The following is a 144,179-nucleotide window of genomic DNA, read 5'->3' on the forward strand; positions in this document are numbered from 1 at the left end:
AATAGAAGGAAACTGGAGAGGGCGATCTTTGATGATAAGGAAGGAATCAGAATAACATATCTTTAAGAGTTACCTTTTAGATCTAATCTTCTCATATGCGATGGGATATTATGATCAATAAGGAAACCTACCTCTAATAAGATATGGTCCAGATTTAGACTTCCATAAGGAGAGGATTCGTAATAGGAAGGTAGAGTCCAAAGATGGAAGGAAACTCACAAGCGGTGAGGTTAACCCTAACCCTAGGACTCCCAAGGCTCTTTCTATATAAACCATAGGAATTCGCTCTTAGGAACTACGCAAAATAGGGTTTTATTCTTCTAAATAAATAAGGAGATACGTAGGCAGCCGCCAGACAGTTCAACCCTGAACACTAAATCATCTTATCCTTTCTCTATCAAGAAAATGGTTATGAATCACAAGGCACAGAGGAGGATCAGGGGATACTCTAAAAATCCCCTACATCTTTTGGCGCTGTCTGTGGGGATGAAAGCAGGTAAACATTCGTTATGATGACTGATTTAGTTTAAAAACTCTTACCATTGTGATGGCAGGAACTAAGAAAACAAAAGGTGGCGCTAAGAAGAGCACGAGATGCCTGAAGGGGGAGAATGTCGATCATCATTATGCCAGTAATCCCCTTCATGGATAGGTAACTAGCACCGACGGACTAGTTGCTCCCGGTGCAGGCCCTGGAAATAACATTCAAGGAGAACGCCAAAATGGTGAGAATGCTATCCTTACCAACCCAGAGTCTGTTCAGGCAAGTCAAGCGGTACAGGCTCTGGAATAGCAAAGAAGCAACCCTGAGCGCGAGGTACTGCTGCTGAGGTATTTGTATCAATCTGACACAGGGAAAGAGCTGCTCATCGATCTCGATGGGGACGACTTTCCAGAGGGTGGTCGAGCTAGGAACCCAAGGTGTGGGGATCTAGTTTGATACGAACCCTCATAATCAGAGTACAGTAATTCGGATGAGAACTTAGGTACGACATCAGAATCAGAGTCCATTGACCAGGATCGTGATGTCAACCCCCGACACCGAAAAAGAATCTAGAACAAGAGACTTTCTACCAAAGAAAGCGCATATGAGACTGAGAAAAATGACCTGATCCATCAGATGTATAGGATGACTGGTAAAGGAAGAACAATGCAAGACTCCCTTGTTTAATCCGCTATAATGGGGGCATACATATCTTTTTTCTCATCACGAGTAATGAGAAAGCCCTATCCTGGCGGTTACAGACAACCAAAGTTCAGTATCTTCAGTGGCAAGTCAGATCCAGTGGATCACGTATTCAGATATCGTGCCACCATAGGACAGTATGAAAGGTATGACCACGTCATGTTTCAAGAGTTCAAAGCTTCCCTGTCTGGATCCACACTTCAGTGGTACCATAGGTTACCTGAGCGGCAGATCAGGTCCTCAGAAGAGCTGTTTAGAACCTTCATCGACAGATACTCGTGCAATAAGCACCAACCGAAATGGATCGATGCACTGTTTAACATCAATAAAAAGGACGGAGAGGCATTGAGATCCTACATGCAACGGTTTATGAAAATTTCAATTCAGGTAGAGTTTTGTGACGAACAGACTGCTATAATGGCTTTCAAACAAGGGTTGGACGAAAACATCGCCTTATTCGGGTCCCTCTCCAGGAAACCACCCCGTGATTTGGAGAAACTCCTAGACAGGGTTGAAACTCATGCAGGGTGGGAGGAGGATGTCCTTAACAGATGTCAGGAAGTAAAGAAGATTAATCGGGCAAACCATCTGGTCGCACGAGAGGGGACCGACAACTCTTCACCTCAAAAGCCAAAGAGAGATCGCCATCGTGGTCGCCAAAGGGCTGAATCCCCATCAAAGGGACGAATGCCAAGAGGGTAGTACCAAAATTTAGCGAGCAATAGAGATGGAAAACCACAAAAGAAGCCATGGATGGAAGGAGTTGAAAAAGCTCTTCCCTCGATGGACAGAAACTTTGCTCCTCTGAACAAAATACCAGACGAGGTCTTGAACTCGATCAAGGACCAGAGCTACCTCAAATGGCCAGCTCCTCCCAAGCCAGGCTCCCTGGGTACCATAAACCAGCGGACTTAGTGCAAGTTCCACAAGAGTAAGGGTCACAGTACCAGGGCCTATAGGACCCTGAAAAATGAACTACAGGATCTGATTGAAAGGGGGTACTTGAAGCAATTTGTAGTACATGAGTATGCGAACGCAGTACAACCTGAGGAGATCAGCACATCAGTTCAGGATCCCTCAAATATTGGACCACTCAATGGCCGCGTCCAGATAAACATGATTTCTGGAAAGGCGAGCAAGCGAAGTGGACAGGCCACAGAAAAGGGTGCGTGATACCAAATGCGCGTCGCCAAGCAAATGGGGATCATGAACAACGAATTGACTGTGGATTGCGGTCAAGTCAACGCGTTGCCCCACAAAGATCCACTTATTCTGTTCGCTGAAGCTGACTGTCTAGTATCCAGAGTCCTCATGAGGATGCACTGGTTCTTACACTTCCTTTTGGAGACTACGATTTGCATCGCATATTGGTTGATCCAGGAAGTTCAGTAGATGTGTTATACTATGACACATTAAAAAAACTGCAGATTCCTAACTCAGAGATGGTCACAACCAACTCCAACCTGTATGGATTCAGCGGAGACAAAGCCATAACAGTTGGGGAGGTCCAGCTACCCGTAGCTACCGGTCTGGTAATCCTTATCAAAAATATTATTGTGGTAAAAGCTAACACACCTTATCATATGATCCTGGGTAGGACCTGGCTACATAGACTTTGTGCTGTTCCCAGCACCTATCACCAATATCTAAAATTCTCACATAATGGGAAAATTAAGATAATCAGAGGAGATCAGGTGGCTGCCAAAACATGCTACGCTCTAGCGACAAAGCAGTCCCCACTCCCTTCCGAACCAATGGAGGTGGGGCAACCCTCCAAATAGCAATTACAGATGGATCCCCCTTTACCGGACTTGGTCCCAAGAGAGAGGGAGGATTCCCCTTCACTGGAGGTGTTAGATATGGGAGGAAGCTTGCCCAAAACCATTTTCATTGGCACCTTGTTGAGTTTTGAAGAGCGCCAGGCTCTAATACACTTCCTCCGAGAACACAAGGATGTATTTGCTTGGTCATTCGAAGAAATTCCAGGAATTGACCCCCATATGGCATGCCACCGGCTAAATGTCCATTGTGATGCAGTAGTAGTCAAACAGAAACTGAGAAAAATAGGTGCTGACAGATCCAAAGCAGTGAAAGCCAAAGTTGAAAAGTTGAAGGCAGCTAATTTTGTCAGGGAAATCAATTTCCCCACCTGGATTTCTAACATTGTCCCAGTACCTAAGAAGAATGGCTCATGGAGAATCTATATAGACTTCACAGATCTGAACCGCGCGTGTCCAAAAGACAGTTACCCTCTGCCACGAATTGACAAGTTGGTGGATGCAACGTCTGGACATGAATTGTTATCCTTTACAGATTCCATTGCATGAGGAAGACCACAAGCATGCTAGTTTCACAACCGAGGATGGCCTGTACTGTTATCAATTCATGCCGTTCGGACTGAAAAATGCGGGTGCCATGTACCAACGTTTGGTAAACAAGATGTTCGAGGGATTGATAGGCAATATTATGGCCGAAGGTATATGTAGATGACCTCTTGATCAAAAGTCTAAGACGTGGAGATCACCTCTCCCACCTGAAACGTGCATTTGACATTCTGCGAGAGTATTGTATGAAACTTAACCCAGCGAAATGCGCTTTTGCTATCTCATCAGGGAAGTTTTAGGGTATTTGGTTACTAAGCGAGGAATCGAGACAAACCTCGACCAGATCCGGGCGCTTATAGAAATGCCTTCACCTAAAAACATGAAAGAGGTCCAAAAAGTCACAGGCAAGTTAGTAGCTCTGAACATGTTCATTTCTAAGAGTTGAGATAAGTGCAGACCTCTGTTCCAACTACTGTGAAAAAATACCTCATTTGCATGGATGGAAAACTGCCGAAAAGCATTCGATTAGCTCAAAACATACCTAGGGTCACCACCGATTCTTTCCAAACCAGTTAAGGGGGAAGTTTTAGGTCTTTATCTCTCTTCATTTGACTACAATTTTAGTTATATACTGATACGTGTGGATGAAAAGAAGATTGAAAAACCTGTCTATTTCTTGAGTCGAACACTCCTATCAACAGAAACAAGGCACCTTAAACTCGAAAGAGTCGCTTTAGTACTCGTTTTTGCGGCAGAGAAATTATGACCATATTTCCAGTCCCACACTATCAGAGTAATCTCAGAATACCCGTTATGATTAGTTTTGGAAAGATCAAACAGGTCAGGAAGGTTAGCTAAATGGTCCGTGCAACTGTCAGAGTATGATATAATCTACATCCCACGAATCTCAGAGAAGGGTCAGGCACTAGCAGAATTCTTGGGAGATTTCCCAATGACTTACAATGGGTACGACTCAACAACCCCCAGTTTAGATGATGGTGCCCCACCGGGATCTCCAAGTATGCGTCCAGACCCTTGGGAGCCACGCTCCGAATGACGACTGTTTGTGGATGGATCTTCAAATGACAGAAGTGCAGGAGTTGGAGCTGTGTTAGTTACTCCTGACAACATGCGACTAGAGAAATCTATTCGGTTAGGTTGGAATGCCTATAACAATGAAGCAGAGTATGAGGCGACTCTTGCTGGCCTCACAATGGCTCTCGACCTGGGCTTAACACACCTCACAGTTTTTAGTGACTTACAGCTGGTTGTGTTTCAAGTTGATGGAGGTTACAAGGGCAGAGATGAATGAATGGCTAAATACCTGGAGCTGGTAAGGGGTCTTTAGAGTAAGTTTGAGAATATTCAGTTTTATCAGTTGCCTCGATCAGAAAATTGACACGCAAATGTGCTGGCATATGTTAGACAATAGCGAGTCTCGCCCATTCCTATAGAGTTCCAGGATAAACCTAGTATCCATGCACCCACTGTTACAACATTTTGTGTTATTCCAGTCACCACACCAAACTAGATGGATCCATACAAGTCTTACCTTAAGGACATGATACTTCCAGAGGATAGGAACACGGCCAGACACCTGCTTGCAAAGGTACCAAGATTCACCCTCATTGGGGATGATCTATACAAGAAGTCATTCCTGGGACCTCACCTGCGATGTCTCTCCCCAGACCTCGCTGAACAAGTAATGCGAGAGGTTCACGAAGGAATATGTGGCAACCGCGCTGGGGGCAGAACACTCACTCTCAAGATCCTAAGGCAAGGGTATTTTTGGCCCTTCATGCAAAAGGATGCTCAAGTTTTTGCCCACAAATGTGAAAAGTGTCAGCGACATGCTCCGCTTATCCATTCTCTCATGACAGAGCTGCACCCATTGGCCAGTCCCTGGCCATTTGCACAATGGGGAACTGACATTGTAGGACCCTTGCCACCCGCCCCCGACAATGTTATATTCTTACTAGTTGCGATAGATTACTTCACCAAGTGGATAGAGGCAGTTCCCATTGTCTTCATTTGAGAACAAGACGTCAGAAAGTTCATTTGGAACAACATTATCTGTAGGTTTGGCATACCCAAGGTCATCATCTCAGATAATGGGCAACAATTCCTTGGCGGATTGGTGGCCGAACTCTGTGAAGAACTACACATCACCCATCTTTTCTCAACCCCATGATATCCACAAGGTAATGGCCAGGTTGAGGTCTCCAATATGGTTATTTTAGATAACATGAAGTGCAAACTAGATGATGCGAAGGGTTTGTGGATCGAGGAACTACCTAAGGTCCTATGGGTGTACCGAATTGCACCCAGATGATCGACTGGTGAGTCTCCATTTTCATTGACCTACAGAACTGAAGCTGTCATACCTCCCAAACTTGTAGCCCCCACTCAGAAGTTGGACGTTGTGCACACACTGGACATTGAAGAATTGTTATACAGAGAAATGGATCTCCTAGATGAAAAGCAAGAAGGCGCCACATTGCGCTTGGCTGCCAACCAGCAGATTCTGAAAAGATCATACAAGAGAGTCCGAATTTGAGCTTTCAAATCTAGCAATCTGGTTCTGCGTGAGATCTCAAAGCATAATGACAAGCTTGGGACAAACTGGGAGGGACCCTACATCATCGACAAGGTTGGCCGAACTGGTTTTTACTATTTACGTACTGTTGAAGGGACGTTCTTGTCAAACCATGGAATGCATAACACCTCTGCAAGTACTATCAATAAATTGTTATTTAATGCTTCTTTATGCATTATTTATTCTCTCTAGTTATCAATAAAGTTCCTCACCTTGCAATCGAATTTCTTCCTTACGTCAACTCTTTATTTATTATCCATAATGGACTAAGTCTTTAGGGAATTAACTTCTCACTATCTGTTCAAGAATATTATATGCCAATTTGCTTTGGAACCAGAGATACTGACTTTAGGGATGCCAAACTGTATGCCAGTTCCCTTCTCATCCCTATGTAACATGAACTGTATGCCAGTTCTTTAAGACTAAGATTATCCTCGATGGGTTAAGCCTTTAGGGAATCTAACTATACTAACTGTTCAATAAACTGTATGCTAGCTTGACTTGGAACCGGAGATAGTATTCTTGAGAGCCCGAACTGTATGCCAGTTCCTTGCATTCTCATAACATCACTAATGGGGGTTGCTGGGAAGATTTGTGTTGGATCCAGATCCTAGCATGCAATCATTGGCCTAGAATTATATCGGCATGATGGTGCGGAGGAAGACTCCCCCACTATTGTTCTGGCGATAACCTATTTATTTTTTAAATAAACAGGACCTATCGTTGTTAAACACAGTGTTGTGCTCAAGGCACCAAGTTACCTTCGCATAAACATATAGCTCCTCTGTGACACTGTTTTTCTATTACGACCGAACTCTCAGTTACGGTTAAACTTGGACGGCTCCCATGATATCTTGATCAGATTCTGGTTATGCCTTAATTTAACCTGTTTAGCCTATTAGGGTAACCTATTGTTGTTCCAAATGAACTTTGGGGGCATTAGGGGTAGGATAGGCATAGTAGTTCATGTCATAATATGTTATATAACATAGAATATTTAAATGCATGCATAAACTAGAAGAGCTGCAGAGCTCAGTAAGTAAATAGTATGTGAGCAACATAGCTCAATATTATAGACCCATAGAAATATTGTTTCAAAATAAATGTTTTCTAAATCATGAACTGAATAGATAAGTTTTTACTTAGCCTGTTGAGCAGGGGTACGTAGAATCGAATTTTGGTTCAGCATCAGTACTTGCTACTATACTAGCATCAAGAGTTCACTCTCAAGAACTGAATGTGTAGTTGGATTGGCTGGGGATGGTTGGAGGCTGAGCAGAACATTCACTTGAAACGGGCACAGGCAAAAAATGAAACTGGACGGCAAGCATGCCATCATCGGTGTATTCTCCATAATATGAGGAAGCATCAGGCATAAGTTCATTCTGAATCGCTGAGATACTGATATTTATGTCAAGAAATAAGATGAAAAGGTTAGTCACTCACCCCTTATCATCCACCTAAGAAACATACCCAATATCCTCAATAGCCTCCTCAAACTTAACTTGTTTGGCTGCATTGAAGGAGTCTTCAGAAACATCAAGTACTCTCATAGCAAAACAAATAGCATTTTCAGCTGACCTCTTCTTCACCTCCTACACCACCTTGGAATAGAACTCAGAGGTATCCACCAAAAGATCACCAGCCTTCTTTTCAGAATGTAAACACTTCTCTTTGAGAGTCCTCTCATAGCCTGTCATGACTTTATTTGCATGAGTAATGGCTTAGCCAAGGGTTCTCATCTCGGTATTCCTATGGTGAAGCTCCCCCTGGACTTAGTCATTCTTTGCTTGCAGTGTGGTGAATTAGGAGCGTAGTTCCAAGAATTTCACTTTCTAAGAAGCAGCCTCGGCAGCTCCCTTTTGGGCCTTGTCTAGAGAGTTTCGCAAGTTGGTAATCGTCTCTCTCATGTTCCTGAAACTAGCATCTGACTTCTTCTCTCTGGCCAAAAGTTGGTCTACATGGGTTTGCAGTTCCTCAGCCCTTTTCTCAGCAGCCTTTCTTGCTCACTTCAGCTCGCCAGTGGCCATGTCATCGGCAATTGTACTGGCTGAGGTCGCAAAGATTGGTTCTTTTATGGCCAAGAAGTTATTCACTAACTGAAAAAGAATATAGGGTGTGTAAGCAACATAATAAGAAAAACATAACATTGTACAGAGAAGGAAGTTTTACCTTGGCAAGATAAACGACAAATCTATGAAAAGACAGATCCAGACTATCAGCCATACTAGCTTCAGCTCTATCAACAGGAAGTCGTGCAGCTTCCAAAACTCCAAACGCGATGTCAACATCATTAACTGAGTGCTTATTGGTAACAGGAAGCTCATCAGGTCTGCCCCATTGCCTTATCTCCACGATCATCTCTCTTTCAGGAGAGTCTGGGGATTCTGGTGAGAAGGGGATATCATCTGCTCTTCTCCACTTATGTCCATCCCCAGTTCGAGGAGGAAGGAGAGCAGCAGTTACAGCGGCCGTCTCAACGATGCCTTTCCCTTTTCGGCCATCAGGGAGGGTAAGATTAGAAGTCATCGGTACATGGTCACCAGCCTGTTCAGAACCTAGGAGACGGTCTGGAACTGGCAGTGGTGGAGTAGCTTCCTCAGAAAACTTAACATAACTTGAAACATTCACAGGAGCTTTGAAAAGACTTTTTTCATCTACAAATAAAATACAAAATTTGGTTCTCTTACTTGAGGGTGCAGCACTAGGAACAAAAGCAGAATCAGTTCTCTTTGACTTTGAGCGGTTGGACGCGCGTACCTCCCTCTTAAAATTGCTAGCTGCCAGAAGTTCGTGCGGCAGTTCAGGGCCTTTTCCACCAGTGATTATACAATCATCACTGACATCAAGCTCCTAAACTGTACCCGATATGGCAACATCACTAGAAGTCACAATAGAACTCTTCTCTTTACAGTTCCCCTTTTTTCTAGTGTTAAGAGAATATTCATCCTGACCTGGAGGAGGAAGAAGACTAGCATCTTGATCTACAGGAGGAGGGAGTACTGTGCGCCTAGTGTTCACAGTGTTAACCCCAAACGGAGAAAAGTCGGGGGCAAGGGCTAGCAGTTCTTCAGTAGACATGTTGAAATACTTAAGGAGGCTGGTGGGATCAGGAACTACCACCCAGGGCATCCTCTGATCTTTGGAGATCTTATTGATGAAATCCACAGTAGTTGCATCAGTTGCGGTAAGTTGGTTCCATGGGGAAGAGTCATCTAAAGGATAATAACAAGAGAAATCAGTTGAAAGCACTTATGGAGGATTTGTAAATTCATGAGAAAGTATGCTTACTAGTCAGTGCATGAGTATGTTTTCTGGGAACAGGAATTCCCACTGATTCACCATGAGCATCTTGAGGACGAAGGTCCCACTCATAACCCAGCACCCGGATGTGGTGATCAGCCCAACCCTCATCACTGTGCTTTCCCTCAAAGAAGACGATCGGAGCATTCTTGTCCCTAGTCATGAGATAGTAGTAAGACTGGTCCTGAATGCGACAGACCTTATAAAAATACCCAAACACCCATATGTTCAAGACGAATCCATGCCTCTTTGCCAGTATGGCAGAGTACATGACAGTTCTGTAGAACATGGGTGCCGCTTGACCAAGGGTGAGATTGAAGTGGATCAGACACTCCCTTAACAATGGGTGGAGAGGAAGAGTGAGACCGGCCCTGAGTTGACCAATTATGATGAGCGCAACCTCCTTGTAGGCCAACTCATCAGATAATCTCCCCCACTCAAGCCCAATGTTGGCAGGGATGCGAAATTTCTCTCTAATTAGCTATAGGGAGGAGAGATCCACAAAGTTGATAAGTGACTAATTTAGGTTCGCAATAGTCAGATGGGATGGACGGTTACGATTAACCCAAGCGTTGCGCCTTTTCGGGATGGAACTGCCATCATTACCTTTTTCGGGAAACAACGTGTCTGCTCGAGCCGTCTTTTCTGAGCCTTAATTAGGTGAGTCCATAAGCAGTTCCAACAACTGTTTATGAAAAAGATTCTCGTGCCCAAAAGTAGTGTTGCTTCAAGCGCCCACATGCTAGATGACACGAGAGGGGGCATATGTAAGGGGGATTTCCCGTCATTTATTAGATGAGACGTGGACTATGGATACCTAGAATAAGATGAGAACTATCGGATTAGTTCTGACAATAAGTTATCTCGTGTTTATCACGAGTGTGTCGTAAGCATGTGCTAGTCATGTGATGACCCGCCTATGAATATACCAGTTCTCCAAGTCGTTAGGAACTGATAAAGACAGTTCCTGAATATAAGGAAACTAGAGAGGGCAATCTTTGATGATAAAGAAAGAATTAGAATGGCATATCTTTAAGAGTTACCTTTTAGATCTAATCTTCCCATATGCGATGTGATATTATGACCAACAAGAAAACCTACCTCTAATAAGATATGGTCCAGATTCAGACTTCTATGAGGAGAGAATTCCTAATAGGAAGGCAGAGTCCAAAGATGGAAGGGAACTCACAAGCGGTTAGGTTAACCCTAACCCTAGGACTCTCAAGGCTTTTCCTATATAAACCATAGGAATTCGCTCGTAGGAACTACACAAAATAGGGTTTGATTCTTCTAAATAAGAAGCCGCCAGACGGTTCAACCCTGAACACTAAATCATCTTATCCCTCCTCTATCAAGAAAAAAGTTCTGAATCACAAGGCATAGAGGATGATCATGGGATACTCAGAAAATCCCCTACATCGTCTATGTAGACTTCCATGGTGTCACCTAACATGTCTTGAAACATATCAGTGACGAGTCATTGGTAGGTCGCTCCAGCGTTCTTGAGGTCGAACGGGAGGACGTTGTAACAGTAAATTTCTTGCTCTGTTACGAATGAGGTTTTCTCTTGGTCTTCTTCTGTCAGTGGGATTTGGTTGTAGCCATTGTAGGCATCCATGAATGATAAGAGCTCGTGGCCACAGGTCTGGTCCACAAGTCGGTTGATTCTTGGTAAGGGGAAGCTATCCTTAGGAGTTTCCTGATTTAAGTTGGCAAAGTCCACGCAAAGGCGAACTGTGCCATTCTTTTTTAGGATTGCTACTATGTTAGTGACCCATTCAGGATAATCGACCTTCCTAATGAAGCCAACTTTTTTGAGATTTTTGACCTCTTCATTGATTGTTTTTTTAAATCGAAAAGATAACTTTCGAGGTCGTTGGCGAACTGGTTTAGCATTTGAATTAATATTTAACTTATGACATACAACATTAGGATCAATTCCAGGCACATCGATGTACGACCAAGCAAAAATATATTTATTTAATGATAAAAAGCTTACAAGTTGTGTCTTGAGAGTAGGATCAATGTTAGCTCTTACATAAATGAACTTAAGGTCATCCTCAGTTACTAGGTTGACCTTTTCCTTCAACTCAGGCTGAGCAGCCGCCGTAGTGGCCTGAGCGACCTATGGGGTCTTGGTCTCTTGCACGGTGTCTCCTTGACCTAAAGGGGTGGGGCGACCTCTAGGTATTGGCTTCTAGAGGGACATTTTTTACCGAGCCCCTAGTGTACTCCTTTGTCAGCTAGTTTCGAGGGGTCTTGGTTAAGGTCGTGACCTTATAGATGAAGTCTCCTGCCAACTTGGTTTTGGCAATCTCTCCCTTGTTTTTGAGTGAAGCCCCAACAGGCATGTTGACTGAGAGGATCTGGTTGCAATTGTGAGCATCGAGTTGGTTGCTTTTAAGTTTTGTCATGCCTCTGGGGCCAAGGAAGTGTAAAACCTGATAGAGTGTTGATGGCACTGCTTGTATCTTGTGGATCCAACAACTTCCTAAAATAACAGTATAAGGCGAGTTAACATCCAGAACGCTGAAGCGCGTGTTGATGCTGACTTTATCTTCGCGTGACCCGACTGAGATAGGTAGAATTATGTCTCCAATTCGATCAGCTTGAGATCCATTGAAGCCATAGAGGGGGGCTATTGGATTGATCATAACCAACCTAGGCAAGTTCATCTCCTTGAGGGTTTGATAGAATAGAATGTCGCACTGCCTGGGTCGATCAGGACGCGCTTGATTGTCCAGTTGCTGATTTTGATGTGGACAACTAAGGCATCATTATGGAGGAGGCAAACCTTGTTGAAGTCATCATCAATGAAGGTTATGTCTCCTGAGCTATGGTCAGCTTGTCGTGGAACGGTGACCTCTTGGGAGGAGAACTGGTATACTTCTTGGAGAGTGCCAAATCTTATCCTATTCTCCCTAGAGGACGTGACAGAATCATCCTAGAAAATGATCATGTTGATCGTTCTATTATTATCTCTGTCAGATGAGTGCAGGCAGCACTCATGACGAGATCACTCATTTGAGAGTCCTCGAGCGTAAGAGCATTCCCTGTTAGTGTTGCATTGTGGAGTTCGGCTTCGCTCTCTCCGAGCCATGAGCTTATGACACAGGTCACCATCGGCAATATCAGTATAATGCTTGATATGCCCTACCTCGATGAGGTCTTGAAGGTAATGCTTAAGCCTGCAACATTCGTTGGTCTCATGACACTTTGCTTTTTGGAAAACACAATACAGCTTTCTTGGTGTGTCTTCTGGCCATTTTACCTCAGGTCGATAATAGGCCGTTGTTTTTATTTTCTCCAGTATGTAGCTTAGAGATCTTGTCAATACAGCGAACTCGCATTTCGTGTGCGTCCTGGTACCAGACTTCTATCTTTGTGGTATGGGTTGCTTTTTAAAGACGGGGCAGCGTCTGAGATTGATGTGACTTCCCCTTGTTCGCCTTCATGGTCTAAAGCTTCCTGTAACATTATATACTTGTACATGCGAGTGTACAAGTCTTCCAATTTTTCAGGACCCTCCTTCATGAGTGACCTGTATAGCCAGGTGTTTTTCTAAATCGCCTTGGTGAATGCCAAGGTTGTGAAGAACTCTTTGAGGTTGCTATCCATAGACAACAACTCCGTCTTGAATCGTCCTAAAAAGGAGCGGATTGACTCATCTTTCTTCGGAGACAACATGAAGAGTGAGTCGACATCGGTTTTCTTACGTCTGTTGTGGACGTAATGGTTAGCGAACTGATCGGTTAGCTTCTCGAAGCTATCGATGGAGTTCAGTTCCAATTAGTTGAACCAGTCGAGAGCTCCTTCTTTCAGGCTTGTAGGAAACAAGCGGCATTGCAAGTAGTCGAACTCTTGTGCACTAGCGAGCTACGTGTTGACCGGAACATGTACTGCCATCATCGCAAAGTGCGGCTGGATGAAATCGTATGGGGAGGGTTTACTGACTACCTCCGCTGTGAATGGGGATGCTCGATAGGTTTTCAGCATTTTCTGGACGATCTGAGTGGCGTCCTTCTTCACAGTACTCTGGTCGATTCACTGGGACAACTCGTTGATTTGCTAGTTCACCTTATTTATGCCGTCCTCAGCGGTGACTTCGTTTGGGTTCTGGGCTGCCACCTAAGTTTTTAGTGCGGAGTTTTCCTATCTTAAGAGGTTGATGTTGTCATTCATGGCACCCATCTGGGTGGCCATACTCTTTATTTGGTCTTGGAGGCTTTCCATGCTTCGTGGGTTTGAGATTTGTTTGAAAGTTTTTGTGGACTCAAAACATCGAGCCACAAATGGCGTCAATGTAAAGGTTGTATTTCATTTAACCTTACTGATGTAGGCAAATGGGGGAGAAAGGATTGTTTGATTGGGTTTGACCGAGTTCGTGTGGACGAACTGCCTATGTATCAAGTTGTCTCTATTGAGGGGAGACTTGAATCAGGTCAGACATAGTTCCTCATCCTTTTTATATAGGCAAGGTGCCCGCACCTCTTGCTTTCCTGTGTCAGGTCAGATCCAGGTCTCCAGATCATTTGCGAGCCATGATGGCGAGTTAAGGACATTTATTGCGAAGCGTGCCTAAAGCCTCGGCATTGATGGCTGTATTAAAGACTTACGTTATGAGCCGTTGTGGATGAGAGGATTGAGCGCTATGGAGGACTAATGGGTGAGATCGCTTATTCGACTCAAGTCGCTTTGAAGCGAGCTCGCAGGACGAGTACGTGAGATTGGTTGATGGTGACATCGCTCTAGGCGCGAGTTGAATAGGTTGCTTGCCTGAGTTGAGTCACTATGAAGCAATCTCTGAGGATAAGGACATGAGGTCTGTTGGTAGTTCTGTATATGCTGGACACGTGTGCGATATTCATTGGATATGAATATTACTCCCTTACACCACCCTCACAAGATAGATATCTTCTCTCTTCTTCACCAACTTCTATTCCAGTTTTTGTGGCATTAGAACACCATCCAGTTTAAGAGAGATGTCTTTTAACTTCTGTTCCAGCCCTTGTGGCATTGCAACACCATCTAGTTTAAGAGAGATGTCTTCTAACTTCTTAATCATCTTCCTTTCCACCCCTTCAAGATCCACACCATCAATTTTCTGAAGTAGTTCTTTATTACTCTTTAGCAATAGCCCATCACCACGAATCAAATCTACAGTTAATGTCTTCAGCTCTGTACTTAGTTTTGTAGCCATATCTGTCTCGTACAACTTTTGAAACGCTCTTGAAACCCCACCGACCACATAATTCCCAATTGAACGGCTTAATTTGTTCTTTGCCCTGGCTGCAAAGAACAAATTATTATATTATATGTAAAATGTATCCATGAAGTACCAAACAAATACATAATATAAGACACAAATGATGTGATCTAGTTACCATGACAACGAGATCATAAGTAATTAGAAAAGCAATAGTTCAATTTCGAACTACTCACTTTTCAAGGCAAGAATTATAGAATTGGGATTCATCAAAGCGCAATCAGCTATAATAGGCCTTCTCAACGGTTGATTAGGCATACTCATATCAATAATCACAACACTATTCTGTGGCGATATTTCTCGTACACATATATACTTATTCAATTCCTTTGTCACATGTGTAAACGTTATGAATTGCGGATTGATTCCAATACTAGGCAACTACATGTTGTATATGTTATCAGAATACCTATTTTTTTATGGACTTTAAAACTTCTTTAGACTTGACTCCATTTTCAATTAGCTCTGACACGTACTCGAACTGTGGAACGGTCAAACGAGTAGCAAATACATGTCCTTCAAGGGCCTTCAGCAATGGATGGTTGTGAAAACCATTAACAACAACAATTTTCTAACTATCAACAGTGTCGCGCTAAAAAAAAAATCTTAACTGAAATGGATGGGACATCCACATTTCCTGATTCTCGTCTTTATCTTATTAGCCTTCTTTTAACCTACCTTCTTGTGTGACCGATACACACCCGAACACTTGCAAGCTAAATCCAGGCTTAGTAGTTGGTTCCATAAACATTATGCGACTTCCTAATTACTATAGCCCATTACATTGTTTAATTTCCTCTAGTGGTTGCCCAACCAATTACCTCATTACGTGTATGAAAGACCTAAAGACATGAAAAAAACTAACAATCAATGCACTAATATAATTCCATTTAGCAAATAAGAACAAATGAAATCAATGCATACCCTGTACCTCTTCCGTAGTAAATATTTCCCTTGTATCCCTTAAAAGCGGTTGAACATCATCTGCGTCATTTGAGTTTACAGGGTTCTCAAATTGCAGCAAAGGATCCTATAAGAAGATCAATTGATTAGTGATGTATTATACTCCAAATGACCCAGTAACATTGCATGCGAAGCGTTATAAATGATCCAACCACATTGTTTGATCTGACAGGGTCGTTTAAGAATGTTATGAACGACCCAGCCAAATCATTTAGTATAAAGTTAGGACGATCTTACCGGGTCGTTGTATCGGGTGTTTTAATATTTTTTTTTGGCAACCTAAAGAGATTTAGTAGTATGGGCGATTTTGGGGGCAATAACAACTTCTATACACATAATGTAATAGTAGGTTTACCTTATTAATTGGTTGTCTTGGTCGTCGATGATTTCTTAGCACCTCATTGTCTTGCTTGTCTACTTCTTCAGTTTCCATTACACCTTCTTCAGTTGCCATTGCAACTTCTTCACTTTCCACATTCCTCTTATTTAGTCATCTTTCATTCCTCTCTCATCTTCATTATCTCCCATTTCATATATCATTTTATGATCCGCTCTCATTTATCTAATTTCTTGTTGCACCTGTTATCTCATTTATCTAATTTGTTGTTGTACCTCAAGCATTTGTTCTTCAAGTTGTTCATTTTCATGTTTTAAAAAGTTGGGGCTTTCCATTTTATTGTTTTGATTATGTTTGATTGAGTTGTTTAGGACTCAGAGTATAGTTTTTAGGGATTAGGGATTAGGGTTTAGGAATTTTTTAGGACTCGTGAGTTTTAAATGTGGGGAGAAAAAGTGGAGGGAGAAAGGGGACAACACAAAATATATTTTTTAGGTCAATGAAAAACTTGTAATAAATCTTTTTTTTTTGGGTCTGCCCAACACGAAATGGAAGGTGCCCGTAGCGAAGGGTTTTTAGTTATATAACAACCAATTACCTTTTAATTTTAGGATTCTAGTTCTTCATGTGTGTTCTTTTTAAGATTCACTTTTATACACATTTTTATTGTTCTTATGTGTACCAAATACACACAAATACCGGAGGATATGTCATTTTTCAAAAAATGATATAAATCATTATTTTATTTATTTCTATTTTTTATGCTAAAGAACAATCTAGTCCGATTTTGGTTTTGATACGATCGACATGTTTTTTTGTTAAAAGAAGCACTTGATTATATATGGTTCTAAATAGTCTGGTTCTCTTTAGTACCCACTTTTATATGGCTCTTAAAAATAGGAATTTTATTTGCATTTCTGATTTTGGTTAAACGGGTACCCATTGACACTCCTATGTAAATCTCTTTGATAAGAAAAAAAAAACTTTAACATGAAAGTTGGAAATTTGGCTAGGTCTTCAATTAAAACAACAAAGCTATCAGTGAGGCAGACCAATAAGAAATAATATCCTCAACTACACCCTGTCATATCTTATGTTAGAAAGTTATCAGACCAATAAGAAATAATATCGTCAACTACACCCTGTCATATCTGATGTTAGAAAGTTATTATTATTACTAGCAAGATGCACGTGCTTTGCACGTTGTTGACAAACAAATTTATTAGAGATTATATAAAGATTAGTAAAATATGTGCATTTGGGTGATGTGAGCATTGTTCATGTGTAACATGCATGTATAGGGACTTCTTTAAAGTTTGTTTGACGACCATCACATATAGAACACATCCTAAAGCACCAGTCAATTATAGAATTTATTGATGGTTAGCTTTTTTTGAAGAAAATGAATTGTATTATCATAAACTTTGACATGTTTTCTAATATTAATAGGTAAGTTTTTTTTAGGCCTAGCTTGTAAGCAAAAGGCAAAGGGAGAGGGGAGACTCCACTTATTGGCTTGGAGCGTAGAGGGACAAAAAGCGCCCAAAGATCATTTCTAGCCTTCTAGGTGCAAACAGAAATGTCGAACCAACCAGTAAGCTTGACACTCTATTGTAATGGTTTGGTCACTTAATTTCTGCAAGGGAAAAACAAATCAGTAATCGTATAGTTTAGGTATCATGCCAATTATTATATTTTCTATCACCACCAAAATATCACATACAACCAATATCGGAACAGAGTAGAAATAGACTGTGTATACTTCCTTGTTTATGCACGTAGATGACAAAATAACTTGACCAAGAATGTGGTATTTAAGGTACCTTATAAATGTAGTGTGTGCATTCCAGTGAATATTGCGAATAAAGGATTGGTTTGGAAATGTTTTTTTTTTTCATTGGTCTAATTGGAATGATGTATTTTGTTAACAAAACCAATTTCAGGTGTGACAGGTCCGTGGCTCTCAAGAGGCAATTGGATTGTTTGATAAGTTGCATTTTGTTTGTCTATTTCATAGATTGTTGATTTCATATCTCAACCATAAGCTCTACTGTTGAATGTCAACAAACTTATTGAATGTCCAGAGGCAGGAACCTCATCATTCACATTTGCTTTGTCATTGGTTTAGTCTGAATCTCACGTGTATAAACTATAGTGAAAGCGTCAAATAAGTTACAGTCAGACTTGGGTTAAAGGCTGGTTACCTTAACCATATGATGGCCATAATGATTACCATGTCTAAGTCCTTTTAAAACTGAAGAGTCTTGATGAGTTTTGTTGTGTATATACGCTCAAGTTTTTTAGATGCAGCTTCCTTGGCAGAAGGGATATGCTGGTTGATATGCTGAACCAGCATATCAGTGAAGCCTGTGGTAGATCCAAAAAACCAAGTTGCAAGACAACCTTAGCAAAGGCTGGGCACTGGACCTATGTGCTGCATTACTAAAAGTGAGACCAAATCTCAAGTGGTTTCTCAAATAGATGCATGTACTTGTTAGGAGTTAAGCGAGACACTAAATGACCGAAATACTTCATATTGATGAACCCCTCAATTAAATACAATTTATGAGCTTCTTAAATTGTAAGAAAAATAGTTACATGAACTTAAATAGTAGTTCACACAAACCCATACATGTATTGAAATTCATTTTCTTGCTAACTGTAGAAGAACATGGCATCCTTGCAAGTGAGAACACCACTATTAGGCATGCATAATCAGATGAAGAGTAATCTCCATGCCAAGCTCCTCTCCTACAAAAGAAGCAGAAAAGTCACACCCCAAAAAATATAACATTGAAATCATCGACAGTGTGCCTAGGTTACAATTTGACTTTTAATAGAGTATTTTTGATTGAATCATATGAAATTACAATGTTCAATAGTTTTAGCATCTCAACGGTGTAAGTTACAAATCAAACTGTGTTGCTAGAATCAAGGTGACTTCTTGTAACGTTTAAGATTAATTCATTAATTTAAGAATTTTTTTACATAAATAACTATATGGAATACATTCTCAGCAGTACCTAACATCACCTGAAAGTCTGCAGTTCGCAACGATGGAGCACAGAAGATGACATAGAGAAACTTCTTGAAATTATTCACTTCCTACCAATGATGGATTGATCCTAACCTTAAGCACTTCTTCATGGTGATATGTAGTGACAGTCTGCCCAACAATTAGGCAGCCTGGAAGTTCCTTTAACCACAAATAGAAAAAATTCTCAATCCAAAGTTCCAAACTATTCATCTAAAGCTCAAAATTGATGCAGGATATGTTACAACTTAATCAACAATTTTAGCCGACAACTACTTGCACACACATGCGCACGAAATCAAGTTGGTGCAATGATTTAGTCTAGATAACCTGCTTGTCATCCGAATAACAACAAAACCTTCCCTTATGCTAGAGAAAAGAAATTTGGGGTTTGTACAACAATCCCTTACCCTCTACTCAAAAACCCCTCTCATCGCATATCATCAGCTCATAAAAAAACGAACGAGGAATAACAAAACCAATAAATTGTAAGGTAGTGAAGGTACATACCCAAAAAGCGAAGTAAATAAGTATATTTACAAAACCCCCGTATATAAAAGCCTACAAGCATGGTTTCAGTCAGTATAATATAAAACCCTTAATCGGTGTTATAATCTACAACAATGAGTTTAACAATGAGACAGTGAGCCATCAAGGTGACAATGTTCTCAAAGGGTAAAAAACAAATATAATGTCCAAAAGTAAACTTACATGATGCACAAAAAACATGCAAAGATAGTGACTGTTGAGATTGTATTCCAAATGAATACTCGTAAGGACGTTGTGTATCATGTCACATTAAACATCGAATGACCTTTCAACATGGCTTTTATAAATAATTAAATATGCATACGAAATTAGGAGTAAAATCATTCCAAGCAAGAACATGGTCACAAAGTGTCAGGTTAGACATTTGCCAAGTCGTTGCAAAGAATGGGGAGGGACTTCAAATCTTTGTAGGTAGCTGGGAGGAATTGTCAGATCTCCAGTTAATTAATTATTGCATACTCTGTTTTGGTAATGCGTCAATGCAGATTGGAGACAAAAGATCATAAAACTCAACTACTAAACCGCCTTGGTCAAAGGTGCAATAAAGGCTAAATAACCACAAAATCATATTATAATCATCCACAAATCAAAACACCCTAAGAAAAAAAGCAGAAATATACAAACACAACAAATCTAAGAGAAGTATCAAATTGTTCAAATAAAAGGTAAGAGTAAACAGCCGTAGAAAATGTCTGTACCCAGATGAGTTAGCTCCAAGTTCAACTTCGATTCAATCAGTGAACCTACAATCCAACCCAAGTAACTAATAAATGACCCATCCCACACTCTTTGCTTAAAGTAATTTTTTGTAAACAATCAAATCCATTTTTTTTTGTGAATATTATGAAATTGAAACCAAAGAATGCAAATGAAATGATTTTCCCCTTCATATTCTCTCATTATCTCTCTAGTCTTTTCATTTTGTAAACTTCTAATTAAATTGCTAATGAATTAAAAGGCATTTATAGTGCGTATCATTCAAAAAATGATGCGTGGATTTGGAATTTTAAATAACTGCCACATGAAATGACTGATTACCCCCATTCAAATGTCTTAAGCAATATTTAAAACCCCCCACGAAGAGACTATGCGACTTAAAACACAGAACAACACAATATTGATTTCGAAACGAATAGTCAAAAGAATAATGACTTGCAAATGAACCAATACTCTATAAGTCTTAGGTCTAAAATTGCAATGAACCAATATTTAGAGAACACTTACAAACCAACTTCTTAACAGATAAACGTGCATCGGGAATAAAGAGCACGGACAATATATACCTGAAACCAATGGAAAAAAAGCAAGTATAATCAGTTTAAATCTAACAATAATGAAGCTGTACAATGATTATACGAGTAAACGTCAGATTCTCTAGAAGCTAGAGTACACATAATTTAACATTCGAGTACAACATGACTAACTAATTAAACTTATTAAGTAGACTACAATAAGGTGGCCACTTAACTAATGCTAATTTCTCTAAGAACCATTTACAACAACTTTCACAATCATTACCATTAGTTTTATATCTTTCCCTCTCTATATCTATCTCTTTAGTGGGGAATGGGAAAGCTACAGTACATAAAGCATTTTAGAGACTTGGGTTTGTCTATTGAGATGCAATTTTAACACAATACATCCACTCAACATAAGACTTTTGATGGCGTACTATTGAAGTAGGGTGGGTATCTCATAAAAAAAGTGAGGCAGATAATGGTAAAGTGAACAAATTCATAGGTAAAAGTAGAGTTTCGATACAATGATCCTGAGTTCCAAGACCGGGTAACCTTTCGGAATCTCAGACCACACAATCATGGATTTAAACAAACAATAATAAGTTAATAACAAATTTTCATGAATTTATTTCATAGCTAATGCAAGTACTTCAATTTTAAAGCTCGAGTTGTTAGCTTACCAAAGGAGTGTTTATGTGTTTTTGAAGACACATAGGATGCAACTGGGAATCAACAACATTTACTACTAACTTTCTCAAGAGAACGTTCAACTGCATTTCCAGAAAACTCGAACCCTTTTTTGTACAACAAAAATCAGTTCCCTAATCTTTCTGCCCTTTCCCACCAAAAGCGAACATGACCACACTTTGGTCATCGAGCCTGCAACCATCAATAATACTTCAAGGAAAGGTAGTCAAACGATTATATCTCAAGCAATATATATATATATATATAAAAAAGATCTATCCACCACCTTTCAAATATGCTCTCCATAAGAAGGGCAGCCAAATTTAGGTGAAATAATGGTGTCGTCTCTTACCTCATAAGCTTAAATTACACCAAGAATCTAATTATAATAACTGCAAGAAGTTTGTGATTCCTATTTACGATTACTATATGCTAAATAAATATACAATAAAATAAAATAAAATAAAAATGAAGGGTTATTATTTACTAGTTGAGGATTAATTTTAGTTATGAGAGTCACAGCTCCTCCATCAATATTAACAAAGCCTTGTTGTAAGCTGCAAAACCTAGTTTGTTACATATATGCAAACATACCCACCATGAGTAGCATATAGCGTAGTCATCAAAATTCAAGTAGAACAACTAGTTGTTCAAGAAGATCTAAGTTAAGGAAATAAAGACAAAAAAATAGAGAAATCATAATATCAACTCAAATTTTATATTATTCCTAAACGTCTCAACCGAGAGCATTAGTTTTTGAATTCATGGTTGTATTCCATCAAGTGGAAATTTTCAGATCATGTCAAACTATCGCACTTGCGTAACAACTTCGAAATTCATAGCCACTACTCATTCTACATCTCTCCATATAACATAGAGACTGACAGAAGCAAAAGTGTTTTACTTATAAAGTTTAATAAACGCATTACTACGCTTAAAGAAACAATCCATAGTTCTTTTAAAATGACTCAACCCAAACGGATAAGTTGAAGGTAAAATTTAATCAGCATAACAACTCAATCAGATTAAATGTTTTAGTATACCTCTAATTGCATCCATGAATGCTCTTCTGAACTCTGTAATTTACAACTGAAATTGAACAAAACCCAAAAGTTTCAAATTTCCTTATTCATACTAAGATATTCCAACTTTCAAAGAACATCAAAATGTTAGAGTAATACATACTTGGATTATGAGTTGAACATAATCGATCAAAATTCATTATATCACTGTCGTACCATGAAATTGTAGACCACGAGAGAGTCGGAGAGGCAATATAATCGCGGGTAGCAATTGTGAGAAACCCACTTTTCACAGATGTTTATCAAAAAAAAAAAACAAGACTTGGATGAACTGTTCCCGTGAGCTAGATAGACAAAAAACCCGACTGGGGAAGAGAACGATGGCTTGCAGTTTAATAACTGAAAAGCCTCGTAACTGAAATTGAGATGACTGAGAAAGAAAAAATGGAAGAATCAATGGAAAAAGGATGAGCATGAACCTTTGACACCCTCCGGTCCAAGCAGTGGAGAGCATGATCATGTAAAACGTCGTTTGACATAACAAGGCCCTAGCCACAGAGGGGAAGGCAATAAAGTTCCCCCAAGTTTTTTTGTGAAAGATCCTTTGACACCCTCTGGTCCAAGTAGTGGAGAGCATAATCATGTGAAACGTCGTTTGACATACCAAGGACCTAGCCATAGAGGGGAAGGCAATAAAGTCTCCCCAAGTGTTTTTGTGAAAGATACTTTGACACCCTCTGGTCCAAGCAGTAGAGAGCATGATCATGTAAAACGTCATTTGACATACCAAGGCCCTAGCCATAGAGGGGAAGGCAATAAAGTCCCCCCAAGTATTTTTGTGAAAGATTCTTTGACACCTTCCAATTCAAGCATTGGAGAGCCTGATCATGTAAAACGTTGTTTGACATACCAAGGCCCTAGCCATAGAGGAGAAGGCGATAAAATTCTCCCAATTTTTTTTGTAAAAGATCTTTTGACACCGTTTGGTCCAAGCACTGGAGAGCATAATCATGTAAAACATCGTTTGACATACCAAGGCCCTAGCCATAGAGGGGAAGGCGATAAAGTTGTTGGGTTTGTGGAACTGTCGACCTTTGCTCCGGTGTCCGATGCCGCATTCACGGTTTTTTGTTTGGAGAAGGGGGCACGACCTGCACTCAAGTTGGCCTTGTAGAAGGCGCACCCCGCGCTTATGCTTGCGAAAGTTACTGGAAGTTGTTAACAAAGGGGGCGCGATCTGCGCTCGACCACGCCTTATCCAGGGCGCACCCCACGCTCATGCCTTCCGAAATTTTCACTAATTTTTTGATATTTCGGCCCAAAGCCCATTTTCTCACCTTTTTCTATATGTACCTATATAAAAGAAATAGAATAGGGTTTTGAGACAACTTTAAGAGATTCATTTCATAGGAATAGTGGGAGCTCTATTGAGTTTAGGTTTAAGTGAGGTCTCTTGTTCTTGATTCTTGTTACCTCTTGTAAACTCTCTAATCTTTACTATAAAGGAAACTCGGGTCTTGTGTGGTCGTAGGTAACATTTACCGAACCACCTTAAATCTTTGTGTCTCTTTGCATTTACTTCCATATTTATTGTTTGCTATGATTGTGATGATAAATTAGTGGTTTTGCTTGTTGAGTTTGTTGTGATAACTACCAAAGTCTTGGGTGGGTGATTTCCTTGGTGTGAGCTTCAAGTTGAAATCATTTGGGATAGAAAGTAACTAGATTAAGGTGTGACTTTCTAGTGAAATCTCCCAACAAGTGGTATTAGAGCTTGGTTCCTGAATTTGTGTGTGAAGAAAAGACTCTACCTTTAGCATTGGAAGCTAGGTGTTTGTAGAAATTCCTCTGAGAGGGTCTCCACCATTATTTTGGCTCATTAAAAGTCATGACGACCGAAAAAGAAAGCTACAAGATAGAGAAGTTTGATGGTACAAACTTCGGCTATTGGAAAATGCAAATTGAGGACGTACTCTATCAAAAGGATTTGATGGAAACTTTGATAAATGAGAAGCCCGATGAGATTCTGCAAGGCATATGGGATTTGCAAGATAGAAAGGCATTGGCCACAATCTGATTTAGTTTCTCAAAGTCGGTAGCCTTTAATATTAAAACTGAGAAGATGGCGAAGTCTCTCATGGAGGCACTTACTACCATGTATGAACAACCCTCGGCCATGAACAAAGTTTATTTGATCACCAAGTTGTTTAGTATAAAAATATTGGAGGGGACCTCCTTTAAGGATAACCTAAATGAATTCAACTAAACTAAGGACCAATTAGAGTCGGTTGAGATTACATTTAGTGATAAGGTGCTAGCCTTGGCGATACTTGGACAATTGCCTCCAAGTTGGAAGGCAACTATGGTGGCTATTAGTGGCTTTGTAGGAATGACCAAGTTGAAGTTTGAGCACGTTGTTAGTATGGTACTAACCAAAGAAATCCGAAGACAGGATTGTCCTTCATCTTCGGAGTCAACTTCGGGGTCAGCATTGAGCACTAAAAGTAGATGAAGAAATTCATACAGGAGTCGTGGTAAGAAAAAGTGGAGGGGGAGATCGAAATCTCAAGCCCTCCGATTGCAAAGTGTTGAACACAATCCTCGAGATATAAGTGAAGTTATATGCTACAATTGTGGTAAACCTGGCCACTATAGTAGCAATTGCCCGGCACTAAGAAACAACAACAACATTAATAGGAACAAGAAAAAGAATCAAGAAGCTAATGTTATTGAGATGGTAAATGATGCTTTAACATATTCGATGGAGCATAAGAAGGAGTCTTGGGCACTTGATTCCGGCGCATCTTTCCATGCTACCTCACATCGAGAGTTCTTTGAGAACTACACCAAAGGTGACCTTGGAACAGTCTTTCTCAGCGATGACCAACCTTGTGACATTGTCGGCAAGGGTGACGTGCATGTCAAGATGAATGGCTTGTCATGGTTATTGAGGGACATCAGACAGGTTCCAGATTTGAGGAAGAATTTGATTTCTGTGGGGATATTGGCAAATGAAGGAATTGTTACAGTGATCACCAGTAACACTTGGAAGGACTCGAAGGGTTCAATGGTTGTTGTAAATGGTAAGAAAGATGGTACTCTCTACATGACTACACATGGTTGTGAGTTGATTGTCGTGGCACATGGAAAAAAGGATCTGAATGTTTGGCACCGCAGACTTGAGTCACATGAGTGAGAAAGGAATGCAAATCCTTCACTCTTCTGGTAAACTCCCAAAGTTACAGTCGACTAAAATTGACTTCTGTGAGAACTGTGTATTTGGAAAGTAGAAGCGGGTGAGTTTTCAGAGAATGGGTCAGACTCTAAAAGCTAGCAAGCTTGAGTTGATTCATACAGATGTCTGGGGGCCAGCTAATGTCTCTTCACTTGGCGGAAAGTCATATTTTGTGACTTTCATTGATGACCATACTAGGAAGGTGTGGGTCTATTTCTTGAGACACAAGTCAGAAGTATTTGAAGTGTTTAAGACTTGGAAGGCCATGGTTGAGAATGAGACAAGCTTGAAAGTAAAGAAGCTGAGATCCGACAACAGTGGAGAGTATGAGGATTCAGGTTTTAAGAAGTACTGTGCTTATAATGGCATCAAGATGGAAAAGACTTTGCCAGGGACACCTTAGCAGAATGGGGTTGCAGAGCAGATGAATAGAACACTGACAGAGAGATCTAGGTGTATGCATACACTAGCAGGTTTGCCCAAGCAGTTATGGGCAGAAATTGTTAGCACAACAGCTTACCTGATCAATAGAGGACCGTCAGTACCTTTGGATTTTAAAATTCCAGAGGAAGTGTGGAGCAGGAAGGATGTGAACATTTCCCATTTGAAGGTGTTTGGTTGTGTGTCCTATGTCCACATTAGTGACCAAGCTAGAAGCAAGCTTGATGCTAAGTCACTAAAGTGCACCTTCATTGGCTATGGCGGTGATGATTTTGGGTATCGCTTTTGGGATGATCAAAATTGGAAAATCATTCGTAGTAGAGATGTTGTGTTTAATGAGAAGGTGATGTACAAGAACAGAGATGAAACACAAACCAAGGAATCGGTTACAGAGAGTGGCACAGAGTATGTTGAGTTGGAAGACTTTGATGTAAGTCGTGGTATAGTGGAAGCCCCACAGTCAGAGGATGACAGTAGTAGTGACTCAGATAACAATGAGGATACTACACCACAGAGTCCATCTCCACCTTGTGCCCCAATGAAGACATCTAGGCCACATGTACTGAGTACAAGATATCCACCTTTCACCTATGTGAATTACTTGCTACTTACTGATGGTGGCTAGCCTCAATGCTATGATAAAGCATTAAAGGTGAGTGATGTAAGCAAGTGGGAGCTTGCTATGCAAGATGAGATGAAGTCCCTCATCTCTAATGGCACTTGGGAGTTAGCCAAACTACCCATGGGCAAGAAGGCTCTACAGAACAAATGGGTGTTTAGAGTCAAAGAGGGACATGATGGTTCCAAGAGATACAAAGCGAGGTTAGTCGTCAAGGGATTTCAGCATAAAGCAGGTGTTGACTTCACAGAGATATTCTCCCCAGTGGTGAAACTGAATACCATTCAGTCAGTGTTGAGTATTATTGCAGCGGAAGATTTGTATCTTGAGCAGTTGGATGTTAAAACTGCCTTCCTCCATGGTAACCTAGTTGAGGAAATTTATATGCAGCAACCGAAGGGTTTCATTAAGAAGGGTAAGGAGAATATGGTATGCAGGCTTAGAAAAAGCTTGTATGGTTTGAAACAAGCCCCTAGGCAGTGGTATAAGAAGTTTGATAACTTAATGCAAGGAAATGGCTACTATAAGTATAACGCTGGCCATTGTTGCTACTTCAAGAGGTTTGACTCCAGCTACATCATCATATTACTATATGTTGATAATATGTTAGTAGCGAGTTCTGATATATTAGAAGTTGGGAGATTGAAAGAGAAGTTGGCAAGTGAGTTCTCTATGAAGGACTTGGGTACAGTGACACAGATTCTAGGGATGAGGATCAGAAGAGATAGGTAGAAAGGTATTCTGGAGTTGTCTCAGGCTGAGTATATTGAGAAGCTGGTATTGAAGAGGTTCAACATGGGTAGTGTGAAACCAGTTTGCACACCTTTGGCAGTCCACTTCAAGTTGTCCAAGGAACACTCTTCCAAAACTGTTGAGGAAAGAAACTTCATGGCTAAGGTACCATACGCCTCTGCCATTGGAAGTCTTATGTATGTCATGGTTTGTACGCGTCCGGATGTAGCCCAAGCAGTAGGAGCTGTCAGTCGATTTATGTCTAATCCTGGCAAGTAACATTGGGAAGCCGTGAAGTGGATATTGAGATATCTGAGAGGTACTACTGAGAAATGCCTATGTTATGGAAGGAGCATTGTGAACTTGCAAGGGTATGTGGATGCCAACTTTGCAGGTGAGGTAGATCGCAGAAGAAGCACTACTGGTTGTGTTTTTACAGTAGGTGCTACTGCAGTGAGTTGGATTTCTCAGTTACAGAAGATTGTTGTTTTGTCTACCATAGAAGCAGAGTATGTAGCCGTTACAGAAGCAAGCAAAGAGATGATTTGGTTACAGGGATTGATGGAAGAACTAGGGATGAAGCAAGAGAGGAGTGTGTTACACAGTGACAGTCAGAGTGTTATACATCTTGCTAAGAATTCCGCCTTTCATTCTAGGACCAAGCACATTGGTCTTCGGTATCATTTTATCCGATCTCTGTTGAAGGATGAAGTTTTGACACTTGAGAAGATCCAAGGGAGTGAGAATCCGGCGGATATGTTGACCAAGACCGTGCCTACTGAGAAGTTGAAGTTGTGTTCAACTTCGGTAGGTATTCTTGCTTGAAGACCATGATGGATGAGCCGAGTGTTTCATTAGTAAATTGGATTTGGATTGAGTTGTTACAATTGAGATGTGATGTGCATGTAAAATCTCGAAGGTTCCAAGTGGGAGATTGTTGGGTTTGTGGAACTATTGAGATTTGCGACAGCGTCCGATGCCGCGTTCACGGTTTTCTGTTTGGAGAAGGGGGCGCGACCTATGCTCAAGTTGGCCTTGTAGAAGGCGCACCCTGCGCTCATGCTTGCGAAAGTTACTGGAAGTTGGTAACAAAGGGGGCGCGATTTGCGCTCAACCACGCCTTATCCATGGCGCACCCCGCGCTCGTGCCTTCCGAAATTTTCACTGATTTTTTGATATTTCGGCCCAAAGCCAATATTCTCACATTTTTCTATGTGTACCTATATAAAGGAAATAGAATAGGATTTTGAGACAACTTTGAGAGATTCATTTCATGGGAATAGTGGGAGCTCTATTGAGCTAGGGTTTGAGTGAGGCCTCTTGTTCTTGATTTTTGTTACCTCTTGTAAACTCTTCAATCTTTACTATAAAGGAAACTCGGGTCTTGTGTGGACGTAGGTAACATTTACCGAACCACCTTAAATCTTTGTGTCTCTTTGTATTTACTTCCATATTTATTGTTTGCTATGATTGTGATGATAAATTAGTGGTTTTCTTGTTGAGTTTGTTGTGATAACTACCAAAGTCTTGGGTGGGTGATTTTCTTGGTGTGAGCTCTAAATTGAAATCATTTGGGATAGAAAGTAACTAGATTGAGGTGTGACTTTCTAGTGAAATCTCCCAACAAAAGTTTTCCCAAGTTTTTTGTGAAAGATAATTTAATATCCTCCGGTCCAAGCAGTGGAGATTATATAAAACGTCGTTTGACATACGAAGGCCTTAACTATATAGGGGAAGGCGATAAAGTTCCCAGAATTTTTTAGTCCAAGCATTGGGAAGGATGACTCACATTTCTATAATCTAAGAACCCACAATTTTTTTTTTTCGATAAAGATAGTTATTATCTTATAAAAGAGTGTAACTTTTATATGCACTAGCAAAATGCACGTGCTCTGCACATGGATGGAAAATAGATAATGTTGACAGGTATTTGTATTTGAATATAATATCGGTGTCTACATTTCATTTTTATTATGAAATTATATTAGCATACTCAGTTCATTAGCTTTCGAAACTGGCATGCTAAAAGAATATGGAAGATGGAAGCCGTTAAATACCATCATACCATATATCTGCTTGTACATACAAAAAAATTTCAAATATGATCGTGTGTTCACAGAGTGGTGACATATATAATCTTAGAAAAAATGTTACGTGGTTTTAGAGGTGGAACTTGGAAGTGTGGAACACAATTAGATAATACTGTGTAAGTTCATAAAAAGTAAAAAAATGCAATTGTCCATCATAAGTTCAAAGTTGAATTGCAGTCCTGACGACATGGGTAAACATAGGCACGAAGAATAATTGTTTCCTCTAAATTTGATGAAAAAAGGTAGTAATTGCCCCCTCCGTTCGAAAGGGTTTTCTTTTAATGTTTGGTATTTATGATAATTAATGTTGGTACTTATGGTGCGTACAATTCAAATGATGCGTGGATTTGTTTTTTTTATTCAACAACACATGAAATGACCAATTACTCGTCTAAAGTGATAAGCAATACTTTGATTTAAGGATAATATGGGAACAAGAAAATTCACAAAAGCGAAAAAGACCAAGTAGTCCTTATAAACAGCATTTGGGTATGTTTATTTAATTTTTCATTTAGGGGTATTATGCGTAAGAAAAATACCCAGATGAATTTAAGAGGCAAGGTTGATTATAGGAGATACTACTAGTAGAGATTATGTGTAGATTTTTTTTTCGATAATACAATTTTGTATGTAGATTAAAAACAAAAAAACTACCCTCACATCAATGTATTATTATATAGGTCGATTGATCCTCAAAATGGACTCAGATGTGTTTAAGTGTTGACATTGATTTCATATAAAAAATCATTATATTGAAACTATTAATTAGGCTTATTATTTGTGAGATTGAAATAGCATATATTCCATCCATTGTTTCTTTAAATCTTGGAAATCACTAGATCTTAATCCCAGCCCAGCCAAAATATTGATTGAAAAATAACCAAATTGCTCCTCACCAATTGAAACATTGCTCATTTCAAACTGTGCTCAATTTCAATGAGATTTTAGATCTATAGTAAATATAAGATGTAGTTATTTGTGAGATTGAAATAGCATACATCCATTGTTTCTTTAATTTGTAAATCAAAAAGGCCAATATGTTGAAAAATAACCAATTGACCAATGCAAACATTGGGCTAATTTTTAGATCAATTATGATCATAACTCCTCGGAGATCTTTTTTAAATCTAAAAAGGCCAATAAATTAGGAAAAACACTTTCGAAAAAAATAGTAATAAGATAAAATTAAACAAATAATGTTACTTGGTCTGCTACTATGTTAGAACTAATTCAGGTGAAGCCATTTATCAACGGCCTTTGACTTTGAACAATAATGAGGTAATTTGAGCTCTACTATGATAAGCAAAAGAGCCTGGCTTATGTTGGAGAGCTATTAATGAGAATAGTAGCTCCTAAATCTAAGGAGCTAAACCAAGTGTATACAATTTGTCCGACAAAGTATATAAACCCGCTAAACATTATACACTCTTCAGTCCTGCCACCATCCTTTCTGACGTACATAACTAGGCCATGGCTATCAGAGTATCAGCTTCTCCAAATCTCACACATTCATCTTCAACCTCACCATCCTCACTATATTCATAACATTCCAAATTTGTGCATCTCAAATTCTTGAAGATGGAGCTAATTCATACAAGAAGCCAGAGATGGCAGTACACCATCTTACTTCAAGTTTTTTTGTGAAAGATCCTTTGACACCCTCCGGTCCAAGCAGTGGAGAGCATGATCATGTAAAACGTCGTTTGACATACCAAGGCCCTAGCCATAGATGGGAAGGCAATAAAGTCCCCCCAAGTTTTTTTGTGAAAGATCCTTTGACACCCTTCGATCGAAGCATTGGAGAGCCTGATCATGTAAAACGTCGTTTGACATACCAAGGCCCTAGCCATAGATGAGAAGGCGATAAAGTTCCCCCAATTTTTTTTGTGAAAGATCTTTTGACACCCTCTGGTCCAAGCACTGGAGAACATAATCATGTAAAACATCGTTTGACATACCAAGGCCCTAGCCATAGAGGGGAAGGAGATAAAATTGTTGGGTTTGTGGTACCGTCGAGTTTTGCTCCGGTGTATGATGCCGCGTTCACTGTTTTCTGTTTGGAGAAAGGGGTGCGACTTGCGCTATAGTTGGCCTTGTAAAAGGCGCACCCCGCGCTCATGCTTTCGAAAGTTACTGGAAGTTGGTAACGAAGGGGGCGCGACCTGCGCTCGACCACGCCTTATCCAAGGGGCTCCCTGCGCTCATGCCTTCTGAAATTTTCCATGATTTTTTGTTATTTCGGCCCGAAGCCCATTTTCTCACATTTTTCTATGTGTACCTATATAAAGGAAATAGAATAGGGTTTTGAGACAACTTTGAGAGATTCATTTCATGGGATTAGTGGGAGCTCTATTGAGCTTGGGTTTGAGTGAGGCATCTTGTTCTTGATTCTTGTTATCTATTGTAAACTCTCTAATCTTTACTATAAAGGAAACTCATGTCTTGTGTGGACGTAGGTAATATTTACCGAACCACCTTAAATCTTTGTGTCTCTTTGCATTTACTTCCATATTTATTGTTTGCTATGATTGTGATGATAAAGTAGTGGGTTTGCTTGTTGAGTTTGTTGTGATAACTACCAAAGTCTTGGGTGGGTGATTTCCTTGGTGTAAGCTCCAAGTTGAAATCATTTAGGATAGAAAGTAACTAGATTGAGGTGTGACTTTCTAGTGAAATCTCCCAACAAAAGTTCCCCCAAGTTTTTTGTGAAAGATCATTTAATATCCTCCGGTCCAAGCAGTGGAGATCATATAAAACGTCGTTCAACACACGAAGGCCCTAACTATATAGGGGAAGGCGATAAAGTTCCCAGAATTTTTTAGTCCAACCATTGGGAAGGATGACTCACATTTCAATAATCTAAGAACCCACAATTTTTTTTTTTTTTTTTTTTTTTTAAAGATAGTTAATATCTTAAAAAAGAGTGTAACTTTTATATGCACTAGCAAAATGCACATGCTCTACACATGGATGGCAAATAGATAATGTTGGTAGGTATTTGTATTTGAATATAATATCGGTGTCTACATTTCATTTTTATTATGAAATTATATTAGCATACTCAGTTCATTAGCTTCCGAAACTGGCATGCTAAAAGAATATGGAAGATGGAAGTCGTTAAATACCGTCATACCATATATCTGCCTATACATACAAAAAAAATTCAAATATGACCGTGTGTTCATAGAGTGGCGACATATATAATCTTAGAAAAAATGTTACGTGGTTTTAGAGGTGGAACTTGGAAGTGTGGAATACAATTAGATAATACTGTGTAAGTTCATAAAAAGTGAAAAAAAAAGCAATTCTCCATAAGTTGAATTGAAGTCCTGAAGACATGGTAAACATAGGCACGAAGAATAATTGTTTCCTCTAAATTTGACGAAAAAAGATAGTATATGTAATTGCCCCCTCCGTTCGAAAAGGTTTTCTTTTAATGTTTGGTATTTATTATAATTAATGTTGGTACTTATGGTGCGTACAATTCAAATGATGCGTGGATTTGTTTTTTTTGTTCACCAACACATGAAATGACCAATTACTCTTGTCTAAGGTGATAAGGAATACTTTGATTTAAGGATAATATGGGCACCAAAAAATTCACAAAAGCGAAAAAGACCAAGTAGTCCTTATAAACAACATTTGGGTATGTTTATTTAATTTTTCATTTAGGGGTATTATACGTAAGGAAAATACTCAGATGAATTTAGGAGTCAAGGTTCATTATAGAAGATACTACTAGTAGAGATTATCTGTAGATTTTTTTTTTTTTTTTTTTTTTTTTTTTATAATACAATTTTATATGTAGATTAAGGACAAAAAAACTACCCTCCCATCAATGTATTATTATATAGGTCGATAGATCCTAAGAATGGTCTCAGATGTGTTTAAGTGTTTACATTGATTTCATATAAAAAATCATTATATTGAAACGATTAATTATTAGGCTTATTATTTGTGAGATTGAAGTAGCATATATTCCATTGTTTCTTTAAATCTTGGAAATCACTAGATCTTAATCCCGGCCCAGTCAAAATATTGATTGAAAAATAACTGAATTGCTCCTTACTAATTGAAACATTGCTCATTTCAAACCGTGGTTCATTTCAATGAGATTTTAGATCTATAGTAAATATAAGCTGACGTGTTGTACATACTTAATTTGTAACGGAAAAAAAAAGGCCAATATGTAAAAATCTAATTGAAGATATGATACAGCAAGGGACTAATCGCAATTATGATCATAACTCCTGGGATATCTTTTTTCTGAAAAATTAGAAAAAACACTTTCGAAAAAAATAGCAATAAGATAAAATTAAACAAATACTGTTACACGGTCTGATACACTGTTAGAACTAATTCACGTGAAGCCATTTATCAACTGCCTTTGACTTTGAACAATAATGACGTAATTTGAGCTCTACTAAGATAAACAAAAGAGCCTAGCTTGTGTTGGAGAGCTATTAATGAGAATAGTAGCTCCTAAATCTATGGAGCTAAACCAAGTGTATACAATTTGTCTGACCAAGTATATACACCCGCTAAACATTATGCACTCCTCAATCCTACCACCATCCTTCTTGACGTACATAACTAGGGCCATGGCTATCAACTTCTCCAAATCTCACACATTCATTTTCAACCTCACCATCGTCACTATATTCATAACATTCCAAATTTGTGCAGCTCAAATTCTTGAAGATGGAGCTAATTCATACAAGAAGCCAGAGAGGGCAGTACACTATCTTACTTCAAGTTTTTTTGTGAAAGATCCTTTGACAGCCTCCGGTCCAAGCAGTGGAGAGTATGATCATGTAAAACATCGTTTGACATATCAAGGCCCTAGCCATAGAGGGGAAGGCAATAAAGTCCCCCCAAGTTTTTTTGAGAGAGATCCTTTGACACCATCCAGTCGAAGCAGTGGAGAGCATGATCACGTAATACGTCGTTTAACATACCAAGGCCCTAGCCATAGGGGAAAAGGCAATAAAGTCCCCCCAAATTTTTTTGTGAAAGATCCTTTGACACCCTCCGGTCCAAGCAGTGGAGAGCCTGATCATGTAAACGTCGTTTGACATACCAAGGCCCTAGCCATAGAGGAGAAGGCGATAAAGTTCCCCCAAGTTTTTTTGTCAAAGATCTTTTGACACCCTCTGGTCCAAGCACTGGAGAGCATTATCATGTAAAACGTCGTTTGACATACCAAGGCCCTAACTATATAGGGGAAGGCGATAAAGTTCCCACAATTTTTTAGTCCAAGCATTAGGAAGGATGACTCACATTTCTATAATCTAAGTTCCCATAAATTTTTTTTTTTTCGATAAAGATAGTTATTATCTTATAAAAGAGTGTAACTTTTATATGCACGTGCTCTGCACATGGATGGCAAATAGATAATGTTGACAGGTATTTGTATTTGAATATAATATCCGTGTCTACATTTCATTTTTATGAAATTATATTAGCATACTAAGTTCATTAGCTTCCGAAACTGGCATGCTAAATGGATATGGAAGATGGAAGCCGTTAAATACTGTCATACCATATATCTGCATGTACATACAAAATAAATTCAAATATGATCGTGTGTTAACAGAGTGGTGACATATATAATCTTTGAAAAAATGTTACGTGGTTTTAGAGGTGAAACTTGGAAGTGTGGAACACAATTAGATAAGACTGTGTAAGTTCATAAAAAGTAAAAAAAAATGCAATTGTACATCATAAGTTCTAAGTTTAATTGAAGTCCTGACGACATGGTAAACATAGGCACGAAGAATAATTGTTTCCTCTAAATTTGACGAAAAAATATAGTATATGTAATTGCCCCCTCCATTCGAAAGGGTTTTCTTTTAATGTTTGGTATTTAAGATAATTAATGTTGGAACTTATGGAGCGTGTACAATTCAAATGATGCGTGGATTTGTTTTTTTTATTCACCAACACATGGAATGACCAATTAATCTTGTCTAAGGTGATAAGCAATACTTTGATTTAAGGATAATATGGGCACAAGAAAATTCATAAAAGCGAAAAAGACCAAGCAGTCCTTATAAATGGCATTTGGGTATGTTTATTTAATTTTTCATTTAGGGGTATTATGCGTAAGAAAAATACCCAGATGAATTTAGGAGTCAAGGTTCATTATAGGAGATACTATTACTAGTAGGGATTATCTGGGATTTTTTTTTTTTTTTTTTTTTTTTAGATAATACAATTTTATATGTAGATTAAGGACAAAAAAACTACCCTCACATCAATGTATTATTATATAGGTCGATTGATCCTAAGAATGGTCTCAGATATGTTTAAGTGTTGACATTGATTTCATATAAAAAATCATTATATTGAAACGATTAATTATTAGGCTTATTATTTGTAAGATTGAAGTAGCATATATTCCATTGTTTCATTAAATCTTGGAAATCACTAGATCTTAATCCCAGCCCACTCAAAATATTGATTGAAAAATAACCGAATTGCTCCTAACCAATTGAAACATTGCTCATTTCAAACCGTGCTCCATTTCAATTAGATTTTAGATATATAGTAAATATAAGCTGAGGTGTTGTACATACTTAATTTGTAACGGAAAAAAAAGGCCAATATGTAAAAATCTAATTGAAGATAGTATGCAGCGAGGGACTAATCACAATTATGATCATAACTCTTAAGAGATCTTTTTTCTGAAAAATTAGGAAAAACACTTTCGAAAAAAATAGTAATAAGATAAAATTAAACAAATACTGTTACTCAGTCTTCTACTCTGTTAGAACTAATTCAGGTTAAGCCATTTATCAACTGCCTTTGACTTTGAATAATAATGAGGTAATTAGAGCTCTACTATGATAAGCAAAAGAGCCTGGCTTGTGTTGGAGAGCTATTAATGAGAATAGTAGCTCCTAAATCTAAGGAGCTAAACCAAGTGTATACAATTTGTCCGACCAAGTATAGAAACCCGCTAAACATTATGCACTCCTCAGCCCTGCCACCATCCTTCTTGACATACATAACTAGGGCCATGGCTATCAGCTTCTCCAAATCTCACACATTCATCTTCAACCTCACCATCCTCACTATATTCATAACATTCCAAATTTGTGCAGCCCAAATTCTTGAAGATGGAGCTAATTCATACAAGAAGCCAGAGTGGGCAGTACACCATCTTACTCCAAGTTTTTTTTAAAGATCCTTTGACACCCTCTGGTTCAAGCAGTGGAGAGCATGATCATGTAAAACGTCGTTTGACATACTAAGGCCCTAGCCATAGAGGGGAAGGCAATAAAGTCCTCCCAAGTTTTTTTGTGAAAGATCCTTCGACGCCCTCCGGTCTAAGCAGTGGAGAGCATGATCATGTAAAACGTCGTTTGACATACTAAGGCCCTAGCCATAGAGGGGAAGGCAATAAAGTCCTCCCAAGTTTTTTTGTGAAAGATCCTTCGACGCCCTCCTGTCCAAGCAGTGGAGAGCATGATCATGTAAAACGTCGTTTGACATACCAAGGCCCTAGCCATAGAGGGGAAGGCAATAAAGTCCCCCCAAGTTTTTTTGTTGAAGATCCTTTGACACCTTCTTGTCCAAGCAGTGGAGAGCATGATCATGTAAAACGTCGTTTGACATACCAAGGCCCTAGCCATAGAGGGGAAGGCAATAAAGTATCCCCAAGTTTTTTTGTGAAAGATCCTTTGACACCCTCCGGTCCAAGCAGTGGAGAGCCTGATATTGTAAACCGTCGTTTTACATACCAAGGCCCTAGCCATAGAGGAGAAGGCGATAAAGTTCCCCAAAGCTTTTTTGTGAAAGATCTTTTGACATCCTTTGGTCCAAGCACTAGAGAGCATAATCATGTAAAACGTCGTTTGACATACCAAGGCCCTAGCCATAGAAGGGAAAGCGATAAAGTTCCCCTAAGTTTTTTTTTGTTAAAGATCATTTAATATCCTCTGATCCAAGCAGTGGAGATCATATAAAACGTCGTTTTACATACTAAGGCCCTAACTATATAGGGGAAGGCGATAAAGTTCCCACAATTTTTTAGTCCAAGCATTGGGAAGGATGACTCACATTTCTATAATCTAAGAGCCCACAAAAAAAAATCGATAAAGATAATTATTATCTTATAAAAGAGTGTAACTTTTATATGCACGTGCTCTGCACTTGGATGGCGAATAGATAATGTTGGCAGGTATTTGTATTTGAATATAATATCGGTGTCTACATTTCATTTTTATGAAATTATGTTAGCATACTCTATTCATTAGCTTCCGAAACTGGCATGCTAAAAGAATATGGAAGATGGAAGCCGTTAAATACCGTCATACCATATATCTGCATGTACATACAAAAAAAATTCAAATATGACCGTGTGTTCACAGAGTGGCGACATATATAATCTTAGAAAAAATGTTACGTGGTTTTAGAGGTGGAACACAATTAAATAATACTGTGTAAGTTCATAAAAAGTAAAAAAATACAATTGTCCATCATAAGCTCTAAATTGAATTAAAGTCTTGACGACATGGCAAACATAGGCACGAAGAATAATTGTTTCCTCTAAATTTGACGAGAAAAGATTGTAATTGCCCCCTCCGTTCCATAGACATAAAATAATAATAATAGTAGTAATAATAATAAAACTTCTACTAAATAAGCAATCTGTAAGGTGCGGACTTTCCTTAACTACAACAGACACCTTAAAGGGTCATTGACTATAATTAAAATACAAATGACGTGAATACTAATCATTAATGTTTTCTTAATGTTCACAATTTGACTAGTATTACAAATAATTTTTTTCCCCACCTTCTAAATAGACATGCTGAAATGGCAATATGCATATACAAGGTACATCCTTGAATGAATCTTATAGAGCAACTTTAGATACGAGAATGACACCCAAATCAAGTACATCAGTGAACGCACGAAACCGATAAGACCCTTCGCATCACTCCCCAGCATGCCCATCCAGTGCGTCCTGTGAGAATTAAACACTACAATTACTATATATATTGGTAAATACCGACTTACTACATACTATCTCAGAGGCTCCAGTCAACTGCTTTTCCTTGATGAAGTTTTAAGTAGCATAAATTAATCCCTCGCGTCAAGGTGTTGGCTTTCATGTATTGCTCTGTAGCACTTGAGACTGCACAATGGAAGCTCTGACTTGGAATCTCGATATACATATGGATTGGTGCAGGAAGAACCAGCACATTTTTCACGAGGAGGTGGGTAACTGAAAGTCCAAGCCAAATACCTCATCAATTTTGTAAAAGAATGTAATGTGTATATAGTTTAGAGATGGGGATAGGCATATCATGTCTCAATTTTGATCCCACGAACATGAAGCCTGGAGGGATTTTCACCTGCAAGGCTTTGAGCTAAGTACTTGGTAAGCCAACATCTTCTGAGAATCTAACAATTGTCCCAGTAGGACGAATGACCCATCTAATAGTATTTGGTGGAAGTGTCCATGCATTGGCAGCCTTCTCCTGTCAGCAAGAAAAAAATATTGATGGCATAAACAAAGGGCTGTAGATACCCGACAATAATTTTTAACACAAAGATTAAAATTTTCAATAGGCCTCTGTACCTATGCTAACTCATCGCAACGCTTCTTTAGCTTATCTTCTCAGTTTTTCCTATTCGAATCTTGACCCAGTATTTTCCTAATAGCCTCAGCCGAAAAAGCCCCTAGTTAATCATTTGTTCACTTAGAATTCTAGAGGTTGACACTTAAGGAAATATTGGGAAATACAAATTATAGAAGATGTTATACATAAATAATAGACAAATTAACCTAAGACTCCTTAGCCGCCTTCGCTACTTGCACTCTACGTCTTTGAGCAACCTCTGCCTTTTTCAGCTGTTGCTCCACTTCAGTAAGCTTTTCTTTATGCTTTGCTCACCCAATAACCAAAAAAAATAGAGAAGCTTAATGGGAAACCAACAGGTTCATCTAAGAAAATTCAAAGGACGACAAAAGAAAGGTTAAAAATTGTTACTTGTAGGTGGAGTAGGAGGCAACCCATTTGGGAATTCAATCAAACTTGTCGATGCATCTTTGCCCGACTGAAGCGCTCGTTGACGTCTTGTAAGAGACATTTCCTTTTTCGCCTCAATTGATGAATAAATAGAATCCTTTTGTAAAATGTCTGATATAAGTTCTTCTTCCACAAGATCCTTATTCTCATATTGTCTTTCTGACCTTGACTTCTTACCATCTGATCTTAAAACCTTCCTTTGATGCTTATCCTCACCATCTCATAATTGAAGTCACAATCAGAAGTAACCTTAAGACTCCTGAGTTTCTCAAGATAGCGAATTTCCTCATCATTAACACCATCATCAAATTGTTCATCTAACACATGCCGCTTGGGGACACACCTGCTCTTACGAACAGGCTCCGACTTGTCTGTTTTCTTCCCAACTCACCATCTCCAGGCATCTTGTTTTTCGAAGACCCCTTCTTCCTGAGACTAAAGCTTCCTCCAGAGAAATCCTTCCATAGGACTCCTTGCAAACCAAACACTGGTTTTGAAGTGTTATCAATGTCCATTGTATCCTAAACCCAGAAAATATTCAAGCAAAAGATTTGCTAAGATTTATAGATCTTTTTCATCATAATGCAATAAAAAATTATTGAGAAGATAAATTATATTTGCGTGAAACTTTCGGAATTTGGCATATAAAAGGTCGTGTTCCTCAGCTGTCTAATAAATTGGGATTAATATAGGTAATGCCAATATCCATAAAGAAATTAGACAAGGGACCCATTCAACCTACTCGGAATGGCCATAAAATCTGAAAACTACTATAACATGGCTAGGATCTCAACATTTTTGGCACATAGCAATGCAATCATAATCATTATATAGATACCTTAAAAAGTCAAAAGAAATTTTCAATTGCTGGAGTTAGAAACTCAAACTTAATCTCACACCTAGAAAGATGACCATCTTTTGAAATTGTACTAGGAGACCTTTTCCAATTTTGTATTCCATTTCAAAATTTGACAGAGTGAATAAGGGATCACCTGAAGATTCACCTTTTTTATGACTGAGCATCCAGAGAGCAAGAAAGCTTCAAATTCAACAACACAGTATCATCCGCAAACGGTTGGTATGTGTCGCACGAGTAATGCCTCCCACTCTGAGCTTTACTTTACTTAGTTTGTATTGATTTACTAATCTATCTGAATATCCTGAAGTCCGGCAGTCACTTGTCATTGTGTTGTCTATATTGGTACCAAACTTTTCCAACTGCAAGTGTAAATTTCCTATAATCCTATGCATCCTTTTATCCATATCACCAACATTGCAACAATTGACATCTGACCCGCACATGAGAAGTTCAAAACAAATTGGTTTATATTAACTCTTTCTTATGAAGACCAGTATTACAACCATCGTTTTCATTACTGGATACGTTCCTCAAAATGTCGGACATTGGCGTCGATGGTACTGACAAGACATCATGACTGATTGGAAATGGCTCCGACAGAGGCCGCGTGGACGTCTTATTTCTCTTCCTCCTTACAGTTACTTCTCCAGAATAGGATAGCGAACCCATACGTCCCTCGATTCAGAAGTTATTAAGAATAAACTTTCAACCTAAACCACATAGATAGTAGGAAGTTGTGGTCTGCAACTAATCTAGAAATTCTGAACATATGAAAAAACGGATTCAAGCTATATTATATGAAAGAGATAAAGAAAATAAAAGAGTTAGTGGCCGCAAAGGAAAACAAATTATAAAACCAAACTCACAAGATATATACTGAAGGGCCTTCTTAAAAGAATAACCTAGCTAAAAGTATGAAATAGTAGCTAACTCCAGTGGCAAAGTAAGTAGGTATATATGGTTTGATGGCAATTCAATGCATCATATACAAAATCAGCAGCTAGCCTTCCATTACACTAAGGTTTAAGAATATAATTAAGTATGAAACATACGAAAAACAACCTAATTAATAAATTAAGTAGAAGCCAACAAACAAATTAAGGGAACTAACTTATTTATAATCCTCCTCACATCTTAAAGGCAGGTCGAGAGCCTTAATATTTTAAGTTTTGAAGATATATTCATTAAACTTTCACATCAGAAGTATATATACTAAGCATCCAAAAAGCAGCATGTGACTTTCTCAAGAGTCAAAACAGACTTATATACGAATTGGAAGACAGATTTAAAGTGATAAATAGCAAATATATTCATCCAAAATGAAATCAACTTTAGTCTATTGACTTGAATTCCTGTAAAATGGGTGAGCCAAGGATTTACATGTAAAATCCCATTGTTGCAAATGTTACGAATAAGCATTACATATGCTACGAAGGACCCCTTAATTATCCTATAAACACCTTAAACAGGTTGAGTAGCAGAAGTTGAAATACAATTCAAACTTTTGTGAAATATGAGTGAGAATATATTTATGAACTGGTTCGCTGTATCAGTCCTTTCAAAAGCATTATCGGAGCCAATGCTCTAACCCAAGATATTGCTCCCATGCTCCATAGACATCGCTTATCTATGGGCAAAATGATAGAAAATAAAACAATTATCGCCTGAAAATAACATAACAAATTAAATACAAACCAAGAAACAAAGTTTAGGGTATTCATATACAGAAAAACTGTTGTTGCACCGTACGATCTGAAAAGTGGAGACGTTCTAAAAATTCAATAAGACAATGGACAAAATAATCACACGGTACTTTTCATTGATCTCTCACTAACTAACTGTTTTAAAATTCTAGTCACGGAGTCAGGGGCCAGCAACTTCCAAGGCATGAAGCATGCCTATGGCTCAGATAAGCGATGCCTCCTTGTTTGTGTAACTGCTGGAAAATTGTTGCAAGTTTTCCAGATGAATTCTATGAGCCGATTGAGGTGTCAATTGTACTTTCTATACACTTTATTGGTCCTTTTTCTTCTCTCATCTAGGAAGACCGGAGCAAATCACAAAGGCTTGTGAGGAGAGAACTATCTTTGTAAGAGGTTTCTTATACAGATACACCTCTAACATCTCGTAAGTCATATCAAATTTTTTTTCTTAGTATGTTTGAAGCAGACTCCTAAAATTGCTAAATGAACCTCAAACAAATGAAAGCGTAACCACTTTCTGCGAGGACATAAGTGAATGAATACCTTCAAACGACAGAGTCATGAATTTCCATTCACCATATATTATCAACATAGTCATACAACCTAATGGATGAATTACACTATGAAAGAAGGAACTTCCATTCACCATATATTATCAACATAGTCATACAACCTCATGGATGAATTACACTATGAAAGAAGGTTCACTTACCAAAAAAATTACAACCCTGATTCTTCTTTAGCATATGGATTAACCTTCATCCTTCCATTGCTCTGAGAAAGATCATAGAAATTGATCAAGATTTGCAGATTATAAATATATATCAAATAAAAAAGAAAATTAGATTTCATACATACATTTAATCTAGATGTAGTATCAAAGGCAAAACTAATTAGAGGCACTAAAATGACAACAATTAGAATGTGAATAGTCAATATTTGATTAAAACCACATACCATAAAAAATTCAAATCACTAAAACATCAAAACCACAAACCAATTCAAAACAAAAATCATTCAAAATCGATTAAAGAAAATTGAAACTATAAAATCGATTAAATGGCAGAAAGGCAAACAATTGCAGATTAGATGTAACAAAATGCAAATTAAGGTACTTACTTGTACATCAGAATGGAATCAAATTGAAATCGAGATGGATTGGAATTTGAGGAACAATATCTAAGAGTTTGGACATATTGAAGGGTGCGAATTTGTGCGAAAAAAAGAAAGAAATGGAGAGAAGATGAAGTGAGAGACATGGAGAGGCGGGGATTTATTACAATAGGATCTCTGTTTGTTTGTTTGTTTGTTTTTTTTTTTTTTTTTGCTTGTAGATTTTAGGAAAAAGCAAATGAGGGGAGAGTTAAGAGAGATGCGTGGAAGAGAGAAATGGAGGCTGGGAGAGAGAAGTCATAACGTACTCTCTCTCTCTACCGTCTTTTCATTTGTTTGCTAATTAAATTGCTAATTAATTACATTTATTGTGGCGCACAATTCAAAATGAGAGGCGTGGATTTGAAATTTTACCATAAATATTATATGGGTGTTTTTATTTAAGTATTCATTCAGGGGCATTATGCGGAAAAAAAATACCCGTATGAATTTAAGGGTTAGTTATAAGAGATACTACTAGTAGAAATTTTTTTTGATGGGCAAACATGTTTTAATGAGATCAATAATTCTTTGATGCTGGCGGGTTCGAGCCTTAGACCTATGGTATCATCACCTATAGGTTTTACCTACTTTGCTAGTCCTTACCTGTAAAGTTATTTATATGCTATAGGTTATATAGGTTGCTATTCCTACAACGTAAATTATAAAGCAAAAAAAAAAAAAAAAAAAAAAATGTATTTGTAATTTTGTATTGATCTAAGGTGCAAAGTGCATGTACTGAAAAACTGAAAAGTTGATATATTATCTCTAACGGAAAATAATAACTATCATAAAGAGAGAGAGAGAGGGACAAGATTAAAATGAATCAAAATGCACTGGGTGTATGACTGGAGAATTTATATAGTACAATTAGAAAAACTTTCGTGGAATCAAAGTTGAATTAAACAATATATATATATATATATATATATATATATGTAGTATACTACTTATCATACCCAATCTGTGTCTAATCATAATGAGCCGAATAATTAAACTGTTTGTAGAATTAGAAGTCCATAATTATAAATTATTCGACCAATTTGTGCATCCAAAGTCCAAACAACCTTAATAGTCACCTAAAAATAGTACTTACCTTTTCACAGATTGACTAAACAGTATGACAGAAAATCTGTACTCGAATATTATCTGCAGTAACATTTAAGTAGTTGATTAAATTCACCAACTTAACAAAAAAAAAATCAGATTACTTCCTTGGCCACCAAGGTTTAAAATAAAACCCTACTCCCCTAAATTTGAGTACTCCCCTAATTTCTCTCAAATTTCTATTTCCTCTTTCTTCTTAACCTACGCTTCCCACTGTCTAACGTATCCTACGCACACACCCCCCCTCTCTAATGGCTGCTTTACTCCAACCATGTCCTGAAAACAGAAAAAAACGCAAGAGGAAAGAAGATACACTCATTGAAAAGTTCCCCATCGATGACACTGTCGAGGTAAAAAACTTGTACTATATAAGAAAAGAAGATACACGCAAGAGGAAAGAAGAAAAAAACTTTTTTGGAAAGTTTTCTTCTTTTTACTGTTTTTACTAATTGTGTTTTGGTACATTGTAGGTGAGAAGTGATGAAGATGGGTTTCAAGGGTCATGGCATGCAGCAGTTATAACAAAGTGTGATGGGCTAGTTCGGGAAGTGAGGTATAAGTTTATTAATAAAGATGAAGTTTCTGGCGAACCATTAATTGAAACTGTAAATTATGTTGGTAGAATAAGGCATGTGCCACCTACATCTGTAATTAGTCACTGGAGTCTTCATTATGGACTATGTGTAGATGCTTTTTATAATGATGCTTGGTGGGAGGGTGTAGTTTTAGACCATGATAATGGTTTAGATGAAAGGTTGGTGTTTTTTCCTGACATGGGTGATGTGGAAACTATCAAGTTTGAAAATTTAAGGGTTACACTTGATTGGGATGAAGTTATTGAAGAATGGAAACTTAGAGGGGATTGGTTATTTCTTGAGTTGGTTGAGAAATATGAGGAGGAGTGGTTTTCGACTGTTTCTGTGAGACAGCTTTGGTATGAGTTAAGTGCAAAAGATGCTTTCAAAACAAGTGTTAAGCAGTGGACTCGTTTTGTGTCGACAATGTGGGATGATTTAGTGCGAGAGGTTATTTCTGAACATTATTTCCTGGCTGCTGAGTGTCAACTTGCTGTGTTTGAATCTGAAGTTACAGCAAAGTTTATTAAGGGTCCGAGTAAAAGAACAAGGAGTAAGAGTATCGCTACATCAGAAGCTGCTACTCCACCTTGTAAAGTTAATTTGCAATATCCTATTGAGGAAGACCAGCCTGTATTGGCTTCTTTAGAAACTAGCTTAAAATGTAGAGAGGATTCAAGCATTTTATGTTATGAAAGAAAGAGAACCACGAGGTCTTCTGAGGTTAAATTGGGAGGCCAAGTAGATGAGGATTTGAGGTTTTACAGTAATTATGATCCCAACTGTTTTGCACTTTCTAATGTGGAGGATTTGGGCCTTTCAGAGGACATTCTTGTGAAGAATTGTGATTTTGACCCAAATTCTGTTAACTTGATGGATTTTGGTGATGACCCCATTTGTGTTTCTGCATGTTCTGGACCTAGCCCTTTTGCTCAATTCAGCTCTTCTACTGCTGTAGACAAAGAGGACCTGGAAGATGGCATGGAAGGAATCAAATATAATCAAGAAGGAACATTATTTCACGATTCTAAAAAATGGAGTTGGGTTAGAGTTAAGCCGACGAGATTTACGCCCATAAGCGAGGGTTGCCATTCAATTTCGGACAGAGATACCTGGATAATGAAACTATCTGGAGCTGAAGATTATCCTGATGCAGTAGTGGATTACCTACGTATAAGACAGGAAAAGTCTTGTTCAGGAAAACGATTTAAACTGCAGGACACAGGAGATAGAGCTCGGATCCATCTTTGCCATTTGGGTTGGACAGTCAAGCGCATTCGAGATCCAACTGTCTCGTTTAGAGTTCATTATATATCTCCCAAAGGGAGGACCTTCCATTCTCTCGTTCAGGTGTGTCTGCATTTGACAACGACCAAAGAAAGCGATTGGAACATACCTGAAAAGAAAGGAGCACTTGCGGATGCTCATTCGCTTATGGTAGTTGAACAGGGATATAATCCAGAGGCAGTGATGGAGCTGTGTTGTGGGGGTGAGCTAAGTGCATCAGATTTGAAGGTTTGGGGTCCAAAAGCAGTGACATCTCTCATAGCTATGGGATGGAAGTATTGTTGCAGCATTGAGCAAGGAGAGATTTACACTTCACCACATGGCAAAGAGTTTAGGTCTCTGCAAAAAGCTTGCAAGGAATTGTGTATGGAAGGACTCTCTAGGCTTACCAAGCCAACTCACAGAAATGTTTTGGGTGAGAAATCCAAGGGCCTATTGACTCCTGGTAATTACGCTTTGGCAACAGTATGTACTGAGGTTGAGGAAGATGTACTACTGCTTCCAAATTGGCTGTCCGCAAAGAATTGCACAGAAATATCTGGTCTGTCACAGTCTAGAGAATGTGAGTTTGATTATATGGAGCTCAGAGGAGTTCGGGCAACCAGAAAGAGTAGAAAGGACAGTTCATATCCTTCTACATCAAGCTCTCTTCAAAGTAATAGAAGCCCCACCAGTTCAGATACCAGTCAAGACAGAATGTACCTTGCACCTTCATATTCTAAACCACCAGTACGAGCCTTGAATCACAATCCTAGTCCTCGAGAACTGAAAAAACGAAAGATGGTTCGGGCTTTGCCCAGAAAAGGAGATAATTTGGATGGTAGCTGCCCTTCTCGTGTGCTGCGGTCACATAAAAGGGCACGGCAGGTTGTAGCGTCAAATCCTTCATACTGTACCCCTCGAACTGTTCTGTCATGGCTGATAGATAGCAATTTGGTGTTGCCAAGGGCTAAGGTGTCCTATAGGAGTGCAAAAGACCAAGTTCACAAGACCGAAGGAAAGATAACCCGAGATGGGATTAAATGCAATTGTTGCCAAAGAGTTTATGGTATCTCCGGCTTTGGAGTTCATGCGGGAAGCAATTATCACAGACCAGCAGCAAATATAATTTTGGAAGATGGCCGGTCTTTGTTAGAAATAAGCCAGATGCAAATTGTACAGGACAGTGAGCTGAAGAGCTTCACATCCGAGCCATATCAGAGAATCAAAAGTAATCCACCTCCCGTAAAAAGTGACAGCATATGCTCTGTCTGTCACTATGGGGGTACGTTATTATTATGTGATCAATGCCCGTCTGCATTTCACTTGAGTTGCATCAATTTAGAGGTGAGATCCTTGTTTTGCATCTTTACTTTTCCCTTTTTTCAATTTATTGATTTGATACATGAATTCTTAGATAGTATCTCATGGAAGTATGTGATTCTTATATGAAGAGTTTGCCCAAAGGGAAATGGTTCTGTCCGTCTTGTCGATGCAGTATATGTTTCCAAAGCGAATTTGATGGAAATATTTGCCAGTTCACAGAGAAGACAGTTTTATATTGTGATCAGTGCGAGCAGGAATGTAAGTTCAACACTGCAACATATGAGCTTTGAAATCTTTCATGTTAAAATCTTTTTATGTTACCTTTTCAATGTTTCTGTAGATCATGTGGGTTGCTTAAGGGAAGCAAGAATGATGAAGCTGAATAGTTGCCCAAAAGGAAACTGGTTTTGCTGTAAAGAATGTGAAAAGGTACTCAAGATTTCCTAAATTGTTTTTCTTCTTTCTTCACAGAGAGTTCGATCTTACCTAGGCCATTTTCATCACCTTTATGTTGCTTTTCTTTCCTGATCATTCCCTACATTTGTAGCTTACTGCACGTATATATGAAGCGTATACGTGTCATTTACATTCAGTTAGCAGCATCTACATGGTTAGCAGGTTAAGTGTTTTTCTTTGCTTTTAGCTAACGGCCGAAGGAAAGTTGAGAGTTAGACTTAATTATAACTTTACAATAATGGTTGGTAGGACCAAAAAAGATTCATATAGTGCAATTTTGTTAGACTTCAGAGGGAACACAAACAGTTTTCTTTTTTCTTGGGTAACAGCTATGTAGGAACATGATATTATGTAATTAGTGAAAACTACTAAGATCTATTTATCTAAGGAAAGTGAACAACTACATAGGGCTTACTCTCCTTAATAAGGAGAGAACACAAACTTGGACTCTTACCAACTAGATGTGGGACTAAAAGCATACAATACTACTCATATTTTGTTACACTCCCCTACAAGCTGAAATATACAGACACAGGCTTGAACTTACAATGAGAAACCCAGAAAAAATACGCATCCAACTTAAAAACCAATTGGTGATTAAGTGGAGAGGCCCCAAGACTTAAATATTTTTGTGCATGGCTTAACATATCACACGTGGGACTAAAAATCTCAACATGCCCCCTCACCTGTGGCGTTTCTTGAGACTAACACGTGGACAAACATACTTGGGTTACGTGGAGTAAACAACAGGCCCTTTGGGCCAAACACAATAGCCCGCTCCAATACCAAGTATAAAACTACTAAGATATGTTTATTTAAGCAAAGTGAACAATTACATAGGGCTCACTCTCCTAAATAAGGAGAGAACACAAACTTGGACTCCTAACAACTAGATGTGGGACTAAAACCATGCAGTACTGCTCATATTTTTCTACATAATTCACCAAAACCCCAAGTGTTCCTTTGTCCTCTCGAGAAGTTTTCCTCTACTGATAAACTTTCTTTGTACGTAAAAAAGATATTCAATGTACTGCTTGAGACAATTTGCTGTATCTCTTCACTGACTTCTTAGCAAGGAGCATGTAAATAGCAATGATAAATGCAAGTAGTGGTTAACTGCTAGGTAGGAAATTGAAAATATAAGTTTGACGTTGGATTTCATTGTGATATCAGAATAAAATATACTGAATGGGGCCTTCTAATGGACGCTGTCTGGCAAAAGTTGTATTGTAAAGTAGTTTTTAAGTTGATATAGAAAGATGATTACTACAATGGACATCTGCAAAAGTATAATATTAGAAAAGGATTGACCTCATGCCTCATCTGTGTGTAAAATCTATTTGAAGGGCATGATGTACATCAACTTAGTTCCTTACATAATGAATTATGCAGAGCATTTGTATAAAATTTTGGTCACTCTGTCTATGCAGTGTATGCACTACAGTTTATTCGTCTTGGGGGCATATTTGTGAATTTTAAAGTAAAACAATTGACTGAGATCTTATAGCTATAACGAGTTGTTGATTTTGTGTAATACTGAATTATCATCTAGATATTGATATTGCAGTATCCTTTCCGCAGATATTTATGGGTCTTCGCAAGCTCTTGGGGAGACCAATTTCAGTGGATGTTGATGGTCTATCATGGACTATATTGAAATATTCAAAAAATGACTATGACAGGGATAAATTTGATGCTGCTACCATGATTGAGCATTACAGCAAGCTTAATGTTGCTCTTGCTGTAATGCACGAGTGTTTTGAGCCTATCAAAGAACCAAAAACCAAGGATATTGTGAAAGATGTACTTTTCAATAAAAGGTGTGACTTCATTTTCCATGCTAGAATTCTTCGTATCCCTTACTTATAATAGGTACATACATGCTTGCTCTTTATATTGGTAGTACACCTCTGTTTGTGCTTATTATATTATTATATATCTGGAAGGAATTAACATTTCGGCCACGTCCTGATTATAGTTTTTGGGATTTTTGGTTTGTATTGTGTTTCCCTCTTATCACATTGCCATACCTGGGTACCCGAGCGCCTCGGGGAACTCAGCTCCTCTGGCACTATGCATTTGGCATTAATGCTTTAATGCGCCTTTGGTGTACTTCACCTTGCTTACGAAGCACCAAAAGTATATTTCTTGTTCTTTAGATTTTTGATGTTGTATATGGTTTTAATGAATATATCTTGTCAAGAGCGTTTGAATGATATAAATTTTGTTGAAAACCGACTCATGGTTCAAAAGATATGTCACTTCCAATTGTTAAACTAAAGAGTACAGCCCTTCATCTCTCTGCCACATGTCCCAGTCATTATCCTCCACATCACACATCCATGAAATACTCCAAGTCCATCTCCTCCACATGTACTGCTGTTTCTTGGTTGGCCACCATATCTCTACTTGCATATTATATATTCATGATTTGATAAGAGGAACAGAAAAAAGGGACTCTTAGCACAGTAACATTATGTGCTATTTGGGTATCCTATTTAGTAGTTAACACTTCAGTGCAAAGGACAAAGCTATTAGAGAGAAATGGAATAGTCTATGTCAAACATAGCCGTAGGTTTAAAAGGAGTGTTAGACACACACGGCAGGCCTAACAACATCTCAGGCGGTGGCACACACAACTATTCCTCTCAGGACTTACTGCTATGAATCTATGTAAAGAACCATTTGACTACAAGAGCCATACTATTGGAGAGAGAAGTGCAACACTGTATAACAAAGGGGCTGTTTGTCTAACATGAGGTAGACCCATGCATCATGCTGGCCCTTTATAGTCGTAGTTAGCAAGGGTTGGGATTTCTGTGAAATGGCGCTATATTTTTTCGTTCTACCTTGATCACCTCCTTCATTAAATTCAATCTTTTATGAAAGACCATGATATGTTAATTCCAAACATTCTGTCTCATATCTGTGAATTTTGTAGGTCGGCACTGAAACGACTTAGCTTTCGAGGATTTTACACTATACTGTTGGAAAAAGAGGAAGAACTGGTCTCAGTTGCAACAGTTAGGTATGATTTCAAGTGCCAGAAACTTTATTGGTACTCATCCTCCTTTTATGTCGATTATTTTGGCTCTTTAGATACTGATAAATCTAAAATACGTTACATGTTCTTGTTTTAGAGTATATGGTCGAAAGGTTGCAGAAGTACCCCTTGTTGGTACACGTGTCCAATTTCGTCGTCAGGGGATGTGCCGCATTCTGATGAACATGTTGGAAAAGGTAATATGATATTTTTTTTAATTATCTACAAAAACTCATCTTTGTTAACCATAAGTGATATACCATCCATCTCAACCATATACTTACTAACTGGTATTACTTTATATATGACCCTTTTCCTTTTTACAATTCCTAAAGCTACACCTTTCGTTTCTTTAAGTACCCCCTCCACTGAAGCGTGGCAGAATATGGTGTAATTTGACATTTACTTCTAATTGGCGGATTGGAGACATCACCAGGCGTTATTATGTGTAGTAGGCCAGTAGCCCTTCTCACCCTAAATGACATCACCAGGGGTAATTATTTTTAGTACGTGTATCTGTATCCTGCATGGAGAAATAGTGAAATACCAATTGTTGAGGTATATAACCTTTAATATGTTCCATTTTCTCATCTGACACAGATACGTCTCCGTGTATTCAACACGGGTTTTGTGAAATTTGTGTGTAAATGTTACATGCTACATAGAGCTCTCATCTCCTTTCTTGTTTTCACTACACGCCTCTGCTCAGTGCTCACAAATAATTTACTTTCTGTTTTTACCTCCTAGATTGATGTATCTTTCTGTTCTAGCAGTCTTCCTGTGTTGTCCCTGAAAGGGATCTCAATGACAGCCTTAAATCTGGTCCATTTGTGTCTTGGAGGAGACATCTTCCATGTCTGTCATCCTGACCTAATACTGACTATGTTTCTTTTTTCTTTTTTTAGAAGCTCACTGAATTTGGAGTAGAGAGGTTGCTTTTGCCTGCGATTCCTCAAGTATTACATGCATGGACAACATCCTTTGGATTCTCTCAAATGACAAATTCTGAAAGATTGAAGTTTCTTCAGTACACTTTCTTGGATTTCCAGGACACTACCATGTGCCAAAAAATTCTAAAGATGGTAGCCACAATAAAGATAAAAGGACCAAAAAGAGGTTTGTGCATCTATCTCTGCAAAACTAAACATATCTGCTCATACGTTCTACTAGATTCGCCTAGCTAATTAGCTCGTTATTGCAGCATACCCGCATGGATGTGGAAGTGAGCTCAATCTGTATAATGGGGTCATCCCTTTTGACAGAGGCAATACTGAAGTAGCACAACAAAATGATCGAAGTGATAAGCTGGAATTAGTACCAGTCGAGTATGATTTCAATTCTTACCCCATTGCCCTTTCTTTTCCAGATCTGCATACAAATTGAAGAAATCTGAGGTGCATTATGATAAGAAATAAGGATCAAATTAATGATCACATCTTAAGAATTCAAGACATGGGTGAAGGGATAGATACACCTATAGTTAACCAATCAGCACTGCAAAATTTATTGGGACACGAAAAGTATAGGACTAGTTCAGTATCTTCAAAATTTATAATGAAATAAAAACTAAAAGGAAGAGAAGGAGAAATTATGTTGAAACGATCATTTAATTTTAGGTCCTTAAAATGTTATTGTAAACAGAATCTATGTAAAACAAGGTCAGTAGTCACCCTCCTTAGTTTCTCCGGACATGTCAGAGTATCTCCAACCTCATCCTTTTTCTTTCGTGAAAACTAATATTTTATTGAAATATATTAAATTATACAACGGAGAAGACAAGTGTGCTACAAATTGCACCTCAAGTCCCTTTTGAAATCTTACTTCCTGCCCTCATCATAGAAGCAAACTCATTAGCGCCAGCTTCACATTTTATTATTTATTTCTTTTATTTTATATTGTTAGTAAGCAACAAGCAAAATCTGTAAAATTGAAGATCAAACACGGGTACAAAGTGTCGGACATAGTAAAGCACTTGCACAAATTTTGTTATTTGCATCAATGTATCTCAGGCATGTTAAATACGTCACAGATATGTCAGACACCCAAAGTTGGTGCACGGATTTAAATGAAGTTTTTCCACGTTTATTCCTTGACATTTGTTGAACAGAACAGATTCCTAGAAGTAATGATTATGAAGTTAAGTAGATCCTGATCAACAGCATGGTTCAAAACTTAAAGTGAATTGCGCTTCTTGGGCTGTTTGTAACTCAATTTCGGAATTTTTTATCCAATGAGAAGATTTGATCGATTGAACAGAACCTTTAGAAAAAAATAGGAGTAGAAACAATTGGGACGTGCTATTATTTATAATATTGAGCAATTTTATTATTTTTAAAAAGCACGTGTTCAATTGTAAACTACAGCTTTTAAGAAGACTTTCCCCTTGTTAGGCGGGTGTCGGTGTATTGCATAGGTGCATGTCTCTTTGTAGTTTTGAAGTTTCTGCAATATGTTTATTGAATTTAAAAATAGCTTTGATTCTGAATTTGGTTGGTGGAATACTAAGACAACCAAACTTCTCAAAATGCCTAATTCATACTTCTGTTTTAACCAATAAACGTTTGCTAAATTTGCTTTGGTATGAAGAACTACTTGTCGTATGTCCTTAAATTACTTCACTAGCGTTTGATATGTGGTTCTTCCTGTGTCTGAGGTTGGCACCAGTTGGTTGGCAATGATCAGCTTGAATGAATGAAATTTGTTGGATCTCCTCTCATGTTTCCACCATGGTCCAAATTTGTACATCAAATCCAATAAAATTATGTCAAAACAAACAAGTAAATATTTCTTTGTATACATTGCATGGACGGCAATTTAGAGAATCTCCAATAGGGCTGTCTATTTTCAATGGCTGGGGAGAACTGTAAATAGCAAGATGGATAACCCCTAACTAGCTTGAATTTGTTTGGTCTAATGTGGCTATTCACCACTTGTCTTTAAGCGTTCTGTTTTTCATAATTCTTACCAATTGGTTCTCGACAGGGTCAGCACTGGTGATGAAGGTTCCCAGGTTGAGATGGTTTCTCCAGTCATTATGGTATGCATTCCCCTTGTAATTATTACTTTGGTGTATTTTCATCTTATCTGCATATGTTCTGATCCTTGTTAACATTCTAGTCAATGCAAGCGACTGATTCCAATTCCAAAGAGAGCCACCATGACATTGGGACTAGTAATTGTGCCCTATCAATAGGAAATGCTGATAAGAAGGAAGACAAGGCCCATGACACTAAATTCTTTCCCAAGTATTACAGCCGAAGAAGATATAGACGGCCAGGGCTGTGATTCGCTATGTTTCACTTCTAAGATAAACACAAGAAGCTGGGCTGAATGTTCACAGGAGAGGTATTGACATGGCAGGAAGAAGAAAGATATTACAAGTTCTGGGAGCAGCAGACATCTGACTTGTTCAATTAACTTGTTATTGCTGTCAGCGTTCTGTTGATTAATGTTCCACAAAATGTACAAGTTATTGTTTCTTTTGTAACATAAGAGGTTAGTTGTTGACAGGAGCTTGCTCTAAAGCCTGATTTTCTTGTACATGTAAGAGGAAGTCGTAGTTTCGTAGATATGTATAGAGTTGAATGTGGATAGACAAGCTTCACGTAGTCTTGGAAATTTGGTTATATTTATTGGAAAATCACTTCAATCTTTTTGTTATCAACTACAATGTGAATCAATTTTTTGCGTGCTAAATGGGTGGAATCATATTTTTTTTGCAGTTGGTTTTTGCTATCTACTGGAGATCAGTTGCGCCGCGCCCTGGGAGTCAATTTGTCTCCGGGTTGGGTTCTCCCAGTCAGTTTTCTGGCGAAGATATCTCTTCGATTGCGTGCTAAATGGGTGCTATCTCCCAGTTAGATTTTGGACCTGATATCAACCCAACATGTATTAACCTCGAAAAAAACATGCATTAACCTCGTCATATTTTTTATGTTGGAGTTATCCCTCACATGAGGAGAGGAAACAGAGCTGGAGAGAAATCGGGCATGTTCGCATCGCGACATGTCATGTTCATGTTCCAAGATGCTAGCGACCAGCGCTCCGGACTCCAAGATTGATAGCAGCCACATTGAATGGAAAGAGATACCGCCGCTGTGTCTAATTTTGTGGGCCTTTGCTACAAGATTCCTTGAAATTTGGTTTTGGAGATAAAAACCAAAATCAAGGTTTTGGAAAACCTAACCTAACAAGTCAGAAGGATTGGAATCCAGACTAAAACAAAGAGACAGAAACCCAATCTTGAAAGCTATCAAGATTGAGAGATAACCTTTACGAGATACAACCCACAGAAAGAGATAAGAGTGATCTAGTAAGGTGAGAGACCGAAAGGAGAGATTGTAATCTTCCTTCCCACTTTATAAAGAACCGCTCTTGTGGAAGTATGCATCATTGGCGAACCACGGTAAATCTTTGTGTTGTGGTTTGCTTTTACCGCTTTACATTATTATCCGTTGTTAATAGTTGTTTTTTTGGGCATGTTAGTATAAGGTTGTAGTTGATATTAAGATTTTGTCCCGAGTTGAATTGTGTTCAAATACGAAGTTATCCGTGTAGTGGGGAATCGATTGGTATTGGTATAATAATCCCCAACAAGTGGTATTAGAGCCTTGGTTAGAATAGCCTGGGGTGTTATCCTAAATCTTGGTCGAAAAGTGTTTGAAAATTCTTGAGAGAAGATTTGAGGTTAAATAACTTGTAGAGATGGACCATTCCGTGAACATTCGCATGATGAGTCCGAATAGGAAGAACTACACCATCCGGAAAGCCAAGATGGAAGACTTGCTATAATTTATAGCAAGGACTTGGCACTTCCCATTGAGAATGAGGGAGTAAAACCGAAAAAGACCGATGAAATTTGAGTGGAAAAAGCTTGACGTAGTGCCGATTGGATACATTCGACGGTGGATTGACGACGGTGTCTTTCACCATGTGTCCTAAAGAGACTACGACCTTCGGTGGAAGAAACCGAAGACCTGTATGAGAGGAAGTCGGTGGAAACAAAGTGCTAGTCGTTAAAAGTTTCGCGACCACGAAGTACCAAAAGGTTCTTCAATGTCCGAGCATCTTAATGAAGTACGTAATATCATCAATCGATGCATTTGATGAAGATCAATTTGGGAGACGAAGTTGAGGCTTTGTTTCTATTAGGCTCTCTACCCGAAAGTTGGGAGACACTAGCGGTTTCTACATGGAGCGCCCAAGGATGGAATTGTTACCATGGAAATGGCTACCACGCCTTTGTTGAATGAGGAGACTAGAAAGAGTTCAAGAAGCAAAGACTTCTCACCGGAGATACTTTTCACGAGAAAACGAGGGAGAGGTCGAAACAAAACCATCTCATTCTAGAGGTGATGACCAGTAAAATCTAGGGGTGAAGCTAGAACTCCTAAGGCGAGAGGCAATGTTACTATTGTGGCCACCAAAGGCCACTTCGATATGAGTCGCGGGATTAATCAAGAGGGATGGGAATAATAACTCACGTGTACATGAAGACATGGTGCGAGGAATGGAAACACAAAAGATACTACCGCACTAGTCGGCGACTGAGTTCTGAATTGTGTGTCGATTGTGGTGTGTGCTATCTCGATTACCTCATGTCGATATCTGAGTGGGTGATAGATACTGAGCATCCTATCACGTCACAATCGTCAGGAGATTCTTCACTACCTACACCGGGTGAATATGGTGAAGTGGATGGGCAAAAAAATGGCAAAAGGAGTCTCAAGATTATAGGCATTGGAGATGTTCATATAGAAACCAATGTCGGCTACACCTTGACACTCAAGGATGTACGACATGTCCCCTCGACATACGGTTAAACCTAATTTGGGCCGGAAATTATATGACGATGGCTTTGTAAACTCGTTTGGTAACGGGGTATGGAAACCGAAAGCGAGGTTCCATTGTAGAAAACGTAAGAAGGAAAAAAAACTTGCTCTCTTTACAAAACACGCTAGTTTGTGTAAAGCGTTTTAATCTTTTTGGAAGAAGAAGCTTCATCCGAATCGTGGGTAATTAGAGACCGTGGTCACATGGGCATAAAAGGGATGGAAGTTCTTGCTAAGCAAAAGGTCGTGCGGACATTAAAGGTACACATTTAGATACATGTACTCACTATTTGGTAGAAAAGCAACACAAAGGTGTCTTTCCAAAGATTCCCGTCTCACGTAAAAAGGACAACGTCCTTGAACTAGTGCAATACTTTATGTGGTCCTATGAGAGTGAAGTCCCACCGGGAGGAAGTACTTCTTGACATTCATTGATGATCGTCAAGAAAGATATGGGCCTATAGTCCGAAGACCAAGGATGAAGTACTTGGCGTGTTTGAGAAATTCCACAAAGATGGTGGAAAGAGAGACTGGGAAGTTGTTGAAGTGTATTCGCCGGATAATGGGGGTGAAAGTATATTGGGCCATTTGAAGAGTATTGCGAGTCATGGGATTCGTCATGAAATGCGGACCGTTCCCAAGACACCGCAAATGAATGGAATAGCAGAGAATGAACCGCATAATTGTAGAGGATGAGATGCATGCTATCTCACTCTAAGCTACCTTCAATCGTCTACCGCGTGCATGTGATCAACCTGTCTCCGGAAAGCCTCCGAATAGTGATTATCCGAGAGAGAGTATGGTCGGCGAGATATTGATTATGGATACTTGAGGGTATTTGGGTGCGGGGCATTTGTGCATATTCCGGGATGAGATCCAAGCTTGATGACAAAGCCAAGCAATGCATTTTTCCGGGTCGGGTTATGGAGATGAAAAGTTTGGTTACAAACTCTATGATCCGATTAACAAGAAGGTAATCCGAAGTCGAGATGTTGTGTTCTTAGAAGACCAAACCATAGCGGACTTTGAGGGAGGGTGAAAAGCATGTGGGGCTTTCACCAATGATCTTGTTGATTCCATTTTAACCCGAAGTTCCTACCGTGGAACGTCGTATGCATCATTGAGAATGCAGAGAACCATGAGTTTGAAGCTCATGATGAGAATCCTATTGCTCATGATGGGATAGAACCTATTGGTATAGAAGATCTGAGATGAGATGCATGAACCACCACCGAGAGCAAAGCGAAGTGCATCCTCCCGAGGCACCGCCAGATGGGGCAAGGAGGTCCGACGAGGGAGACTAGCTTCAAACAGGTATCCACCACATAATGCACGCACTACTATCGGATGGTGGAGAACCTATGTACTATCAAGAGGCACTTTGAAGGTACTAAAGAAAAGTGGTTGAAGGCCATGCATGACGAGATGGATTTTTGCATAAGAATCACACTTATGAAGTTAGTTGAGAAACCCACAGGGAGAAAAGTTCTCAAGAATAAGTGGATATACAAAGTCAAGCATGAGGAGAACAATCCTCACCCAAGGCACAAAGCTCACCTTGTTGTGAAGGGATTCGGTCAAAGGAAAGGGATTGACTTTGATGAGATTTTCTCTCCTGTAGTGAAGATGACTTCTATCCGGGGTATTGGGTATGGTCGCAAGTATGAACCTAGAGGTTGAAAGCGGCTAGATGTTAAGACAGCTTTTCTTCATGGAGACCTTGAAGAAGATGTCTACATGGACCCGGCCCGAGAGGGTTTGAGGTCAAAGGCAAGGAGCACCTAGTATGCAAGCCGATAAAGAGCTTGTATGGGTTGAAGCAAGCACCGAGACGATTGGTACATAAAGTTTGACTCTTTTATGGCGAAGCAAGGATACAAGAAGTCCGCTTCCGATCATTGTGCATTTGTTCGAGATTTCGGATGGGATTTCATAGTGCTATTCTTTGTATGTGGATGATATGTTGATAGTTGGCCCAAACATCAACAAGATATCCAAGTCAAGAAAAACTTGAGTAAGTTCTTTGAGATGAAGGATTTGGGTCAAGCAAAGCAAATACTTTGGATGCGGATCACTCGTGACAGAAAGAGTGGGAAGTTGTGGCTTTCTCAAGAAAGCTATATTGAGAAGGTGTTGAAGAGATTCAACATGAATCGCCGGGTCGGTTTGTCCGCTTGGTGGCCGCATTCATGACCAAAAAGAGATGTGTCCTAAGGGTGAGCATGAGCATGAGCAGAGTCGATGGAAAAGATTCCTTATGCATCCGCAGCGGCGGTTTGATGTATGTCATGGTGTGTACTAGACCGGATATTGCTTTCGCCCGTTGGGGTGTAAGCGATTTTCCAACCAAATCCGGGTAAAGAACATTGGGAAGGTGTTAAGTGGATATTGAGATATCTCCAAGGCACTTCCAAATCATGTTTGTGCTTTGGTGGAAGTAAGCCCTTACTTGAAGGCTACAATCGATCACGGACATATGGCGGTGATGTTGACTCAATGAAGTCCACCTCCGGTTATCACGGTTACTTTTGCGGGGGAGCGGTTTCTTGGCAATCTAAGTTGCAAAAGTGTGTTTTTACTTGCCTTCCACTTCTGTTATATTGCAGCCAATCGAAAGTGTTGCAAAAGAGATCGCGATGGATGAAGAGGTTCTTCAAACTAGGGCTAAAGCGTTTTTGTAGTTCTATGTGACAAGTCGAGCGCCATCCACTTGAGCAAGAATCCGAAGTTTTCATTCTAGATCCAAGCACATACATGTGCGTTATCGATTTTACTCGAAGACAAGCATTTGTGTATCGAGAAGATCCATACCGACAAGAACGGTTGATATATGATGACCAAAGTCTTACCGAAAGGTAAGTTTGATATTTGTTGTCTTATCGCGGAATGGTAGCATACTCCTCCTGTTGATTTGGAAATTGCATGGAGGTATTCCCCTTCACTGTTCGGGAGGGGGAGATTGTTGGAGTTATCCCTCACATGAGGAGAGGAAACAGAGCCGAGAGAAAACTCGGGCATCGCGACATGTCGAAGCCTTTCGCAGGCCAGTTCCAATATGCTAAAGCGCGACCCGCCTCCGCAGACTCGAGATTGAGTGCGCCAGCTCAAAAGGTCTAATTTCGTGGGCCTTTGCTACAGTACCCGCGAAATTTGGTTTTTGGAGATAAAAAACAAAATCAAGGTTTTGGAAAACCTAACCTAACAAGTCGGAAGGATTGGAATCCGGACTAAAACAAAGAGAGATAAAACCCAATCTTGAAAGCTATCAAGATTGAGAGATAACCTTTACGGAGATACAATCAGTAAAAGATAAGAGTGATCTAGTAAGGTGAAGATCGAAGGAGAGATTGTAATCTTTCTTCCCACTTTATAAAGAACTCCGCTCTTGTGGAAGTAGGCATCATTGGGCGAACCACGGTAAAATCTTTGTGTTGTGGTTTGCTTTTACCGCTTTACATTATTATCCATTGTTAATAGTTGTTTAGCGAGTTGGGCATGTTAGTATAAATTTGGTAGTTGATATTAAGATTTTGTCCGGAGTTGAATTGTGTTCAAATACAAGTTATCTGTGTAGTGGGGAATCGATTGGTATTGGTATAATCCCCAACATTTTATGCAGACAAATTTTCATTTGCCTCATCGTTATCTTAGTCATATTTGATTGAGGAGCCATTTGAGAACATAGTGGAAATTTATAAAGGGTGTGTTTAATTCGGAAACCACAAACCTTAGGGAGTTTCAGTTCGTTTTCAATATCTCAAGCATACGTAACAAGCACACCCATACTCAAAATTCCATATACTTGTGTGCACTCCGGTGATTTAATTTGAAATGCGCCTAATAAAATTTGAATTAGGTTCATTGAATGGAAACATTTCATGCATTGATGCATATCAACATTAGCACGGTGCAAAAGAAAATCTAGCTAACTGTTGGTCTTGTGCGTTTTGCGTGTCTAGCATGATTACCCTTAACGAGTTATTGACTTATTGTTCATTCAAATATTAGCAGTAGGACTAAATCTTGATTATCTCCATAACTTTTTTTGAATGGTATACGTATTATATGTTCTTCTACAAGGGATGTAGAGTGATCTCATCCAAGTTCTTATCGATCTGCCAGTTCTTACTGAGGAAAAAGGGGAAGAACATGACACCACAGAATGTCAAATAAAGCATGTCTTCATATAAATAAGTCTCAAAATGTGTTATGCTCCAAAACACCTTAAATCTTGGTCACAAATGCAGTAGACTCGGGATCCATAATCATGTGTGGACAAAAAGAAAAAATAAAACATCCCATTCCAAATTAGTCACAAGAACAATCTTAGCCACGCCCGCTTCACATGCATTACAAAACACCTCATCCATTATAATGGTATATTATTGAAACAGCTCTCTCCCTCTCTATCACTTACAACTTTGCCTTTCTTCTAATGGCTCTTCTTCCGCCTCTCCTATGTGTTTTTTCTTCTTGTAAAGTGTTAGGCCTATGTTTCTTAACTCTATACTTGAATGTGGCTCAAGCCAATGCAGCTGAACACGCTGGTTTCAATAACCACCATAACATCCATACCAGAAAGTTAGCTGCCCAAGCCAACTCAACTTCTTGCAACTTATTTTATGGGACTTGGATTCGTGATGATACTTACCCAATGTACCAATCCAATTGTTCCGTTATTGATTCTGCTTTCAATTGCCAAACGAATGGTAGACCCGATTCTGATTACTTGAAATATCGATGGCAACCCGCCGGGTGTGAAGTACCAAGGTAAATTTTATGCGGCCAATTCATTTCTTTCGTGATGACACTAATACTATCATATAAATTTTGACTCTAATATTAATGTGTAATAGGTTCAATGGACTTGATTTTCTATCAAAGATGAGAGGAAAAACTATCATGTTCGTAGGTGACTCACTCGGTCGCAACCAATGGCAATCTTTAGTTTGCATGATTTCTGCTGCAGTTCCTCAATCACCAACCCAAGCAAGCAAAAGTGATCCTTTATATACATTTAAGTTTTTGGTGAGTATAATTTTTTTCTAATAAATTAAAACTATATAGACCGTTAGCTTCATTCTTCATTTTGTCAATGGGTGACTAGAAGGTTCTGGATTCGATTCCCACTTACACCGAGTTTTGAGGTGATCGATTTCCTTAAAACCTAGTTGCTTGGGTTGTAAGCAACAGCCTCTATTATTCGTTACATGAAAACCTTATCTATAAGAACTTAGACCTCACATTTTTCGTATATTCTGCCCAACAAATATTTTTTGGTAACTAAATAATAATGTGACCTCATTGTTATAGGAATATGGGGTCTCTGTAAATTTCCACCGTGCGCCGTATTTGGTTGATATTGATATGCAACAAGGAAAGCGGATTCTTCGTCTTGATAGAATTTCAACTAACTCTATTCCTTGGAAGGGTGTGGATGTTTTATCATTCAATACGGGTCATTGGTGGAGTCACAAAGGAAATGCTTCTCAAGGGTATGTTACGTGCATTGAGAATCTTTTGGATATAGTGTGCACATTTTAAAGAAAATTAGGCTGCTTATTATAGTTGAGAATGTACAGGTGGGAAAACATGGAATCAGAAGGCTCTCTTTATGATGATATGGACCGTTTGGTTGCATTTGAAAAAGGTTTGAGGACATGGGCTAAATGGGTTGATACAAACACCGTTGGAACAAATACTAAAGTCTTCTTCCAAGGCCTCTCTCCTCTTCACTTCGTGTAAGCACTCTTATCATCAACATTTGTTTTTTCAGAGAAAAAATGTTTTCAAGTTGCCAAGAGGCAATTCAAAGTTGTCTCATTGAAATTCTCTAAGAATAGATGTCTTGAAACTAAATAAAGACTCCCAAATACAAAAACATGGACCTTAAAAGTGTGATGTTTCGAAATAACTCTGTAATTAGTGTAGATTACTCAACCCAATGTTTTAGTGTTTGGTCCGATGAAATATAAAAACGTTTTAAACGTGCGCAATAGCGCTTTCCCTACTAAATTTTACACACTCACACACATCTTTTCCTTCGCATCGGTCTGATTTTTAAGTGTGGCGATATATATCCGTTAGGAAGAGGGCAGTGCCGTCACTTGGTCTAGTGAAAGTTTGAAACACATGTGAGATGGGTTGAGAGTTGAGACTTATATTCCAGGTTCGCTGAATTAAATTTGAGAAATTCCTAATGAGTAATGGGGACAAATCTTTGTCGTTCTGGAACTAAATCAGCTGTAGCTTCACGTAAGGCCTACAGATACAATACAACCAACATGTGAATGATGATATGAGACTTTTAGGACCCACATTTAACTTACATCCATATATATCTCAATTCACGAGATGGAATGTTCATTGCTCTCAATAGTCTTAAGTCTTAACACAAAAATCTTGTGAACTATGAGTGTCGCCAGTTGGTCGAATGATTAAGGAGGTAGAGAGACTTTGCCAAAAAAAATGTAAAAGAGTGATTAAAAGAAAACAAATTAAAATTTAAGGGGTGAAACTTGAAAATTAGGCCTAGAAGAGGCTTATGTTTGCTAGATCTGAAACTAACTACAACCCCGAGTGTATGCAGGATATTTTGTAACCTTGTTTGTACTCTGTAATCATTGTTCTAGTCTTCACTAAAATTTCACTTCACATTGCAGGCCAGCTGAATGGAAAACTACTCCAGCATCCAGGAACTGTATTGGTGAAACAACACCTATTAGTGGATCAACATATGCAGGACCCTACCCAGATCAAATGAAGGTAATCCAGGATGTTATTAAGGGGACCTCTGTTTATTTGCTCGATATAACTACACTCTCACAACTTCGAAAAGATGCGCACCCTTCCATTTACGACAAAAACGTAAGCCAACCACCAGCAAATACAACTCGGTCGTCACCAGATTGTAGTCATTGGTGCTTGCCGGGCCTTCCAGACACGTGGAATCAACTGTTCTATACCGCACTGTTTAATTAGTTCTTCATCGATTAACTTGTTATAGGTAATTACCATAATTCTTGTAAAGAGGTCGCATTGTAGGCCTCCAATTTGTATATGTAAAATTGTAAGCTACAAATAAGTCGGTCTACAGCAAGAAAACAAATATATGCCCACCCACTATAAAATAAAAACAAGAAATTGGTCCAAAGGCCCATTTTTGAGTGAAAATCACTCTCAAAATAGCATTTTGAAATAAGTATTTTCCGATTTTACTCTTTCTGTCATTTTGCTATGAACAATGAGTGTTCATACTTTATGTTAAATGTTCATTGTTCATACATAAATAAGTTAACGTACCTCATACAATATATTAATGTATAAACAATGATTGTTCATAACTCATATTAGGGTATAAACAATGATTGTTCATACTCTAATAGATGCTCTTACTTTTTTTTTTGCTGGGTGAGCTTGTTCAATTGTATTAAAAGGAAAAAAAAAACAAAAACAAAAAATTGTGTGAGTGGATTGTGACAAGTTCACATCTCACTCAGAATCAACACTAGGTCTTTACAAAGATTCAAAAAAGTGCAAAGCACTATCTAAATCTATAGTAGGTACTAACAGGATGCTCCCATCTTGAAATTCATGAAGGTCTACCAAGATATGTTCTTCCCATGTTGTCTGTAAGTGTGACTCCCTTTACGGTAGCGAAGATCAAAGTAAAGAAGTTTGCTTCTCTCCAAATTGAAGTGATGACAAACTTTTGTAGCATATTTTGGACATGTTTCCATCTCGTGCATAAAGGCCCATGGTAGGCGTGGACGATCCAAAAGCATGGATCAGCCGCCCGTGAGTCTGTTTCAACCCAAATGTCGGACCATCCCGTAATGGTTTGTCGGGCCTCAAGGGCTTCAATGATTGCCAAACACTTCCAAAGAACTTCGTAAGTCACTCCCGCCTCCTGCAGGTAAGTTAAGAAAAATCTTTGTTATGATCTCTCGAAAGTAGATCCAATCCCGAGCAAGTCCCTGGATTAGCCCTAGATGCCCCATCGTGTTGACTTTGATGGTTGGAGCATTTGGTGCAACCCGATTAACACTTTATTCGGGAGCGGTTCTTAGTTTCCCTTGAATTCCCCAATCAATCGAAATTTGAGTGTCTTCCGAGTACATGACAACCTTGGATAAGTGGGAAGAACAATGAATTTGTCTTCTGACTTGTCTAAAGCATTTTAAGATGTCTGGCTTCTTGTTTTCAAACACAACCATGTTCCTATGTTTCCAAATGATGGTCATAGTGCCCACCACTGTCTAGGCCCATAGCTGTTTGATTAGTGGACTTCTGAACTGAGAGAGTTTGATGACATCATTTAACTTGTTGAAATTTCCTATCATCTTAAACTTTTATCTGAGCCAACTCCATATCTGTAATGAGAAGGAGCATTCCCATATAAGGTGAGAATTTGTTTCTTCATTATTTCCACAAAGTCGGCAGTAAGAAACTAGCTTGATGCCCCTTCTTTTGATTGCTTCATCAGTTGATATGCCCTTTTGACAAATTCTCCATGATATAGCTGTGGTTCTAGGATGAGTGTGTGAGTTCCACATATGCTTGTGCCAACTATTCATATTTCTTTTCCTACGGATTTCTTGAAATGCCGAGGCAACACTGAATTTCCCTTTGAGGTCGGGGCACCAAATAAGTGTGTCTCTATCACCATCATTCCATTTTAGAATGACATCAGTTGTGAGTCCAGCAATGGTTATCAAGGCCTGAAAGTTACTTGGTATTTGGACAGATCCATTTACAATAAGTGTACTTACTTTGGAGTTACAATCTTTGGGTTCATGGTTGGTGAGATTCAGTGCATCTTTAAGTGATCCAGAACCCAGCCAATTGTCTCTCCATATATCCACAAGATTGTCACTACCAATAGCACATTGAGTTCTTGGTTTGACTTCTCACATTGCTTCTTTGATGCCCTGCCATATAAAGGTTTGCCTATAATAGCCTATCACATCACCATCTCTTGTAAGATATTTGTTTTGCATAAAGATTGCAAAATCATCTTTCCCTTATAGAAACCTCCAAGCTAACTTCATGAGCATTGCTCGATTAACTTCTCCAAGTTTTCTAATACCGAGCCCTCCTTCTCTGTAAGGTTTGCATACCTTGTCCCATGTATATTGAATGCCAAATGCTTACTCCCATTTTTATGGATGGGTCACCACTCCATAAGAAATTTCTCATCACTTTTTTGGCATCTTTAATCACACTCTGAGGCCACTTGTAAATCGACATATTGTATATATGCATGCTACTAATCACATATTTGATTAGTGTGCATCTGCCTTGAAGTGAAAGCATGCGTCCATTCCAACTAGACAACTTGAGCTTAATTTTTCATTGACTAAACTTACATCTCTTGTGACTCTGCCTTGGATGAGTGGGAAGCCTAAATATTTTTTTGGGAGAGTTCCCACCGCTATGCGCAACTTTTGACCTGCTATTGCCCTCCTATCTTGTGTAAAACTCCCCAAAAAAAGTTTACACTTGTCTCTATTCATAGTTTGGCCTGAGGCTTTCTCATATCTAGAAAGTAACTTTGAAATTGCTTTAAGATACTTGAGATTTCCATTGGTGAAGATAATAATGTTGTCCGTGAAAAGCAAGTGACTTGGAGTTGGTATATCCTTGACAAAGAGCATTGGTTTTATCTTGTTCCTGAGCATCAAATCATTGATACCTCTACTCAGACAATCCTCTGCAAGAGCAAATAGGAGCGGTGATAGTGGGTCCCCTTGTTTCAATCCCCTTCCAACAGAAAAGTACCCAACAGGTCCCCCATTAAAAAGAATAGACATGCGAGCTGATTCCATGATTTTTTTTATCCATGCGATCCAAGTGAGTGAAAACCCCATCCTTGACATGACTTGACAAACAAATTCCCAACTCATAATATTGAAAGCCTGTGAAATATCCACTTTGATTGCTGCACTGCCCCCCAAACCTTTTTCTATTTAGTTCATTCATGAGCTCAGATGCAAGACCGATGATCGAGTGCACACATTTGTCTTTAATGAAACCGTATTGTTCCTTGGAGACCAGCTTGTGCATGTGTTCATTGAGTCTAAGCTGCAACACCTTTGAAATGATTTTCATAAGAAAATTACTCATGTAAATTGGTCGATAATGCTTTAATTGCTTGGCATCTATCCTTGCTCTTAGGGATAAGAGTGATAAAGTTTGTATTGAGTCCCCCTGGAATAGTAACATCTTTAAAGAACGATTGTATAACAAAACATACATCGTACCTAATAATATTCTAGTAATGATGATAAAAATGGCCCTAGAAGCCATCGGGCCCAGGAGCACTATCCTATTTCATGAGGATGACTGCCTTTTCTATCTCCAAGAAGTCAGGAATCCTTGTCAGCATCAAGTTGTCATCGGTAGGGGTGTGCATAAATCCAATATGCCCGACGAAACCGATCGACCCGACCCGAACCATGCCATACGGTCGGTTAGTCGTTTAAGATCAGTTCGGATCAGTTAAATATATGGTGTAACCGACTAGGTCGGTTCGGTACTCAGTTTGTATTTGTTAAAACTGAAAATAACCGACCCGACCCGCAATATAATAGTATATTAGAATATAAATATTTAATTTAATGTAAAAGTATATATACTAATAAGAAGCTAATGCCCTAACCTAATAACTTATGTTTACACTTCATTTACAAGGGCTAGCTGCCACCCCCTACAAACCAGACCTCCATTTCTTTGAATTCTCATTATTTTGGTTTTTTATCTTTGATTGACTCTTGCCCATTTGATCTAATGGTTCTTTGATTTATTCACTATTTGATTATTTATTGGAATGATACTTTTTTGAAAACCTATTATTTAATTTGTTTTTCCTGAATTTGATTTAATGGGCTTAAATCAATATATGTTTCTTTGCCCTTTAATCCTCTGATTGTTTTCTTTAAAATGGATCTAATGAACTTTTTTATTTAGTTTCTATGATGAATTTTCTTGAGAAAATTTCAATAGTCTTTAAGCATCGTTTGGATTTTTTTAAGTTCTAATAATCGTTTGGATGCTTTTAAAGATTTGGGGTTGCCTTGTTTCTTGTTTCTAGAACTTTAATGGGTTGCAGGCGAGAAGATGTTAAGTTGGCAAGAATGTAGCCAAACTGGCACAAATTCATAAACAGCCGTATAGCAGTTGAGATATCGAGTCGGTTAAGATTGGTTAAATCGTAACACAGTCGGTTTCGGATCGGATATCTATTGTGTGGGAAATTGGTCGAATCGATTTCGGATCGGTTAAGTCTAGGTTATTGGTTCGATTCGGTTACTGATACACACAAACCGAAAGGGTTGGTTCGGTGGTCGGTTTTAACCCAAACCCAACCCGAACCGACCTGTGCACACCCCTAGTCATCGGTAGTGAGCACTTGAGGAATCAAATCCAAGAGTTGCTCATCTTTATGTAATTGTATGGCTTGGAACTTGTGTTGGTAGTGATCCACCACATGTTCTTTGATGCTATCTTGTGTGGTAAGGAGGGCTCCATTGTCATTAGTGAGTTCAAAAATAAGTGCAGCTCCTACTCGCATTTTGTGAATGGTATGAAAATACGTAGTGTTCCGATCGTCTTTTTCATCAAAATTGAGTCTGCTTTTCTACCTCCAAAAGAAAGCCTTGTTTTGAAGAGCTATCTCCAACTCCAATTCCTTATTCATCACTTCATTCACCGAAGAGTCATCCTCTACGCTCAAATCTGAGAGTGTATGTGCATTAAGCAAATCTAATTCCGCTTTCTTCACATTAACTTTAACATGGCCGTAGACTTCATAATTCCATCTCTTGAGTTCCTTCTTAAGATTATGTAGTTTCTTAATAACCTTGAAAAGAGGAGCTCCTACCACTGACTGCTGCCCAACTATTCCTTACAAGCAAGGTCCATGAAAGATTGATGCTCAATCCAGCACTTGTTAAATCTTAAAGGAATGTTTTTGGGCTTTGGAATTGAGGAGTAGGTTCCACATAAGGGTGAATGGTCAAATCCAACTCTACAAAGGACCCTATACTTCCAACCATCATACTTGTGAATCCAAGCATGATTATAGAAGGCTCTATCAATCCTGCTACACATTCGTTTCTTCCCGAACTGATTATTGCTCCAAGTAAACTCATTTCCTTCGAAACTGCTCTCCATGAGACTGCATTGATTAACACAGTAAAAAAAGTCTTCCATTAATGTGTTGTTAGGCCTTCTACCACCTTTTTTTTTTTCTGAGCATCTTAACATGGCATTGAAATCTCCAATTCCTACCATTTTCCCCCTTCAATTTGATCAGCCCAAATCGGGGAGTTCAGCAAACATTCAGCTTTGAGGAGAGTAATATTTTTTGTAGGAAAACTTGGTGTATTTGCATCCACTTCCCGCTCAGAAAGAGAGGTAGATGAAATAGCAATGTCATTCTTCGCATGGTTACCAAATCTGATAACTCTTGATGGGCTACCTATACCTAACAAAATTGCCTGTGGAGTGTCATGGGCAGCCATAATAGAACTAGCAATAGTTTTCTCCTCCACAGTTGCAGTAGTTGTAACCCTTACTAACCCTGTTTCTATCGGTTCCTCAGTGACAACATCGAAGAAAGCTTCTCCATTTGTAGCTGTAGAAAGTCCTTCAACTTGTCGAAATCCTAAAACATTTTTCTCGAAATGACTAGGCAAGGCAAAACTATGGGCGACTGAGTTGTTATTAACAACAGCCTCATATGGTTCATTTATGGGAATAGATTCCACAATTTTCTCAACTGTTTCAACAGCGACAACTTCAATTGATCCCAAATTAGCTTCCTTTTGTGTTGGGGCTACATCAACTATCTCTGTTATGTTGGCTCCAGTAACTCTTTCTTCAGTGCTGTCAACAAACACCAGTTCGGAGTCATCGGAAAGCACTTGAAACATGTTCGTGCCCATTTCCACCTGAGTTGGCATTGTCTTTTGCACCCATGCGGCTTTAGAGCGAGCTTTCTGCTGCATTTGTATCCTTTTGCCTATTTCTATTCCTCCAAGGGCTGGTGGTGGGGTGTTATCTACCATCACTGCTTTGTGCTTCTCATTATTTGTCATCACACCTTTAAGTTTCTTACACTTGGTAACGAGGTGACCAAAATTTTTATAATGGTTGCACATCTTGGGAACTTTCCCTATCTAGACATTCTGCCAGAACTCATTGTTGAGTGACTTGACATGAATTTGATCCGGAATTGGCTTTGAGAGGTCAATGTCGATGAGGACCCTTGCGTAGTATCCATATTCTCTCTTAATGATTTTTTCATCGACTTGCATTGGACCGCCAAGGCCTTTCGCAATGGACATTAGCACTTCTGGATCCCAGTACTCTTGCCCCAAACCTGGAAAATGAACCCAAACAAGAGCATGAGTTTGTTTTTGGCTGTCGGGATTGAAATTTGGTGTCCATGGGGAGAGCCGAAGAGGAGTGTTATTGAAATTCCATGAGCCACCAGCCCACACTCTATTAAGATCTTCAGCATTTGAGAAACGAATGAACAAGTATCCCTTCCCTACTGGAGTAATAACCCAATCTCCCTTGGGTTTCCAGAGGTCATGAGCAATTTCCCTGATTTGATCAATTGAGACTTTGTTTAGATCAGTTCTACCAAAAAAACAGAACTTGCAGTAATTCAGCCCTCTTTCAAAGGCTTTTTGTGGAATCCTAACTGATGGGTAGTCACCTACCATTTCCACCTCCGGGAGGTTGTGAATTTCAAAGAGAGGGATTGCACCTTCTTTTGTAGCATTAGCATAAGACTTGAAGATTGGAGGGTCGGCCACTCCAACTGCAGTGTTCACCCTTAATTCCTCAGAGTAAGTTGGTGTATCAGCCGCCACTGATTTGCTTACTCTTGTTGGATTTTCAAACTCATAAAGATTCATTATTGTTTATTTTGTTTTCTAAACTCTCACTGTCAACAATGAAGGATTTTACCAGAAAATGAAAGAAAACATGTAGTCTCTCTGAACTCTGACGTGAGGATTTTACCAAAGAGATTGATCGATAGTGTAGGTTTAATTGAGAGGAAAATGGGTACTGTAACTTAGTTTAAAGTACTGTAGCTTAGTTTGATTTCTTTTCTGAACTCACACTGTTAACAGTGTAGGATTTTACCAGAAAAGGAAAGCAATATCTAGATCTCTGAACTCAGACTTGAGGATTTTACCAGAGAGATTGATCTATATTGAGGAATTGATTGAGAAGAGAATGAGTTTCATTACCTATTTGGAGAATTTTTGGAGGGAAGACAGAGATAAGAATTCTCACCAACTAAATTTTGTTATTAGTAGTAAACATGGATGCACTGGAACAATGAATTAAAATACGCTTAAGTAACCCCCAGTCGCATTATTAAGTAACCCCCACTCAAGGTCTCCATTTTAACATATTATTAAGTTAAGTGGGGCACGCATTATTAAGTTAAATAGATGTTTTACTTGATCATACATTATGTTGAGGTATGAACATTGATTGTTCATATTTTAAATAGATATGAACAATGTTTGTTCATACTCTAATAAGTGTTCTTACTGATCATACATTATATTGAGATATACATAATGATTGATTTATACCCCAAATAAGTATGAACAATAATGTTCATATTTTAATAGGTGCTATTATTTATCATACATTATGTTAAGGTATGAACAATGATTGTTCACATCTCATGTTGAGGTATGAATAGTGATTATTCATACCCCAAATAGGTATGAACAATGAGTGTTCATAACTCATGTTAAGATATGAACAACTCAAATATGTACAAACAATGATTGTTCATACTTCAATAGGTGTTCTTACTGATCATACATTATGTTGAGGTATGTTCATACTCCAAATAAGTATGAACAATTCGTATGAACAATCATTGTTCATAGCTTATGTTGAGGTAGTTCATACTATATACACCCGGTCGTTTCAGTTGGGCCGGCCATTTATTATTTTGTGCTAGGAGTATACTTGATTTTTCATCTACCCGAATTATTTTTAATTTCTCGTCAAGTGAATACTTGACCTTTTATCTAATCGGTTTTTGTGAGTGATTAAAAAAAAAATAGTTCTGAGAGTTACTTTTTCTCTCGGTCTGTCCTGGAGAGTCACTCCCTCAAATAAAAAAACATAGACACCTGATGCTTTTGAAATACAAGTAATCAAATGTGACCATTGGATTTCATATAGCAGAAAACCAGTTGTTATGGATCAATGTCAGTATGTAACCTTCTGTTTGAGACTTCTAATTTTGACAAAATGTAATCCATAAGGTGGAGCTGAAGATGAAGCACCAAGCAATGAAGCAAGTACTGATCTTAAGGTAAACTTTGAGATATCATATCAGATCGTGTCTAAATTTAGCTTTATGTTAGACCTTCATCATGTAACTGACTACCAACATCTTCAGACATGTATAGTAGCCTAGCTGGCCTCAGGACGGACTTGCTTAATTTACATAAAGTTGTTGGCATCCCATCACTATTGCTTGCAAATCACCCTAACTTAAAAGTGGAGTATCCACAAAATAACTGCATTTTGTTAAAAATTTGTTTAGAAAAAGTTGAAATCTGAGATTTTGTACGCCAGAATATTGTCCCGGTGACTTTTTCATTATGTCCTTTTTCGCCATCAGAATTCATTATACATTTCAAAAGAAGCAAAGTACATCATCGAAAGCATCAATCCTGATCCACCTTTCGCCACTTCACGAGTATCTTTTAGGCTCACTTGATTGCCACATCAGACCATAAATTTCAGAAATTAAAGAATATAAGAAAAACAAAAGACGCGCAAAAAGGAAATTACAGACTTCAAGTGACATTTCTTTTGAAATAAGTAACAAATTAAAAGATTCAGTGTGGCCTAATGAGTCCGATTCTGTCAACAGACATCTAGTGTATGACAATGTGATACTACCATCTGATTCTTTTGGCAAATGGATCGATCACTCGGCAAATGTTAACTTGACTCGCCAAAAGCATAATATACACAAACAAAATCAAATTTGCGACCTAATTGGGTCACGACCGAGAGATGATACGTGTGTAAAGGAACTCGTTCCACGTGTCGGGTAAGCCAGGTAAACACCAGTGAATACAATCAGCATAAGTATTAGGATCAGCTTGTTGTTCAGGTGTGAGCATTTTGCCTTGGCGAATTGTGTAAACTGAAGTATGAGCATCTTTCCTGTACTCAGAGAGTGTAGTTATGTTTATGAAATGAACTGGAATTTTCATGGACCCAGTCACATTGGAGGCCACAGCAAAGACTCTTCTGTCCGTGCCCACTTCTAAATAAGTTGTCATGTTGAGTACTGGGGTTGTTTCCTTTGCGCACTTGATGCCGTCTGGGTTATTCCAATCCGTGCTCCTAAATTATGCAACAACACATTATTGATAACAAGATTACTTATCTGATTAAAAAACTATGGTAGTTTACCAAACGATCAGACTTAATTGGTTAATTAGTTAGCAGAGTGGTTTAAAATCAATCATTATGTCACATGGTGCAAAAACTTTGTGAAGAAAATATATACACATAATCGCACCAAACTTTTGGATAATACCTATTGGGGGAACTCGAATTTATCGACTCAAGAAAAGTTGGAGACAGGGCATGCATCCTGTGGTCAGTTTCATTTAATTTAATACATTTTTACTTGCAAATAAAAGGAAGTGAGCACATCTTCAACTTGGTATACACCATGTACACTCCGTACACTTATATATATACTTAATCATTGGATGTACAAATGTACAATCCCTTGATAAGTTAAAAAATTAGATGTTAGATGTACTTAATTATTCCAAGTTTCTAAACAATCATTTTTTTCATAAAAATTAAACATATTTGACTTGTGAGTAAAATCTAATAGTTGTTTAAGAATTATAATTTATAAGTCAGTATCCTTTTCATTTTATCTATCTTTACCCTAAAAAAGCATCCTTTTCATTTCATCGTGGATATTATGAGCATAAGATGATCATAGGATCAAAATACAATACTTTATTACGATATTTCCAAGCCATGAAGAGATGTTTAACCATAATATTTTGGTCCACTTAGAAAGAAAAAAAAAACATTTTCACTGATAAGTCTAATAGTAATTCAGATTGGGCATGCAAAACTATGCATTATGGCTCCCAAGTTTGTTAATGGTCTCAGTGTGAGTGTGTGATTGATCGATACATGGAGGTGGATATCAAAATGGTGAATCATTCTTATGTTCTACTCAGCTGGACACCAATAGCTTGTAATTTTCTCCTTACTTGTACATTATCAACAGATTACATTATCCTATGCATCATTGTTATTTGTTAAGTTTTAGGTTTAATCGACTCATTTGTCAGGTTTAATAGAGTAAATCATATTAAGGTCCCACAGACAACAACAAGGCCTAAAACCACCAAACAAGAAAACTTGAATAAGGATTCAGAGATCTTTACTTGATGTGAAGCGGAGACATACTACTGAAGAACACCATGGTACGTTTAGGATCCACATTTTGATCTACCCAATTGGACCATGTCCTCAAAACCCTCTCATATGCCACTGGCCGTTCGATCTCATCATATTCTGTTGCACCTTCCTCAAATGATCCACGCCTTTTCCAAAAGCAGATTAAAATCAGCTTCAATTAGGTAGATCACAAAAAAATACATGCTGACCAAAAACGTGTATGTACTTACAGGACTTTCATCTTAAAAGTGTTCATCCACCAAATATATGTATTAAAAATCAAGTAATCAACACCCTTCCAATTTTCACCATGCTTCGAGATTGATTCAGGCATGATGATACGATCCAAAATGCTGTGCATCGTCGGATCATCTGAATTCGATTCAACCAAAAATGGTGCCCAGTAGAATTCCACCGTAGTGTCATAGTCCTTCAACACACAAAAAAAAAAAGTAGCCACTTCAACCCTTCAAGTCCTCAAAATGTTTTATAACTACCGGTTCAAATCTGTTAAACCGGACGGTTTGGCTACAGAATCACAAAAACAGATTACCTCAACCCGGAAAACAGAGAGTGAACCAGACTTTTTCAAGCTTTTCTTGCCTTGAGGAACAACTGATTGAACTAGACAAACCATGGATTCCCATTGATTCCTATTCAGCGAGTCTCCAACGAACATTAATCGCTTTCCTCTTAGCTTCTCGAGCAACAACTTTGCGCTAAATCTTTATAAAAAAATAGACAAAACAAAATCAATCTAAAAGAGACTAATACTCTTGTCACAATGTCACACATATTCAAAGAATGGATGAAGTTTTTTGAGAAACATGATGACTTACTTGGGCATATTGCAATGTCTTGGCTGCCATCTCCAATTTTGATAAAAAGAATCTTTTCTACCATTTCTCATGCAAGTAACTTGGGAAGTAAGGAACTCACAATCATCTTCTTTGTAAAGAGGATATGAAACATTATCGAAAACCCAGTCTCCATTAAAAAGATCACAATCTTCTGGTGGTACTTCAATCGCCTCATCTTCTTCTACTTTTTCTGCAGGTAACTCAATCTCTTTTTTGATATCTTTGGCAACAATCATCTTCAGATTAATAGGTTCTTCTAACTTGGCTTCTTTCCTGGTAATAGTTTTAGTGATATCTTGTTGAAGTTCTTGAGTTTTAGGCCTTGAGAATGGAAATTCAGCTATAGACTTTACATCTTCATTGTACATGAAACAACCAAAAAGAAAGATTGAAAACACAACAACAAAGATTGAAACATTGTTATTCTTTCGAGCATACTTCATTTCAGACAGAAAAAGAGGTGTTTTACGACGAGGTAGATGCATGAAGTGCAATCAAGAAGTGAAGAAAGACAGAAAGAAGGAAAGAGAGATATAGAGCAAGTGAAACAGAGAAAAACAGAGAATTAGAAAGAGGGAATGAGTAGATGTATTAAGTTTGATGGGTTTGGTGAGTGGGTGTTTTCTTTAAAGAAAACTGTGTTTGGGGTTTTGGAGGGAGAGTTGTCTTTTTCAGTTATGTTTATTTCTTTAGCTCAGATATAACTACTTCTTCTTCTTCTTGATTCTAACTAATATTAGAATGACAAATGAGTGATATCAAAGCTTTCTATTGCTAACAATTTATTATTTTTGTGTAATAGTCTGTTATCCAGTTTTGAAGTATTTTATGACAGAATGGATAAAATTGTCTTATGTCTACAAGCTTCAGGATTTAGGACACTGGTCCACCTTAGGTCTTTCAAGGTCAATATGTCAACTTAATTGAATGATTATTACAGCCTAATTTTATTCTTTTACCTGGTGATTAGAACTCTTACACAGTTACATGATCAATCAAGCTTTCGTATACTACATTATATCCACGCTCAAAATTTTATGGCTCCACTCAGTCTTATTTTTTGCATTCATTCTGTGCCGTTTATCTTGAAGTCCTATAATGTGTATCTTATTCAACAGTGCTTTAGGAGTTAAACAATTTATATGTTTAGTTAATCATTCTGCAACACAATGCATGGAGCTGATGAGGACTGAAAGATCAGAAGTACTATTCAAATTTGTTACATTGTGACAAGAGGAAACTAAGCAGAACTAGCTCTTGCTATAGAATAGATGTATGTTACAGCTGGGAGGTGGTTGCAAACATGTCCCTTAAGAAAGCTGGATTTTGATAGTTACAATCTCCCTACCATCTGGTATTTAACATCATTGACAATAATGTGCTTCTTGAAGTTTCATTGGAAATGGCTTCAGTATCAACGATTGGCGTGGGATCAGTTGTATGTATAGGACGGGTCAAAAGTAACAATTAGGACAAGGACAATAAACCATTATGTGCACTCGTTTGGCTTGAAATTAATTAGTTCGATTTGTTCATCTCTAGCTAGTAACTGTAAGGGAACCTAACGGTAACTGTCTAAGCATCCTCGTTTCTTATTTTCAAAACTTAATTCTGCAAAATCTTACAAATGCAGTTCAATACTTCAGTGAAAGCATATTAACGTTCCAAGTATCTTGATCACATCCTAATTGAGAAAACTCACTTAATGTTTAGAAAACACTCTTATATTGTGGAGGTCCATGTCAATATATTGCTTAAAACTGATTAAAGTTGTCATTATAAACTTTTTATTCTAGACGTTGTGTTTGACGACTAAATATCCAATGCAACTAGTTGTCTACTACGTCCCCTATAATTTCAGGACCTTCAGTATGCACCAAAAACTTCCCCACATGTATTTTTTTTTCTCTCAGTAAGCTAACTTTGTATTAAGAAGTAAAAGAGAAGGAAAAAGGCGAGAGGGGAGGGGTGATGTTCTATACAATGTTGTGTTAACGTATTTATGTGCAAAGAAATACATACGCTATATACAACACTAATCAAACCTTAAATAATCATGTTCTGACACTTCCCATGCATTTAGAAATCCAGGTGATAGGCCTTCCTACCCAAGTAGCGCTACTGTTATCTGTAAACTAAGTGCATAATTGGCTGCTTGGTCTGCCGAGAATTTATATTGAGAATACCATACTGTATATTTCATTAATGCTAGTGAATTTATATTGAGAATAACATACTGTATATTTAGAGATACATATGGTTAACATTGGAGCTTATCCCAGCTAAATAGATTGCATTTATAAAGCAAAGTTCAGCCTCCAACCCAAAACTTCAATTTTCTTGGCCTTCGACACCTTATCCTGTATCTAACTCTCTCATGGTAATCGCTGTTTGAACTTTGAAGAACCTTTAACAGATAACATAGTAGATACACGCTCAAAGAGGAACGTGTGGGGTTAGTGCTGAGTTTATATTTCAAGCATCTGAGATGTTTTTGGTGAAAATTATTCTCTGGGATTCGTTTGATGTAGGGTCTAAAAGGAGGTTGATCGAAGTTAACCACTGCACCCTTGATGCTATAACATCAAAAATTATAATCGTATCTATTAACTTGGGTGCTAAACTTGGAAAACAAAAGACAAATTAGTTTCCCTAGAAACTGATTCATTATCTTATAAATTCACCAGCTAACCACCTTGATTAAGATACTGTATTTGAGATGATACTGTATTTCAGATCAAGGATAAAAAAAATCATCCTACACTAGTAAAAAAAATCATATATCAGTCATTCTTCCAGTTTTTGGTTGATATGCAAGACTTCAAATGCCATCTTAGCATTAACTTTAAACATATAGCGGGATTCAGGGTGACATCACCGCATGCTATTATTGATATTCAGGGTGACATATATCGGGATCCCTTATTCCCATACGTATTGGTTGCAACACCAAAACGAGTTTAGACATCAATAAATTAGTTTCAAGTCTCTAATTGCCCTTAACCACTCCAAATTCTTAATTATTATATTATTCTAAGAAGAGGAGATTTTGATAGCTGTATAAAGACTAAAATATGCTAATCCAAATACTAGTAACTTTATGTTTGAGAGAAGTGAAAGGCAAGAAACTTTGTGTAGTCAGTACACCATCTAGTTGTTTGAAGTACATGCTCACTTCACTACATTTGGGTGTTAGTTGAAGAGGTGAAACATACCTTTTTTTCCAAGTTAAGGCAACACAACCAGAGTCCTTGTAAAGTAAGTAGGACCATTGCAAGTAAGCTCATCATACACTAGGGTTAGCAATTTTTAGGGAGAATCCTGTGTAGGTCCTACATACCAGAGTCAATGGTTGGTGAATCTGAGTTTGGGTTAATAGAAATTGGGCTCTAGACATTTTTCGTTAGTGTGTTTTTGTCTAGAGAAATACCAATGTTATATTTTGATTCTATTCCATATTTTAATAACACGTCACTTTTTGGGTGTATTAACTATTTTTAAAACTTCTTATTTCTCCTTTTTACCCTTTCATTTGTAACTGTCAATTTTTTCCACAAATAAATAATATGAAAATTTAATGTGTGCAGACTGTAGGTGTATGTGTCAATCGAGGCCACTCATCAAGCAAGGGTGAGTGTGTATTGCTCCAAGATATACTGCAATCAAATAATACAATTGTCTTATAAAAAAAAAATCATTTGTCCTTTCACAATTTGAATTACATCAAACAAAGCTTAAATATGCTATTCAAAATTATCAAAGATACATTTTAAATTGTTAAAGTTGTATTGAAATTAGTTGTAATCAACATTACTTTTTTCCGTTTTTGAAGTTGATGTTTTCCACATTGTTTTGGTCTCTCCAGAAATTCATCTCACTTTTAATTGAAATTTTATAGATTTCAGATGAATTTTAGTTATTTTGATTAACCCACTACTCTTTTGGTAACTGATTTAGTTCGTAGCTTTTTTTTGTTGGTAGTTGGCTTTTTTAGTTGGGACTAATAAAAGAGATCAAAATTGTAAAAGTCAGTCTGAAATTTGAGACAGATGTCAAATTTCAATTTTTATGGAGGAAAAACAAAAAAAAGTTTGTTATTTCCTCTAAACTTAAGAAATTTGCGTCTGTGTACCTATACCCAATTTTCTGGTTTGGGTTAGGGGTGTGCATAAAACCATTCAAACCGTCCAAACTGAATGAACCAAACCAAGCCTTTTGAGTTGGGTCGGTTATCTATCTTGACTCAGTTTGGTTTGGTTTAAAAAATTAGAAAACCGATAGGATCGGTTCGGTTGACGGTTTTTAGTATTGAAAACCAAATATAACCGAACCAATCCATAGTATTACCAAAATTATTAAAGAATACTTTTACTTATAATTTATTCTAGGGTTAAGTAGTATTACCCCTCCACTAGATGAGCCAATTAGGATTTCCCCCCACTAGATGGGAAATTAGGGTCTCTCTCTCTCCCAAAACACACGGTCAATTTGGTTTGACTGTTAACTTTTAAGTCAAATAGTTGAAAATGACACAATTGCCCCCACCTAACTAAAATTGAACATTTATTTTTTTAAAATAATGAGGGCATTTGTGTAATTTTCAGTTGCTTGACTTGAAATTTAACAATCAATCCAAGTTGACCGTGTGTTTAGGGGGGAGATTCTAATTGGCTAGTGGAGTGGGTGTTAATACTAGTTAACCCTTTATTCTATTACTCTTCAATAATAATTCGGTTCGGTTACGGTTAAGGATGGTTAACCTTAAAAATAGTGGTTTGGATCCGTTTACGGTTTTGCATAAATATATAGGTTGGTTTGGTTGTGGGTCGGTTAACCATAGTGTGTCGGTTATTCGGTTGGGTTTTCATAACACCTAAACCGATAAGGTCGGTTCGGATATTGGCCCATGCACACCCCTAGTTTGGGTGGCGCCACATAGCTGATAGCAAAATATGGTTAGAACCCAAAGGCACATTAGCTTTATAATGGTTTGTTATTGTGGTATTTAGTTATGAGGGGTTTTAGGGACAAATGTTAAAAAACACGTAAACAAACTCAAAATCGTTAGGGCATTTATAAATTTTAGATTAGCCAATTTTTTTGTAGATATGATCTCATAATTATTCTAAACATTGTCTACAATTTCGGTCTACAATTCTTAATTTGTTGAGATATTTGATGAGGTTACAAGTTTCGGATTTGAATATATTTTTTGTGATAATATTTAAAGTAGTTAAGAGATCATATCTACAAAAAAATTAGGCTAATCTAAAACTTATAAATGCCCCATCGATTTTGAGTTTTTTCACATGTTTTTTTTAACATATCTATATCTTAATATTAAAGTTTCCACAAGAAATATTTTTCGAGCTCTATTAAAATTCCCCATCATCTCCTATTAAAACGGGAATTTCTCTCCTATTATAACTGGAATTCCTTTCCTATTAAAACAAATTCTAGCACTTCTAATTAAAGCGGGAATCATTAATATATTTAAAATGAGAATTTCTCCCCTATTGAAAAAGAAAAATCTAGCATATCTAATTAAAACGGGAATTATTTTCCTATTAAAACATGATCTCTCTCCCAATTGAAAAAACGGGTTTTTAAAACTTAATTTAAAACAATTTGTTAGAAAATTAAAATGGATTAGCGACTAAAATGGTAGCCCCAATTTTCTAAAAAAAAATCTAAATATTTTCAAAAGAGCCGGTGCGTATGCACGGGCCTACAAACTAGTATGTCCATATAACCCTTGCATTTAGTTATTTACAGATGTTAATACTAATATTGTCTGACCGGTCTGACCCTTGGAACAAAATGCCCTAAAATATAATGATCTTTTTGGATATTTGCCTATATCCCCGGATATATACACTACAAGAAAATTGAGCTTTTGCTACAAGTACAACCTTGCTTTAGCCACTGTCATCAGCTGTTGCCAGGGTCCAACGGCCCACAGCCGTGGCCAAGTTTTTAAGTGGTCGTGGGGTATTGTTTGAGTAGTTGGAATTTAGTTCCCATTTTGGCCACGGCTGTCCATTTAATTTGTTTCGTCCACCGTTGGATTAGACTTGAATTTTGATGTCCGTTAAGATCTCACGAAACCCTTCTGAAAATAAAGAGTAACGCGAAACAACTATCAAAAATCGAAGAAGAAGACTCGAGTTGTTCGAAAGAAAACTCGATTTTAAAGCAACAACAAGGTTTGTCTTCCTTCTCTCTCTCCTCTATAAACCGTACTTCTCTATTATTCACTTCTCTCATCTAATAGAACTTTCCTCCCCCCCCCCCCCTCTCTCTCTGTCTCTCACCAAAGTTGAAGATCGAGGAAAAGCATCAATTTTTTCCCCTCACACACACTCTCTCTCCGGGTAGAGTCACGAGAACCGTGTTCGATTGCACTCTTATATCTGTTTTTGTTTTTATACTTATTTTGACAAAATTACTTGTGGCTATTTTTTTTGATGTCATGTATGTTCTCTCGAGATCGTGTATTTTTGTTGTTATGGGCCATTTTGATATCCGGTATTCTTGTTTTTGTTTTTCCGAATGGTGATAAAGACAAGTTACTATGAAGGAGACATTTTTCAAAAGCGAAGTGGATCAAGCTATTTATAGTCTATATGTTCATCTTGTAAATGCGGTGAGTAATGAAAGTATGAATTTGTGGTAGCATTATTCACTATGTACTATCCTTACCAATAGTATTATTTCAAAGCGATGAAGGTGAAAAGCTCAATTATATAGGAAGAATAGTGGAATTTTTGAATCCGGCAATAAGGAGCCTTATTTTAGAGCCCAATGGTTTTAGACCGGTTGATCTTGTAAGATCAATTGCCGACCTCTCAACACTTTGTTATGTTATATACACTGTGTGTTTATTGTAATGGTGTTTTTGTGCTTGGATGTTTAACTAGGTCTTTAAATAGGTTGTCACCCAAGAGCTGAATAGCACATTCGATGAGAGACATGTATTCTATTATGAAGTCAGAGACGACAACCTATTAGAATGTCTGGTTTCAAAGATCACAGTTTTACAAGTGCTCTCAAATGTATGCCTCTATCACTCTGCCCTCTTTAGTGCGTTTTCTTTCGTTTCAGTCTAGACTAATTCATCTTATTAAATAGATCAGTTTGGCGGAAATACCGCAGTGTGATTTTTTTTATAATATGGCATACTCTTTGCCTTATTCAACCTTTCAAAGCCTACCAGCATGTATATTACTGTTTTGTTTAGTATTGGAAAGGCATCTGATTATGCCATATGTTGCAATACTGACTGATAACAAATCTGGTTAGATTCTTCAAGAGAGTTTCTGGAACCATCTTTGCCAAGTTCGAGTAAGGAATGTTCTAGTGAAGCTTCAGAGGAATCCGAGATGAAGTTACTTTTTTTTTAAAGTTAAAAACAAAGTGCATATAACGAAGTTCTTAAACAATAATTTTAAAAGCAAGATCGTCCACAAAACTAGAATGATATCCAAAATACCCCAAACAAATCAACAATATCCTAATATCCACCTTTGAGATCATTAACGACATCGTGCGGGATAGGTGTGATTTTCAAGGGTAGCACCCTCCACCATGAAACCAGGTTTGAGACCCTCTCGTTTGCCTTTTTGTGGTAATCTTCTCACCACGAGCTTTAAGCCTCTGCCTTCAACTTATCATTCGGATCTTCCTCAATTTGAACTCTTTCAAAGACACCTTGATGGTTGAACATGCTCAACCCTCACATGAATTCTCTTTCTAATGATTACTTTCCCAACCCGCTTGTTAATCTCAACACCGACAAAGACGCTTTAGTGACATTCCGGACTTTCAGTCGCGACCATGGTAAAACTTGTGGGCATAACTTTGTGAATAGCCCCATTGACCTTCACATCCACATAATCACCCGGTCTTGAAAGTTCTCAAGTATGTGGTCAAAGGAATGTAACCCTTCTTCCTAAACCCACGTAAATAGATCTCTAGTTCTTGAACGCGATCCATGACCGGTTCTGCTGTTCTTTGCTTTTTGAGATGAAGTTACTTGATTTGTATTTCACCATTGGTGCCATGTCCACCGGTTTATGTCTTTTGCCACATCCGGGTTAAACTTGTCAAAAGTCAAATAGTTGTAACATGTGTCATATCTTTTTGGATCTCATTAACAAAGTGTTGACTCATTGTAATGCTTGGGCATTTGAACTTAATGAGGACACCTAAAAAAGCTTAGAGCTCAATCATCCGGATACCAAGGTTTTGATTGGTTGATGTTAACTTCCCATGTCAATGAGAGTGCATACATTTTGAAAGAATACCTTTTTATTTCGGTCGGGAAATGAAGGCGCTTTATCATCCTTTCTTTCGAGGAATGGCGAAGTTGTGTGTAAACTTGTCCTTGTTGGGGGACCGGGCTCAACAAGACACCCGAAAAGTCAAGTATCTAAGAGGGATGTATTTGGAGATGGGGACGCCATTCCTGAAGGTGATTATGAAGTGGGGAAGATACTTGATATTTGCTATGGCGATCCAAACGATAAGAAAAAACCCGGATTGTACTATAAGGTACTTGTAGAATGGAAATTTATAGCCATTCATTTATTTGAATGTTCTTCCGATTCAACAAGTTGTGATGCATATTTATATTTGCAAATCTTTTGCTTACTCGATCTTTTGTTCAATCTAAATGTATTATGTTTGGCATTCTTGGGAAAAATGGTTCTACATAATTTTTTATTTTTATTTTAGTTTTAGTTGTAATAGATAATGCATTTTGGATTATATGTTTTTGCTATTGTTAATTTTTTCAGTTTTACACTTTGCCTTGAATCTGTAGGTAAGTTGGAAGGGATATGGCCCTGATGATGACACATGGGAGCCAGCTGAGAACCTCAGCTATACAATACTTGTGTAAATGCTATTGTAAGCTTTGTATGCTTTAGTATGTCTCTGTGTACTTAATGATGTTGATACTTATTCTCTAGTGAATGCCCGCCAAAAGTAGAGGAGTTTGTGACCCATGGTTACAACTTGAATACCTTGCCTTTGCCGGTAAGTTCTTCTGTGAATTTCTTAGCAGCTATATTAGTTTACAAGAAATACTTATATCACCTATGCTCTGTTATAGTGCATAATTCTTATTATTGGCTTGTTTTACTTGATTATCAAGGGTGATGTTGATGTTATATGCGGATTATTATTGATCATGCTTGTAATATGTATTCGTACATTTTGTTTCTATAATTCCCAATATATTCAGGTTCAGATTGATCTTTGTTAAGTTTATTGTGAATCACGCTTGTACAAGTCATCTTTTGTGTGCCACATACATTGAATACTATAAAGGCCTTTGTTTGTTATTTTCTTTTTTCTTTTTAATTTTATTGTTGTTAACATTTGGTCATGGACTGCAAGTGTTTTTACTCCACTTTTCATGTTTGTCACCTTATTCATCTGAGATTCCATCCGTTAATTTGTCTAGGACCAAGTCTTAAGTGGTACGTCTGTTAGCATATAGTGTGTTAGCAACACTGAAATTAGCAAAGACTTATTTGCCGGAGGTTCCATCCGTACGTCTAATAGTGGTATGGGTGTGACTGGTATGTGTAATTAATCCTTGTAGAGGTATGTAACTCCATTTGTTTTCTCTCTTGCAGGTAGTATGAGGAATAGATGAACACATGCCGTCTCTTCCATCATCAACCGGACCGCGAGGTTATATCATATTGAAACTACTCAATCGTAATCTTTCATAATTCAAAAAATAGTGTTCAGATGTATGCATTGCTACGTTGTTTATCTAGAGAAGCCAACAAACTACTTCTGTGATTGTGATACTTAATTCTTAAACAAATATTTATTAGTGTTTTGTACTATTAATCTTTCTATTTGATGATGACTGAATCTTACATATTGACTTAATTTTTCTGTGAATTTCTGTGAAAATGTGTGTAGGTCAAGTTCTAATAATTGATTTTATATGGTTTTAGCTATATCTTCAATCTTCAATGCCTAGCCTACTGTCCAACATGATGAGGTACAAGCAAGCAAACCGGAATAGGCAGACTTTGATCCAAAGAAATTGAGGTGTTGTTTAGATGGCTAGGAATATAGTTTGAATGTTTGAATGTTTTTTTTTTTGTCTATATTAGTTTGAATTTCGAATGGAATCTATGATGTAAAAACGTTCATGTCAAGTACACATTGTGTATGAAATGTTAAATTGTGAAGAATTATGATTTTTGTGGTTTTGAATAGAATTGTATATCTTTGTATGAATTTCAGGTGTTGTGCTGGAATTATATTTTTTTTACCCAATTCAAAACATTTGCCACGGCTTTGAACCGTGGCTAAACTATTGATCCAGTTTAAAAAAACACAATCCCCACAGTTCATCTAAGCATTGCCCACGGTTCACAACTGTGGCAAAAGGGTTAATCGGCCACGGCCTATGGAACGGTCCGGAACCGTGGGCAAAAACCAAGCTTTGGCAACAGCCAATAGCCGTGGCAAAAGGTTAGCCACAGGCGCATTGGCAACGGTCGTGCAACAGCTATAAACCGTTGCAAAAGGGTTTTAGCCACAGTCTATGGCCGTGGCAAATGCTCAGTATTCTTGTAGTGATATGTCATTATTTCTGAATTTGCGGGTATAGATATAGTTCGATATATGTCAAAATTCAGCAATCAACTTTGGGACAATGTTGACATTTAGTTCTACTCATGTTTAATCTTTAAAGTTTAAACACACCAAAGAGTATAAAACCATTCTTAAACCCTTAAACCTCCCAAACTCTTCTTCAAAGTGAAAAAAAACAAAACAAAGTCGAGCTTCTTCAAACGCTTACTAATAAAATCTCATTTTCTTGTTTCTCTTCTTCTTCTTCAATCTTAGCTCTTAATTAACTCCAATTTGCTCTTCGATCTTCTTTTACAAAAATCAGATTCTCTTTCTGTTGCACCCTTTCTCATTTAGTTTTCATTATATGTATCACTAGTAGGGAGTTGGCTATTCGTTTCTTCTGGACTAGTAGCATTATAATCTCCCTTCTTTTCAAGTTTTGTTTTTCACCATTTTTAGTACGAGTTTGAGTTTTTATTTTAAAAAAATTTGTGACAGGATTGACGAACAATGTTTTAAAACGTTAAAGCGCGACGCAAGGCTTTTGGCTAGCCCAGCGTAAAACATTTTTTTAATTCTGAAAAATTGTTAGCTATTACGTAATTATAAAGATCCAAGTTGTATAATTAAAAGTGAAACAAGAAAAATCAATAAAATGAAGTACACTAACTATACTATACCTAATTACAGACAACAATTTTTTTATAAAATTGAGATATTACTTATAATTTAATATGGTTCAGAGTATATATCTACACTCCTTTTAACATGACAAGAAGTACAAAGATTATAAATAACGAAAAGATAAACAATTGAAACACTTGGAAATTTTCAAAAAGTGGTCGGTTAATAATACTTAAAGTTTGATGTCTTCGGAAAAAAAATATACTAATGTTATGGTAATGTGGACAAATTATTTTGCAATGGGGCGATTACTAAGTCTTGAAAATTATACTAATTAGTTACTGCTTTGTCTGTCTTGAAAATTTTGCACCTTGTGAAATTTGATGTTTTCATTCTCTCTTTTGTAATACTTTACCTTTCGCCCAGACTTACCTTTCATTATTTGGGACTTGAGATGATCTAATACATACATTGTTGAGAAATGAGCAAAAATGGCATAGTGGAAGTATGTCAGGATGATCACATCCGGATATTAGATTTTGTTTGATCTGACGGTTGGTTGGGTATGTCAAGATAGCATGTTAGTATAGTATGTCGACATAGCCAGCCCTTATATTGATCCCTCCAAATTAGCTCAATCCAGTATGTGTAACTTTGTCATCTTCCAGTGTTTAAGTTTGCAATTTTATCTAACGGTCTAGAAATAATTTTAAGTTTGACAAGGCTAGAAATATTGGATTTAGCTAATTTTTTGTAGAGATATAATCCATGAATAGTAGATTATATCTACAAAAAATCATACACTAATTCATTGTTGAAATGCACTTTTTGATAGGATGTACAATAAGGATGTCATTAAGATATAATGTCACCAAAAAACCGATATATCGGTTTGGCTAGGGTGACATCCTAGTTTGACAAAGCTAAGCTAGAAATATTGGATTTAGCTAATTTTTTGTAGAGATATAATCCATGAAGAGTAGATTATATCTACAAAAAATCATACACTAATTCATTGTTGAAATGCACTTTTTGATAGGATGTACAATAAGGATGTCACAGTTAAGATGTCACCCTAGCCAAACCGATATATATCTCTACAAAAAAATTAGCTCAATCCAGTATGTGTAACTTTGTCATCTTCCAGTGTTTAAGTTTGCAATTTTATCTAACGGTCTAGAAATAATTTTAAGTTTGACAAGGCTAGAAATATTGGATTTAGCTAATTTTTTGTAGAGATATAATCCATAAAGAGTATATTATATCTACAAAAAATCATACACTAATTCATTGTTGAAATGCACTTTTTGATAGGATGTACAATAAGGATGTCACAGTTAGGATTGCAAAATCGAAGAATCTAGACTGTCAAAAAAAAATTCAAAGTTGACAACAATTTTTAACTAGGTTAGAGGTTTCCAAACGAGCCGATTTTTTGTAGAGTAGCTATCCATAGTTAATAGGCAATATCACAAACGACAACTTCGCACACCCGCCAGGCCTGGGCCTCCGCGCCCATGGGATAACTTAACCTCCCATTGGGCTTGGGCTACATCTTGGTCATGGGTGCGGGTTTTATCCTAAAAAGTCTCAGAACTAGTTAGTAATCTTCCCACTATATCAACCATGATGAATCCTTTCTTGTTCAATGTGGGACTATTCCTCTTTTCGGTCCACACACCTCTAACAAATACTGCATATAACTGGCTATTGGAACATATAAATGGATGGTGATGTGGGAATAAAGAATTCTGAGAACAAAGATTACAGACGCAACAGGGACATGCCTGCTGAAGTGCGGAATGTGCAGGCTAGAAATCAAGATTGTGGGGACATTCCGGGAAAGGTGAACTCAGGGAACATGCCAGTAAGGAACTATCAAACACGAGATATGCTGATATCAAGCAAGCAGAAGTTGAAGATGCTGCAAGCTGATCTTGCTCTCAGAATGACAAACAAACTGGTGCAGCGACAAACCCGGATACCACCATTTTATGGTCTGCACTCACTACTGGCTGTTGTCTTCCAAAAGAAACGGAATGCGTGAAGGAATTGGATCTCTCTGCTCTGACCAACGTTTTATGCAATTTGATGGAAACGGTAACTCAATATTTTTTATTATCATAGAATCCTTTCTTTTTAAGTACCATACCTAGAACATTCTAATACTTGTTCTTGGAGGCAAATGCTAATACAAAGGGGTCATCGATATAGCTGAAGCTTTCAAAAGCCGAGCTAAGAATTATCAGTTTGAAGCTGAAGGTCATTGGGTCGAGAAGTGGAAGGATGAAGAATTTATCTTGGCACTTCGAAAAGAAAGAGATAATCTCTTGACAGAAATAGATGGCTGCAAGACTTAAAGCTGCCAATGTTAATATAATAATATCTATCTATTTTTGTCTCTGCAAAAGCCCTTCTTGAAGATCGCTGCCGGTTTGGAAGCTGTAGGCCTGTAGAGAAACAAGACAAGATTGCTAAAGCTATTTCTGGGTTAAAGTTCTCCACTGACCATTTTCGAATGTGTACATTTTGATTTTGAGCTTTTCCCCATATATATATTTGCTGGCTACAGGACTGGTAGAACCAGGTTTTCCAAGCAGAGGCGTCCTAACATTCAAATAGTAATTGCATGGGGCAATTATCTCTGGGCTTGCTTTTGAATCGTTTGATATTGAGACATTTGAGACAGTTTAATTGACTATTATTCTGAATGCAAGTTGACTGGCAAAGTGACAATTTAAAGTTTCTAAGGCAGGATCATTAGGCCACTGGACACCTTGTGCGCTGGCTAATAAAATTGATCTAGCAAACAAGAACTTCTATTGATTTTCACTAATGTAGTTCTGTCATGCAATCACCAATACAGAAAATGCGTCCCTTCCCACTATTATTTAAGAGTGCGTCCATTTTTCCAACCATCATCCCAAAAATAGGCAAAGCCACATCACACAACTTCTTCAAAGATAAGATGCAGAGGTTTGCAATATTGGGTGACTGGGCCCGCCAAATATATAGCTTCTAAGTTATCATCAATATTTCCAAACAAAACTGCAATTTTAAAGAAGTATTCTAAATTAAAATAACCACTAACAAAGGTTTTGGCCCATGTACATGTAAGTAGTTCAAACACTAAAGACTCTACAAATCACTAAAACCCTTGTTAAACCCCATTAAGAAGTCGTACGCAGCTCAAACTCGAAAGACTATAAAAAGAATCAAACCCTTGCTAAACCTTGTTGAACCAGAAATCCATACAGAAGAAAATGCTTCACCGTAGAGCTCTTCAACCACTTACCAAAGCCTCTGCTTATCGCTTTTCTACTTCAACCACGAACCCTAACACTAAGTTGCTCTTCTCTTCAGTTACACAAAACAAAAAAGCAGTTTCACATAGATATTTCAGTTATTCTTCATCACTAGACTATCAAAAGAGTATCCTTGATGCTGGTTTGGTTGCTCGTTACTTACAATGGACTCCAATATCGCCGTCTAGTCAGCCTATGAAGGAAACGGTGCTTGATGGACGTGATATGAAACATTGGCTTGTTATTTGTGATAGTCCCGATCCTGATCTTTCTCGAGATGATATCATTGATATTTACATCAAAACCTTAGCTCAAATTCTTGGAAGGTACGGTACAGTATGATTTATTTAAAGACTATCGGGTTAAAAGTTTCTCATTTTTTTGGTATATTTATAGTACACATTTTTATTTTTTGTTTTTTTGAACAACTGCAGTGAAGGCAAAGCGCGAAAACAGATTTATTCGGTATCTACTAAACATTACTTTGCATTTGGATGCACTGTTTCAGAGCAACTCTCTTATAGGATTAGGGGTATTTTCTTTTACTCTTATATTTATTTTTTGTATTATTTTTTTCCATGTAACTGAACTTTTATGTTTTGTCTTTTGAGATGTTAATGTGTTATTGAATCATTGTTTCGGACAGAAATGCCAAAAGTTAGATGGGTTTTTCCAGATTCTTACACTGATATCAAGAATAAGGAATATCCAGGTAATCTTTGGTTCGTTATTGTTACTTATGTACATTCATTCTTGAACAGTTACTGCCCTTAGCATGTTAATATGTTATGAAGTTCATTTGGTGTTTTTGATGTTCTTGTTTGGTGAGAAGCAGGGCCGGCTCAACCATATAGCAAAGTAGGCATCCGCTTAGGGCCCCGTAGCCCAAGGACCCCCCTATAATATAATCCAGCCATTGCCCACTATTGCCACTATTGTTTTTCATTTATTTTTAACTGTTGGATGAACGTTTTTATATTGGCAAATTGAAACCATAAAATCATGTTAAAGTAGTGTTAAACACTTAAACTCCTTCAGTTCTCTCGCCTTCTCTAACAAAAAATAGCACACCTCCATAACTAATTAAAGTTCTTCATCACCCCATGACAAATAATCAAGTATATATACGCCAACAATTCAATCTTACCTATATCATTTTTTTGCCTTCTATATGATTTTTCTCTATAATCTCGCTCTCTCTCTCTCTCTCTCTCAATATTTGTTTTATTTGGTGTAGAATTATTTTGCATTCTCTCTCTCTATATTAGCAATTTTTGTTAAATAAATATATTGAAGTTTCAAATTTGTGCGAAGACTATTCAAGAAAGAAAAAAGATAAAGTTTGGATCATATGAAATAACGTAAACAAATCAATAATATGTTGTGAGAAAAAAAATAAAAAAGATGTAACAATTTTTATTTGTTAAAGTAGTGTTAAATACTTAAACTACTTTGGTTCTCTCGCTTTCTCCAACATAAAATAGCACACTTCCATAACTAATTAAAATTCTTCATCACCCCATAACAAATAATTAAGTATAACACTAACAATTCAATCTTACCTATATCATTTTTTTGTCTTCTATGATTTTTCTCTATAATCTTTTTTTTTTTCTATATATTTGTTTTATTTGGTGTAAAATTATTCTGCATTCTCTCTCTATTTGCAATTCTTTGTTAAATAAATCTATTGAAGTTTCAAATTTGTGCGAAGACTATTCAAGAAAGAAAAAAAGATAAAGTTTGGATCATATGAAATAACGTAAACAAATCAATAATATGTTGTGAGAAAAAAAATAAAAAAGATGTAACAATTTTTATTTGTTAAAGTAGTGTTAAACTTAAAATACTTTGGTTCCCTCGCCTTCTCCAACAGAAAATAGCACACCTCCATAACTAATTAAAGTTCTTCATCACCCCATAACAAATAATTAAGTATAACACTAACAATTCAATCTTACCTATATCATTTTTTTGTCTTCTATGATTTATTCCTATAATCTCTTTTTCTTTCTATATTTGTTTTATTTGGTGTAAAATTATTCTACATTCTCTCTCTCTATTTGCAATTCTTTGTTAAATAAATCTATTAAAGTTTCAACTTTGTGCGAAGACTATTCAAGAAAGAAAAAAAAGATCATATGAAATAATGTATGCAAATCAATAAGATGTTGTGAGAAAAAAATTAAAAAAGATGTAACAATTTTTATTTGTTAAAATAGTGTTAAACACTTAAACTCTTTCGGTTCCCTCGCCTCCTCCAACAAAAAGTAGCACGCTTCCATAATTTATTAAAGTTCTTCATCACCCTATAACAAATAATCAAGTATATATAACGCCAACAATTCAATCTTACTTATATCATATTTTTGCCTTTTATGGGTTTTCCCTATAATCTCTCTTTCTTTCTATATTTGTTTTATTTGGTATATAATTATTCTACATTCTCTCTCTATTTGCAATTTGTTGTTAAATAAATCAATTGAAGTTTCAAGTTTGTGTGAAGACTATTCAAGAAAGACAAAAAGAAAAAGTTGGGATCATATGAAATAACGTAAACAAATCAATAAGATGTTCTGAGAAAAAAAATAAAAAAAATGTAACAATTTTTATTAGTATATATTAATCATAGAAGATTCCCTATTCGAACTTTGCTTAGGGCCCCAATTATCTTGAGCCGCCCCTGGTGAGAAGTGAACCGTTTGCTGGCTTGTTTCATTTTATATTGGTATTAGATGTTAATATTAATGATCAGAATTTCGTTGTTGTGTTGAAAAGTAGTTTTAGACTGATTTTTTTGTGCCTGCTTAGGGGAACCTTTCATTGATGGGCAAGTTGTACCCTACGATCCTAAATACCATGAGCAATGGCTTCAAAATAAAAAAAATCACGAAGAGATGTTGACAGGACTCCCGGAGACACTAATATGTAAACAAGGTTCTGAGACTAAGGTCACACCGCAACCAATGAGTGTGGACGTTCAACCACCAATTCAAAATCCGGATTTCCAAAACTCAGACATGCTACCACCAGTACAAAATTCGGATATCCATTATAGGGACATGGGTAAACTACCAACTCGGGAACTTGCAACCGAGATTAAAGAAGAAGTTGTTGAGGAATCCCATCTTTTGAGTTCAGATACGACCTCCATTACAACTCCTGTGACTGAAAACCCCAAAATTCCAAAGGCACAAAAAAGGAAAAGACAGGCGTCTACAGGTTCATCTGGCTGCCAAACTCCAAAGGATAAGGAATACACTAGTGAATTGGATCTTTCTTTTTGGCCTTTATTAGAAAAGGTAACTCAGGCTTTATTTTTATTTATAAAATTGTTACTTTGATGATTTAGTCATATAGCTCTTTCTTCTTATGTTTTTAGGTACCATACTTAGAAAATTCCAATACTTGTTCTTGTAGGCAAAGGCTACAGCGAAGGAAGTCACTGAAAGAGCTGGGGATTTATATAGCCAAGTTAAGAAATATCAAGCTGAAGCTGAAGGTCTTAGGGCCGAGAAGGACAAGGATAAAGCTTTTATCTCGGTACTTAAAGAAGAAATAGATAAGCTCTTGATAGAAATAGATGGTTTAGCTACAAAATTTAAGGATGCCAATGACAATTATGCTCAACTTGCCTCGGAAAAAAGTGATTTAGAAGAAGCCAACGATAAGATTGTTGCCCATTTGGAAGCCGTTAAGAAAGATAGGGATGAACAAATTCGCCGATCTATTTCTGGGATGAAATCCTTCTTTGACCAACTTGAGATGGCAAAAACAGAGCTATGGAGAAACAATTAATGAACTTGGTCTGGAAGATCCCAAGCAATAGAAAAATCAGTATCATGGGAAACATTTACAACACAGAGATGTAACAACAAACTTGGGAAGACTTTTTTTTCCCTTCCATTGATGGGAAATTTTAGGTTGATTTTGGTTTTTGGTACACAAGATCAAATCATTGATAATTATATCAAAACACTAGCTCAAATTCCTTGGAAGGTAGATTTTGATTTATGGTTTTATTAGTGTATTTGGATGAAGCCACTTCATTAACACGAGTTCCATCCCAATTAATAGAGGCTGCTTGTGTGCACTATAGGTACAACACTCTTAAGTGCTAAAACTTGAGACATTCTCAAACGATGGAAAGACAGCCAAATATTGTCTTCCCACAAATGTGTTCCCGAGAGTTGTCCATTAAAATAGAACAATCCGAACTCAAATGACATTTTTCCAATGCCATAATACACTGTGCAAAAGGATAAAATGAACCTTTTCAACTCCCAAATACAAAGGCATGCGCCTATAGAGTACAATCTTGATTTCCTTTAACATTCAGACCCAGCCCATAATACAGACGTGATAAGTTCAAACTTCAAAGCCTATAAAACCAGTGTTAAACCCTTGTTGACCATTGAGGAATCCATACAGAACAAAATGCTTCGTCGTAGAGTTCTGCAACCACTAACCAAAGCCGCCTCTATTTCTCGTTTTTCTACTTCAACCATAAACCCCAACACTAAGTTGCCCTATTCTTCAGTTTCCCAAAGACAAAGAAGAGTTTCACTTAAAAATCTCTTCTCTTATTCATCTTCTTCAACTTCTCCTAAAAGTATTAGTAATAACGGTTTTGTTGCTCGTTACTTAACGACTCATATAGCTTCTAGGAAGGAAGCGATTGATGGATGCGACCTTGAACATTGGTCGGTTGTTTTAGATGCTCCGGATCCTAGTCTTTCTAGAGAAGAAATCATTGATATTTATATCAAAACCTTAGCGCAAGTTCTTGGAAGGTACATTAGGATTTGGTTAAAGGGTTTAAGGTTTAAGGTTTAAGACTTTATTGCTTTGTTGGTATATTTGTAGTTTTATTTCTTTTTTTTATCACTGCAGCGAAGATGAAGCGCGGAAGCAAATGTATACTGTATCTACTAAGTATCATTTTGCATTTGGATGCACTGTTTCAGAGGAACTCGCTTATATGATTAAGAGTATGCCGGGTTTTTTTTTCTTTCCCAACCTATAACGGAATTCTTATGTTTTGTTTTTGATACGTTAATTTGTTGTTGGCCTTGTTGCTTGGGACAGAATTGCCAAAAGTTAAATGGGTTATACCAGATAGTTATGTGGAAATTGGGAAAAAATTCTATGGAGGTAATCTTTGACTACTCTATTTTAACATCGCGCGGCAATTTGTTAAGTTGTACATTTAAGTTCACATTTTATGAATTGAAGTTCATTTGCTAATGTTTGATGGTCTTGTTGATTATTCATTTCAGTTCACCATGTTATCTGGTATTGGTGTTTATGAGAGTTTAGTTGTTTATGGGTGGGTGGCGCGTTTTCTTTATCTTATTTTGTAATACTTTAACCTGCTCAGGGGAACCTTTCATTGATAAGAAAGCTTTACCATATGACCCTAAGTATCACGAGGATTGGGTTTCCAGGGAGTCACAAATGCATAAGCAAGATTCTAACGGTTTGGGCACACCGCAATCATTGAGTAATCAAGTTTATCAGGACACCGGTATACAACCACCAATTCTGAATCTGGATTCAAAACTCGCAACGGAGACTAAACAAGAAGCTGAAGAACATGACCATCCTTTCAATTCAGATGCAACTAACACTGAAAACTCCGAGCTTCAAAAGGAACGACAAGCAGCTACAAGCCGTCTACCAAAGGATAAGCAAAACGTGAATGAACTGGATCTTTCTGTTCAGACCAATGCCTTGTGCAGTGCAATGGAAAAGGTAAATCCATTTCCTCTTTCTTTTATCAAACACCTCTTTCTTCTTATATTTGATCGAGATAACATACTTGCCAAATTCCGATACTTGTTCTTGTAGGCAAAGGCCACAACGATGGAATTAATGGAAAGAGTTGGGACTTTATCTAGACAAACTAAGAAATATCAAGATGAAGCTGAAGGTCTTAGGGCCGAGAAATGCAAGGATGAAGAAATTGTCTTGGCACTTAGAAAAGAAAGAGATCATCTCTTCAAAGAAATAGAACGTTTAGCTACAGAGCTGAAAGATGCTCACAATAGTAACGAAGAACTTGTCATGGAGAAAATCCTTTTAGAAGAAGAGAATGGCAAGATTATTGTCAATATGGAAGCTGTAAACAAAGATGTTAAAGAGAAGATTGACCAATCTGTTTCTGAGATGCAATCCTTCGTTGAACAACTTGAGAAAGCAAAAACAGAGCTATCTGGTGAAACTGTCAAGCAATTTGGCATGGAAGATGGCAACAAAGAGAATAATGCATAATGCCATCACCAACTAGGAAAGACTTTTTTCTTTTCATCGGTGAACAATCTGAGAATTGAATTCGGGTTTGTAGTATTTTAACATTGTTTTCTTTTGCCACAATTATTTGGTGACAAAATGCATTGAATTTTCAATTTTTTTCTATTTACATTTCTACTATTTGATTTCGTAAATCGCATTGTACAGTACACAAACCAGATCTTGATAACTCATCCTCTGGAAAGTTTAGCAAAATATAAAAACTAACTTGACATTCTCGGTTAAAGAGTGTCTAAGTACCAATGGCGCACAGGCAGCCATATTCCTTCATTTACCAATCCACTAGTGGTAATAGTGCTATAACAAGACCCATTCTAATCAATATATACTTGTCTATATATGAAATCACCAGAACATCAATGCCACTATATATGAAATCTACAAACATCAATGCCACCCTAAACTACAACAGAGGATTGATAAAATGTTAAAATTCAAAGGGGATTTCTCCAATCAGGTTTTTGTTCGTTGACATTCTACACAACAGGGAAAAATATTGCTCAGTACTACCTCTCGTTCATAGTTTGTTATCATTCTCACCAAAAGCACAAATGCCTCGTTTCCTACTTCCTACTGTGAAGTGGATCAGCCCAAGTCGAAGTGGGCCTATGTTTAATAACATTCATAAACAATAAAACTCTTCCCTAAACCCTTTCTCTAAAACCCTTGTTTTAGCCAGTGCAGAATTTTTTTAAGAGAAACGACAATACTTCGTTGTAGAGCTTTTCAGTCCCTTACTAAAAACACCATTTCTCATTTTTCAACATTAACCATAAACCCAGGCAGTTTAATCTCTTCTTCATTCTCACAAAACCAAAAAAGACTGTTTTCTCTTAAACATCTCACCACTCTTTCTTCTCCTTCTTGGCATTCAACTTCTTTGGGAAGTACTAGTGATGGGTGTTCGGGTATTCGTCGTTTATCCACACGTACGATGAAAGAAGCCATTCCTCTTGATGGATATGATTTTGAGCACTGGCTTCTTGGTTTTGAGCCTTTTGACGTAAGTGCTGTTTGGAGGGATGAGATCATTGATAGTTATATTAAGACTTTGGCACAAGTTCTTGGAAGGTAGATTTTTTTATTTCTAGGGTTAAAGTTTTTTTTTTTAATCAAATGGAAATTTTATTGATAAAGAGTATTACAAATAATAATTAGGACAAACATGCAATACGCGCAAATCCTTTTTGACCTTTTTGAATATCAACTCCTATCCTTCAAAGTATTACAAACTCGTTAGAACCAGTTCTCACATAACATTTTTTTTTTTTTTTTTTTTTTTAGTGAAGACGAGGCGCGAAAGCAGATTTATTCGGTATATACGAGATTACGAGGCATTATTTTGCATTTGGATGCATTGTTTCAGAGGAACTCTCACATAAGATTAAGCGTATATTAACTCACAGTTAATTTGTTTTAATTTTAAGGATGTGTTTGGGGGATGTTAATGGTTTTTTGGCTATATTGTTTGGTACAGAATTGCCGAAAGTGAAATATGTTCTGCCAGATTCTTATCGGGATGTTGTGAATAAGAACTATGGAGGTAACTCTTGATTACTCTTATTTGTCTTCGCTGCATAGATAAATTCGAGTTAGTTTGGTGTTTGATGTTCTTATTTGGTACGAAATCAATTGTTTGCCGGTAGTTTCATTTTATGTTGGTTTTTTATACCAATGTTTATTAACTTATTAAGATCTCTAATTTATTTAGTTGTGTTTAAATATACGAAAGTTCACTAACCAAACTTTGGTTCGTCTTGAATTGTGTCATCAATTTATTTACATTTTCTCCAGCAAGTTTTTGTACACAACCCTCTTTTTCCCATAGATCTATGAAGGTCACAATATACTATATCTTATCTTATATATAATGGGAAAACTTGCTGCCGTTTATTAGTCTCTGTATTTTCGCTTTTAAACCATCTTTTAAATCAAAAGGGTACCAGAAAGTTTCACCCATAAAATTTTCACAAAACTTATGTACAAAGGTATGTTTGTCATTCAACAAAAAACGGATAAAAAACACGGAAAATTCTACTTTCACAAAAGGCACCGTTTGGACCCATTTTCCATCTCTCTAACTTCTCCATTTCTGTTTCCTTCTATTCGAAACTCCAATCTATCTATTCTAAACTCCAATTTTTTCTCTTCTCCTTTGATTTTTATATTCTCTTCTCTTCCTCTTAGTATCTCTATATCTCCAAACTCCACTATTTTCTCTCCTTCCTTTTTGTTGGAATTGCACTGACGCAATGGATGAGGTTAGTTTGAACAACTTTTACTTTTTCCATGTTCATATGGCCGGACTTCATATTATTCTTCTAATTTTGCTTACTGCCCTTCATCTCTCAGTTTGTTCGTCTAATTTTATTTTATTTCATTTTTGCGTTTGTTTGTTCCTGTGTTTCAACAAACATCATAATCGGCCAATCGGGTGTACACAACAAAAGTATTACGATCTTCTCCATTTCTGCGATTCTCCCACATCTGCAACAGCCTTCTCCCCTATTGCACATTGATTCACCATGGAATAGGTCACATTACTTTTAAGTTTTTCGTTAACTCATATTCGTCATAATTCATTCTACAATTTTGCATATTTTTGATAAATTTTTTGTTTTACTTTTAGTTTGGATTTCCAATTACTATTCCTCTTTCTGCCTCCCTCTTCAATTCATTACTGTTAATGTTAACGTTAACCTTTCTTAATAACAGAATCATATCATAGCCTGGCAAAGTAGCAATCCGACTCACTCAGTAATAATTCTCGCCTTTTGCCACTGAAGCTAATGATCTAACCTCAAACTATAACATTAACATTCTTTCTATTTTTTTTCATTTTTGGTGCCCACTCTATATTAGCACGAGATTCTCCCTCAAATTTTTTCAGTGCATTTTGATGGTATAATTGCACTCTCTTCCTAATTTTCCGTTACGCGGAATTACGACTGAGCGTATACCATACTGCACTTTTATAGTTAGTGAAATTGTAGAATCCAGTAAGTCTGATGTGTAAGTTCGTACTTCAACAATCCAGATAGTGAAATTGTTGAATCCAGTAAGTCTCATTGATCATTCCAAAGGTGTAAAGGTAGATAAGTACATTCATATAGAAAAGACAAACTCATGATGCGATGACTATTTGAGGTTACAAGGAACAGACAAAGTTTATTTTACTGGAATCATCAGTGGAAATTAGACCTAATGTAAATATACACACAAAGGAAAGAAAATCAAATTCGAAGCACTATGGTCACATCTAGGCTTACCCAATTTGCTAATGATCTACTTATCATAAACTATTCTGTAGTAGGTGTATCAGCACAAATAAATGATACTTGAACTTTCTGTATGTCAGGGCTTCTGTGTTGAAGTACGAACTCTTCGTCTTCTTTTTCAGACTTTTGACATGTAAGTTATCAAGTTTGGTCCATTTTTTTCATATATTTTTTACTTTTAGTTTCATTGATACATGTTGATTGCAGGTTGGTCTTTAGTTTAACCAAATTAAAGTTATTTGGTACTCATTGATTTTGTTCAATGTGTTTGTGCAGAGAATGTTCAGCCCGTCGTTTTGGCAATTTTATAACTCAATAATTGAAGGTTGTTAATCCATGCGTTATCATATTAATCTTTGTATCAGTAAAGAAGAGGGAGAAGGAGATATTCTTAAGGTGGCCATTGGTTTTACACTTGATGATACTACATCCTTCTACCACCTTGAGTCGAGCCTCAACATGTAAAAGCGTATGAACTTTGAAGAAATGTGTGAAGATGTATGCTTGTCAAAATCCCGTTGGAGTGGAGGTTGGTCTTTCTTGGCTCATGCTTGATGTTCCGTGCAGCACAGGGTATGGTAGGTTTTCTTAAGGCACCGTTGTTGTCTCCTACTTTTATAAATACCACATTTTTTGAAATCTACCTCTTCTTATATGCGGTAATGCAATCAGATTTTATGTACCTCCAAGGGGAGGTTCTTTTATTATCTACCTTGGAACTAACTACTTTTTTAAAAAAATTCAGAAGTATACTATCTAAATTCAACAAGGGCAACAAAAATTTATTACAACTTGGATATGCCTGAACTGAAACATCTACAAGATAGGTAAAGTTCTCACACGTTCATACACTTTACATTACTCAAGTTCAATAGAATTTTAACTAACAATTTTTCAGTTCGAAGAACAAAAAAATTGCATTGCTTGAAGGGTCATCCTCTACTAATCGTATATCGAGTGACCGACAACTCAAGAATAGGAAAACTCTTTATGAAATTATGGATTCATTGGACAAAGACTCCATTGTGAGTTAACATTACACTTTTATATAATATTTTTTTTTTTTTTACTTCTCACTATATAAAACCATTCTTTTCAGGGACATGTTATGACATGCAAAGCTTCAGTTTACGAAGTCATACATGAATACGAGCCATTCTATTTGTCCTGCCCTAAAGCTAGGTGTCGAAAGAAAAGAGTGTTGGAAAAAGATGATCACTATTGGTGTAATAGTTGTACTGACTTTATACCATCTCCATTTACAAGGTAAAACTATTAAATTTTATTAAGTACTTTTTCACTTCCTTTTCAATTATTGATATTGACATTCAATACTAGATATCAAATTCGAGTCCACATTCAAGATCACACAGATGGCTCAACTATAACCATATTTGGACAAGAAGCAGAAGCACTGATTAAACATCCAGCATCTGAATTGGAGGCAATGTTTAAATCGGTAAATATACTATTAAACATTTCAACACTAACTTATTTGCCTTTAAATATATCTTATTCAAGTGCATAATCTTCTTTACATATATAGTCATTTAGCATGTCTTCTTTACAAATTTGGATTTGAGCAGTGGACGCAACTCTTTATTCCTCTCTGGGCAAGAATATAAGGTGGACGCAACTCTTTATTCCATGCACAAGTACTAAAAACTTGCTAATTAAAAACAGGCAGCTAGATACCTTTTCAAATATATTTTTTCGGCACATGAAAAGGCAAAAATGCGGATGACTAAAGAGGAAGCTACAATTGAGAAAAACAATTAGTGTCTCCAAATCCATATCCAAAACAATAATGTTACGAATTATTGTACTTACAATTATCTTATTATTTGGTCATATTAAATTCTATATAAATAAATCAACTATATGACTTACACATGCAACACACGTGCCCATTTACTAAGAGTTCCTTCAACACAATGAAACCTTTCAAACTGTAAAGGAAGCATAACTTCTCACACTATCGTTCCAATCTCTGTAACTCCCATAAAAAAACTTGGGGTCTCATATCCCAAGTTAAATTTTGTATAAATTGGTTTACTAGCTAGACTATTTATCTTTATTTGTTGTGTGTGATGGTTGTTTTGTTTTCAACATCTTCAAGTCGCATAAAAAAGCCACATATTGGTTAAGTATTATTTGTTTATTTATTTTTTGCTTTTGCCATAGTTATGTAAAAAATCATAATATGGAACATAAACAATAGAAAATATCCATCGTTTACTTCTTTGTTGAAGCCCGAAACCTGCAAAAATACTGCATGTGGAATTGGGTGCTAATAACATTTTCAGAATGGGGACCAATAACCAATGCAAGAATTGATCAAAGGATTGTGTGACTAACAACAGGGTGAAACAAATGTAATTCAGCGATGCGACTAGCATCCATAATTTCTTCCTTTTGTCATCGCCTCCAAACAGATGGTTTGAAAAAATCATCACTCCATCATTTGAATCATTGAATCTCCATACACATGAAATAAGATCCACATTATATTGAAAACTTTTAAATGGTAATCTTGCCATATAAACATCTTCCGGAAAGCTTTTATTTACACATTCAATTCACTCCACATATTATATCCGACTTAATAGATCTATAGAACAAATATTAATAGTGTCCAATGTATTTTTTCTAATTGTTTCTCAATGTGATCGTTTCTAAATATTAAAAAAAAATAACATTTGTTAGCTAGCTACAATTTCTTTCTTTGTCCAAATTACCTGCTTATTTAATCACATTAAAAAAGAGCTGATGGATTCTCTAGATCATTTTGAAGACAATGATAAAAAAAAATTATTCTTCTTACATTTTTTTTTTAGATATTTTATACTCTAGTGTAGACTAGTAATTATGTTACACACCATAATATAATATTCTTATATCTTACAAGTTGTACACTCATATGAATCCAATAATGTTCCTCAATCACATATAAATACTCTACAAGATTTATTTACAACATGGCAGAGAAGCAAAAATCGAATAGAACAAAGAACACAACTAGCGTATTGAACTTTTTTTTTCTTATGGAAGTGTTTTGTCAAACCTCGACCTGTATTAATCTAAAACATGTTACATAATCCATTCAAACAAATGTAATATGTTAATGCGTTCATTTCTTTAATTTTCTCCACCCCAATTTTCTCACCGCACGTGCCTGTTTACTAGTATAGATAATTAGATATACTGATTTCCCGATTTTTGCAATCCAATGCAGTGTTGGTGTTCAGCATATGTCAATGTTGAACCATCCAATTCTTACCCGAAAGAACGTTTGTAATATGATTAGAAGTAGGAACTTCGAGACTTAAAAACCCTTGAATTAAACTCAAGCAAGTTAAACTTTAAAATTATACTTATAATATGAGATTGGGTTTAGTTAGGTTGCCCAACATTTTGTAGCTAGACCAATTCTAGCCCAAACTAGTTGGCATTCGTTCCCAAGTTCTTGAAAAGTAGCAATAGACCCACCGTCTGGAAGTTCTCCAAGCTAGGTGGAAAGTGGAGAATATTCCATGAACTTGTATTATGCATACTAGTAAACGGGCACGTGTGTTGCACGTGCTAGGTGAGAAAATTGGGGTGGAGAAAACCAAAGGAATGAACGCAATAGTATATTACATTTGTTTGAATGGATTATGTAACATGTTTTAGATTAATACAGGTCGAGGTTTGACAAAACACTTCAATAAGGGAAAAAGAAAAAAAAAGTTCAATACGCTAGTTGATCATGAGTTCTTTGTTCTATTCGATATTTGCTGCTCTGCCATGTTACAAATAAATTTTGTCGACTATTTATATGTGATTGAGGAACATTGTTGGATTCATATGAGTGTACTACCTGTAAGATATAAAAATATTATATTATGGTGTGCAACATAATTGCTATTCTACATTGGAGAATAAAATATCTAAAAAAAAATGCAAGAAGAATAATTTTTTTTTATCATTGTCTTCAAAATGATCTAGAGAATCCATCAGCTCTTTTTTTTAATGTGATTAAATAAGCAGGTATTGGACAGAGAAAGAAATTGTAGCTAGCTAACAAATGCTACTTTTTTTTTTAATATTTAGAAATGATCACATTGAGAAACAATTAGAAAAAATACATTAGACACTATTAATATTTGTTATATAGATATATAAGTCGGATATAATATGTGAAGTGAATTGAATATGTAAATAAAATCATTCCAGAAGATGTCTATATGGTAAGATTACCATTTAAAAGCTTTCAATATAATGTAGATCTTATTTAATGTGTATAGAGATTCAATGATTCAAATGATGGAGTGATGATTTTTTCAAACCATCTGTTTGGAGGCAACGACAAAAGGAAGAAATTATGGATGCTAGTCACATCGCTGAATTACATCTGTTTCACCCTGTTGTTAGTCGCACAATCCTTTGATCAATTCTTGCATTGGTTATTGGTCCCCATTCTAAAAATGTTATTAGCACCCAATTCCACATGCAGTATTTTTGCAGGTTTCGGGCTTCAACAAAGAAGTAAACAATGGATATTTTCTATTGTTTATGTTCCATATTATGATTTCCTACATAACTATGCCAAAAACAAAAAATAAATAAGCAAATAATACTCAACCAATACGTGACTTTTATTTGCAACTTGAAGATGTTGAAAACAAAACAACCATCACACATAACAAATAAAGATAAACGGTCTAGCTAGTAAACTAATTTATATGAACTTTAACTTGGGATAAGAGACCCCAAGTTTTTTTATGGGAGTTACAGAGATTGGAACGATAGTGAGAGAAGTTATGCTTCCTTTATAGCTTGAAAGGTTTCATTGTGTTGAAAGAACTCTTAGTAAATGGGCTCGTGTGTTGCATGTGTAAGTCATATAGTTGATTTATTCATATAAAATTTAATATAACCAAATAATAAGATAATTGTAAGTACAACAATAATTCTCCGCATTATTGTTTTGGATCTGGATTTGGAGACGCTAATTGTTTTCTCAACTGTAGCTTCATCTTTAGTCATCCGCATTTTCGCCTTTTCATGTGCCGAAAAAAAATATTTGAAAATGTATCTAGCTGTCTGTTTTTAATTAGCAAGTTTTTAGTACTTGTGCAAGGAACTATTTAATTAATATATATATATATATATATATATATATACTAAGGTTTCATTGTGTTGAAGGAACTCTTAGTAAATGGGCTCGTGTGTTGCATGTGTAAGTCATATAGTTGATTTATTCATATAAAATTTAATATAACCAAATAATAAGATAATTGTAAGTACAACAATAATTCTCAGCATTATTGTTTTGGATCTGGATTTGGAGACGCTAATTGTTTTCTCAACTGTAGCTTCATCTTTAGTCATCCGCATTTTCGCCTTTTCATGTGCCGAAAAAAAATATTTGAAAATGTATCTAGCTGTCTGTTTTTAATTAGCAAGTTTTTAGTACTTGTGCAAGGAACTATTTAATTAATATATATATATATATATATATATATATATATATATATATATATATATATATATATATATATATATATATATATATATAATAAGGGGGTAAGGGGGAAGAAATGAGAATAAATTACCCGAATTGACCTTGATGTTGCTGCTGTTATAACTTGGTTCTTGAAGTTGTGCATTGAACTGAGCAAATTCATTAGATTCTAGTGAATCAAAGTCCTGAAAAAACGTTAATAGTTGTTTGTTTGTAATAAATTCATTTTTTTTTTATGTACATTGTAAAAGATATATATGATGAATCATAAGAACCACTTTTACCTTATTGTAGTTGAATTGATCATTCGAATCCATTGGTTTCATGATTAAGAATGCTAAACGAATCTCACTTAACCAGTAGAAGCACTGCAAGATGTTAGAGAGTTAGAGAGAGAAAAAATTGTGATTAGAGATGGTAAAGATGCAAAAAGAAAATACATTTGCTAGGACAAATTATTAATAGTTTGTTCCTTGTGGTATATATGTTTTTGTATGTTTTGTTTGATGGAGCTGCAAAAGTGGTTATCGGATCAATTTTTTTAGTGTTAATGATTTGGGTCAGCAAAGGGAGTAGCATATTACCCAACAGCTTGCCTTCCTGTTACAGTCACGACTTTGCGCTTGAGCAAGCTCTAAAGAGGTTTAAGGTGCCTTTAAGAGCAGGGTCAAGTATATGTGACTGAACATAACTCTCTGATGAGTCAAGAACAATCTAGCATTAGTTAGTAATCAATTTACGATTTACATGCCTGTGACAATAGACTAATCATTTACTTTAGTGTGTTAAGATGTAAAATACTAAATGGCTTTATGTACGTCCACCTTATATTATTGCCTAGAGAGGAATAAAAAGTTGCGTCCACTGCTCAAATTCGAATTTGTAAAGAAGACATGCTAAATGACTATATATAGAAAAGATATCGAGCCATACTTGATTATACATATAAGTGGAACAACTTTGATGAAAGCCACCCAAGTGGTAGAATTAAGGTTGGGAGAAAGTGCTCGCCCTTGACTCAATTCCTTGAGCAGGGAAATGATTAATCATATAATAAGAAACATTCGAATGATGCTCCTCCTCTAGCGAGAACAGGGATCTAAAAGGGTGTTTGCACTTATGGGTGTTCGGACTTATGGGTTAGTACAGTTGTGGAAAGCAAATTGTACAGACATAGTCGAATGGACATTTCTTGTTTCAATGCCTCTTTTTTGAGAATCTGGGCTTGCCCTTCACGGAACAGAAACAGAATAGCCTAATTGAGCCTCAAACAATCTCCTCGATCTGAACTCAGGTTATTACTTGCAAGATTTAGAATAAGTTCAGTATGGGAGAAATAAAAAAAAACGATTTACACTGAAGGCAATCGAGAGAAAGAGAAAAGAGAGAAAAACCTTCATCAATCAGGACTCAGGATTGTCATAGCAGCTTTAGAGCATTATTTTGCAAGGGCAAAATGCACAAAATCAATAAAAACAATTGGAACAAATTTGGAAATATTTAGAATGAACTCAAGCACTGCTCTAACAATTCATCCAACAAAAAATTATCTAATAACCAAATATAGTCATAAAGTTTGATTCCAATTGAGTTGCTGTCATCACCATAATTAATTATACACAATTCACCAAAGTGAAAAAGAACTGAAAAATACATACTGCTAAGGCCCTCATCACTTGAGAACTAATTCGAGTTCGTGCTTAGAGATTGATAAAGGCAAAAGAACTTATACCTACTAATTTTTGCATACCTTTCTAATGTCTTTTACATTGTTTATAATGAAGTCCGCTGACGTGCTCCAATCCATCTCCGGACTTCAGTCCTATAACCACATATTCTTTGGTCAAATTTTGATTAAAACTAAATATCACAATAGATGGAAGTGTAACATTCTTTTGACCATAACTAAAGTGTCTTACCTGGTAAAGTTTGCGGATTCTCTTAGATGCGAAAGTCGTGTTTGAAGTTTGCACGGTTTCGTTAAAGTTGTAAGAATAAATTACCTGGTAAAGTTTGCAGATTCTCTTAGATACGAAAGTCGTGTCTAAAGTTTGCACGGTTTCATTAAAGTTGTAAGAATAAATTACCTGGTAAAGTTTGTGGATTCTCTTAGATGCGAAAGTCATGTCTGAAGTTTGCACGGTTTCATTAAAATTGTAAGAATAAATTACCTGGTAAAGTTTGCGGATTCTCTTAGATGCGAAAGTCGTGTCTGAAGTTTGCACGGTTTCGTTAAAGTTGTAAGAATAAATTTCCTGTGCCAACATAATAAGCATATTTTTTTTTCCCATGTTAGTTATAAAGAATTAAGCATTGATAAAAGCAAATAGTAAATAATCACCGCGGTTGTATATTTACCAAACATTTAGACTTGCTACACATTCGTTTAGGCTTTGTTTCCTTAGTTGAGGTTCCAAGCGTTTCAGTAGAAGTTTCAAATGGTAATATCTAAATCAAAAAGGAATGAATAAGAAAGATTAGCATATTATCATGTACATTATATATATATAAGTTATCCCAAGTAAACAATTTAAAAAAAACCTATTTTTCGATTAGTTTAGGATCATTCACTTTTGGACTCTCGGATATAGGTTCTGGGTAGATATAGTATCAAGAGTATGCAATTCCACTGTGGCATGCATCTATAATCACAAAAAGGAATTATGTATTGAATAAATAAAAAATAATGTCTTATCTATCTATTCCAAACATTTACCAAATATACTTTATCCTTTTACCTTTTCAATGTGAGTAAGCATCATGTCTCCTTCTAGCTTGTAATCCACAAGAAAAACTTAAGTTGATGTGAAGCCATTGGTGGCCTTATCCTTGATGTTGTATTCACTAATTCTGATTTCAAAAATTAATGATGAACCTATAAGCTCATTAAGTATATTCTTAACCATTTGAGAATCACTTTCCTAGTTTAAGAAAAGATTATGCACTTGAATGAGATATATTTATAGTCAAATAAGTTAGTGTTGAAATGTTTAATAGTATATTTACCGATTTAAGCATTGCCTCCAATTCAGATGCTGGATGTTTAATTAGTGTTTCTGCTTCTTGTCCAAATATGGTCATAGTTGAGCCATCTGTGTGATCTTGAATGCGGACTCGAATTTGATATCTAGCATTGAATGTCAATATCAATAATTGAAAAGGAAGTGAAGAAGTATTTAATAAAATTTAATAGTCTTACCTTGTAAATGGAGATGGTATAAAATCAATACAGCTATTACACCAATAGTGATCATCTTTTTCCAACACTCTTTTCTTTCGACACCTAGTTTTAGGGCAGGACAAATAGAATGGCTTGTAGTCATGTATGACATCGTAAACTGAAGCTTTGCATGTCATAACATGTCCCTGAAAAGAATGGTTTTATATAGAGAGAAGTATATAAAAAAAATATATTATATAAAAGTGTAATGTTAACTCACAATGGAGTCTTTGTCCAATGAATTTAGAATTTCAGAAAGAGTTTTCTTGTTCTTGAGTTGTTGGTCACTCGATATACGATCAGTAGATGATGACCCTTCAAGCAATGCAATTTTTTTATTCTTCGAACTGAAAATTTGTTAGTTAAATTTTTATTGAACTTGAGTAATGTAAAGCGAATGAATGTGTGAGAACTTTACCTATCTTGTAGATGTTTCAGTTTAGGCATATCCAAGTCGTAATAAATTTTTGTCGCCCTTGTTAAATTTAGATAGTATACTTTTGAATTTTTTAAAAAAGTAGTTAGTTCCAAGGTAGATAATAAAAGAACCTCCCCTTGGAGGTACATAAAATATGATTGCATTACCGCATATAAGAAAAGGTAGATTTCAAAAAATGTGGTATTTATAAAAGTAGGAGACAACAACGGTGCCTTAAGAAAACCTACCATACCCTGTGATGCACGGAACATCAAGCATGAGCCAAGAAAGACCAACCTCCACTCCAACGGGATTTTGACAACCAGACATCTTCACACATTTCTTCAAAGTTCATACGCTTTTACATGTTGAGGCTCGACTCAAGGTGGTAGAAGGATGTAGTATCATCAAGTGTAAAACCAATGGCCATCTTAAGAATATCTCCTTCTCCCTCTTCTTTACTGATACGAAGGCTAATAAGACAACACATGGATTAACAACCTTTAGTTATTGAGTTATAGGATTGCCAAAACGACGAGCTGAACCTTCTATGCACAAACACATTGAACAAAATCAGTGAGTACCAAATAACTTTAATTTGGTTCAACTAAAGACCAACCTGCAATCAACATGTATCAATGAAACTAAAAGTAAAAAATATATGAAAAAAATGGACCAAACTTGATAACTTACATGTCAAAAGTCTGAAAAAGAAGACAAAGAGTTCGTACTTCAACACAGAAGCCCTAACATACAGAAAGTTCAAGTATCATTTATTTGTGCTGATACACCTACTACGTAATAGTTTATGATAAGCAGATCATTAGCAAATTGGGTAAGCCTAGATGGGACCATAGTGCTTCGAATTTGATTTTCTTTCCTTTTGTGTGTATATTTACATTAGGTCTAATTTCCACTGATTATTCCAGTAAAATAGACTTTGTCTGTTGCTTGTAACCTCAAACAGTCATCACATCATGAGTTTGTCTTTTCTATATGAATGTACGTATCTACCTTTACACCTTTGGAATGGTCAATGAGACTTACTGGGTTCAACAATTTCACTAATTGAATTGTTGAAGTACGAACTTACACATCAGACTTACTGGATTCAACAATTTCACTAACAATAAAAGTTCAGTATAGTATACGCTCAGTTGTAATTCCACGTAACGGAAAATTAGGAAGAGAGTAGTGCAATTATACCATCAAAATGCACTGAAAAAATTTGAGGGAGAATCTCGTGCTAATATAGAGTGGGCACCAAAAATGAAAAAAAATAGAAAGAATGTTAATGTTATAGTTTGAGGTTAGATCATTACCTTCAGTGGCAAAAGGCAAGAATTCTTGCTGAGTGAGTTGCATTGCCACTTTGCCAGGCTATGGTATGATTCTGTTATGAAGAAAGGTTAACGTTAACATTAACAGTAATGAATTGAAGGGGGAGGCAGAAAAAGGAATAGTAATTGGAAATCCAAACTAAAAGTAAAACAAAAAATTTATCAAAAATATGCAAAATTGTATAATGAATTATGACGAATATGAGTTAACGAAAAACTTAAAAGTAATGTGACCTATTCCATGGTGAATCAATGTGCAATAGGGGAGAAGGCTGTTGCAGATGTGGGAGAATCACGGAAATGGAGAAGACCGCAACACTTTTGTTGTGTACACCCGATTGGCCGACTCTGTTGTTCGTCGAAACACAGAAACAAACAAACGCAAAAATGAAATAAAATAAAATTAGACGAACAAACTGAGAGATGAATGGCAGTAAGCAAAATTAGAAGAATAATATGAAGTCCAGCCATATAAACATGGAAAAAGTAAAAGTTGTTCAAACTAACTTCATCCATTGCGTCAGTGCAATTCCAACAAACAAGAGGGAGAGAAAATAGTGGAGTTTGGGGATATAGAGATACTAAGAGGAAGATAAGAGAATATAAAAATCAAAGGAGAAGAGAAAAAATTGGAGTTTGGAATAGAAGGTAAGGGAGATGGAGAAGTCAGAGAGATGGAAAATGGGGTCGAAACGGTGCCTTTTGTGAAAGCAGAATTTTTCGTGTTTTTTATCCATTTTTTGTTGAATGACAAACATACCCTTGTACATAAGTTTTGTGAAAATTTTATGGGTGAAACTTTTGGGTACCCTTTTGATTTAAAAGATTGGTTTAAAAGCGAAAATACGGGGACTAATAAACGGCGGCAAGTTGTCCCATTATATATAAGATAACTTCACCCAACTGTGAAATCTCTTACCCCTCCTCGAGGTCTTTGAATGTGCGTGTTTGTCCATTTTTTGTCGGAGAAATCATTCACAAGACATCTTAAGATAGTCTATATTTTGTTTTGAATCTGCTTTTTGCTAGAAACTGTAACTACAAGTTCTTTTTGCTCTGTTGCTGTTTTTGGTTATAAATAATAATGAATGATTAGTTTTTCTGAAATGTCATTTGGTTTATGTTGTATTTTTTTTTTGTTATGTAGTTGCAATTGGTATTTGATGCTCTTGTTTTCTGAGAAATCAATTGTTTGTTGATCATATTCCTTCTGTGTTGGTATTTGATACAAATGTCTTTGAAAATCCATTTGTTTTGAGTGAGAAACGAGTAGTGGTGACTGGTGAGTGTTTAATTTTTAGTCTGCCTTGTACTGCCCAGTGATGTGTTTTTTTCTTTTGTTTAACTTGAACCTGCTCAGGGGAACCATTCATTGATGGGCAAGCTGTACCATATGACCCTAAATGTCATCCGGATTGGGAAAGCCAAAGACAAGAAGCTACAAGCTCGTCTAGCTTTCATCTTCCAAAGGAAAATCACACGAGTGAATTGGATCTTTCTGCTCAGACCAACGCTTTTTGCAATACACTGAGAAAGGTAACTCTAACTTCATTTTTTTTTTCTTTGATCATACAGCTCTTTCTTCTTATTTATGAGCTGAGATCCCACAATTGCAAAGTGCCAATACTTGTTCTCGCAGGCAAAGGATACAACGAAGGAACTCATGGAAAGAGCTAGGGCCTTACATAGCCAAGTTAAGAAGCATCAAGCTGAAGATGAAGGCCTTAGGGCCGAGAAGCGCAAGGATGAAGATATTATCTCGGCACTTAGAAAAGAAAGAGATGATCTCTTGGAAGAAATAGATGGTTTAACTACAAAATTGAGAGATTCGGACGCTAAAAAGATTGACCTTGCCTGCAACAAAATCCTTCTAGAAGACGAAAAAGTTAAGATTGCTGCTACTTTGCAAGTTGCAAAGAAAGATGCTGAAGAAAAGATTGACCATTTGAGTCGGGAGATGGAGAAATTCTTGGACCAACTTGAGAAGGCAAAGATAGAGTTGTCTAGGATGCACTTGTTTCTTTTCATTGATGAACAGTTTTAGTTTTGGAATTTGGCTGTGTAATTACTAAAACAATTTAATGTTAATACGTTATCCCGTAATATAGGCTTAGACAGTACTGAGAACTAAGAAGTCGTAATAGAACCAACCAAAAAAAAAAAAAAACTAAGAAGTCGCTAAGCTTAGGAAAAAGGATGGCTTAGCATTATCACGGGAAAGAGATGGTCTATATTGTACTTTTGAATAAGGAAGATAAGATTTGGCATATTGCTAGAAGTTTTTTACAGTGTTTTGTATCTACTTCATCCTCCATGAAACATAGTGTTTGGTAGTCATCTGCTTATGACGTAACGTGAAAGAAAACCATTTAGTAGCCTTGGATTGTTAAGAACCATGCTTATGACCACGGTGTTGCTGGCGTGTACTGGATTGTTAAGAACTCATGGGGAGCCAGCTGGGGAGAGAACGGTCTTATCTGTTTAGAGCGTAATATGGCTGGCAGGACCAACAGCACTGGCAAGTGCGGGATTGCAATGCATGTTTTGTATCCCACAAAGATGGGTCAGAACCCTCCCAAACCTGCTGCTTTTCTTACTGACAGTCCTGTGAAGCCCCCCATATGTTTGTGACAGTTACTACTTCTTTCCCTGCCAGCAACAATCTCCATCAACAATCTAAAGAGACTAAATAGGAGAAAAACTCTGCAGAACAGAGAAATTTTAAAATAGCTTAAAAATATATTTGATTCTTCACAGTGAAGAAAATGCAGAAGAAGAAATTATCATATGCATATATAGATACAAAATATCATATATGATTTATATAAATGCATAATATCAGATACACATTGGTTAGTAAAGAATGATATATAAGAGAAAGCTTAATGTAACCTAATGCAAAAGAACAAAACATCATGGAGATTTAATTTAAAGATGCATATAGTCTGATACAGAGTTGTTAGTAAAGAACGAAACATAAGAGAAAGCTTAATCTCATGTACATATACATATGCAAAAGAACAAAATATTTGATCGGAACGCGTCTTTGATCTTGTAGCAAAATTTGTTGTTGATTACAACCGGTGTCATCCCTGGCAAAGCAAGAAGAGATTTGTTTGAAAGTATATATTAGACATAACAAAATTTAATAGTAAGTGATTTGAATTGTATGAAAATTATACTTACACTTTTATTCAGACTTAGGTGTATTATGACTTGTTGAGTCATTCACAATTGGAGAATTTTTTGAAATGGTGAGTGAACTGTTTTTGTGCTGCTTGTTGAATTTGGTTATTTTTATTTGGAATATAGCTTTATATCCTACCAAATCCTGGAATATTTGTAGTAAAGTGTATGTACCATCTTCCTGTACATCTTGAACGTGTGCAAGTTAAAATGCAGTTCAATGTATGTATTCAAGTTAGGAGAAACTACAATTATTTTTTTCACTTGTTGTTCAATGTGAGCAAGTTCTTTTTCAGTTCTTTGTAGCAGTGTTTTTGCTTCAGGATTGAATGCCACAACTTTTGCCGAAGATGTTTCATCATTTATCTCCATTCGCAATTGGTACCTGTGCAATATATATTAATTATAGCATATAAATATAGAAGTTATAAAAGTTAAATCTTACTTTTGTATTGGAGATACGATGCCGTCTTTTGCGCATTTGTAACCATTACTCATTTTATCAAGCGTCTTTCAGCAATGTGGGCATGCAATGTAAGACCATCCCTTGTCAAGAAGTACTTTTGAAATAGTCGCCTCAACGGAAAAATGCATTTCCTATAAGTGATATAGTTCGTTATATGAGATATGGAATAATTAGGAGATGAAAGCTGTAGAATAATGTATACTAATCGATATACTTGTGATGAATCATCATTAATTGCAGCAATTATTTCTGACAACGTTTTTTGTTCTGTGATGCAACTGTTTGAGGTGAATCCTGCAGTAGAAGCTTGGTTTGCAGTGGTATGGGACTATAGAAAAAGAAAAAAGTTTGTGAATTAAATGAGAAATCTAAAGTGTTGATCAGATACGCTAATGTGGAAATGAAGTTAATTTTCACTTGATGACTAATGAGAGTCTGGAAAGGAAATTAGGATTCAAAAACTTGAATGACTTCAATTTACTTGAGTATTTTAGTCTCTCATTATAACTGAAACTTAGTGTCATTAATTATAAAAGTAATAACTAATATTGATGTGACCGTAGTGAACAATCAATCAAAGAGTGCCAATTTCAGAGATTACGAATGTTTAGTTACCAGTACAAAAGTTTGCACTTCTAACATGTGTATGTGGTTTGAAAAAAGTGTGATCCTTTGAAAGAGAGGAGTACCTGTTACTGATATTCACAACTTCTAGAATTTGCAAATTCAGATATAGTTTTGTTACAAATGTAGATGATAGAACATATTCAGCATGTACGTCTGCGACATATTAAGTTTTATTTAATTTAAATGATAATAATAATAAAATATGATACAATTTGATCATTACTAATGTTGAGTTTGATGTGGATAAACATACCATCACATTTAACGCATATAGAAGTCACGATCAAAACTGCCGTGTTAGAATTATTACTAATTATTTCATCATTGTGTTGCATTGCTGAGTTGCTCCATAATGTGATCTTCAACACATATCCCCTGCATAATGTAATTAGAAATAGATAGTACGTGTGTGGTAAAGTAAGAGAGATATATAGCAAGTTGTTTGTTTGATTGGAATGAAATAACTAACTGTTCATCTTGGAGTTTGATATCTCGTACAAAAGTCTTGTTTCCATTCTTTTTTGTTACATTCCTTAGTTTGTTCCACTCGTGTACACGTCCAATTATATCTGTAAAGAAAGAGAATGGGACAAAAGATTAGAATGACGTTGGTTATAGTTAATATATAAAATAATTTTAAAGGTATTTACCTAGCTATAAGATGTTTGTTGTCAATTTTCGTTGGTATTTGATCGAAATTGACAAATGAAAATGCATGCTCTGGAAAGTTCATATCTTTAATTCTGAGTGGTTTTATGCTGGTGTGCCAATTGAAATTAATGACATATTCTCCCAGAGTGACATTATATTTATTCTTGCTTTTTGACAGAGAAAATCTATCTAGAGAGTAAATCTCATTTTCAACTATTTGGTGTTGGAACTTATTCATCAATGTCTTATCAACTTTTGCATGTATCTGATGACCCTGATAAAAGTCCAAATGAAGTCCACATACAACTATATGTATGCTGAGTTATTATTTTTTTTTTTTTTAAAAAGTTATACAAATACACTTACGTGCTTGTCGATGAGCATCATGTCTAGACTTCTTACTTCGTTAGTGATGTAGTCAAGTGTTTCCCAAATTCTACTCACTTTAGCCATTATTTTCCATTGTCTATCAGTTGAGTCAATATCCGCAATGCAATGATGTTAAAGATGTGCCATTCGTTGCAATTCCTACGTGTAATATAAAATTAATTATTGTCTAGAAAATAGATGGAATAACAGTTCAATGAGAATGAGTGTAAATTTTGAAGTAACTAAAGTAATAATGGTTTCTACTACATGGAAAACGTATCAGACAACGAAAATTTAGTTCTTGTTAAGATTAAAATACGTGTATGTTATCTAGTTGATGTGTAGTCGGTGGAAAGAGGACAAGTCATCCAAATTAAGAAGCATGAGGTGTTTAGTTCTGCAACATGGATGCTCTTCATAGAGATATGTTACTTGATGGATCCAGTTGTTTTTTTATTTATTAGAAAATTTAATTAGTTGTATTTATGAGAGTTAGTAATTGATTTATTTGGCTGATAAGATGGTTGCTTATATAAAAGGTAATGGAACTTACAAAGGATATTGAATATGTGGAAGATGGAGTCGATTGAATGAATAAATGTTATATGTGTTAAACAACATATCCAAAATGGTGCAACTCTGTATATGTTCATGATTTTTTTTAACTGACAGTCTATGTTAAAAATTCGGCAAAAATTGTAAATGAAGATCAGTAAAGGGAGATGAAAAATGACATACACAAATGCAAAGAACACATAAGAAAAGAACTCTTAATTTAGTACCATGTTCTTCACTTAATTTTTCAGCAAAAAATCAATATTTATCCATTGAGCATATTCTAATGATGACACCTAAACGGAAGGGTCTGGGATCATCAATCTGCATGCCGTGACCACACTTCCTAACACTTGCATGTTTCACCAATGACTTCAGCACAAAATCCTTCAAGCCTCAGTTACTTAATATATACTTATAGATTTTCACCCATTGATCCAACCACATTACTTGCAGAGCCATCGCCAATTGTTGCTCCAAAAGGGATCCCTTGACCATAGCTCTCAGAAGCAACTGTGGTCTGTCAACTATACTCCCACTACCCTCAATGTTCCGGTTATGTGCACTTGGTCCCCTTGATTCAAATGAAGATGTGCGATCGATCACCAACCTCACTTCCTGAAGGCTGCCCAATTCCCAACGATCGTAAGATTCAGATTAACAGTCAGGAAGTCCTAGATTCTGACTGTAGCGCTTCAATCCAACATAGGCGACCTAGATTCAGATCTTGACTCAGGAAAAAATATTTTTTTCTTTCTCATGTCTCTTTTAAGAGAAGCAGAGATTGCATGTTTGATAGGTCCAGGATGATGTGAAGGCCAGAGTAAGTTTGCATTCGGACCAAAGGAGAATTCGTCTCTAGCTGATTGAGCGGAGTGTTCTTCACAGTCTGGAACGTTAAGAACCTATCTTGGCTCCCATCCACACAGGCTAATCAGCTTTTGGACTGTCAATGGAAATCATTAACCAAGGTAAAATGAAAACGTTGAAACTTCTACTTCGAGTAGCCAAATAATATATGTTTACCAAGTCACCTGCATGAATAAATTCCTTGTATGTAACCTGTTTCTCCAGCCAAAGTTTCTGACTGGGCTAGAAGACGATCAATTTGTGAACTCTGAGAAAGTCGCATCAGACCAATTGTAGAGGCAACAATAACAGAAAGGGAAACAAATTGCAACAATCCGTCGCTTCGATCTTTAAAGCCCCTAGTTAGTGCTGAAGGTGGGGTTGGAGGAAACTGAACCAAGCTTTCCGCAGAGCTATTTTCCCTCCAAGGAAATGAGGTTCCGTGTGCAACATTAAGCTGCTTGGCAAAGGCTTTACCGGCATTATTAGCTTGAATCAAAACAGATGAGATTGACTACAATTAGAAAGCTCATGGAGAAAATGAAACATAAAAAAACAACTCCCCATTAAATCTAATATAGTATTATAAATTAACAACTCTGAATGTTATATAGTATTATTAAACTAACAACTCTGAGGACAACAAAGGTTCACCTTCAGTTGGTGTCCACGATGCTAACAAAACAAAACTAAGATTTGAGCCGCAAGATTCACATACAATTCTATCAACATCAACACTCACCCAACCTCTTCGGGCGTAATCCAATGGACTCGCAATCTGGAAAAAATAAATAGGAGTCAAAAAAAAAAAAAAAAACAGAGAATATAGAGTATGATAGCAAAAATCATTGGCTCTAGTTTTTTTTTTCTAATAGTTAAATTTCACCGGTGAAGGTGGGAATTGAACCGAAGACCTTGAGCCCAACTCTCAATTCTTGACCAGTAGGCCACTGCCACTGACACCTTGAGCATTGGCCTTAGTGGTAAGGAGCTCTCAGAAGCAAAGTTAGTTGTGTTTTCAAAAGTTCCCGTGTTTCAATAGTCAGAACCTTCATTTGTATACCCAGGAAAACTGATCCGTCGTCCTTGCGTTGGTCCCCTTCTGATGTTCACTTGAGATCGATTCTTTGGCAATTGCAAGTCACTCTCATCATGAGCAAAATGACACTTATTACCATTCCGATTTGATGGCACTGGTTTCTTTCGGAAAAGTAATAGATGGGGCGGCTGAAAGTGAAACAATGGGGGCTAGACCCAAAGAACTGAGACCCCCGACCTGGAATATAGTAGTTTCTCACTATCGATCTATCTGCGAGAACAGAACCTTTAATATAGTTGTGGTTGTTCCGTTGCAATTTTTTCTGTCAGAAACACTGTCAGAATAATTTTTTAGACAATTCGTGATGAAGACATAGCCTTATCTATCTACGTATGCATTTAAAGAATTCTTTAAGCAGACGTGAAAAATAAAATTAGGCTAGATTTAATATAAATATCTGTCCTATACTCCTATGTGAGTAGAAAAAAAATAGGATATGAAAGACGCAAAGTAGGCCACATATGGTTGCCCATTCATTTTTAGAAGTTATACGAATAATGATAAGGTGTCATATATATAGAATTAAAAGGATACTGCGGCTACCTTTCAGTATGTAGTACGTCCTGGTAAAATGACATTCTAACGGTGTGTTTGTTAAATTTTAACTCATGAAAAAGAAAGAAAATAAAATAGGTGGTCTATTATGGAATGGAATGGAAAGGAAATAATTTTAAATAATATGTGTTTAGGAAACTGAGGAAAGGAATAATCATGTTTGTTTGCAAAAGCTATGAAAAAGAATAATTGTATTGTTGGGTCATGAGTGTGTAAGTAGTAAGTCCCTAGCTATCTATTTCCTTTCCTTTCCTTTCCACAAAATTTTTAGGGGTTAGCTAAGGACACAAAACCTTTTCCATGTCCATGATTTTGTTTCCATATGGAAAAGCTCATTTCCTTTCCATGGGTAAACAAACGCCTTAAAAACTATGGAAAAGGTGGACCACTCTTACTTTCCTTTCCTTTCCATAGTGTTTCCATCATAACAAACACACTCTAAGTGTCCTATATTATAACAGAAGAGAGCGGCTGAGTGGCATATGTTCCAAATTTCACTCTTGGTTAAAGTATTGATCAGTAGAAAACAAAAGTGTACATATCATGGTTTCTCCCTGCAAGCACGGTCATTGTTAGCATCACCAACCTGTGCAACAGAATTGTTTGACATAAAAGTTAGGTCCTAAAAAATAAATAAATAAACCTTTAACACAAAGTAAATTTCAAGGAATTACATATACCTCCATATCTGAAAAGATTCTTTTGCATTCTGCAATTAACTATTTATCAAATCCCCAAACTCAAGAATACTCCAAGAAAGCATAGTAATAGTGAAAGCCATAGGGAAAACAAAATTCACATTATTCCATGCTCGAACCTGAAACATTAGGAGTGAACAAAAATAGATTACACATTAGTGAAAGTCATAGGGAACAAAAAATAGATTACAAAGAAGTTTCGAAGTTACTTACAACAGAAAGAAGGTAGTAAGCTTTGAGAGACACTATTGTGCTTTGGAGTTAAATGAGGAGAACATGTTAGTGAAGACTACATGGAGGTAGGACTTGGATGTTACCTTAAATAAAAACTCGCACTTCAAGAAGATTGTTGTAGTACTTCTTTGTATACCACGTTCCTCGTGTGAACTCCGAGATGATCAATGAGAGAACCATTCTTCACTAAAACCCTTGTTGTCTGCCTTGATATACCCCTTGAGAGTGCGACATATAGTTGACCATGGCTGAAAACATGCTCTGACAAATATACACCGACATGAGATAAGGTTTGGCCCTGTGACTTATTAATAGTAAGTGCAAAACTTAACCTTATTAGAAATTGTTTCCGGGTAAGGCAAAACGGGGCCCTAGCATCATCAGAGGATTTTAAGGGAATCCTATTCAATAAAGTAGGCGTGCCAGAAAAACTTCCAGTGATTATTTCTGCATAAATAAGATTTTGATAGAATTTACGACATAACAACCTTGTGCCATTGCATAATCCATTTTTTGGATCAAGGTTCCGTAGGAGTATTATTGGTGACCCTAGCTTCAAAGTTAATTCATGCGGAGGTAACTCACTAGGAGACATAGAATGTAGAAACTCTGGAGGATACAAATTATGGGCATCATTCTCAACATAGTCGAAGGAGTAGTACGTGAGTTCTTGACCAGGAAATATATTAATGACTTCATGGTTAAGTAAGTCCACATTCTTGTTCAATGGAGTTATCAAAGCTCTATCTATCATGTACCTGTTGTCATGTGCGTTTGACTGTAGATGCGGGAGGATTTGATTTATAAGGTGGTTCAGAGATAGATCATCTTCCCATGGAATGACTATATCATCTGGAAGTCTTATCATATTGCCTGATACATAAGTTTCTGTACCATCTCCTATTCGTAATAACATATCTGAAAATAGAGGATTGGTTTTGGCCCGCATGTTTTCAGTGAGACGCAGGATTTGTATGTGTTGCGACAAAGGGGAATTGGTAATGCAAGCATCAATAGTCTGGCTTCTTGTGTCACGGCTGACGACAGGAAGTAGTTGTCGAAAATCACCTCCTATTACAACCACTTTCCCTCCAAAGGGTAAGTTGTTATAAAAAATGTCCTTTAGGGATCTATCCAACGCTTCAAATGCATGTTGGTGAGTCATCGATGCTTCATCCCATATCAAGACACTTGCTTCACGAAGCAATGCAGCCACATCATATCCTTTACTGAATGTGTAGGTTGACCTTGAGTGTGTAGGAATCAGTATTTTGAACCTTGAATGAGCGGTACGCCCACCTGGCATCATTATTGACGCTATACCAGATGTAGCAGTTGGTATTGCTATGTGACAGTCATTCCTTAAAGAAGCTATGAGGGATCGATACAGAAAGGTTTTTCCAGTTCCACCCGGACCATCAATGAAGTAAACATAACTTTCTTTCTTCTTTATAGAAGTCATTATACTGTCAAATGCATATCTCTGGCCAGAATTCATTTTGTCATATGAAGATCGATCATCAGCAGGTATTGGTACGGAGCGCTCTTCAACAATTGAACTTGGGACATGGGGCCCTTCTATGGGATCATCACATCGAGACGGGAGATCGAAATCAGATATCTTTTTGCCTAGTTCACTCAATGAAGCCTCAAGATCATTGAGCAAAAGATTGACTGCATTATCGGAGCTTCTTGAAGCATAATCCTCCATCATAAATGAGTAAAATTCGTCCCACAATTTCTTCACTCCAACGGGATTAATGTGAACTAATATTGTCACAAATAATCTTCTCATGGCAGAGGGCATGTGCACGACTGACCCCTCAAGTAATGATTCTCGAATGGCATTGTCAGCTTCTAGTAGACCAAGATGTTCAACTGCACTTTTAAATGTTGTGTGTCTTGTGGAGCCAACTTGTAGAAGATCTTGGAAAGATGTGGTGCCTCGAACATGATTCAACATCAACCTCAAGTAATATCTATCACCTTCACACGGAGAGACATTGGAGAGTCTTCCAATAACACGGTTTTTGTTTCCTCTCTTTCGCCAAACTTTGAGTTGCTTGCACCATGTATAATGTTCCGGGAATTCTTGATACAGATACTTTCTTGCTTCAGGATCAATACTATTCATATGAAAATATTCTGTTAACATTGTGCATGATGTTTTTTCATCATTCATCAGCACTCGAAGGTCTTGGCCATCTGTGAAAGTCACTTGATGCATGTTGGGAAGGTGAACCTGTAAGGTATAAACAGAATGATACATTCTGTTTAGGGGAAACATATATATTCTCCATAAAGCTTCATGTAGGCATATCCAACGACCATCAACAAATTGTTTTATCTCGTCTTTATAATTGTTCGATTCTGAAGAGACCTCCATAGAAACACGATCACCTCCTTTGTAGACATATTTGTATAAATATTTTACGCTCTTGATGCTAGAGCAGATCTCGATATTGATATGACAGTCATATTTCTTCAAGAGCCAAGGATTGTAAGGAACTACCCACCGATTATCAATCTCCTGTGTGCCATGATGAAGACGGACAACTCGACCATTGTTTCTCCGTTGATATATCAGATAGGAATCAGTACCTTGCAGTGTAACAGCTGCAAAATCCTTTGGAAAATTCTTTTTGCATTTTCCATCTTTCATGCAAACGCAAGATGGATTCAGACTCCCACATGGCCCGTGAATCATATGCTTCAAGACAATGTTAAATAACTCAGGCTCTATAGATGGATCAGGAATTTCTGCACGAACTAATTTGTTATAGTCATCAGGAGTACGTAGTTTGTCCCATTCATCAAATATCAGAAGAAAGTGAGCATGGGGTAAACCTCTCTTCTGGAATTCAATGACATGTACATGTGCAATCACCTTACCCAGTACATGGTGGTTGAACAAATCTTTTTTCAGCTCTTCACACTTGGCTCGAAACACTCTAGTTGTTACGTCTGGCCTGTCTTGTGTTGTTTGTCCAGGAGCCAATCTTTCATTGACTTCATCCCAGTTTGGATTGCAAATCATTGTAAGGAAGATGTCAGGTTTGCCAAACTTCCGAACCAAAGTCATTGCATCGTGATATCTTCTGTGCATATCACGCGGACTACCAATGTATGATGCAGGCAAAATAGTCCTTCTTCCAACATTACCTAAAATATTAATTGATAATTTTAATAACAATAATGATAATAATCATTACAATAATAAAATAAACAAACAAATAAATGTAAATTAATAACGAATTTACTTGAAGATGTTTCTCCAGCAACGACGGAGTCATGTAAGCTTTGGTATAGCTCGGCGCGAAGATTGTTTTGATTATCCCGTATATATCTCAATTGTTGAGTTGAGATTTTGACATACTGGTCAACTACATATTGCTGAAAAAGCCTTCCACCAATAAAAAACAGGGAGTCGACATGTTCTCTGATCTGAAGGATAAACCGATGTCAAGAGAAAATAAATAAACTAATCAATAAGTGTGAAGCGGAAGTAAATAATATACACATAAGCTTTTTAAAATAAGAAATTAGAGGAACCTGTAACATGTAGGAGTAGAATTCACGACAACTTATCCGGCGTGAGTAATTGCGGAATATATTTAAATCCCAACCAAAACTACCATAAGGTAGTAAAAGTGGATACTGAAGAGGATCATAAAATCCAGCAGTGTCAGGCACATTAAGTAAATTACCATACCGTGTCTCGACAATGATATCTCTATCGCCTATATCAGAAGGTTCATCAGGACCGACTAAGATAGCAACAACTTGTGATGAAGTGGGCATTGCATAGCGATGTCGTTCAATAGAGCTCTCTTTTATCTGCAATCGAATGTTATCTATGTCCGTGCACTATGAAACTTGACGGAGTACACTAACAAATGGATTGCATCTATCTAATATATGTCTAAGAGTTGCAAGGATCTGTCTATCAAGTGAATTACTCTCAGAGAGTCTGTAGTCTAGCTCATTGTCAGTGTCATATATATACATTTGTAGGTATCTAGGGTCTACTGCCAATTTCAGGCAATAAACTACCAATTTTATGGTATATAGATCCCAGTGCTCGATAAGTATAAACACCATCTCTTCCATTAGCTAAGTTCTCATCAATATGTACACCCATTGATGTAAAGGCAAATATATGATTGTACCTTCTTATATTATCTCTGAAATGTTTACCCACATTGGATTGTGCCGTGTAAAGATACATCAATGGAGGAGGTACAGGAGGTAGTGGCAGGTTGACACGTCCATTGAGACAATAGAACTATTGTGATTCGTGAGGGTATAACTTCGCCTGACAGTGGATGCATTTACGCATGTTGCCTAAATGCATACGTTGAAGAGGAGGCGAGTCGGTAAAATCTCTAGCACAGTTGTGAAACGATCTTTGCCTTTTGGACAGTCGTTTCGACCGGTTTGATATATCAGATTGAACAACACCGAGATCATCTGTGATGGTATAATTAAACGTGTTTGGAAAACCCCATAGCAATAAATGAATAGAACACAAAGTAAAGACATAAAAAGATAAAGAAGAACATGTGAGAGTAGATAGGTACTGATCAGGGTCTTCATTTTCATGACCTTCCTCATATAGGTTCCAATCTCCGAAAATATTTGAATATGATTTTTTAAATCCGCCAACAATGGGAGTGGAAACTGCTCAAGTAAGAATGCAGTAAGATTAAATCATTAACAAAATTGATGACACGAATCATATACGTTGTTTAGCTGAGAAAATAGAGATCTAACACACCTGCATTATTAAATATAACATTCATAGAACCTTGGCTAATATCCAAAACAGGAGTGTAATGGTGACCTCCAATCCTAGATACTTTTGAGTCTAGATGTCGTTGCAAAATGCTAAAAAGTTGAGATGCATTTAAGTTTTCTGCAATTGTTAATATTGTTAATTAATTAATTAACAATATATATATAATATAATTATATATATATATAATATATATATATATATATATATATATATATATATATATATATATATATATATATATATATATATATATATATATATAATATAATAAGAAGAATAAATATATGATTATATATATATATATATATATATATATATATATAGTATAAAGAGTTGAATAGTGATTGTGTGATGAAGTATAAGAGTTGACGCAAAGAAGAAGAATTACGCAGTTCCGTAGTAAGTGTAGATGGCTGATCAAGGCCAAGTGAAGGAGTTGCATCTTTGCTAAATTCGTAATAGATGGAATCGTGGACATGCTGACCTGCAAGACACGGTAAGGTAACCGTATGCGAGTAAGCCCAAGAAACAAACAAATAATTTATAGAAAACAATATTACAACAGTACGTACACACCTGAATGATCAGACGTTAGTGTGTTTGTACATTTCGAAGACAATTGTGTATCGGTTTCAGAACGAAGAATGGATTGAAGAGTGTGATCTTTGCCAACCATATTGTCAATGGAAGGGGAGACATGCTGGCCTGCAAGTCACAGTAATTGTCATAGTACTATTCAGGATGATTTTTTTTGTATCTTGGTGACTTAAACATTATCATTATATGAGATGAAGTAATGTTTGATTTTACTTATGAGTTCTAAATGTTAACTGTTAGCCGACAATTTTATATGTTTGATTTATTATAAGTTTTAACTGTTACTTAGATGGAGTCTATTTCTATGAATCCGTTATGTGATGCTAAGAAATTATTGCCCATTTCCAATTTAGATTCCATGGGTCTAACAGCATAACAGGACCATGAGTTACAGACTTACAGGTTGTTGTCCATGTGAAGGTGAGATTAGATGAGTTGTACCTGATTGAAGGGATGTTAGCAAGCTTGCGCAAATTTTCAACACCAGACAAAGATAAACGACGTGCTCTAGCCCGATTCCTCACACGATCCCTTTCAGCTGCAATTTGTTCATTATTCATTTTTCGTATACGCTCTCTGTATTGCGAGCTCCAACGTTCTCTCTAAATTTCTCGTTGCTCCTCGGTCATAATTCTACGATGCTTTCTATACTGACGTCGACGTTCTTTGTCAGCGACAATCTATTAATTACTCATATTCAGTCTACATTCTCTATACTGTGAACGCCAACGTTCTCTCTGAATTTCTCATTCTTCCTCAGACATCATATCGCGTCGCTCTCTATACCGATTTTGTCGTTGCTCCAACCGATTATTTTTATTTTTATCAGATAATTGATTGGTGTTCGAAGTAGCATCCATTATTTATGAAGTTAAATGAGATTGGAGACGGGGAAGGAGAAGCTAAATTGGAGTCGGTGAGATAGGAAGATGATTTGATTATCTAAAGGGTTAATTCTTACGGAAGGTACAGGGGCAAAAACGGAAGGAAAAGTGACGAAGAGACCTAGAGGTACATAAAAAATTATTATTCCACTGTAGCGGAACTGTAGATAAAGGTCGCAATTTTTAAGATAGTTTAGATTTAATGTTAATACGTTATACACAATTCCACATCATTGTCTGTCAATCTCACCAAAAGAACACCAAAAGAACAAGTAACGCATTTCCTACTTCATCAAGTGAGTGGAGCAAACGTTCTGAGCCGAGGGGGGTATGTGGCTCAAAATTGAATTTGGTTGGCTTATGTTTGTCCGCTTTTCTCTCCTCCAAAACTCTCCTCTATCAGGTCTCAACTCCTCTATCTCTCTCGTTCTCCTCGCTCAATAACTCCTCTCACTCTCTTCTCTATAGCAGGTCCCAACATCATCTCGCTCCTTGGATCTTGCAACAAATATTGGTGAGTTTTATTTCTCTTAACCCGTATGATTCATGTGTATTTATAACTTTTTCTTTCTGAATTTTAGTTGATTTGTTGTTTCAAAGTAGAACACTAATTAAGGGTTTCGTAGCTTTGGTTTCCCATTTTTGCGTGGGCTAAATTTGTTCAAAGTAAAATAGCAATTGAATGCCAGTAATATGGGTTTTATTCGAATCCATATCCAAATTTATTCGAATTAATTTTAGATGATGTGTAGAAAGTGTTTGATAAAGTTTTTTATGAAATTTCTCTGCATAATATTTTGTCTGTTAATGCTTTTCGAATACTTTGTCTGTTAATGCTTTTCTTTTGGGGTTTGAGGAGGTTCAATTGTGGGCTAAGAGTTTGACTTTGGTTAGGGTAATGTGTAGGTTACGATTGTGAGTATCATCAATTTACGTTTGAGTGTTGGTTTAGCAGCAATTGAATTGGGTAGGCAGGTGCATTGCATTGCAATATATTCTTTACACATGTTTTGTTTAGCAATATTACTTCTTCCAGTGCCTCATGTGAGTATCTCAAGTTGTGTATTTACTTTGAAGCAGTCATGATCTAAGCCAATTTATAGTCTTATCTAGTTATCTCCTTCTATTAGTTTTATGTAAGACAGAGCAACGATTTAAACAAGTGGTGATAACATTATGTACTAGAAAATGAGCTGGTAAAAGTTGCATATATTGGAACTTGTTAGCATGTCAGTAAAAACTGAGTACATTTTACCTTGCAATTGATTTAGTTGTGTTAAACTTGATTGACATTATTGCTATGTATATTTTGCTGTGCATGCAATATCTAATTTCTTGTTTGTTGGTTATGCTTTGACATCAAACTTCTTTGCATGCAGTATGATGTTGGAAGAGTGAATTTGTCGAATAACCATAGCATACGCAGGGGCTCTGCTCACGCCCCCACTGCAATGCAGTATACTAGTAGCTGTGAAAGTGTGAAGTGGGTCAGCCCAAGCACAATTGGGCCTATTTGAACATTCAGATCCAGCCCATTATGTCCACCTATATAAAACACTTCCTCATAAACCCTTTCTTTAAGGCTAAGTCCAATGGTTTGGTGCAGCAAAACACCAAACCACAATAGCACAGTGGATACCGTTAGTAGGATAGCGAAATCAAACCCAATGGTTTGGTTTTTCACCCGCCAGTGATACTGGCGTGTAGCAATAATATCCACTTTTGTTATCCGCCATCAGCAGTGGCGGGTAAGGAAAAAAAAAACCAAGTTTTCTTATACGCCACTCCCACAGGCATGTAGGTATTTATCTCCCCATTTTACCCTTTCAAAAAAAAACACCCACAACACCAAAAAAAATCTCTCACTCTCTCTCACTGTTCAACACCACCGCGCGAGAAAAATAGAAGTCCAGAAATTGGCGCTGAATTTTGGATTTTTCATCGCCACTTCCCACAAAAATGGCTGGAAAGAAAGAGGGAGGCCAAAAAACTGTAGCAGGTAATTCTACAAGCTTGTTTATAGAACTCTTGTACTTTACACTGTTGTAAATGTGAATCAAGAAATCCCTTTGTTTTGATTTATAGTTGTTTCCGTGATTGGACGCCAATTGTTTGTTCAATTTCCTTCAAAGCATGTTTTTTTCTTGAACCTGACAAAAATTGTGGGAGTTTTCATCGTCGAAGTTCTTGGATGAGGATAGCGAGCAGATCGCAGCACTTCTTAGTGATCTTCCTGTTCAACATCTATTCTGATTAGGATGCATTGCCACTCTATGTGATTATTTCTTGTATTTAAACTGCAAAGTTTTATGTACTTGACAGTGAAATATTTTTTGTTAATTCTAATTGTAGTTCTCAGTTATATTTGGAATTTGAGTTGTTGAAGTTCCATGGTTTATTCAATCATTTCTCAGGGAGTACTATGCATTGGTTTTCTTAAACGTGCTCGGCAACACAAAGAAATCTCAAGGGAACATGCAGCGAAGGATCTAGAGGTAAGATAGAGTATAAGCTATAGAGCCTTGCATCTGGTGGTACACCTAAACTGTGCAGTCACATTTTGGTTTTCCATATATTTGTTTTTGGCCTTTCCAAAATAATCCTAGGTGATCATGGTTTTTACCTGTAACTTTAAATAATGAGGTATTTTTTAAGTATTTTTGCTATTTTCTCCAACTACTATTTGCTGAATCTTAATTTTTTGTTTTGGAGAAAAAATCAATGAGTAGAATGTCTAAGATCGAATATATGTTTAAAAGTCTGTTTTTAATTTTGATATATCCATAAACATTTCATCTAAAGAAGTGGAATTGATAAGAAGCACGGCCAAATCAAGGAAACACATGCAACATTTTTTTTTTCTTAAAAAGCTGAATTTATATTAGATGAATCAAATAATTACGATATATATTTTTATACCAGGGAACTCCTAGTTTCATCTAAAGTATGCCTCTCCTGGGACCTCCCATATCTTTAGCTATGAAAGTATGCCTTATGCTAATTTTCTTGCTGCTGAGTGCCAAGCCTGATCGGCTACAATGTTGGCATCCCACCTGCATTAAAACAAAAGTCCAGCTTCTTCATACTCTGTATCCATCTAAGCTTCACATTTCAAGGAAACTGGCATGAGCCATAAGCAGTAATTGCAACCACTGGATCTAATTCCTACTACATATTGTTTTCCTTCCGTCCTTTGAAAATATTTTAGGTTATCATTTGATAACTATTGTTCTTCAGATTGCTGTTATGAACAATTCAAATCAGAAAATGCTATAACATTGTTATTTTTGAAAAGATATAATGGCATTCATGTTGAAACTTATAGCTTGTGCTTGACTGGCTGAAATATTTTAGTGGATAGGAGTTTCTTGAGCTTTGTCGTAACTTCTCTATTTGCACCTTACTTCATCCCATTATCTGACAAAGTCATGAGAAAATTTTCACGTGGAAGTTCTGTATGCCTCCCATATGAAATTTACCCACGAGAACCTCATCATGAGCTCATGTGAAGATAAACAAAGTACAGGGGAGACATGTTATGGTGGGGATAAAGAAACTCTCACAAAGAAAAAATAACTTTCACCGTAGCAATTCTCCCCTTATTTTGTACAAATAAAAGATACTCTACACCAGGTCACCAGCGTATCCATCAACATCTTAGAACCAGCGATGATGTTTCGTTGTCTTTCAATTTTGGTTATTTTTACGGACCCTTCTACTCTATATAGCATAACGCCACAATGTCCTAAATACTTACATATGAGGTCTAATTGCTAATATGACCGTATAGATATAGCTGCTTTGAACTGCTTGTTAGATTTCACTTGTAGTTTTTGGCAAGACTAATATCCTGAAACTAGATCAGCTTAGTTTGGTAATTGAATATGTAGTTATGAAAGAGTAAAATATAAGAATTTTGGATTTGAGCTTTTAATCTAACCCTTATGGTGTGAGTAACTGTGTTTCATAGAATACATTTGAATAACATATATACCCAGTGTGTTGACGTATGCAAGTATGCAATTAAAACTTGTAGTTCGTTTGAAATGTTGAGTTACATTAGCAGGATTATAACTATAAATTCTTTTAAATTCAGTGACAACTATGACAACTTGTTCTGTATACTGATTTCCTTGGAAAATAAGTTGCATTTCCTTTTCTTTTTATAACTTGAAAGCAAGCCCACTGTTAGCACATTAATGCAGTATTTCTTAACGTTCTTTATAAATTTTAGCAATTGGAGAGGCGTAGAGAAGAACTTGAAGCTCTGCTTATCACACAAGGGATTTGAGACAACTTATATAGTGGTTGGAACAAGACCATCCATCGTAGACCAGGAGAGAGGAAAGTGAGTCCTGCATCCCTTGCTGACATAAGTATTATTAGTTTTTTTGTTTCTTTCCTTGATTCAATCAATACGGTTTTTAATAATTCGATCTATTGTTGTTTGTGAACTTCATGTAAAAAAATTCCTCATGGAATATCTAATATCATTATAGTGGTAGCTATAATAAATCTGCTTTTCCTAACTTTGTTTTATGGGCGAAAACATTTTTTTCCCAAACCTATTTGTTTTTTGCTATGTTATATTGGGCACGCCATAAGTTTTTGTGGGACAATTTAGTCACTAACAACTTCCCAGCAAGCCAGTTCTTCAAGCACTTTGACTTGGATTCTCAAAACATATTACCCAAAGAAATCCAAGAGCGAGTTGCTCCTTCATTCGAAGCCAAGGTTAGAAACACATTGTCTAAGTCTCAGCAATACGTCCACTTGATTTGGTAAATGATGTGTTAGTATCCTTTTGAAAGATAACTGGAGTTTTTCTAGGTTAAGGAGACTACGATTGTGTGTTGATATACGTAGAATACTATAGTGTGGTCTAGTTTTGTGTCATACCATCAGTAGAAATAAAATGCGACACTTAATTTTATTTGTCGTAATACCATATCATCTAGTTTTGTGCCATATCATAACTCGCACTTAATTTTATTTGTCGTAATGCAAGACCAATTGAGAATCAGAAGATGATACAGGGTTTTACAGGCAACATGTTGTGGGACAACATGATACAGGCAACATGTTGTGGGATAAAATTAAAGAACAATTTGAGAATCAAAGGATGATACGGGGTTTTACAGAGGCACGAACTATGAGAAGTGTTACAAGTCGTTGGCAACTTATAAATAAAGCAGTTACTTTATTTCGTGGATGTTTGAATCAAGCCGAGACTATGAACAGATCAAGAACTAATGAAATGGACATTGTAAGATATTATATATATATATATATATATTATTTAGCTATAATATAATTGATTAAACTCAAACTATAACGAAATGGCAACTTATATATATATTTATTTAGCTAGAATATAATTGATTAAACTCAAACTAATATTTTTTTTTTCTTTTACAGATGGAGCAAGCAAGGAAGTTGTATGTCACCAGGTCTTCAGATAATAAACTCTTCAAATTTGATCATGCGTGGTTTATTTTGAAAGACTACGAAAAATGGGCACACCATTTAATTCCAACTACACCTGGTTTCTCTCAGGCTAAGTCCAATGGTGCAGCAAAACACCAAATTTCACGTAAAATGTGATCCAATGGTACGTTAAAACGTTATACTGCCAACACTATCTTTATAAATTTCTCTATTTATGCAGTCAATTTTAACGCTATAGAGTATGCTCTGACGCTATAGCCAGTGGCGACCAGCAAAAAAAATCCAAATAACTCTGCACACCATAGCCAATGGCGGTTAGAAATTTGATTTAATTCAATTAATAACCTACACGTCACTCCCAATGGCGGTTAGAATTCAATTATTATTTCCACCCGCCACTCCCAATAGCGGTTAGAATTGATTTCTATTTTTTTTTGTTTTTTTAATAACTTAATTTATGCAATTACCATTCTATCCTACCCTTTTAAATTTTTTTGATTTAGTTGTATTTCTTTGTTATAATTTCAATTTTAAGAATAAATTTATTCCGATTTGCAACAACTTAATTAATTATTTAAATAAAACATTTATTGAAAATAAAAAAACAACAAATTAAAAGGAAATACATTAAAAATGCATCAAATACGTACGAAACATTTAAAATTCTTAATCAAATTAATCAATCGCTTTCTCCGTATTCTTCAAAGTGCAAATTTCTTGAAGGAGTCTGTGCATTGCGAAAAGTTTGATCTTTCAAAATTTGTTTCTTTATGTTTTTGTACCATTCTTTTCCTTGAGGTGTCATCGTCGATGTATTTGTGCTCATGATCTCCTTTTCCCATGCCAATGTCTCACGGAATTCTTTTTTTTCTGCAAGTTTAATCCTTGAAGGATTAGACGCTTCACTTTCATAGAATTTTTTCCCACGGTCAGTTGCTGCCTCAATGGCCTCCATCGCCCGTTGAGATTGTCGCGTTAATTCTTTGAGAGAAGTTTCGTTTTGACTGTCAACTCTTTTTTTTTGTTTTGATTTGTCTCTTCCCAATCTGGTCTTTTTGATGAACCAGGTCTTTGCATTTCAGAATCAAGTGTTCCCCCCATGCCATCTTGTTCGTTTAATGGAGTTGGAGACCCGTTATGAAAATTAGTTTGAGGCTAAGTCCAATGGTTTGGTGCAGCAAAACACCAAACCACAATAGCACAGTGGATACCGTTAGTGGGATAGCGAAATCAAACCCAATGGTTTGGTTTTTCACCTGCCAGTGATACTGGCGTGTAACAATAATATCCACTTTTGTTATCTGCCATTAGTAGTGGCGGGCAAGAAATTAAAAAAAAAAAAAAAACCAAGTTTTTTTATACGCCACTCCCACAGGCGTGTAGGTATTTATCTCCCCATTTTACCCTTTCAAAAAAAACACCCACAACACCAAAAAAATCTCTCACTCTCACTCTCACTGTTCAACACCACCGCACAAGAAAAATAGAAGTCCATAAATTGGCGCTGAATTTTGAATTTTTCATCGCCACTTCCCACAAAAATGGCTGGAAAGAAAGAAGGAGGCAAAAAAACTGCAGCAGGTAATTCTACAAGCTTGTTTATAGTACTCTTGTACTTTACACTGTTGTAAATGTGAATCAAGAAATCCCTTTATTTTGATTTATAGTTGTTTCCGTGATTGGATGCCAATTGTTTGTTCAATTTCCTTCAAAGCATGTTCTTTTTTAACCTGACAAAAATTGTGGGAGTTTTCGTTGTCGGAGTTCTTGGATGAGGATAGCGAGCAGATCGCAGCACTTCTTAGTAATCTTCCTGTTCAACATCTGTTCTGATTAGGATGCATTGCCACTCTATGTAATTATTTCTTGTATTTAAATTGCAAAGTTTTATGTACTTGACAGTGAAACATTTTTTGTTAATTCTAATTGTAGTTCTCAGTTATATTTGGAATTTGAGTTGCTGGAGTTCCATGGTTTATTCAATCATTTCTCAGGGAGTACTATGCATTGGTTTTCTTAAACGTACTCGGCAACACAAAGAAATCTCAAGGGAACAAGCAGCGAAGGATCTAGAGGTAAGATAGAGTATAAGCTATAGAGCCTTGCATCTGGTGGTACACCTAAACCTTTTCGGTTTTCCATATATTTGTCTTTGGCCTTTCCAAAATAATCCTAGGTGATCATGGTTTTTACCTGTAACTTTAAATAATGAGGTATTTTTTAAGTATTTTTGCTATTTTCTCTAACTACTATTTGCTGAATCTTAATTTTTTGTTTTTGGAGAAAAATCAATGAGTAGAATGTCTAAGATTGAGTATATGTTTAAAAGTCTATTTTTAATTTTGATATATCCATAAACATTTCATCTAAAGAAGTGGAATTGATACGAAGCACGGCCAAATCAAGGAAACATATGCAACATTTTTTTTTTCTAAAAAAGCAGAATTTATATTAGATGAATCAAATAATTACGATATATATTTTTATACCAGGGAACTCCTAGTTTCATCTAAAGTATGCCTCTCATGGGACCTCCCATATCTTTAGCTATGAAAGTATGCCTTATGCTAATTTTCTTGCTGCTGAGTGCCAAGTCTGGTACAATGCTTTGCAGCCTGATCGGCTGCAATGTTGGCCTCCCACCTGCATTAAAACAAAAGTCCAACTTCTTCATACTTTGTATCCATCTAGGCTTCACATTTCAAGGAAACTGGCATGAGCCAAAAGCAGTAATTGCAACCACTGGATCTGATTCTTACTACATATTGTTTTCCTTCCGTCCTTTGAAAATATTTTGGGTTATCATTTGATAGCTATTGTTCTTCAGATTGCTGTTATGAACAATTCAAATCAGAAAATGCTATAATATTGTTATTTTTGAAAAGATATAATGGCATTCATGTTGAAACTTATAGCTTGTGCTTGACTGGCGGAAATATTTTAGTGGATAGGAGTTTCTTGAGCTCTGCCGTAACTTCTCTATCTGCACCTTACTTCATCCCATTATCTGACAAAGTCATGAGAAAATGGCAACTTATATATATATATATATTATTTAGCTAGAATATAATTGATTAAACTCAAACTAATATATATTTTTTTTCTTTTACAGATGGAGCAAGCAAGGAAGTTGTATGTCACCAGGTCTTCAGATAATAAACCCTTCAAATTTGATCATGCGTGGTTTATTTTGAAAGACTACTTAAAAATGGGCGCCATTCAATTCCAACTACACTGGTTTCTCTCAAACTAATTTTCATAATGTGGTCTCCAACTCCATTAAACGAATAAGATGGCATGGGGGGAACACCTGATTCTGAAATGCAAAGACCTGGTTCATCAAAAAGACCGGATTGTGGAAGAGACAAATCAAAACAAAAAAAAAGAGTTGACAGTCAAAACAAAACTTCTCTCAAAGAATTAACGCGATAATCTCAACGGGCGATGGAGGCCATTGAGGCAGCAACTGACCATGGGAAAAAATTCTATGAAAGTGAAGCATCTAATTCTTCAAGGATTAAACTTGCAGAAAAAAAAAAATTCCGTGAGACATTAGCATGGGAAAAGGAGATCATGAGCACAAATACATCGACTATGACACCTCAAGGAAAAGAATGGTACAAAAACGCAAAAAAACAAATTTTGAAAGATCAAACTCTTCGCAATGCACAGACTCCTTCAAGAAATTTGTACTTCGAAGAATACGGAGAAAGCGATTGATTAATTTGATTAAGAATTTTAAATGTTTCGTACGTATTTGATGCATTTTTAATGTATTTCTTTTTAATTTGTTGTTTTTTTTTTAATTTTCAATAAATGTTTTATTTAAATAATTAATTAAGTTGTTGCAAATCGGAATAAATTTAATCTTAAAATTGAAATTATAACAAAGAAATACAACTAAATCAAAAAAAAATTAAAAGGGTAGGATAGAATGGTAATTGCATAAATTAAGTTATTAAAAAAACAAAAAAATAGAAATCAATTATAACCGCTGCTGGAAGTGGCGGGTGGAAATAATAATTGAATTCGTGTAGGTTATTAATTGAATTAAATCAAATTTCTAACCGCCACTGGCTATGGCGTGTAGAGTTATTTGAATTTTTTTTGCTGGCCGCCACTGGCTATGGCGTACAGAGCATACACTATAACGTTAAAATTGGCTGCATAAATAAAGAAATTTATAAAAATAGGGTTGGCGGTATAACGTTTTAACGTACAATTTGGTGTTTTGCCGCACCATTGTACTTATCCTAAAACCCTCGTTTAAACTTTAAACCAGTGAAGAAAAATTTCCATTACTAAAAACACAATGCTTCGTCGTAGAGCTTTTCAGTCCTTTACTAAAAACACCATTTCTCGTTTCTCAACATCAACCATCTCTTATTCTCTTCTTCATTTTCACAAAACCAAAAAAGACTTTCTTCTTCTCCTTCTTCTTGGCATTCAACTTCTTTGGGAAGTATTAGTGATGGGTGTTTGGGTCTTCGTCTTTGTTCGACACGTATGATGAATAATGAGTCATCGAATAGACCTCCGAAAGAAACTATTCTTCTTGATGGATGTGATTTTGAGCATTGGCTTGTCGTTTTAGAGCCTTTTGATGTTAATGCTGTTACTAGAGATGAGATTATTGATAGTTATATCAAGACTTTGGCTCAAGTTGTTGGAAGGTAGATTATTTTATTTCTAGGGTTTAGGGTTTAAGATTTTTTTTATAAAAATGATATATTTTTATTTTGTTATTGCAGTGAAGATGAAGCTCGAAAGCAGATTTATTCGGTATCTACGAGGCATTATTTTGCATTTGGATGCATTGTTTCGGAGGAGCTCTCATATAAGTTTAAGGGTATATTAACTCATAGTTAGTTTGTTTCGATTTGAAGGATGTGTTTGGGATGTTGATGGTGTTTTGGCATTGTTGTTTGCTACAGAATTGCCGAAAGTGAGATGGGTTCTGCCAGATTCTTATCTGGATGTTAGGAATAAGAACTATGGAGGTAACTCTTGATTACTCTTATAGGTCTTTGCGCTTTAATAAGTTTGAGTTAGTTTTGGATATTATGAAGTGCGTTTGGTGTTCTACAAAATCAATTGTTTGCTGGTCAGTTTCATTCTATGTTGGGTTTTGATATTAATGTGCATTAATATATTGAGTTGTGTTTAAATGTGCAAAATTTCACTAACCAAACTTTGGTTCGTCTGGAGTTGCATTTTGAAATTATCTTACATTTTCTCCCAAAAAGTTTTGCATGCGACCCTCTTGTGCCACGATTCAGCTAAGATCTATAAACGTCAAAATATACTATAGATAATTGGATATGTTGATTTCCCGATTTTTTCAGTCCAATGCATTGTTGATATTCAACATATGTCATCGTTCAACCATCCAATTTTTAATTGAAAGAATGTTTTGTACTATGATTAGAAATAGGAATTTCGAGACTTAAAAAACCCCTTGAATTAAACTCAAGCTCGTCAAACTTTAATATTATACTATCAATATATGAGCTTGGGGTTAGTCAGGTTGTCCAACATTTTGTGGCCGGACCAATTCTAGCCCAAACTTGTCGGCATTCCTTCCCAAGTTCTTGAAAGGGAGCAATTGACCCAACGTCTGGAAGCAGAAAAGCCATTTTTCCAGCTAGGTGGCAAGTGGAGAATATTCCATGAAGTTGAATTATGCGTACAACTTCACCCAACTGTGAAAACTCTTACCCGTTCTTGAAGTCTTTGAATGTGTGTGTCCATTTTTTGTCGCAGAAAATGACTTTTGGTTTAAGCAAGTTGCAGCAATCATTTGCAAGATATCTTAAATCTTTATTTTGTTTTGAATCTGGTTTTTGCTAGAAATTGTAACTGCAAGTTCTTTTTGTGCTGACTCTGTTTGGTTCTAAATAATATCGTATGATTAGTTTTTTTCGAATGTCATTTGATTTATGTTGTACCTTTTTTTGTTGTGTAGTTGCAATTGGTATTTGATGCTCCTGTTTTCTGAGAAGTCAATTGTTTGCTGGTCATTTTCTTTTTGTGTTGGTATTTGTTTTACAAATGTCTTTGATAATGCATTTGTTTTGAGTGGAGTGTTTACTTTTTAGTCTGCCTTGTACTGCACAATGATGTTTCTTTCTTCTGTTTTACTTAAACCTGCTCAGGGGAACCATTCATTAATGGGCAGGCTGTACCCTATGATCCTGTATATCATGAGGAATGGGTTAAGAACTATCACCAATCGCGAGAATAGACGCAGACGACAGAAGCCACGGACGGACCAAATTAGGGCGGAGGGATAACATGCCTCCTCCCTCACAACCACCCACACCTTATCGGCCATCAGAAAACTCTAATAATCAGAGCGAGGATGCTATGAACTGGAATGCAAATGGTCATGTCCAAAACCAATCAGGACCATCGCCAACTCCAAATAGAGACATGCCAAAGACCCCGTTTCGAATCGAAACTTTGAAACACCGGGTATGCCACAATCATCATTACAGAATCAAAGTTATCAGAGCAGAGACATCCCACCTCCAATTCAAAATCAGACTTTCCAGAACAGTTATCCGCAATCACATTCTCAGACTCGAGAATTTCAAAATCGGGACATGCAGCAACCAATTGAGAGGCAAGGATATCAGAATGGAGATGTTCCACCTCCAAATCAGACTTGGAATCACCAGAGTGCACCAATGCAGCATCCCAGTCAGAACCATAATTTCTCGGGTAGAGACGTGCCACTTCCAACACCTAACTGGAACAACCAGAGGGATAATGTACAACCTCCTCCACAGAACCGAGAATTTCAGAGTAGAGACATGCCACCCCCAGTGAATAATCAAGGTTTCCAAGGGGACATGCGAGCACCACAAATGAGAAATCAGGGCTTCCAGAACGGGGACATGCAAGAGCCACAAATGAGAAATCAGGGTTTCCAGAACGGGGACATGCAGGTGCCACCAATGAGTAATCAGGGTTACCAAAACAGGAACATGCAGGTGCCACCAACGAGTAGTGAAGGTTTCCAGGGTAGTGGCGTGCAGCGGCGAGTGGGTGATCAAAGTTTCCAACACAGGAGTATGCAACCACCAATTCAGAATCCAGATTTCCAGAATAGGGGCATGCCACCACCTTCACAATCTTGATTTCTAGGAAAGGGACATGCCACTACCAGTACAGTCTTGATGTTAGGGATTTGCAGTTCCCTCAATGGGTTAATAATAAATCTTTTGGTTCATGTGTAATCCCTCCTTTAGTAAAAGGTACCAGTGACAAGCTATTTCTATTAATTAAACTATGTGGGCAGTCATTAATAAATTCTTAGTCTTGGCGCCTTGTGTTGCTACAGAAATGTGGTAATAGATTCTAGTTACAGGTTGCAGTTTAGCTGTCAATTATGTTTTACCGACTTACCGTTGTTGGTAATTACTATATTTTCTTATTTTGAACATTTATTATTATAACTTAAGAGGAACTCAATGGCTTAATCTTTCATCTCCAACATTCGAAGCTAAATTTCATTGGCATGTTATGCACGGTTCCTTTGTCATCACCGAGAGAAACCAAGAAAACACCAAATTTTTTAACCAAACCAAAAAAACACCAACCAACTAATTTCAGGAGAAACATCAAATATTCGACATCAAATGACGCAGTTTTCTCAAAACCGCGCCACTGAAGCCCATCTTAAAAGCCCAAGCCCACCGCGTGATGTGTCACACATCAACTTTCTTCTTTCTTTTTTTTCCCAATCACTCGCGCGGTTTTTGCAAAACCGCGTGATTGAAGCCCACTGTTTAGCCCAAGCCCATGCGGTGTTAGAATAACCGCGCGATTTTTCCAAAACCGCGATAGAGATTTGATACAGCACCAAAGCTGAAACCAAATTTTGGCCAATTTGGTGTTTGGTTTGGTATTTTTTTGGTATTTTTATCAACATATGTCTCTCATGATAATGAAAAAACACCAAATTAAATTTGGTGTTTGATGTCAGGATAATATCTCACCTAAAATGCTCCAATGGACTAGTCACCCCAACCTTCTGAAAATAAAAATAAACATAATGCCGAGATTGACCTCTTCTTATCGTTGATTTCGCCGATAAAATCGGCAAATATATAACAACAAAAAACCGAAAACTCCTCTCCTTTCATCAATCCACAAAAGATTCCTCCCTGGTGGTCAAGTGTTTCGTTGCCTCTGAAAAAAAAAAGGTAAAGAAAATTAGGGTTTTATCAAAATCCTTATTATTATTATTTTTAATTTCGGCAGAAGAGAGAAAGATGGTGGGTGGAGGTACTTTGCTGCAGAGAGCAGTGAGTTATGTCGTTGATAAAGTAGTCGTGGATTCCCTCGCTAATAGGTAACTAGTCATTTTCATTTTGATTGGTTGCTTTATTTCTATTTTTCAGCTTCTTTAATCTCGTCGATGGGATATTGTCTCTCAATTGTTCTCATCTATTCTTTAAAAGTTATAATTCGTGCGTCAATCAAATTTCTCACTCTTTTTTTCCACCAGCTTATGTTTTGCTTAATATAGATTTTTTGTGTTTTAAATTCACGATAAATTTAGGTTAACTCGTTTGTTTATATTACAATCTGATTTTGAATTCGGATTGTTATATTATAGGATAAAATAGATTTTGAAGGTGGTATTTTGGTCTTATTATCTTCCTTTGGTCCTATTCTATCAGCCATACTTTCCAGAGATTTGCTGTGAGAACAAGTAAGGGATTAGAGAATGTATCTAAGAGACTAGGGGATGTTTCGCAATTAGGTATGTAAATCACTGATTTGAACTTGTTTACAACAATATGTTGTAAAAGTAATGTTTGTTGATGTGGTTGTGTTTTCTTTGCAGCTGAACAGAAAAAACAAGAAGCTGCTGAATTTTTGGAATATGTGACCAAGACTTTTGATGTAATTTCTTTACCGTTTAGTGTGATTCTGATATGTATATTTTTCATAACCCTGCTGACATCTTTATGGTTTTACTACCTGCAGTCCTCTAAAAAACATTGAGCAGCGGAGCACTTTGGTGAAACTATGAAGGTGAATTCAGAACTGTTGCTGCACATTGTTATCTTTACTTAGTCTTCGTTGTGGTTGTATGATGCAAATCTAAGCTGTCTTGTAAAGTGGAGTATTGAATCTACATCTTAGCTGCTCCACATCGATCTTTTAAGTGTTCACCCCAGGAGTTAAAGATCTGTGTTGAGCTCGTTGTCTAGTTCCAGTATCAAGTTTAAGACATTTATATGGTTTGCCTTCATAATTTTACAGTTCTTACAAGTGAATGCACACAACATACTAAATTACAATCTCTGAGTGCCTGCCACTATTCCCAACCAAAGAAATCACTGAAAATGGAATTCACCCTAAGAAAGTATCAATTCTATCCCGGTAATGTGGAAAACCATTGGAACAGACCTCAGTACTCTGTGTTTGTTATGTGTTTAATCTGCCAAGAACTAAAATATGGGAGGATTACTCAACATCGAAGTCTTGAGTTTCTTCTATTAGTTAGTCTTGCAGAAATTGTGTTGATTTTTAATCACATTGTACTGTCTAGCTAGAACTGCACTCGTGTGGTAGGTGGTTTTATCTGGAAAGATATGCTAGGTAGCTTTAATGAAAATACTAACTCAGAGAGGGTGACTAGGACAAAAAAGCAAAAGCCCGCGTCTACATCCCAGAAGAACTCATGAAACATTCAGCGTCATTTAGACATTAGACATCCAAAGTGTTGAAGTGTTTGATGTTAACATCAAGCTAGTGTTTGGGTAAGGAGTCTTCTTGTGCTCTTTTTGGAGAAGCAAAATGGATAGGATGGGCTGGGGCTAATGTACCAGATAAGATTGGGCAAAGAGCACTTTCTAATGCCTTTGAGAAGAGGTGCGTTCCTGTATTCCTTGATGAAAAGATAGTTCACCAATATTATAATGGTTACTGTAACAACATCTTATGTTTCTTCCGAAATGCCTAAAGGAGTATACCAGTAAGATGAAAAAGTTGGTTGGTTTCTTCACACACCCTTCCCTTCCTCAGAAATATGCAGGACATTGCCGTCTCGGTCAGAACTTCTAAGATCAGTTCTTGCTGCTGATTTGGTTGGGGCCTCTTTCGAGGGTAGATATATATCTTAGCCCACTTGCAAATGTTTTCTTACTTGACCAAGCTGGAAGTGCTAGTGGATGGACAAGGACATCAACGAAGTTTTAGTGGTGAAAATCTGTTAATCTTGCTGGCTGACATGCCTAATCTTGAGTATCTCTTGACATTGTTGATGATCTTAAGATTGTGAACGATGCTTACTTTCCTGGTTGGACGCATGAAACAGTACCTGGGTGTTTTCTCTCCCACCTGAAGTAAGTTGAACTCGAGAGATTTGTTGGGAGAGAGTGTGCTACGTTTGATTGGGATTTTGTTGAAGAATGCAGGAAGTTTGGAGAAAATGATTGTCATTTCTTCATCAAAATTATCCACAGATCCAAAGAAGCAAATGGAGGTTTCTAAACAACTACTCATGCTTCTGAAGGGTTCAAAATGTTGTGTAATTTACTTCTCCTAAGCACTCACAAGATTAATAAGTTTGGGAGTTGTAACTTAGTGCTATACGGCCATGATGCATCAGAAATACAGAAGTTCTGCTTACTATATGAGGGCGTTTATAATCTATTGTGACGAGGCACAAACTTCAACAGCTTGATCTTGGCATTCGTGGTCATGCCTTCTGTTTCATGATTGTAGGAAAATGTAATACCAAAGAAAGTTACCTTTTAGAAGAAAAAAAAAAGGGGGACTAGGATGAACAAAACTATGGATATACATAAACTGAACAAAGTGCAGTCCCAAATGCAGTGGCTAATGATCTCTCCAGTCTGGAAAATGGCATCAAGGAATGATACCATCTAGATTTTGCGATCATAACTCGTGGGTGAATTAGAAAACAGACTGGGGCTACGTAATGCTCAGCGTTTACAACATATCTTCGGATTTCTACCAGAATAAACGAACTTTATCTAAGATTCCAAGGGCAGAACAAGAAGAAATAAATAATTGCCAGTGTGTAAAGATGTGAGATGTATTGTGACGTCCATAGCATGTTCGTCCACCATGACAAGGATGCTTCAGATTGTAAAGGGGTTCACGCCATATGTGAGCCGACTGCCGAGGCAGTGAGATGTGATCTGCCGAAAGTATTGAACAACCACCAGACGAGAACCAAACTAGTTCTTCCCTAGTGACTTCAGGCAATTGGTCAGACAAGGCTGAAGAAGACAGGCAAAGGAACTAGTTTTTGAAGACTAAAACTAGAAGCTTCCCGTTACTCGATGTAGTATCAAAACTAATCTGAGCTTCCATAAAACAAACGTGGACACCAATGAACAAACAAGAAACAAAAGCTACAATAATCAGCTACACTAATGACAGGTTTCAATTAATTACCAAATGGTCTTCAATCGTGGTAAACAACAATTAATCCGCCTCAATCGAATAAACTAGAACTCAAGTTTTAAATGAATTTGCGATTAAGTTATCTATCGACCTTAATTAAGTAGGTGCAAAGCTCAAGTTTTAGATAAGCTTAAAGGTCGAAACTTCCAAAGAATATCGAATTAAAGATATGGAATATTCATCCACCAAGTCTCCCAAGTCGAAAATTCCAAAGTATATCGAGTTAAAGATATGGAATATTCATCAACTACATACCGGTCAAATGAGAAATGTGTTGTGAGAATGAATACCGAACAATTTCAAGTGTTGATAGCTCGACAATATATCTGTGTGTACTCATTTTCTGACACCAAAAGCAAAACAACTTTCTGATACATGACTCAAATGAAGTAATTAGAGTCAGAGTAATAGCTCAAGTAAGTTTAGAGTCAAAGTTAGCGACTCAAGAAAGTTTAGAACTCAAATTTATGAAAATGAGCTCGTGATCATGTTATCCACCTTAATTCTAAATTCCAAAGTACAAAACATATATGAATTATATGTGAATGTTCGTAAATTACTAAGTGGAATAATGCTAGAGAATTCTTGATTCTGAATTTTCATGAAAGTGTTTAAGTGGCAAGTTCTTATTTTCTCTCGATAAGTTCATTTTCATAAAATCAACTTGTGGAGAGAGAGCTAAGAATATCAAATTCCAATCGCTTAAGGAGTTGAGGTGCACGGGTCACAACTCACAAGGAGATGTGTAAGCGTGCTTACTGGCAGCACTGATCTGAACACTTTATATAAGATGTCTAAGAAACTTTCTAAAGATTGACAGACAGCAAACCAGCCTCAGTTACAGGAATTGATTATCAATCTTCTCTTTTTTTCGATAAGAATTATCAATCTTCTCAAGATGTATGTCATATTGTCATGTAAATCAGTAAATGGGACTTTAAAATTACTAACAGTCTTTGTAATATTAGCAGCAACTCATATATCAAAAGCTGTTTCTATATCTTATTTTGCAACACTAATCTTCCTCCCCCCCCAATTAAAAAAATATTAGTGATACCCCAGTTCCAATCCATCGGTAATGTTTCTTCATGTGACAAAAATAATTCACCTAAGAGCCGTTGGATCTTGCAACTTTGGGTATCACTAATATTTTTGAAAATGGGGTATCCCTATCTAACCCTATAATAAGCCTAGTGGTTACTAAACTAGCAAACACATACTCTAGGAATTCCCACTGCACCTATACTAGTGTTATTTTCATAGAAACTAACACGAGTATTAAATCGACACAGGTATGTATTGTCTACACAGCTTTTGCTCCTTGCCTAGGAATCCAATTTGCCTCCACTCCTCGCTCTCGCTCTTCATTACACAAAAGAACAACTGGTCTTCGTGATGCACCACAGCTTTAAAGTTACTAAAAATTTCAAAGGCATGATAAGAAACTTTCGGTGGAACAATACAGACCTTTGTGGATAACAAGTTGTTGTCTAAAAAGGTATAAGGCTTATCGTGTAAAAACAGTTCCAGACATACTTCATCACCACTTTCAATCCACTCTTCGGAATTGCCTCTTTCATCTAATTTTAAAACAAAAATTCTTAGATCTTCCTCCCAAAAAATTGTGAAGCACAAAGACGACTCCTTATATCTTGTCAAGATACAGACCCGCTCATTAGTTAATGTATAATATGGTAATGTTGTATCTTCGAACTGTGGTTGAATCATCGTGCTTTTGAACTCGCTTGTTTCAACA

The 144,179-nt window shown here is 36.8% G+C and overlaps 10 protein-coding genes and 2 pseudogenes across 16 annotated transcripts; 6 read left to right on the forward strand and 6 right to left on the reverse strand.

The window, feature by feature from the left end:
* Nucleotides 1-38,673: 38,673 nt before the first annotated feature.
* On the reverse strand, nucleotides 38,674-40,180 carry LOC147483286 (uncharacterized; annotated as a pseudogene).
* A 4,405-nt stretch (nucleotides 40,181-44,585) lies between these two features.
* LOC147483287 (uncharacterized) lies at nucleotides 44,586-54,803 on the forward strand. The gene is made up of 11 exons (XM_086577532.1): nucleotides 44,586-44,836; nucleotides 44,957-47,674; nucleotides 47,782-47,911; nucleotides 47,994-48,082; nucleotides 49,691-49,929; nucleotides 51,051-51,137; nucleotides 51,250-51,349; nucleotides 52,058-52,268; nucleotides 52,354-52,477; nucleotides 54,135-54,189; nucleotides 54,270-54,803. The coding sequence occupies exons 1-11, from the start codon at nucleotides 44,738-44,740 to the stop codon at nucleotides 54,435-54,437; spliced, it is 4,020 nt and encodes a 1,339-aa protein (XP_086433658.1). The 5' UTR covers nucleotides 44,586-44,737; the 3' UTR covers nucleotides 54,438-54,803.
* A 6,567-nt stretch (nucleotides 54,804-61,370) lies between these two features.
* Nucleotides 61,371-64,200, forward strand: LOC147483288 (protein PMR5-like). The gene is made up of 5 exons (XM_086576658.1): nucleotides 61,371-61,753; nucleotides 61,840-62,011; nucleotides 62,297-62,478; nucleotides 62,566-62,724; nucleotides 63,646-64,200. The coding sequence occupies exons 1-5, from the start codon at nucleotides 61,419-61,421 to the stop codon at nucleotides 63,962-63,964; spliced, it is 1,167 nt and encodes a 388-aa protein (XP_086432784.1). The 5' UTR covers nucleotides 61,371-61,418; the 3' UTR covers nucleotides 63,965-64,200.
* Nucleotides 64,201-70,164: 5,964 nt separating this feature from the next.
* On the reverse strand, nucleotides 70,165-70,911 carry LOC147483289 (uncharacterized). The gene has a single exon (XM_086579526.1). It carries the CDS (start codon nucleotides 70,909-70,911, stop codon nucleotides 70,165-70,167), a length of 747 nt encoding a protein of 248 aa, XP_086435652.1.
* A 1,686-nt stretch (nucleotides 70,912-72,597) lies between these two features.
* Nucleotides 72,598-76,112, reverse strand: ESK1 (trichome birefringence-like protein (DUF828)). Its single transcript, XM_086580952.1, has 5 exons — nucleotides 75,322-76,112; nucleotides 75,036-75,207; nucleotides 74,713-74,912; nucleotides 74,470-74,628; nucleotides 72,598-73,393 (listed from the first exon to the last, which is right to left on the reverse strand). Exons 1-5 carry the CDS (start codon nucleotides 75,825-75,827, stop codon nucleotides 73,045-73,047), a joined length of 1,386 nt encoding a protein of 461 aa, XP_086437078.1. The 5' UTR covers nucleotides 75,828-76,112; the 3' UTR covers nucleotides 72,598-73,044.
* Nucleotides 76,113-82,804: 6,692 nt separating this feature from the next.
* On the reverse strand, nucleotides 82,805-87,013 carry LOC147483291 (large ribosomal subunit protein eL21x/eL21w pseudogene; annotated as a pseudogene).
* A 7,218-nt stretch (nucleotides 87,014-94,231) lies between these two features.
* On the forward strand, nucleotides 94,232-96,287 carry LOC147483292 (uncharacterized). Its single transcript, XM_086580219.1, has 5 exons — nucleotides 94,232-94,672; nucleotides 94,773-94,870; nucleotides 94,968-95,033; nucleotides 95,260-95,633; nucleotides 95,730-96,287. The coding sequence occupies exons 1-5, from the start codon at nucleotides 94,317-94,319 to the stop codon at nucleotides 96,150-96,152; spliced, it is 1,317 nt and encodes a 438-aa protein (XP_086436345.1). The 5' UTR covers nucleotides 94,232-94,316; the 3' UTR covers nucleotides 96,153-96,287.
* A 14,563-nt stretch (nucleotides 96,288-110,850) lies between these two features.
* On the forward strand, nucleotides 110,851-111,997 carry LOC147483293 (uncharacterized). The gene is made up of 3 exons (XM_086580605.1): nucleotides 110,851-110,883; nucleotides 111,314-111,489; nucleotides 111,593-111,997. Exon 3 carries the CDS (start codon nucleotides 111,617-111,619, stop codon nucleotides 111,995-111,997), a length of 381 nt encoding a protein of 126 aa, XP_086436731.1. The 5' UTR covers nucleotides 110,851-110,883; nucleotides 111,314-111,489; nucleotides 111,593-111,616.
* Nucleotides 111,998-116,627: 4,630 nt separating this feature from the next.
* Nucleotides 116,628-118,338, reverse strand: LOC147483294 (uncharacterized). Of its 7 annotated transcripts, XM_086579984.1 has the most exons (5): nucleotides 118,299-118,338; nucleotides 117,620-117,800; nucleotides 117,311-117,434; nucleotides 116,842-117,145; nucleotides 116,628-116,753 (listed from the first exon to the last, which is right to left on the reverse strand). In XM_086579984.1, exons 2-5 carry the CDS (start codon nucleotides 117,626-117,628, stop codon nucleotides 116,738-116,740), a joined length of 453 nt encoding a protein of 150 aa, XP_086436110.1. In that variant the 5' UTR covers nucleotides 117,629-117,800; nucleotides 118,299-118,338; the 3' UTR covers nucleotides 116,628-116,737. The 7 variants fall into 7 exon arrangements, 2 of the variants coding, with proteins under 2 accessions (XP_086436110.1, XP_086436109.1); XM_086579983.1 differs by lacking the exon at nucleotides 118,299-118,338 and having other exon boundaries at nucleotides 117,620-117,987; XR_015205661.1 differs by lacking the exons at nucleotides 116,628-116,753; nucleotides 117,620-117,800 and having other exon boundaries at nucleotides 116,797-117,113; nucleotides 118,299-118,334.
* Nucleotides 118,339-118,851: 513 nt separating this feature from the next.
* LOC147483295 (uncharacterized) lies at nucleotides 118,852-123,486 on the reverse strand. The gene is made up of 5 exons (XM_086579527.1): nucleotides 122,795-123,486; nucleotides 122,503-122,686; nucleotides 119,828-122,404; nucleotides 118,991-119,019; nucleotides 118,852-118,896 (listed from the first exon to the last, which is right to left on the reverse strand). Exons 1-5 carry the CDS (start codon nucleotides 123,041-123,043, stop codon nucleotides 118,852-118,854), a joined length of 3,084 nt encoding a protein of 1,027 aa, XP_086435653.1. The 5' UTR covers nucleotides 123,044-123,486.
* An 11,733-nt stretch (nucleotides 123,487-135,219) lies between these two features.
* On the forward strand, nucleotides 135,220-137,213 carry LOC147483296 (multiple organellar RNA editing factor 8, chloroplastic/mitochondrial-like). Its single transcript, XM_086579528.1, has 4 exons — nucleotides 135,220-135,642; nucleotides 135,721-135,818; nucleotides 135,904-135,969; nucleotides 137,125-137,213. Exons 1-4 carry the CDS (start codon nucleotides 135,476-135,478, stop codon nucleotides 137,211-137,213), a joined length of 420 nt encoding a protein of 139 aa, XP_086435654.1. The 5' UTR covers nucleotides 135,220-135,475.
* A 1,774-nt stretch (nucleotides 137,214-138,987) lies between these two features.
* On the forward strand, nucleotides 138,988-140,240 carry LOC147483297 (UvrABC system C protein). Its single transcript, XM_086578730.1, has 4 exons — nucleotides 138,988-139,328; nucleotides 139,660-139,742; nucleotides 139,827-139,885; nucleotides 139,970-140,240. The coding sequence occupies exons 1-4, from the start codon at nucleotides 139,249-139,251 to the stop codon at nucleotides 139,985-139,987; spliced, it is 240 nt and encodes a 79-aa protein (XP_086434856.1). The 5' UTR covers nucleotides 138,988-139,248; the 3' UTR covers nucleotides 139,988-140,240.
* The last annotated feature ends 3,939 nt before the right edge of the window (nucleotides 140,241-144,179 follow it).

Source organism: Coptis chinensis, chromosome 8 (genome assembly GCF_015680905.1).
Source record: "Coptis chinensis isolate HL-2020 chromosome 8, ASM1568090v1, whole genome shotgun sequence".
NCBI classification, from domain to species: domain Eukaryota; kingdom Viridiplantae; phylum Streptophyta; class Magnoliopsida; order Ranunculales; family Ranunculaceae; genus Coptis; species Coptis chinensis.

Bases quoted from the DNA above. Each gene is read 5' to 3' on its own strand.
- LOC147483287 (XM_086577532.1), top strand. From the start codon at position 44,738: ATGGCTGCTTTACTCCAACCATGTCCTGAAAACAGAAAAAAACGCAAG. The intron at 44,837-44,956 runs GTAAAAAACTTG...GGTACATTGTAG, and splicing joins CCATCGATGACACTGTCGAG to GTGAGAAGTGATGAAGATGG. The intron at 51,138-51,249 runs GTATGATTTCAA...TTCTTGTTTTAG, and splicing joins GTCTCAGTTGCAACAGTTAG to AGTATATGGTCGAAAGGTTG.
- LOC147483288 (XM_086576658.1), top strand. From the start codon at position 61,419: ATGGCTCTTCTTCCGCCTCTCCTATGTGTTTTTTCTTCTTGTAAAGTG. The intron at 61,754-61,839 runs GTAAATTTTATG...AATGTGTAATAG, and splicing joins GCCGGGTGTGAAGTACCAAG to GTTCAATGGACTTGATTTTC. The intron at 62,012-62,296 runs GTGAGTATAATT...TCATTGTTATAG, and splicing joins TATATACATTTAAGTTTTTG to GAATATGGGGTCTCTGTAAA.
- LOC147483289 (XM_086579526.1), bottom strand. From the start codon at position 70,911: ATGAATCTTTATGAGTTTGAAAATCCAACAAGAGTAAGCAAATCAGTG.
- ESK1 (XM_086580952.1), bottom strand. From the start codon at position 75,827: ATGCATCTACCTCGTCGTAAAACACCTCTTTTTCTGTCTGAAATGAAG. The intron at 74,913-75,035 runs GTAATCTGTTTT...TGTGTGTTGAAG, and splicing joins TCTCTGTTTTCCGGGTTGAG to GACTATGACACTACGGTGGA. The intron at 73,394-74,469 runs GTAAAGATCTCT...TGCATAATTTAG, and splicing joins ATGTCTCCGCTTCACATCAA to GAGCACGGATTGGAATAACC.
- LOC147483292 (XM_086580219.1), top strand. From the start codon at position 94,317: ATGCTTCGTCGTAGAGTTCTGCAACCACTAACCAAAGCCGCCTCTATT. The intron at 94,673-94,772 runs GTACATTAGGAT...TTATCACTGCAG, and splicing joins TTAGCGCAAGTTCTTGGAAG to CGAAGATGAAGCGCGGAAGC. The intron at 95,634-95,729 runs GTAAATCCATTT...TTGTTCTTGTAG, and splicing joins TGTGCAGTGCAATGGAAAAG to GCAAAGGCCACAACGATGGA.
- LOC147483293 (XM_086580605.1), top strand. From the start codon at position 111,617: ATGGAAAGAGCTAGGGCCTTACATAGCCAAGTTAAGAAGCATCAAGCT.
- LOC147483294 (XM_086579984.1), bottom strand. The intron at 117,146-117,310 runs GTGAACCTTTGT...TTTTGATTCAAG, and splicing joins ATCGTGGACACCAACTGAAG to CTAATAATGCCGGTAAAGCC.
- LOC147483295 (XM_086579527.1), bottom strand. From the start codon at position 123,043: ATGCCCACTTCATCACAAGTTGTTGCTATCTTAGTCGGTCCTGATGAA. The intron at 122,687-122,794 runs GTTCCTCTAATT...TTTATCCTTCAG, and splicing joins TCTACTCCTACATGTTACAG to ATCAGAGAACATGTCGACTC. The intron at 118,897-118,990 runs GTATATGTAATT...TCTGTTGCACAG, and splicing joins GAATCTTTTCAGATATGGAG to GTTGGTGATGCTAACAATGA.
- LOC147483296 (XM_086579528.1), top strand. From the start codon at position 135,476: ATGATGAATAATGAGTCATCGAATAGACCTCCGAAAGAAACTATTCTT. The intron at 135,819-135,903 runs GTATATTAACTC...TGTTTGCTACAG, and splicing joins GCTCTCATATAAGTTTAAGG to AATTGCCGAAAGTGAGATGG. The intron at 135,970-137,124 runs GTAACTCTTGAT...AAACCTGCTCAG, and splicing joins TAGGAATAAGAACTATGGAG to GGGAACCATTCATTAATGGG.
- LOC147483297 (XM_086578730.1), top strand. From the start codon at position 139,249: ATGGTGGGTGGAGGTACTTTGCTGCAGAGAGCAGTGAGTTATGTCGTT. The intron at 139,329-139,659 runs GTAACTAGTCAT...CTATTCTATCAG, and splicing joins GTGGATTCCCTCGCTAATAG to CCATACTTTCCAGAGATTTG. The intron at 139,743-139,826 runs GTATGTAAATCA...TTTTCTTTGCAG, and splicing joins AGGGGATGTTTCGCAATTAG to CTGAACAGAAAAAACAAGAA.